A 142,818-nucleotide genomic window follows, 5' to 3' on the forward strand; every position below is an offset into this window, starting at 1 on the left:
TAAAGGTCAAGGAGTCTGGTCTGAGCCCCCGCCCTCCCTCCTCTCCAGCTGGAGAGCAGGCAGCTAAGTGGGCCTGCCTCCTGGACTCCTGTGACCCGGCTCAGGCCCCAGGGCAAACCAAGCTCAACTTCCCAATTCTTTTCTTCCCCGGGGGTGGGGAGGGGGAATTGAGGAGGGAGGGAAAGAGAGAGAAAAGAAAATAGAAAACAGTGCCAGCCTGTAGACTCCGCTCTGACTGTAGATTCCCTGAGCAGTGTCTAGACGCTTCCTCCCCTCCGTGTGCCCTTCCTCGGGGAGGGGGTCCTGAGCCCCACGCCCTCCACCCTGCTTCCCACCTGCTGTTTGCTTCTCGGCACGTGAGCTGCCCCACGGCTCTGCCCTTCCCTTGCACGGCGCTCAGCGCCCAGGATTCCTCATCAGAAGGCACAGCAGGCAGAGAACAGTGCCGCCGTCACCCACCCCTTAGCGGTACGGGAGCCACACTCCCTACCCCTCCCCACCCTGAGTCACTCCCGCTAACAGTTAATTAATTTGTGACACTTTGACAGTTTGTGAGGAGACGTTTTTACGGAACCATCGAAATCCACAGGGATGGGGCTGTCAGGCAGACACCCCTTCCTGCACACGTTCCTCGTTCTGCTGCAGACTCAGGGACCCCAGGCCCAGCCCCCGGGAGACCCGGGGCGAGGCCAGGAGGCCATGAAGTCCTCTCCAAGCACTTCACATACCTAGGGACACATGGCCAGACCCAGGGACACTGGCCACCCAGGGAAGAAGCAGAACCGCAGAGGGGGCGTCCGGGCTGAAGCCTCAGAGGTGAGGAGGCCCGGTCACTCTCCGCTCTGGTCTCCTGCTCTCAGACGAGTTCTCACTCAGGGCCCCCTTTCCACAGCTGCTGGAAAGCCTCTCCCTGGGACATGCCGCCCCCTGCGGCCCCTTTGACGGGCCGAGTCTCAGCTGCACCCAGTGTGCCCCTGGGAAGGCTTTACAGCCGCTAGCCTGTGCTCGGTGAGCAGCTGGCTCCAGGCCCCCGCCTTGGCCGGCTGAGGCTTCACGCCCACAGGAGGCGCTAGTCTAGACGCTGTGAAACCCTGGGTCCCTAGGCCTTCCTGCCGCCCAGAAGCCATCCCCACCACGCTCTGTGCTTCCTCTTCCTACACAATTCAGGTCATCTCCCACCCACTTCCCCACATACCTACACTCCCCTTCACGCGGGGCGTTCTCTTTTCCTTTCAAGGCCTGTTCACACTGCGTGCCCAGGGATGGCCCACCTGGACGGCTCCGCGGATGAGTCCCAGCAAGCTGGGCACCCAAGCCCAGCTACCTCGTGACTGGGATCCAGGGGGCCAGGGAGAGATCTCAGAGGAGGCTCCTGGTACCCCATAAGGAGGACCCAGGGGAGAAACAACAACCGGGGTAGGAAAAGACCTAGGAGCTGACTCCTTTACGCTGGAGTGGGATACTAGCTCCTGTGGCGCCTCTCAGACATTTACGGAGCACCTGCCGTTGCCAGGCGCCCTGCCGGGAGGTGAGAAAACCATAAGGCAGCTGTGAGCCGCACACTGGTGTAGCTCACACCTTGGCGAGAAGCACAGACACTAAACAAATAATTAGACAAGTAACAACAATTACACCTGTGATCACTGCCACCATGGAGCACGTGTGCTGGGAGGGCCTTGAGCAAGGGGACAGCTCTGAGCTGAAGCATCAGGGAGCCTTGCATGGGGAGGGGCTGTCCTGAAAGGTGGGAAGGAGGAGGGGGTCAGCCAGAACGGGCCCTGAGCCCAGGCGGAAGGCCTGGACCTTGCTGGGAGTCAGGACACTGGAAGCCCAGGGGCGGGAGCAGGTGGTCCCTCTGCCGGTCGTGGGTGGATCTGACGACAGGAAGTGGAATGGGCGGGCGTGCCAGGGTAGCTTCTGTTTGCTGTGAGGTGGGAGGCGATGCCTGGCCTGGAAGCAGCATCACCAGCTCACCAGCTTCAGGTTGGTCCCCTGATGGCCCTCGAGACAGTGCCCACCATCCTGGCTCCAGCTGGGTGGAGCCAGACACAGCCAGAGAATGGGAGAGAGATTTACCCGAGCTGTTCCACCCTTTCTAAGGAAACCTGGGCAATTCTTGCCAGAGATAACCTAAGTTCTGCGGCCGAGCTGCCCCTGTGGAACTTCAGGCTGGACCAGGGCGGCTCTCCAGGCCTGGCACCTGGGGCTGGCGTCAGTGTGTGGCCTCCCCTCCCCACAGGCCATCACAGGCAGGTTTCCCCACTAGCCTAGGTCTCTTACAGCAGTCCAGATCTGTCCCCAGCCCACAGCAGCACTCAGGTTCCGGGGGTGGGTGCGGCAGCCACGGGGAGAGTCTCACTCCTGAGCTCCTGGAGCCTAGGAATTCCTGGGAGCTGGACCTTGCGTGAGCCCCGGAGGGTCCCACGCCAACAGCTGCAAAAAAGCAACCCGTATCTCTTCCAGCTGCTGCTGCCTGAGCCAGACCCACGCCTCACCGCCCAGCTCCCCTGCGCGGGACGCCGGGAAAGACGCTCAGGGCGAGGAGAAAGATGCTCACCCTAGCCTCACAGCGCAGTCTCCCCTGTTCTCCTCCCCAACATTCCTCTCCACTCCTCCTCCACCCCTCCTCCCACAGATCCTTCCCCACCTCCCCAGCCCCCGGCTGGGCAGCCTTTCCAGGTAAGACGTGACTGTGCCCGTCACCAGCCTTCCCCAGGTCTGGGCCCGGAGGGCTCTCGAGGCTGCCTGACCCAGGGCTCTGGGAACCCCTGCTGAGGCCACCCTCCTGGGTTCAGTAAGTGAGGCCTCATTCGATGACTCTTCTCCTTTTTCCTTTGGAGACAGAAGGAACTCAGGGCTTCTCCCTACCGTTTCCCCTCCCACCCTTCTTTCCCAGAGCGGCCTGAGGAGCTGGGGAAGGGCCCAGACCCAAGTCACAGCCTGGACCTTTGTCTGGAGGTGCAGAGGGTGACCTGAATCACCAGGGTCGTGGGGAGGAGCCCCTTACCCATCACTCCCAATTCCCACCCAACTCCAGCAAGCTGCTTTTGAAATGCACATGCGAAGCGCTTCCCCCTGCCCCCCCCTTCTTTTTCATTGAAATGCTTCAAGTCTCAGAAAAGAGGGAAAAGTGATGTGTTTAAGACAGCAGTGTCTCACCCGCCATCGAGCCCGATAAGGGATTGTTAAATTTTAATTAGACAATTTGATTCCTTTAAATGCCAACCTCTCGGGGGAGGCAGCACCAGGGAAACAGGTTGCTTGAGTTTATACAGCACCAAGCGTTCCTTGCCCCCCCTCCTCCCGGCCGGCGCCCCAGAGTTTCGCTGCCGGATGGAGTCAAAACCAGAGAATGGAATCCTCTCCTCTCTCCTCCCGACCACCCAGCTCTCCTCCAGGGTCCCAGGTGCCCTAACAGATTGACCCTTTTCGCCCCACCCCACCCAGCTAGGGACCAGGAACCGGCCTCCAAGTCCCTCCTAAGAGAAAATACCAGTTTGGAGTGTCAGCCTCGAACTGTGAGCTCCAAAGGAGTTTCTCTCTTCCAACACACTTGTGAGAAGCTGTTTCTGTTTACAGGCTGGGGGTTGGCCACCCTCTCCCAGCTGCAGTATTTGCCCCATCCCCCACCCCCTGTGCAGTGGCTGGTCTGAGCACTGTGGGCCGCTGGCCTGGGCCGCCTCTGTGGGCCAGCTCAGCCCCGGGTGGCTGTCTGGGCTCACACAGCACTCCTCAACTTGAGAGCTAGCTAGTTTTCAAATTAGAGCACACACAGAAAATGCTAACAGTTGGAAAGCAGATAGGGTAATGGCAGAGGCACTGGGGGCTGGACATACCTGGGCCCACACTCCCCTTGCCCCGATAACCCCATACAACTCCATCATCCCAGACAGCTCGTGAGGGAGCTCTGTTGCGTAGGCTCTGAAGAGAGCAGGTGCCACAGCAGGCTAGAGTTGGGCGGGCCATTAGGGAGAACTTGACGGAGGGCTACTGACCACCAGCGTGGATGATTCTGGAAGATCTTTCAGTAGGTCTTTGCCCTTCTGCGTGGAGGCAGGGCAATGAGTCCTGGAGACACGCAAGGCGCAGGTGATTTCTGGCACCCACACAGATGGAGTTTCCCTGTGCTTCCGGCTCCCTCCACTTTCCCACATGCCAGGGCAGCTAAGAAAGAAGAGCCTAGGTGGCCCCAGAGCATGCCTGGATCCTCATCTGGGAACCTCTGCTGGCAAAGCTGGTGTAGGGAACAGCGGTTGCCCCACTTTGCTGCCCAGGGAAGGTGAGGATGGTACTCTGGGGGAGAGGCAGCTGCTCTGTGAGTGAGGCCTGCATCTGCAGGGGTCTTTGTCAGCTCAGGCTGCCTTCATAAAACACCCTAGACTGAGTGGCTTGAACAAGAGAAATTTATTTTCTCATAGTTCTGGAGGCTGGAAGTCTGAGATCAGGGTGCTAGGACGGTCAGGGTCTGGTGAGCCCTCCCTTTCTGGCTCTCTGATGGCTTCTCCTCATGGCTGCTCCTATGACAGGGAGAGAGGTCAAGCTCTCTAGTGTCTCTACTTAGAAGGGCAGTCATCCGATCGTGAGGACCCTACCTTCATGACCTCCTCCTGACCAAAGGCCCCATCTCCAAAAAACATCACATGGAGGGTTAGGACTTCATACGAACCTTGCAGGGACACGATTCAGTCCACAGCAGCAGGCTCAGGTCATCCATCCCTCTCCGAGGAGATAGGACCCAGTAGCTAACCCACTGAGAGCTTAGAAATGGCTGTGACTGTGCCTGTGTTTGGAGCTCACTAAATGACATTGACTGGGGACCGCGATTCGGAGCTCTTACGCACGAGGCAGGAGCCGCCTGGGAGGAAGGTGGAGGTGGCGTGTGGAGGTTGGTGAGCAAGTTGATCACATTTTCATAATCCCAAATCAAAAGGCTTGTTCTCACAAAAGAAATTTTTTCTATGATATGGGATCTTATTTATCTGAGGTCTTCTAACTGTAAGAATAATTCTCCTTGGGTCATACATTTAGCCCATCTCCTTTTTTAAAAAGATCAAGACATTTGGACCATCCTGGCACATCCAGGGTGCGAGCTGTTGGGCGGCATTTCCCACCTCCAGGAGCCCCAGAGTAGGCACTGATCTCACCTGGCTTCTCCAGACCCGGGACCAGGCCGGATTTACCTGGAGCCCTCCCCTTCCCCGACAGGCACAGGCTCTGACACAGATGGAGAAGTCCGAGGTGCAGGGCAGGGGCAGGGATCTGAGGGGTCCCTCGGGTGCCCTTGGAGCGAGGAAGACCATAGCCTGACCTCTCCTTTGTGCTTTCTTCTGACTGATGCCCCTTGGAGCCCTGGGCAGGAGGGAAAGAGGAGGGGCTGGGGATGGGACAGGGGGAGCCTGGGGACCAGCAGTTTTCTCAGGCCTCCTGAGAAAATGCCAGAAGAGAAATTCCAGGAGGTCACTATCTTTTATCCATTCTAAGATGCATATCCTCTCTAACATTCTGATGTCTCTGAAATCAGAACACATTTTCACGATCAACCCCATCTTAAAGCAGTGTCAGGGTTAAGATGGCATTTTTTCTTCCCTAGGGGTACCTAAGACAATGGTGCATCTTACATTTAATTCTGTCTTAAAGCCTAAGAAGTATGGCCGTTGGTATCACAGCCCCTGGTTAGAGCAGGTGGCCTGGGAAAGCTGACTCTTCCAGGCCAGCTGCGACCCCATCCGAGGGTCTCTCAGGTTCATCCTGCACACTGCCCAGGAATACATTTCGTCTTTTCTTTCCTTCACTCCTTCCCAAGGGCTCGATTGCTGCATCTTGGAATCCCTCTCCCTTTGCCTAGGCCTGTAAAAGTCTACAGACTTCTCAAGGATAAGCAGTAGGAGGCAACAGGATGTCACAGGAGGAGCCCAGCAGGACCTGTGAGCCTGATGGGCTGCATTTGGACAGCGCCTTCCACTTCATCTCTAGGAGCCTCAGGCCTGTTGTCTAATCGCTTGTTTCATTGAATTATTTAGCCTGGTTTGGTTTTTCCATGAGGGTTCACCTGTGCCGGCCACATATGCCTCATCTTACTTAATCCTCACAAGAGTAATTGCTCTCCCTATTTTGCAGATGGGAAAACTGAGGCTCAGGAAGGCCAAATAATCTGGCCGACACCCCCGAGCTAGTAAGGCTAGAGTCGGGATTTAACCCAGGTGTTTTGGTCTTCAGCTCCTATGTTATACTAGTGTCTCTTATGCCGGAGTACCCCATCTGTGGAGGTGGGTTTGCTGACGCCCGAACCCCGAATCAGCCTGAGAGCTAGCCAGGCATCCCCTGTGGGTGAGAGGTGTCAGCCCCAACTCGGAAGGACACAGGAGAAGCTGGAGCTCACCCTGGGCTCTGGTTAATCTACAGGTATTTAGGCATATTCCATATTTTCTCATTTTTTCTACAATGTAATTGTATTACATTTGTATCAGCAAAAAAGCAACAAGAACAATTGAGAATGAATGCTCAGTTTGACAATTAAATGCATGAGGCCTTTCTAGCCTTGGTGAGACTTGCTTTGCAGAGTAACCAGCAGCACAGAGGAATAAGTGCTAACCGCCAGCCACCACCCCCTCCCCCGCCCCCAACCAGCAACGCTCACATTTGCCATTGAAACTGTACCCATAGTGTAAGTCTCAGCTGAAGCTCTCCCCTCTCCAGGAAGCCTTCCATGAACACTCTGGCTGTGCCCATGCGCACATGCTCTCTGGTGTCTGAGTATCCCTGTATCCCCAATAGATTTCCTGTGTGCTGCCCTCCTCCTCAGTCTGCTTTCTGGGGACCAACATGTAACACCCATGATATTCTTGGGCTGCATCTTTCTTTGGTCACTTGTTGATCTGATGGGTTATGTTAACAGTTACATTTCAAGTGTGGAGGGGTTTTCTTCCCAGTTGGACTCACAGAGCCTTTGATTCAATTCTGCAAACAGCTGTTAAACACTTACTGCCTGCAAATCACAGCATTAGGAGTTGGAAGAGAAAAATAAGAGAGTATGCTTTTTTGTTTATTCCACGAATAAGATGAGGCATGAGCAAGACACGGTGTAATCCTTGAAATGTTTACACCCCAGTGAACAAAACAGACACAAAAATGGGGAATGTTCCAGAATGCAACCATGAGACAATGCCTTGGGAGCCCCGAGGAAGATGGGAGATGGTCCAGCCAGGAGGACTTGGGATTGATTCCAGGGCAGGAGGATTCTGAGCAAGTCTTGCTCTGAAAGATGGGTAGGGATTGGCCAGTAGGGGCAAGAGAAAAGAAGTTTTCCAGACACTTTTCTGATTTGTAGAGTGGAGATAAGAATTACAAGCCTTCGAGGTTATTTTGAGGATACATGAGATACTATATCGAAAAGAAAAAAACTTGGCAAAGTATCATCTCCTTTGCAAGCAGATGAAGCTGTCATCACAGGGCAGGGTCAGGATCCTGTTGCAGAAACATTAGTCTGGTTGGGCATGGAGAATGGGTGGGGTGGGGGAGACAGGGTGCTGAGAGTTCCCATCAGATGCTCCCGGCCCTACCCAGAGAGGGACTAAAGAGGTGGGAGGAGGGGCAGAGAGGAACAGGCAGGATCCTGGGGGAGGGGAGTGTGTCTCCGCGTCTCCAGGCCCCTGACTGTGCCTGGCACAATGCTTTATGCCCAGCAAGCTCAAGAGATGCTGACTGAGCAAATGAATGGCGCGATCAGCCCCTGCTGCCTGATCAGTACATACGTGCAGGTCTCCCTCTGTGTGCTCCAAATGGGAAAAGGTACCAGCGGGCTTTGCCCAGTGCAGCATCAGTATGACATAGTGCTTCACTACCGTGGAACTGGAAGACTTGTTGCATGGTGGCATTCCATGTCACCCCACATGGAATTAGGCATTTTGTTTTCTCTAAGGGGCTCCGGAGTGGTGGTGCTGGGCTGGACATCATCTGTACTCCTCTGCTGAGAGCTGGCGGAGCAGATGTGTCAGAGGGATGAGGGTGTAGAGGTGGGCATACCCTTCTCTGGCGTCCCCTCTGACCCATTGCGGCTGGTGGGCCCTCCTCCCTGATTTGGACATGGTACCATGTTCAAATCGAATGGCATAAGTTGCTGGATTTCAAATCCATTTGGGTAGCAAAGCACCTGGAAGTCGTGGGGCTTTGTGTGGAATGCCTTGAAATACTGATCATTTAGTTCCATTGTGTGAAGGAGGAACACTTTTGTTAGCAGGAAAGCCAACTATATTATATGCGCATTATGTTTCAATCACAACTGAAACACAGGCTGTCAGGCTCATCAATGCCCACTGCCTCTGAGCCCCTCTGCTTTCTTTTCTCAGTGAGCAGGCATCACCAAGCCTCCAAGAGCGCAGTGCAGAAATCCGGAGTTATCCTCGTCTCCTTTGTCTCCCTGCCTGCCCCCTCCCCTCTCCCACCCCACACCTATCCAATGACCAAATTCCATGAAATTGACTTCCAAGTTAGCTAGTGACTCTGAACACGCCTCTCCATGCTCATTCCCATGCCTTCATTCAGACAATCACCATCTCACCTGAATTACAGTCACAACCTCACTTACTGCTAACATCCCCTCTGCACCGCACAGCCAGCGACCTGGGCAAAGCAGCAATCCAATGGAGTCATTCCTCTGCACCCAGGCTTTCAGGGGCTCCAAGTTTACAAGACCCGTTCTGGCCCAAGAACAGCCCTCCAGTTTAATTTTCCCCAGCTGCATCATCATGCCCTACATTTTTAGCCAAAGAGAACTATTTGCTGTTTGGGACCATGTTGTGTTCTCTCTGGCTGGAACATCTCCCCTGCACTCAGTTGCCCGGTTAACTCCTTCTACTTCATCTCCGATGACGCCTCCTTCAGGAAGTGCTTCCCCGCTGAGATGCGACGCCCATTCCTCAGGGCTCTCAGTGCACAAATACAGAACCTCATCATCTCTTCCTTGGGTTCCTGCAGCTGGTCCTGCCACCCCACTGAGTGCCACACTTCCGTTCTCTACGCAGCAGTCAGACTCTTCTCTCTGAAAGGCAAATCTGATCGTGTGGCTCCTGCTGCCCTTAGGGTCAAGTCTAAACTCCTAGAGTGAATTACAAGGCCCTCTGTGGTGGAGGCTGTTGCAGCCTCCAGTTCAGCCCATCCCAAGCCCTCTGTGCTCCAGCTGTCCCGAATCTCCCTCCAGCCCTCCAACATGGCACCTGCTCTCCAGCTCTGAAATTTGCTTACCTGCTTCCTATATGTGGACCTTCCCCTGGCTCCCAACTCTTTACCTGACTGCATCCTGTAGGTGTCAGTTGGGCATCACTTCCTCAGGAAAGCCTTCTCTGAATCCCTAAACTAGGTGTGTCTCTCTCCCCATTCCGTTTCCTAGCGCCTACCACCCATAGATTTAATTGTTTGGTTAATTGGCTATTGTTCCTTTTATTTATTTTTATTTTTTATTTTTTATTTTTTTGCGGTACGCGGGCCTCTCACTGCTGTGGCCTCTCCCGTTGTGGAGCACAGGCTCCGGACGTGCAGGCTTAGCAGTCATGGCTCACGGGCCCAGCCGCTCCGCGGCATGTGGGATCCTCCCAGACCGGGGCACGAACCCGTGTCCCCTGCATCGGCAGGCGGACTCTCAAACACTGCGCCACCAGGGAAGCCCCTATTGTTCCTTTTAGAATGTGAGCTGGAGAACTATGCATATTTTGTTCCTGACTATGTTTCTAGCATTATACAGAACAATGTTCAATAAACATTTATAGAACTAAGAATGAATGAATGCATATCTCTAGTCTTCCCACTAGAAGCTGAACTCCTCACTAACTTGTGTGGGGCATGGGATGCACTTAATTTTTTGTTAAATAAATGGGTGAATGAATGATCAGCTCTTTTCAAGATCATCTATTATAGTTAAAAAATTGTACTTTCTCATTTGTTTTACCATCTGCAAGAACTTGCTAGCAGAAGAGTGGCAGCAGGCCCCAGTGTTTTAAAAAGATTTGGGGATGCAAACCTTAAATCCTGAGGCTGGAGAATTCTCTTTTAACCTCCCATGGTACGTTTTAGCCCCGGAGCCCTCTGTGGGTGGCAGCATGCTTTGGGAGGCCCTCCTGCTTACGCCCTGTGTCCGTTTCTCCTGGCCAGAGCCTGGCTACCCAGTGGCCCCGCTGCTCCCATGGATCCGCTGAACCTGTCCTGGTACGATGACGATCTGGAGAGCCGGAACTGGAGCCGGCCCTTCAACGGGTCCGAAGGGAAAGCCGACAGGCCCCACTACAACTACTACGCCATGCTGCTAACCCTGCTCATTTTCGTCATCGTCTTCGGCAACGTGCTGGTGTGCATGGCCGTGTCCCGCGAGAAGGCGCTGCAGACCACCACCAACTACCTGATCGTCAGCCTCGCTGTGGCCGACCTCCTGGTGGCCACGCTCGTCATGCCCTGGGTGGTCTACCTGGAGGTAGGTCTGGGCCCCTGCTGTGCTCGGGCGCCTTCCCGGGGAGGGTCCAGGCTCCTCACCGGCTCCCTCCAAGAGTGTGCCTTCTCCTCCACTCTGGGCTCAGTCTTACAAATTGGGTAGATCGTCTCCTTAACAATCCTGACTACCCGTTGTAAGGTGCTTAGTAAGTGCCAGGCCTCGCGTTAGTCCTTCACATACAGCATCTCCCCACCGAGCCCTCACAGCATCTTCTGGGTGGTGAGCCAGATGGTCAGAGAAGTTAGGTGACTTCTCCAGCCTCACACAGCGGCTGGAATTCGGGCCCCAGAGTTGGTTCATTAGGTCGTGTTGAGAACGGGAGTCATGGACAAGGATCCCTGAAGATGGCGGAGGCTCGTGCTCCCGGGCCTGGAATCTTCACCCTTCTCTCCCTGCTTCGGAATGCGGGCTGTTGCCCCACGCTCTCCTCCCTGCCCTCCCCACTCCTCCGTGTGTCCTAGGCTGTGTCTGGGACCTCCAGCTCAAGGCCGCTGTGAACTGTGCTATACCCCCTTTCCTGGGGAAGGACCACATGGTGACGCATTGCTCGGCCGGGAACGGAGCCCAGCCCTGAGCCCGGAATAGTGAGTACGCAGCCCCTGCTGTGGGCCAGGTGCTGCCGGGCATTCCACGGACACATACTCAGCAAATACTCGTGCTGATTCTGACTCGGTATCATTCTTCTCACTTTAAGGAAGAGGAAACAGAAGCTTTGAGAAGTTGCCTGTCTTTACCTGGATCACACAGCAAAGGGGGAAATCACTGAGAAGTCCTGAAGTGGGGACCCACCTCCGGAAGGACACTTTCCAGAGTTGGCAGGCAGATGAGGGAGGGCCTGGGGGATCTGGGTGGGCACAGGCTAGATCCCGCCACTTTCTCTGCCCTGGGTTCTGGGGGTGGAGTCTGGATTCAAGGGAAGCTGACCAGGCATTCAGGAAAAAGCGAATGCCAAGGTCACTAAGATCTCTGAGCTGTTACCTCCCCGCCCCGGGCGAGAGGGAAATTTACCTGTGCCGTAGAGACAAGCCCCTGCCTGGGAGGGAAGGCTTCCACCTTTCAAAGAAAACATGAAACCTTTGTAGGTTTGAGCAGAGGACACATCTAGCAGAAGAAGCGGAGGTGGGGAGGAGAGGCTGGTCTTACGGTCTCCATGTCCCCAGAGGCTCCTGTTGTCACTACCACACGGGCCCACATGGAGCTCTGGGCTATCACTCCCTTGGTTTCCTTTAGCACGGCTCAGACAGGCTGGAACTTTCAAAATGACCGGAATGTTAAGAGACAACCAACAAGAAACAGACAATAGATACAATACAACCTAAAAGCATACAGGCGCCACCAGCCAGCCGTCCAATTATTCCATGACTGCACGTTTGTGGAGACCCCTAGACTCTGTCCATCCCACATCCTGTTTGAGGGCCTCTCCTTGAGGAACGCCTTCTTGATTCTTACACTTGTTCCCCGCCTGCTCCCCTGAAAAGGAGGTTCCCAGGCCGCAGACCATCAGGTGAAAAATGATGGGTATCTGGCCAAGCAAATAACCTCTCTGCGCCTGGTTTCCTCATCTAGAAATGAAGATAATCACAGTGCTTATGTCATAGCATTGTTTGAGAATCTCATGCGTTAATATATGAGAAGTGCTTAGAATGGCGGCAGGCATATAGGAAGCACCGTGTAAAAGTAGTCATGACAACGGTGATGAAGATGAAGATGCTGATAGGTAGCCACACCTCTGCACATTGAAGGACCCTCCCCATGCCCAGGCAAAGAGGTGTCCTCTTCCAGAGGGAGGCTTGCTCTGCCCAGGACTCTGGGTGTGGGATCTGGGGCTTCCAGACCCACCCCCCCTACCCAGAGCCTCCAAGGGAGAGCCACATCTGTGCGTTAGGGCTCCTAGGAATCTCTAGGTTCTCGACACACATATTTTAAACATACCTGTTCACATTATTTTAAAGGTGAAGCTCAGTGTTTCAGGGGAGGGTGAAGAATGGCATCTCAGAGGGCAGTGCTCAAACTCTTCCATCGAACAAGAGCTGGACAGCGGGCCCTGCGACATTGTCTCGGGTACTTATTGTCCCTAGAGAATGTCTCAGGTGGAGTCTCACCCTATCCCCACATCCTGTTAAAGTATCCTCCCAACCATATACTGTACCCTCTCCAGAGACAATCTCGTTGTCCAGAATTTTCCATCCTGTTCCATTCCCAGCGATGCTAAATGCCTCTGATAGCTGCCATGTCGGCATCTGCTGCTCAGTGTACGGGAAGCACGCTGGGTTTGGAATGAGAGAACCGGGTTCGATTCCTGACCACTTTCCACCTGGAGACACTGAGAGAAGAGAGCCAGGGCCTGCTTGTCTGCATAGGCCATTTTGGCCTCACAAGCCCTTGAGAGGAGGCTTTGCCTCGTGAATTTTCCAGAAAAGCAGATGCGATTGAGAAAATGAGCAGACTCAGATCCCCGTTCTTGACTCGCTCAGTCAACAGGTGTGAGCATGTCTGCATCCTGCCCCATTCCTGGGGCTGGGCTCCAAGGCCATGGCAGGGCCATTATAGTGCAGCCCGATGGAGATGACGAGGGAGCAGCCTCCACAGGAGATGTGGGAGCACAACGGGGCGGGGAGCATAGGACCAGGCCTGGAGGCGTTGGGGAAGGCTCGCAGGCAGAGGTGATGCTTTCAGAAGAATTAGCCAGGAGAGGAGCAAAGGCACTTGCACTGCAGGCAGAGGAAAAAGTGTGCAAAGCCCCAGAGTGGGGTGTAGGGGCAGGGGTGTAGCTGCTGGAGGTTTCGAGGGGCGGTGGCCTCTGAGGTTTGCCGTCACATTCCATAGAAATGAGTGTAAAGTGTTTGGAACCGTGCCTGACACATGTGTATAAGTTATTGTTAGGATTTAGCCGAGGCAGCTTGAAGCCCATCCCACCGGTCTCATTCTGTGCAAGAATATTGAAGAATGTCCAAAGGTGTGGAGGAAACAGCCCTGAAGTGGGACTAGTATAGCTGGGGGACGGTACTCCCTTTGTTACTAAATGATCAGGTGCTCTTGGGCAAGTCCTTTTCCTCCCTGACCCCGTTAGTCTACCCTTGCCGTTACAATCTCTCCTTTCCCACTTTGTGTTTATCTAGTACTTTTTACATAATCATCTCCTCTTTTGACAAGCTAGATTGTCCCCTCCAAGGCAGCTCAGGAGAGAGCATAGGATGTGCTGCCCAAAGAGCTTGCTTCAAATTCCAGCCCTGCTGCGTACTAGCTGGGTGTACTCCTCAGCTGCATTCCCTCATCCAAGAATGGGCACAAGCAATCCCCTCTTGTCCAAGCTTTAAGCACAATAAATGAGATGAAGTATGTGCCCACAGGAGACGCTCTGTAAACAGTGGCTATCCACACGCTTTCTTGAGCCTTTGATCCAGAAGCCCCTAACTGCGTTCTAGAGCAGCTGCTCCTGGAACCTCGGAGGAAGCCCCGCCTTCTTCTGTCCTCCAGGAAGCCTTTGGCGGGCAGGGATTGAGAGCTCCCTGAAGGCTGTGTCAGGATTGTTCACCACTGTGCCCCAGAGTCTAGGACAGAGCCAGCCGCATAGTAAGTTGTCCAATAAGTGTCTGTAGAAGAGAAGGCAGGGAGGACGGAAGGAAGCAGGGAGGATGGAGAAGACGGCCCTGATATCTCAGACCTAGAACCCCAGGGGAATGACAGCAGTTTGGAAATACTAGTCCTAGGAGGGCGCCAAGGTGGAGCACAGACCATGTGGGCCTGGGACCCTCTCAGTAGTGTCTTAAAGGTAGACTCTGTTGATGCCAGGGAAGCCTCTTCTATCCCCGTCCACCTGTGCCCGCCTCCCTGGCCCCCGGATATCCAGCTCACCTGGCCAGCGTGGCGACACGAGAGGCCTCCTGTCTTCTGGGAAAAGCTGCAGTTTCCTCCAAGCAGTTCCCATCACTGTGCTTAAATGCCAGCAATTGGTTTTATGCCTGAGAGCAGCTAAGAGGCCAGTGCTGAGAGTAAGCATTATAATTAGCCCTGCTGCCCTGCTGTGCCCCACAGAGTGGGTCCTGCTCTGCTCCCGTCACGGGGAGGGGCTTTCCTGCTCCCCTTTTCTCCGATAGGTAGTAGTGCAAGTCGTATCTCCCTGTCCTGACTCTGTCCTCAGGGATGGGGCCTGCTCCAACCTTCCACGGCCGCCAGGGCCAGCCTGCTGTGTGTGCCTGTGTGTGTAAATGGGAGGTGTCAGGGTGTGGGTGTGCATGGGGGGTAGGAATGTGTCTGTCGGGGGGGAAGAGGGGTGCAAAACGCTCTTGCCGAGAGCTGGGCTCCTCATTTTACACTGAAGCAGGGATGTGTCATTACACACCTTCCCCAGCCCGTCCTGCTCTTCTGAAAGCTCTAGTCCAGGCTTGCCTTCTTTCACTCTCTAAGTGTAACAAGGAGCAGAAACGTCTTCACTGCTTCATAGTCACTGTCTTCACCACTGTTCTTAACAGACACTTACTGGGTCCCAACTCTGTGCCATACACCAAGGAGCAGCCCGGCTCCCCTAGAAACCTGGGCCAGGGCAGGGCAGGAGCTGAGCTGAAAGGCCTTAGGCGAGTCACTGCACTTTTCTGAGGCTCGGTTTCCTCACTGGTAACATGAGGATCACAGGGTGTTCACACAAACGTTCTACAGGTGAGGGTTCAAAGCTGAGGCACTTGAGTAAGTTGGTCATCTTTCTTCTAGCAAAGTTCTTGGCACAAAGTGGCCTTATGTGTCTAGGGGGAGAAGGGGCCGGGGCAAGGACCTCAGACACCTGTGGGTACAGCTTCCCATGGCTGCCCCTCTCCTCCCTCGGCCAGAGCCCCACGAGACCCCCACTGAGCCCATGGCCCGGTCTGCCCCGGGACGCCGAGCTACAGTGCCTGAGCCAATCTCCTCTCCTGTCCGCCCATTATGTTGCCTTGTCCTAGGTGGTGGGCGAGTGGAAATTCAGCAGGATCCACTGTGATATCTTTGTCACTCTGGACGTCATGATGTGCACGGCAAGCATCCTGAACCTGTGTGCCATCAGCATCGACAGGTGAGCCCAGCCAGGATGGGGGAGGGGACCTAGACCCTTCACCTCTTGGGCTGCCCCACCTCTTCTGCAGGGTCAGGCTCTGTCCATGATGCTATACGGCTGGCTGTGTGCCTGTGAGTCCGCGTGTCTGTGTGTGCATGTGTGCATGTACGCGTGCACGCGTGAGTGTGTGCACGTGTGTGGGAGAGGACAGGCCCCCTAAAGGGAGACTGTCTATGGGCAGTGATGCTACAAAGAATACCCAGACAGGGACAGGCACAGAGGAGAAAGCCCCTGACCTGACTGAAGCCATCTGCAATCTGCCCTAGCACTATCACTTCTTACTTGCGTGACCTCGGGCAGATTGCAGATGTTTTCAGAGCCCTAGTTTCACTGTCTACAAACCAGGCATGATGGTACCTGCCCACATGCGGGTCTCGTATCTGGTTGTGCATTTTGCGTCCAGCACAGGGCACAAGGCCAAGGGGGCCCAGGTTCTGCCCACCTGGCTAAGCTCTATCCCCAGAGCCTTTTACTAATTTGCACACATGGGCCACATGGACTCCCAGAGGCCCTGGCTCTACACCCTCTGCTGGATTCTTGGAAGATGAATGGAACTAATGTCTCAGAAGTGCTGGGTAGGGCGATGTGTGGCATCACAAACAATTACCATTGTTATTATTTTTTGCTGAATGAGACCTAACCCTTGCTCTGAGGGTCCTGGCTACCAATCCATCATCAAACACTTCTACCCGTCACGGGCCCAGCACAGGTGCAGGGGGTACAGTTTCAAAGGTGCAAAGACCCAGGCCGTGGCCCCTCGAAAAGCCTAAAATCCAAGCAGGGAGACTGGAGTGGCAGATACGGTCCAAGATGGAATGGTAGCCGGTCAGTCAGCAAACACTTGATTGGCAGTCACCAACTGTCCTTGCTGTCTGAGTTGGGGGCAGGAGAGCGTTGATTTAGAGTAAACAGGAGGTGGACCAACTTTCCATCCTCCCAAAGTGGGGTCTCTGTTGTGCCAATGTTGTGGAGTGAGTGGTCCCTGGGCCTGCACCCCAGACTCAAGGTTCCCGCCCCGCGCCCTCACAGGTACACAGCCGTGGCCATGCCCATGCTCTACAACACGCGCTACAGCTCCAAGCGCCGAGTCACCGTCATGATCACCATCGTCTGGGTCCTGTCCTTCACCATCTCCTGCCCGCTGCTCTTCGGACTCAACAACACAGGTGAGTCCTGCCTCTGGTTGCCTGGGGCTCAGCTGGCCCCAGCCCTGGCCCTGTGCAGGACCTTGAGGGAGCTAAACCCTGGTGTGGACATGGGTGGTGACCCATCAGGAGCCTGTCCGCCACCTCGGACTGAGGCCAGGCTGAGTCTCCTGGGCCAAGCCTGACTCCGAGTTGTACCTGGTAAGGTCAGAGAGGAACAATGGCCTGGAGCACAAGGGAGCTGGGTGAGGAGTGGGGATAATGCTTCAGAAGGACGCCTGGCCATTTTCAACTTTGAACTGAAGCAGACCAGACAGCCTTGCAAAATGCACGTGTGTGCCTGTCTGTGGGTGTGCACACAGGGTAGGAGGCTGCCGGGTCTCCATCACCCCTGATAATAGTGTTTGTATAATGAAGCTGCAGCCTCCGGGCCGGCCAATCCCAGGCCAGGCCTGAGCCACCTGGAGCAGGAAAGGTAGAAACAAGTAGGAGGCTAGCTCACTGTGACTGTGTCCTGTGCAAGGCAGTCAGGAGCGCCTCCGACAGAAGAGGCGACCGTCAGGGAGATAGATGACACTGGTGTGCCTCCAGAGACCATCACCGGACAGGACACAAGGAAGCCTTGAAAGCATGCGGTTCAAGATCTAAGTGTCATGGGAATTCCAAGAAGCAGGAATAGGGCTAAACGTGCTTGGATTAATCTGGAAAGGCCCTGAGAGAGAGGATAGACATCTGCTAGATCAGGAAGGGAACTTGGAAAGACATTGGAACACAGGTGAGTTCAGCAAAGAGGACCAAGTCATCTTGTCCCTAAAATTAAAAGGTGTCAGACCTCCCGCCAATACACAGGAAAGGCTACAATAATAGGTTACTCTGCTTCTATCATTTTCTTCCGTCATTTTGTCCCCAAAACCGTGGCGCCACTCGTGTGCTCATGGATGACAAAACTAATGATGAAGTAACGAGGGGATATTAATGGAAACGCTTGGAAACAGTCATCACAGCTTGGCTTTCTGCTCATGGTTGTTTTTAATACTCTGATTTATGCTGCGCATTCACTTACATCTCACGTTTCCAGGCCGCCTTAGGCGTCTAGTCATATTCCCGGTAACTGGGAAGGCGCTGTGGCCCGGGGGGCCTGCTGACACACCCACCTGGGGCTCTCCTCCCCCCAGACCAGAACGAATGCATCATCGCCAACCCCGCCTTCGTGGTCTACTCCTCCATCGTCTCCTTCTACGTGCCCTTCCTCGTCACCCTGCTGGTCTACATCAAGATCTACATCGTCCTCCGCAGGCGGCGCAAGCGGGTCAACACTAAGCGCAGCAGCCGGGCTTTCAGGGCCAACCTGAAGGCCCCGCTCAAGGTCCCGAGCTCCCCTCCCCCGACGTCCCTGCCTAACCGTGACCCAGGGGTGCATGGGGTCCAGGCTGGAGGAGCTCCGAGGAGCCGGGCGTGGGCAGATTTCGAAGGCTGGGACCTCAGTGGGCGACTTGAATCTCCAGGGGTCGGAGGTGGGGAGCGGGCGGAGATCACCTGGGAGGAGAGGACTCTGCATGGAGACCACCGTCTGAACCCAGCAGCTCCTGGAACTCCACGGCTTTGCTGTCCTCCCTTTCTCCTTTCCTCACTCTGGCCCTTCTGTCTCCCTTTCTGCCCCTCTGAGGCCTCCATCCCATCTCCTTTATCTCCCATGCTCTGTCCTCTTCTGTTCAAACCTCCTTCTACCTCACTTGCTCCCGCCTACTTCCCTCCTCTGCCTCCCTTTCTTTTCCATACTTGTGTCTTGTGACTTCCCTCCGCTCAGCCCTCCCTGAGGAAGACGGTATGTGGGCACAGAAGGAACAAGTGCTTTGGGCTTAGACACATCAGGTTCAAATCCTGGCACTGCCACTTTTTTGCTGAGTGACCTTGGGCAAGTTGCTTAACTTCTCTGAGCCTGTTTCCTCATCTGTTAAACGTGAATCAAAATACAGATCTCACAGGGTGGTCTTGAGGATTCGGTGTGAGAGGGATTGAGCATGCCTACTAGGGTGCCAGACCCTTAGCAGGTGCCACATAAACGTCAGGGCCCTGCTGTCCCTCACTCTGCCCACCTCTTCCCATCACAGTACCGAGCCCACCCTTGCCTCGATTGCCTCCTCAGGCCCCCAGCCCCCTAATCTCTGCCCTCCTCTGAGCTCCTGTGCCCAGTCTGACTATCCGGCATTGAGATTCTGTCCCCAGCCCCCTCCCCGTCATGACCCATGTGCTGGCTCACTCCACAGGGCAACTGCACTCACCCTGAGGACATGAAACTCTGCACCGTTATCATGAAGTCTAATGGGAGTTTCCCTGTGAACAGGCGGAGAGTGGTAAGTGTCCAGGTCAGGGACCTGGAGCCTGGTCTCTGCCTCTAGGGAAATGCACCTGCCATGATTCTCGAAGACCTCACCAGCTGCTCAAAGGGTTAAGCACCTCTCAGGATCCCCCACTTTGTTTCAGCCGAGGCCAGGCTTACCACACACACTCGTAAGCAGGCAAGGAGCAAGACAGCTCAATTCTGCAAGGCACAGAGAGGGACCCCTAGCACAAGGAAATGGTTGGGAGAAAGGACTTGGCCGTATAACAATAACAATAATAATAATGGCTATGACCATTAACTGAGCACCTACCATCTTCCTAGTATCTCATCAAATCCTCACGGCGACCCTGAGAGGTTAAGTCTTCTTGATCTTATGGGTCTTCATTTTATAGAAGAGAAAGAGAGGCTCAGAGAGGTTAGGTAACTCACCCAGGCCAAACAGTGAGTGAGAGAGTGAGTAGTTGAGTCCAGACCTAAGCGACTCTCTGAAATCCATGCCCGTGTTCTTTCCACTTGCATACGCTGCCTTACAGACAGGCAGGTTCTGGGGCTGGAGGCTGGGTGCTGGGGGAGGAGGGAGCAGAGCGGGCATGGGGCTCACAGTAAAGTGCAGCCTGTAAGTAGAGCCCAGAGATGCAGAATCCCAGCAGACCCCAGGGTCTGCTCAGTGATAGGAGCACCAGGGTCCAAGCAGCAGATGTCCCATCCCCTGGGGGTGAGAAGAGGATGGACCAGGGAACCCACAGAGAACTGCACACCAAGTCCAGGTCAGGTGTTCTCAGGAAGCAGGGCCCCTGCTCTTCACTTGAACATTCACTGTTCACCTGCAAGGGCAGGGCTCCAAGCAACCGTTTGAGATACAGGGGCCGAGACAGGCACTCAGGATCGGGGCACCTGGGCACGCAGTGAGGCTGCGTTTCAGAAACTCAGGCTGAGACCCTAAGTCCTGGAATAAGGGAGCATGAGGAAGGACCTGAGGCCAGGGCCCTCAAGATCAGCCCAGCGAGGAAGATGTGGGGACCCAGGGGTCCACCCTTCAGCCCCTGCATCAGTCTACCAGGAGAAATGGAGCTCACCTGTGAGTGCAGGTCAGCCTGACAGCCCCTGTTTCGGCCTGGCAGGAAGAACAGGGTTGCCCTCATGCAGTTAGAACATGAGGTCCTGGAGGCTGGCGCCTGGCGCTTAGCTGGCACTCAGTGAGTGTTGCTCAGTTCCTAACAGAGAAGCGCCAGGTACAAAGCCCCCATAGAATGGTGGTGGGGTCGCTGAGGCTGCCTGGGGATTGCTCTGAGAAGGGAGCCAGGGAGACCTGGCAGGTGGGGACTGCCTTGGGCCCTGGGTCCTGCCCCCAGACAGTCCCTGCCTCCCAAAATGATCATCCCCCTTGCCTCGCTGGCAGAGTGACCCTGTGGTGCTCGTAGGAGTCTCCGCAGGGGGATAATGAAGGTCCGGGTGGGGCTGGGTGAGGCCAGGTGAGGCCAGAGGGGCCGGGTGAGGCTGGGTGGCTATGGCTGAGAACTTGCCTGGCTCTACCCAGAGCTCTCTGCCTCTGTGCAGGAGGCTGCCCGCCGAGCCCAGGAACTGGAAATGGAGATGCTCTCCAGCACCAGCCCGCCCGAGAGGACCCGGTACAGCCCCATCGCGCCCAGCCACCACCAGCTGACCCTCCCCAACGCATCCCACCACGGCCTCCACAGCACACCTGACAGTCCTGCCAAACCAGAGAAGAACGGACATGCCAAAGACCACACCAGGATTGCCAAGTTCTTTGAGATCCAGACCATGCCCAACGGCAAAACCCGGACCTCTCTTAAGACCATAAGCCGCAGGAAGCTCTCCCAGCAGAAGGAGAAGAAGGCCACCCAGATGCTCGCCATTGTTCTCGGTGAGTCGGCCCTGGCTGCGGGACACAGCCTGCCTCTGCCCAGCCCTGGCTGAGCAATGGACCCATCACTGTAGGTCCCATTACTTACCATCCCCCCCTAATCATGGCTGCTAGGTCACAGGACTGGCACTTTTCAGGCACAGGTCAAGCCCACTGACATATCTGACTAGGTAGATTCTATAATTATGCTCATTTTAAAGATGTGGAAACAGGTTCAGAGAGCTTTTGTCACTTGATCAAAGAGGACACATGATTTAAACTCAGGCAGTCCCACTTCAGAATCTGAACTTGACCACTTTACCATAATGACCCCCAGAACCTCGTGACCCTGGGTAGGTCATTTCTCTCTCTCATCTCCCCATCAGTAGAGAGTAGGTTACTTTTCAGGGTTGTCGTGGTCATCAGATGATACACGGTGGTGAAAGCATTTTACAAACTCCAAAGCCGTACACACAAGCGTTGTTAATATTGCTGTTGTTGAGGAATCAGGAAACTCACTTGCCTCAACCGAGACCCGGTGGGACCAAAGCTGTGAACGATAAACGGGGCTGTGAGGGGGCCCCCGATCTAAATGAGAGTGAGTGAGACAAGGCTTTAGAATAAATTCTCGGTCAAGAATCCAGGGCTGGACTGATATGGGTGACGGGGACAGGATGGAGGGACTGATGTGTCTCTGCCTTCCAGGCAGCACCCAGGGCAGTTGTGACACCCACCCACACCCACCATCCCTTTGGCTTCCCAACAGTCCTATGACATGAGAAGGACAGGTGTCACTGTTCTGGTTTTACAAATGAGAGCTCGTGGTCATAGCAGGTTAGGGGACCAACCCGTGATCACACGGCTGGGAGAGGCAGAGCGGGCTCTGGCCAGGGCCTCTGCTCCAGTCCTGGGGGGTCTCTGCTTTGTGGCCCTGCCCTTCCCAGGCACTGCTCCATCCCCGGGGAATTCCCGTGTGCCCGTGTGGCATTCTGTGCAGACGGTGCCTCCCCACGGAGCGTCCCACCGAACAGGAGGTCCTGAGTTAGGCAGGCAGAGAGGTGGGCAGGAGGTCGGACTCGTGACAGCCTTGTGTCACCAGGCGGGGATTAGCAAGGGGTGTCCACCAAGGGCTGGGGAAGCTGGGGGAAAGCGTAGCAAGCGCCTGGCCACTTGGGGACCTTGATAGACTGGAGTTCAGATCTCGGCTTTGCCACCAAGAGTGGAGTGGCCTTGCGCACATCACAGAGCTGTCCCGAGCCTCGGTTTCCTGCCTTCCTCGTGGGGATGCCAAGAGGACGAAGTGGCTGCGCACCCAGCTCTCCCTCTGGCCCCAACCGCGCGTTCCCCACGGCAGTGAACAGACCCTCCACTCCCAGCTTCTGCGGAAGGTCGTCTCAAAGACGACGAGGAAGTAGAGTAGATCCAGCCATTTCCACCAGCTGACCCGTGTCAGGATGTTAAGCGTTTGGATTTGTTTCCAAGCCGTTTATCCTCCCTTATGAGGTGGGTATCGTTATATACACTGCACAGGCAGGAAAACAAGGCCGAGGGAGGTGAGATGACTGCAAACTGGGGTCAGAGGCAGGTCCAGCATCCAAGTCCGCGGCTCCCCCTGCGGTGCTCTTGCAGCCTTGGTGCCTGGGCGGGGCCTGAAGCACGCGATCCGGGTCTTCCCCCTCTGCCCCACCCGGCGCAGCCTCCCCACCCAGGCCCTCCCCGGCCCCAGGCACCCCTGACTGCCCCCCTCTCCCCCAGGCGTGTTCATCATCTGCTGGCTGCCCTTCTTCATCACCCACATCCTGAACATACACTGTGACTGCAACATCCCACCCGTCCTGTACAGCGCCTTCACGTGGCTGGGCTACGTCAACAGCGCCGTGAACCCCATCATCTACACCACCTTCAACATTGAGTTCCGCAAGGCCTTCCTGAAGATCCTACACTGCTGACCCAGCTGCCCACCTGCACAGCAGCCTGCTTCCCAACTCCCTGCCCAGCGGCCCTGCCTCGGGCCCTGGGAGCCGTGGGCAGGGTGACACAGGGCAGACTCGGCCTTCTCCTCGCCCGCAGGCCCTGCGGCGTTAGCTTGGCTCCACGGCCCTCACTGACCGCACACCCTCGCTCTACCAGGGCAGTGCTAGAGAGCCAGGCACAGTGCCAGCCCTCGGGCCGGACCCCTGGCTCAGAGGCAGCTCACGGAGCCCCCTCCCACTTCCAGACCCTCTCTCCTTGGCACCAAAGACACAGCCGCCTTCTCTGACCTTTCTCTGGGGCTCTGGGGTTGCTGGGCCAGTGTCAAAGCTCAGAGGCCATGCTGGCCTGGTCTTCACAGGCCTGTGCTGGAGCGGGCAGTGGGGAGCGATGGACAGTTCACACCCCCCAAGGCCTACACCAGGGAAGCCAGAGCTCTTGCCAAGGCCCCAGGCAACTTCAGGCCCGGGAGACCCATGTACATACCAGGTCTGGATGGACCCCAGAGAAGCCCAAGCCCAAAACTTCACCCCTTCTCCCCCACCGAGCCTGGCAGGAGCTGCTACTTCCATCCACAGCAGTGGGTCCCGACCCCACCCAGCTCCCCGTGAGGTTTCCATACTCCAAGAGCCCAGGAGGGTCTGCGGGGAGAGGACCACCGCTATCCCAAGCCCATTCTGCTGCCCCCCTGACGGACGTGGGTGCCTCTCTGTAGCACATGTCGGGCCAACCTGGGAGAGCTGGCAGGGAAGGCGGGCACATGACATGTTTGGGGCTTGGTTGGGGGTGTCTGAGGTCCTATGGGAGACTGCTCCTGACACCCTCTGCCGCAAACCACGTCCTTCTCTCTTCCTTCCGCCTCTCCACTCTCCAGTCCTCTTGTCCCCCTTTCTTTCCACTGCCTCCGCCTTAGAGGAGCCCATGGCTAAGCGGCTGCTGAATACCGTTCGGCCTGCCCTGGCCCTGCCAGAGGGAGGAGGGGAAGCTGCAGCTTGGGGGAGCCCCCAGGCCCCAAACTCTGTAACATCACTACACATGCTCCAAACTAATAAAACTTTGACAAGAGTCACATGCAGGGCCCCTCAAGCGGAGGGTGCAGTGTCACCTCCAGTCTCTGCACCCGGTGTGGCCAAAGCTCCGTGTCTGTGCTGGGGGTCAGAGTTGGAGAGCCTTTCTGCAGACCCTCCAGAGAAGGTGGCCCTGGCCCCCATCAGCGGGTACAGGACTTTGGGGGAAAGGAGGAGAGGAGCTGCTGCAGGAGGGCCAAGGAGAAGACGTGTGTGCCTGTGTGTTTCTCCCCTCATCCAGTCCTCTCCTCCTGAGGGACGTGAGCGCTCTCAGAGCTGCAGTTGGGTGGTCCTGATCTTCAACCACCAGCCAAGATGGAAGGGGAGAACGTTTCCAGTAGCCCACGGGTCCCCTAATTGCCAGAGCAGCAGGGTCCTACCAGAGGCAAGCCAGGCTATCCCCACTTCCCTCTGCTCCCCTCCAGGTCCTGGCACCTCTGCAGGCCCAGTCCTTAGCCCTGCTCGTCCACCAGGGCAGAGAAGGCTCTGTGGGAAAGGTGGCCTTCGAGGTGCGGCTGTGCCCACGTCTGTGTCTGCCCCTTCCCCTGTCTCGCATCAGGACCCCTTCCTCCGGGGCAGGCGGGGAGGCCCCGCGTAACGTGGCCTGGTGTCCTCCTGCCTCTTGGCCTCCAGACCAGTCGCAGCTCCAAGCCTTCTGGGGCCATGACTTGGCACTGACCCAACAACAGAAATCTGGCTTTTTAAAAATGAAATGTAAATCAACCCAGTGAAGGAGGAATATTCTTACCACCTTGAGAATAACAGCGGTGATAACAAACAAGGTGCTGGCACCCACGGGCTCAGGCTCCGGGGAGCTGTCAGGGCATAATTTGCATGCTAAATACAATATTTTTAGCACCAAAGTTTGGAGCACTTAACTTGCCCTGAACACTTAATTATGGACTTTGATCTTCTCCCTGAACCTGAATGTAGCACGAAGCCCTGGGAGAGGCTCCTGTCCCCAGAATACCCGATTCCAGAAGGTGGGCAAGACAGGCTCCTGGTCTAGCTGGAACGGGGGGTCAATAACCCAGTGACCCCCTCCTGCGGAAGGCACCAGACCCCCAAGGGGGCTAGAACCCCCCCCGAGACCTGTCAGCTCTGTTACCCACCCCATAGCCAAGGCGCGCGTGTGCACGCGTGCACACACACACAGATACACGCACACACCCACGCACACACATGCACACACACACTCAGTCTATGAATGATCTTGACCTGGATGGGAGCTTAAAAGCTCATCATTAGAAATCTCAGGAGGTCACATAGGTTTATTAGCTGTGGGAGTTGTAAGAGATGACAAAAGGATGGAGAGAGAAGAAGAGAAGGGAGGGAGGGAGGGAGGGAGGAAGGAAGGAAGGAGGGAGGGAGGGAGCGAAGGAGGGAGGGAAGGAAGGAAGGAGGGAAGGAAGGCAGGAAGGAAGGAGGGAGGGAGGGAGGGAGGGAGGAGGGAAGGCAGCCTGAAAGCCGTTTGGGAAGAGCACTGACAGGGAGCAGAGGGGAAGAGGGCAGGCAGGGGCGGGAGGCGGGGCAGGGAAAGTTGCCCACAGCTGTCATGAAGCTTCAAGTCTTTCTTCCAGACAGCAGATTGACAGCTGGAGTGGGCAGGGGGAGGGCTGGGCTCCCCCCTCTCCCCACTCGGTGCTTCAGGGGCAGAGGGATGGTGCGCGACCCAGGAACGCCAAGTGGAAGGGGGCAGCCCAGGCTCTGGCTGTCTCGCAAGAGGCCCTGACAGCGAGGGCAGTAGCAAGCCAGCGGCTGGGCAGGCTGCAGCTCCGATTTTTCTCTCCTCACCGCCTGTCCCTGTGCTTCTGCCTCTGTGCTCGTCTTTGTCTGTAGAATGCCTTTTAATCAAAGGATCACTGATCTGCCTTTACAGAAGGGGGAGTCTGCACCCCCCAGCCCCCTCTCCCAGAGCACAGCAAGGAAGCCCCACTTCAGGTGTGAGCCTTCCCGGTCAGGCACAGTGGAGCACTTTGCATCCTCCTCTCAGGTGTCCGTTTGTGACTGCAGGTCTTCAAGCTTCAGGCTCTTATTCGTCCCCTAGTGGGCTCTGGAGAAGTCCCAGGTGGCGACGGGCGGGGGAGGTGTCCTGGGAATGGAGACGGCAGCAGCGCAGGATAAACTGCATCGCCTCACCATGCATCTCACTCGGTGAATGTTTATTGAGTAACTGTTTATTGTGCTCCAGACCCTGAGCGAGGTGCCGGGAATGAACAGTGGAAAAGGGGGTCAACATCCCTGCCTTCGCAGGTTCACAATCCAGTGGACGCCGGGCTACCCACAATCACACGATAGTGGTAAAGCTCCTGGCGGAGCCCCGGCTGGGTGTGGCGACCACTGCCACAGCACACGCTGCCCCGCCCCAGGGCGCTCTTAACCTAGATGATGAGGCTGAGTGGGAGACAGCAGCCCCGGCATGCCTTGGCCCGGAACAAGTAGGTAGGGACCTGGTGAGGGCAAGAAGTGTGACGGTAGAGGACTTCCTCAATGGTGGGGCAGGAGGCCCCCCAGAGAAGCAAGCGCATAGCCTGCTGCCTGGTGGGCTCAGAACAGGGCAGTCAGTTGCCTGCACACAGGGACTTTGAGGACTGGCACACCTTGGGGGCCTTTCTAGTGTGCTCACCTATCTGGGGATCTCTTCCCACACCACCCCTGTCCTGGGGATGTGTGGCCAGTGGCCCTGTGCCCCACTGCCTCTCTGCCCTCCCTGGTCCCAGGACCCAGGCTGTGTCCGTAACGTTGGCAACCATCTATGCTGCGTGGGCCTCGCCCCAAGTGCTGTCCTGTCCTCATAACCCCTGGGGGAGGAGAAGCGTTTCATACAGGGAAGGTGGTTGCCCAGGTCTTTCAACTCTGCATCTTTTATTATTCATCCTGCCCTTTCCCTGACCAGCCCCAGGTGAAGTTGCGAGAGGCTACTGTAGTCAGAAAAAAAATTTTTTAAAGGAGAGAGAAAAAGAAAAACCATTTGGGACCAGACTTTTAGGATGCGGCCCTTGGGGTGATTATGAACAGCCTGGTGGCCATTGGGGCTGCAAGAGTAAATGAGTAGGTGCTGGGGTGGGGGGGCGCAGGTTAGGGGAAGCAGCTTTCAGTAGTGGGCGTCTCAGAAGTGGGAGGCCAGACTCTGTGCATCCATGCACCCGAAGTTCCTCTCCCGCCAACCAGGTGCCCCTGGCTCTGCTTCTGGGGGATCCAGGGAAGCAGGAAGCTGGCAGGAAGAGGGCAGACCATCTCTGCAGAGGGAGATCTACTCTGGCTTTGTGGGGTGATCGGGGGCGGGGAGAAGGAGGTACCTGGTAGGAGCAGCTTCCCATTCCCTCTCCCATCCCACCTTTGCTACTTGGCAAATAAAGCAGGGTGAGAGCTGCTGGGCAGAACCCCTGGCGTGGAGGGCATCTGGAAAGGCCTTTTACGTGGTTGGAGCCATGCAGCTCCGAGTCTGCAGGAAATGCTGTGTGACCACCACACTTGCCTGCGCTTTCTCCAGTCTTCACCCCGGCTCTGTCCTGAAACCTGGAGATGTGTGTGTGAGGATGGAGAAAGGGAGGCAGCCTCCCCAGAACCTCAGGGGCAGTGCGAGTCAGATGTCGCCGATGAAGCAGGGCGGGGGACAGAGGTGGTGCCACCTGGGACATGGGAGAGGCAGGGGATTTTGTAGGAGCACAGCTACAGCATGCACACCTTCTGGGTTTTCCTGACCAGGCCCCACTCCAAACACTGTCCTGTTGGCCCCATGAGAAGAGTCCGGCTCTGTGCTGCATCCGGGGCAGGGAAAAGATGGAGTGGGCAAGAGAGGGAGGAAATTGCCTGGAGGAGACATGTTCTGTGGTCTAGTTCTCCCCGCAGCAGGGACCCGACCCGGCTCTTCTCAGCCTCACGTACAAACCTCTTCTCCCCACCCTACACCCTACCCACTGTGCAGTTGCTGTCTTCATCCATTTGTCCTCTCTGTGCAGGCTGAGCCCTCTCGCTGCCTCTGCCCATCGGAACATCAGCCCTGGACCCTACCCTCTCCTGGTAGATGCAGACATGGCCACCTTGCTTTGCTGACATTGAACCCCCTGTCTGGCTCCTGGGGCCTCTCAGCTGTGTGTCAGTCGGCATGACCCACTGGTGGGGCTTGCCCTGCCCTACAGCTGACCTGACACTACTTTAGGTGTGTCCCAAGAGGTCTCAGAGGCTCAGTCCACACCGAGGCACTGAAGAAGAACCGGCCCTTCCTCCCCCGAATAGGCTGGCAAAGCCGCTTCCAAGAGCATCCTCGCCGAAAGGCTGCAGGAGGCTGGGTCGTCTGTGCCTCCTTCCAAGAGAAAATTCCTCTGACTTGGGAGAAACTGCAAGATACTGTGTTGAGTGCTTACTAACAGCTTTGCCCTCTGACCACAGGGCATCCGGGTCGATCACTACCGCAAGCCAGTGAGATAAGCATTATCTCCGTTAGATGAGGCAGCCAAGTCTAAGGAAGGTTTGGCAGCCTAGGGTCACACGCTAGTGGCTGGCCCAGATTCAGGGCCTTTCCGATACCCAGCCCCCAACAGCTTCCCTCCTCGTCTCAGCCCACACGGGCAGCTGCCTCTCTCCCCTAAGTCACAGTAGCAACCCCGCTGCCTGTATCCTATGCAGCAGGTACAGACGGAGGGCAGAGGGAGGACTGGGTCTAATGCGGAAAGAAGCCGATGCAGTGATGCGCTCACAACCAGGCGGGAGCCTCACCGCAGGGGGTGTTGGGACAGAGTGACCATCTCCAGCTGGGCAGTCAGAGAAGGCTTCGCATGCAGGGACAGGCAAGTTGGGTGTTGAAGAATAGGCAGGACCCTGACCCAGGAGCACAGCGGGGGGTGGGGGGCGGGCGGAGGGGGCCTGTGCTCGTGAGCAGGGTGGCAGGACCAGCTGTAGGACCAGAGGAACTCTGGCCTGGGGGCGCTGGAGCCCCTGCTGGAGGCCCGAACGCGGCGGGAGTTGTGTTCTATGGGCACTGGTGGGGGCAGGGAGGGAAGGAATGGTCTCGAACAGAGGACCAGAGCTGCCCTCCGCGTGTTCAGGGAGCCCTGGGGCCCCTCTGGTGCTCTGCCCGCTGGCTGCCCCCTCCTCCACTCCCGGCCACAGGCCCAGAAACCGGCCTCCTCTTCCGCCAGCCCCTGTCACTCTTTCCAGGAGCTCCACCCCGCAGGTCGGCTTCGGAGGGACACAGTCTCCCAGCCCCCTCGTTTCCTTGATGCTTCTAGGGTGCCTTTTCAGTCCAAGGCGTTTTCCGCTGATCCCTGGGGGAACCCTTGGTGACTGCAGTGTGAGGTTACACAGGTGTCGGACTCGGGGGCAGACGCCACCGGTCCCCAGAGCCGGCCTGCCTGCTGAGACATCACAGAAGCCTCTTTGGACTTCGTGCTGCACTTTAACTCCTGTTGCTACAGCTTGCCAACCTCCCCGTCCCTTCTGGTCTCCTGGCCTCACAACCAGGAGAAGCCCCCTGAGGGACGGCGCCTCCCAGCACAGAAGGCCTCCCAGGCAGAACAAACAGGGCCGTCTGCATCTCTGGGGACGGCCAGATAGGTGGCGCCTTCTCCCAGGGCCCTCCTTGGGGAGGGATGGATTGGCTTAAGCAGCAGCACTGAGAACGCGGAAGGAGGCTCCCGTCTAGATAAAGGGTAGTGAGTGGGTGGCCAGGATAACGGTGAGAAAGGACAGAACCAGAACAATGGAGGAGAAGCAAAGTAAAGGGAGTCCCAGTGCCAGCCGGGGATGTGCGTGATCTAATTTCATCCCCTCAACGATACGCGTTACAAAGAGAGAGGCGGAGCTCAGTCTAGGTAAAGACCTCACCCCAGCTCGGCCAGACTACAAGGCCCTTCACAGGCAGGACCCCCTTCTCCACCACCTGCCTCCTTACCCTACACATGGCTCAGGGGTCTTTGGAATACGCGTTCATTCCGATAGCACACTCCCTCTGCTCGGAGCTCACAGTTGACCCTCATGTGGAGTCCAAGCTCTGGAATCATGAATGGCGTCATGGTGTCCTAATGAAGTACCCACCCGCCCCGCCCCCGCTCTTCCGCTGTGCTGTCTGCACCCACAAACAGCTTGATTGCTCTTTCACATTCCCCAGTCTCGCGTGCCCTGGCCTCTCCCACCTAGTCCAGGTATTACCCCTCGTCTGCTATGCCCTTGTCCTCCTCTAACATTGCAGCTTCCGGAAAGCCCTTCCTGATGAACCCCACTCAGCTGGGTGACTGACTGGATGGGGGGAGATGGAGAGGAAGAGTGTAGACTGCGCTGTCTGTTCACCAGCCACCTGTAGCTGCTTAAATTTAACTTGTTGAAATTAAAAATTGGGTCCCTGGGCTTCCCTGGTGGCGCAGTGGTTGAGTCCACCTGCCGTTGCAGGGGACGCGGGTTCGTGCCCCGGTCCGGGAAGATCCCACATGCCGCGGAGCGGCTGGGCCCGTGAGCCATGGCCGCTGAGCCTGCGCATCCGGACCCTGTGCTCCGCAACGGGAGAGGCCACAACAGTGAGAGGCCTGCATACCGCAAAAAAAAAAAAAAAAAAAAAATGGGTTCCTCAGTTGCATCAGCCACATTTGAAGTGCTCAGCAGCACATGGAGTTAAAGGCAGATGTGGAAGGTTTCTGTCCTCCCAGAAAGTTCTGTTGGACAGTGCTGGTCCGGAAAGACTCCTGGGTTAGGAGTCCCCTCAGCTAAGAAGAACCAGGAGCAGGCTTGGGAGGGGACGGGGAGGTTCAGTTTGGGACACTGAGTTTAAGGGTCTATAGGATCTTCACGTGCAAACGTCCAGTAGGAAATTAGGGGTTCGCATCCTCGTCTACCCCAATCTCCCCTAAACAGGTTCGAAATTCAAGCGAGATCCTCTCCTTGGGAATTGCAAAGGCCTTACTAAAATCCAATTCTAAACCTCCCTAGGAAACCTCTAGAAGGCAGCTCTGTTGAAATGGGACTCAGGGTAGATGCTGTGTGTGTCTGTAGGGTCTGTGTCTGGCTAGGGGTGGCTTGGGAAGGGAGAAGGTGGTGATGAAAAGCAATGATAGGGCTGTGTTGGCTGGAGCTGGCCTGAAATTGTGACCTCAGTTATCTCTTGGAGGAAGGGAGTAGAGAAAGCAGGGGTCTGAGGATCTCTGCTTAGACCCTGGGATCATCAGAGTTGAAATGAATCCTAGGCATGGTCCCATGTGCATCTCCATGGGACCTCTGCCATTTACAGGACCACAGGTGCAAGAAAAAAAAAAATCATTTACCTTTTCTAACTGCATTCTTCAAAGTCTTCCCTCAAACTCTTCCCACCAGGATAAGCCAGACACCATTGTCCTTCCGTGATTCACTCCTGACATTCACACGAGTTGTTCCGAGCTCGCCTGGCTTTGAACAGGCAGCCCCACGCCCCTTCTCTGGCTCGTGCAGAATCCTCGCCTTGGAGCTAGACTCAGACCTCAGGATGTGAGGAGAAGCAACCAGCTCTGTGCCCTCTGCCTTTCCTTTTCCTGTGCCAGCCGTTCTAGGACAGACAGAACTCCCAGGGGCACGTTTAACTACAAGTTTTGCCCGAGGCTTAGTCTCAGCGAGAAAGAGAATGGCCCAGGCAGCTAGCAGGGAGCAGGGACATGAAGCAGTCCTCTGAGTGAGCCTTGCCCCGGCCCTCAGGAGTCTCCACTCATCCAACCAGGAGGGGAAAAGACCACCACCCAGGCTGCCGGCTGGTGACTGTCTTCATGGCGATGCTAAGGGCCCAGCAAGAAACCACGGGACGCCCCCTGGTGGTGGTCCTCAGCCCTGGCTGCTCTCCAGCTGATACCAGGATCCTGCCCTGGGGATTCTGGTTTAACTGGTCAAGGGGAGGGCCGGGTACTTTAAAAACCCTGCCACGCCTCACCCAGGAGATCCTGATGTGCAGGCCTGATTTACAGCCTTTGTTCTAGGGCACAACCCCATTCAAAGCTGCTCTCAGGACTCTCTGTGGGGGCTGTAGTCTGTGGCTTGGTGAAGTGTCCATGAGGCTGGTACCACAGCCCAGAGACCACAGGATGGGAGACCTGTGCCGCCAGCTCTGCTAGAACGGACTCGCACTCAGCATGTCCGTGGGGCGACAGGTGTCTTCTGCTCCGCCTCTCTTACCCCACGCCCACGTGACGCTGGTGACTGGTGGTCCCACACTCAGCCCATGAGGCTGACACTCAAAGGCAAGCCTGCGGGTTGGCTGGGGTTGGAGCTGGCCAGTGGCTGGGGCAGAAGATTCCTCTTCTCTGACAATTACACAATATCCTTGGGTTGGAGGGGCTGCTCCAGCAGTGTGAAGAGGGAGAGAGGAGACGTAGAGGACCCCTAGGGCACCTGCCCTGCTCCCACCTGCCGTCCCGCCCTGTCCCCTCCTAACGGTGGGCCAGCCCCGGCACAGCCAGAGAGGAGGGAGAAGCTGCTGGCCGCTGAGCCCAGGACTGGTCACACAAGGCTAGTCTGAGCAATCCCAGGCCTGCCGCAACCTGCCCTGCAACTCGCAGACCAGGTCAGGCCAGCTGATGGGAGCAGGACAGAGCTCCCTGAGCCGTTGCCGAGGAGGAAGTCCCTGCCCGGCAAGCTCCACACCAAGCCCAGACACCTCCCCTCCAGGTGACGTCACCACCGCCCACCTCCCCACATCCGCCCCCGCCTCCTCCCCAGCGGGAACTCACGCATGATCATATACACACCGCACCGCACACGCGCACGCGCACACGCCAGACCAGCCCCCACAGCCGGCCTGCGCCACGGGTCAGTCCACCTCTGAGGCGGGGACTCAGGTCCACAGCTTTATGATGGTCAGATTTGAAACCGGCCACATAACTGGACACAGCCAAGGGTGAGGGGTGAGGCAGGGGGACCAGGGACCAAGCGTCCCATGTAGGATCACTCGTGGGCGGTTGGAGCAGACCCTTCCTTCCCCGCAGGAGATTGTACGGCAGACCTGGGCCCTGGGACCAGAGCCGCCAGGAAGGTGGTCGGTGCAGCAACAGGCTCCTGGCTGGGGCTTTCAACTGGAAGTGGAAAATCCCTCTGAAATTTCAGCTCCTGCCCTTGCACAGAGCACGGGTGTCTGGTTGTCCTGACCACGCCCGGAGAAAGGGGCCAAGTCACACAGACGTGAGCTGGGAGGGAACACTTCCCTCTCCTCTGTGCCTCCCTCCTTCTTCAGAGAGAGTTCTAGGATGCAAGGGCCCCTGTGGACTCAGGGGCAAGGGGTTAAAGGTGGCAGGAACCTTGGGAATAAAGAGGGAACTCACTTTGGGGGCTTGAGTCCAGGTACAGGAGGAAGAGGCTGAGAGTTGGCTAGAGACACACGTGGAGGAAGGGCTGAAAGGAGATCTCTGAGCCGGGGGCCCCTTCCCCAGCTACAACCTCAGTGTTCCTCTCCCCATCCCTCCACCACCCAGGGGACCAGGTTCCCGTCTCCTCTCAAGGTGTAAGGGGCAGCTGGCAAGGACAGGGAAGGGGCCCTGCCAGAAACCCAGCGTCACTTGCACCAACCTCTCTTCCTTACAGGTAAGGAGACTGAAGGTGGTCTAAACTTCCGTCTGGGCTCCAGGCTCAGCCCCGGCCAGAATGGCCAGTGAGGGCTCCTTGCCCTCGAGGAAGGCGACAGTGCCCTGCTTTTAGCTCCAGAGGGCCAGCTGCAGGGGTGTGCAGCCTACCCCGTCCTGGGTGTCCAGGTGGGCACCGGCCTTGACCAGCACCCTGAGGATGGCCATGTTGCCCTTGAGGGCGGCCAGGTGGGCAGGCGTCCAGCCCACCTTGTTGCGGGCGTGGACGTCTGCATGGTGCTCCAGGAGGTTGATGACGCTCAGGAAGGCCCCCCTCTGGACCGCCAGGTGGAGGGGCGTCCAGCCTGACTGCTCGGGAGCATTGGGGTCAGCCCCACACTGCAGCAGTGCGGACACCACCACCTCTGCCCCATGACGGGCGGCCAGGTGCAGGGGGGTCCAGTTCATGCCTCCGGGAGCCCCCACGTCTGCGTGGCTCTCAGCCAGCAGGTGGATGATCTCCAGGTGGCCCTTGTAGGCTGCTAGATGCAGGGGCGTCCAGCCCTGGTGGGTCGGCAGCTCGAGGCTGGCGCCGTACCTGAGCAGCATCTTGCCAACAAGGTGCTTGCCCCTGGCAGTGGCGATGTGCAGTGGGCTGTAGCCTCTCTGGTCAAGGGCATCAGCGGCCGCCCCACTCTTTAATAGGTGTTGGATGGCCCTCACTTTGCCTCGCTCCACCGCCAGGTGCAGCGGTGTCCTCAGGTTTCTCTGCCGAGCATCCAGCTTGGCCCCCTGGCCTGTTAGTAGCTTGACCAGGCTGACATGGCCAAAGTAGGCGGCCACGTGGAGAGGGGTCTTGCCCTCAGCCTCCTGCAGGTTGGGGTCAGCCTGACGGGAGACCAGAAGCCGTGCCACATTCTCAAAGTTGTTCTGTACAGCCAGGTGGAGCGGGGTCCACCCCCCGTGCTCCTGGGCATCCACACGGGCCCCGTGGTCCAGGAGGAGGCGGGCAGTGCGGTCGTCCCCATTCTGGGCTGCGAAGTGCAGCGGGGCCCAGCCGTCCTCGTCCACCAGGTTGGCGTCGGCACCGTGCTTCAGGAGCAGGGCACAGAGGTCGGGGTGCTGGTCCTGGGTGGCGACGAGGAGGGGAGTGTAGCCGCAGGCCGTCTGGCAGTCCACGTCAACCTCCTGGGCCAGCAGAAGCCTCACCCGCTCCAGGCGGCCCTGAGCCACCAGGAAGTGGAGGGCAGTGACCTTGTTCTCACGGATGCGCAGCTGCTCATCACGCAGGACCAGGCTCTCGCCGTCTGAGAGAGTCAGGACCCGCTTCAAGTAGTCTCCTGAGTCTGCTGGGAGGAAGGTGAGATTGAGAAGAGGACCTCTGACCTGTCCAGAGGTCATCTCGGCCATCCCCCCGCCTCCTGGAAGTACCAGCCAGGAACAAAGACATAGGAGTGAGGGCAACGTCTTTCCCGGCATCCCGGATCTCTATGCAGGCTCCACTGCCCTAGAGAACTGACTCTGGCAGCTCTTCCCATAAGGATGAGGCAGAAAGAGGCCGGGGTGCAAATCCTGACTCTACCTCTTGGCATCACGTGTTCTCTGCCTCTTTGAGTTTCCAGCTCCTGATCCGTAAGGGGACACGAACAATGCCCAACCTCATGCTACCACTGGGAGGACAAATCATATCATGTAGGTAAGAACTCCCCCAGCAGTGCTTGGCACAAAGTAAATAAATGCAAATTGGAGATAAATTTGCAGCTGAGCTCCGAGATCTGAACTCCTCCTGAGCCATTAAGGACCCACTTCCTCCTGCTCTACCCAGTGGTGTATTAGAATTAAAAGCAACAATTTCCAAAACAAAAAAAACAAACAAATGAAAATCACTGCTCAGCCCAAACCCCCAGAGATTCTGATTAAATTATTCTAGGTTGGCTCAGGCATCGTATACTTTTTCATTCCCCAAATAATTCTAATATGCAACCGGAGTTGAAAACCAGTGCTCCTCCCCGGCCAGGAAGGGAGGAGTCCGGCCTCAAAAGGACACAGACTTGAAGGGGAAGCAGAGCCAGGCCCCCGGGGGCATGTGCATTTCTGGAGCACAGGGCCGGGTGCCAGGAAAGGGAACCCGGACTCCTGATTTGTGACAGGCCTTGGGGGGAAGCGGGGACAGGATATGGTTTGAGTCCACTTTCTCCTCCGCTGTGGGTTCTCTGGTTCCAGCTGCGCACTCTGGACTCACCGCTGTCTGTTAGCTCCTGGCTGATCTCCTCACTGACCTGGGGAGGGAGAACCAGAAGACAGGGGGCGGATCAGAGGATCAGGGCAGTTCTGGCCTATGCCGGCCTCCACTCCTCCCTTCACCTGTCAGGACTCACATTCCACCCTGTCCTAGGAGACCCCCTCCTCTCTCATCCCTGCCACCAGCTGTGTCTAGGGGAAATCCCCGAGCAGAGGCGGCCCTGCCAGGAAGAGGTGGCCCAGGGCCTTGACTTCCCCTTGGGCCACAGGGAAGGCAGGGCGGCCCTGTGGGTTCAGCCTAGAGCCCCATGGAAGCCCACAGCTGGTTCCCAGGTGAGGGAAAGGACAGCAGAGCCAGGATGACGCTGACCCATAGCAGGTGAGAGCCTGGGAGAGCCGAGGTCTCCCTCTGCAGGACAGGCTCTGTTTAATGTCACGCATGTGAGGGATGGCACGTCCTTCTCAGAGGCTCTGAGCCACGGCTACCGCCAGCCCTTAGAGCATCTTCGAGCAACTTAAGAAAAGGTGTCCCCGAGTGGCTGCCCGGCTTGGCCAGCAGAGCGTGCACTGGCTCCGGTCCCCACCTGCCCCTCAGCCAGGCAGCCTCACGAGGAGGGACCTGTGCGTGCATCCTCAGCGCCTGCCGGAGACCAGGCCCGCCCCACACGCACTCACCTCCCGGGGCCGGCGCAGACACGCTGTGCAGGACACCTTCCTGGCCAGGGCCTCGCTCTCTGGGTCAGCCACAGGACTCTGGAGCAGGGACAGCAGCGTGTCTGTCTCCACTGTGATGTCTGCTCCAAAAAAAGCAAAAGAAAGTGACAGGCTGGGCTGCAGTTCTTCCCCATTTTAAATACCCTAATATGTCCCACGTCCCCCCTCCCAAAACCCATCCCTGGGCTCAGGGGCATCCACACATGCGCACCAGAAGGCCGGCAAGCTAGGGTCCTGCCTTGGCTCAGTGGGGCCACGTTTGGCAAGTCCCTGGCCCTTTTGGAGGGTCAGACCTGTTCCATAAAGCATTGCTAAGATGCTCACGCTTACACACGTGCATACGTTTGCATAGTTCCTAAAGGAGTGGATGACCGCAAGACCCATCCCGCCTGTGATCTCATGGTCTGGGAACATTTTACCAATGAGGACGCTGCAGCCTGAGAGGACGCAGGCTAACTGGAGCCTCAGAAGCAACAGAGCCGGGCCCAGATGCCTTCCAGCAATGAAGGTTTTCTATTCTACCTCCCATAAGGTTACACATTAACCCAAAGAGACCAGACCGCAGTCCTCAGCTGCCACCGGCCCTCTGCCATCCACACCCCCCACCCTCCCACCCCCTGCCAACACCGCACTGTGGTACAGAGTCTGCCCTAGTGCCACGCAGGGCCCTCCCTGCAGAGCTCTCAGGAGTGGCCCGGGGCTTCAACCACTGCTCCTGGCCCGTGGGCCCCCCCAGCCCCACCCATCTCCCTCATCCCTGTGTACATCAGGCTGATGAGAACCTGGAAAGCAGGGCCTCTTCTTGGGGTCCTGGTCCCAACAGCGCCTCATCAGGTCCACCATATGCTGGGCCTCCGCCGGCCACTCATCAGAGACAGGCTGCAGGGAGGGCCGCAGGCCTGCGGCCACTCGCACCATAATGGTCATCATGTTGAAGCCTGTGAGAGGGGGCCCAGGCTATGCGGGTACTGAGGCAGGGCCAGAGGGGATGGGCAGGGGATGGGGGCTCTGAGGATCCTGACAGGGTGGTGCACACAGCAGGGGCCCCATACATGCACAGTAAGTTAGTAACTAGATTGCAGGCTGACTTGAGGCTCCGATTGGAGCAGCTGGGTCTCTGGTCCAGCTCCAACCCCTCCCAGGCCGAGACCGGCCATGGCCCCTCACTGCGGGCTCTTGCTGTCCAAAGATGGCAGGACTGACCAGCAGGCCTAGTTACAGGCTCTGATTTTGAACTTTGCTGGATTATCCAAATTACCTGACAATCTATTTGCCGGACACCTGGGTGGCAGGGTTGGGGGTGAGAGAAACAGGAAAGAGCACTTTGAAGCAAAGGAACTAGAGGCAGAGAGTATGGCCTGGGCTGAGGGTTGCCCTTTCTTTCACCGTCATGTGAGCTCTAGAAAGTAGGGGGAGGAAGGAAGGAGGGTGAGAGGACGGGAACCCTTAAAGAGCAACACAGTCCCCAAGAAAAACCTGCCGCCTGCCCCTGCCCCCACGAACCCCCAGCCTCCCAGTCCCTTCCGGGACCCCATCTGACAGTGCCCCTGTCGCGTGCTACCTGAATACGGTTTCTTCTGAGTGAGGATCTCCCAGATGACAATCCCGAAGCTGCAGATGGGGGAAAGCGCCCCCTGAGTGGCGTCTCGGACATCCAGCAGGGGGGCCCCATGGACCACAAAAACCTAGGCAATGCCTCTCCAGCCAGAATCCCCCCGCATCCCTCCTCCTCCCACGTGGGCAGGGAGGAGCCAGGCCTCATCCTTGTCCTGCCCTTTGGGTCTTGGGGTCCAGGCAGGGCGTTGACCACAAGCTACGTCCTGGGTATGTGGCCTGGAGCCCAGCCTCCCTCTCACCTGTACACATCGTATTTGGGACCTGGACCCTTGTTGCTCTCCAGGAACATCTCAGGGGGGATGTAGCTGAGGGTGCCCTGCAGAGCTGACCTCTTGATGTACTGCATCCAGGCCGACTGTTCCATCCACTTGGACAGGCCGAAGTCTGACACCTGGGAGGAAGCCCGGATGGGGATGGGGGGAAATACAGTCTTGCCTCTAGAAAACTGCCTGAGTTTCTCATCCCTCCCACCATCTTCACTGCCACTGTAGTGTAGCCGCTGAGACCATAAGCTCTCTCCCAGCACTGCCATGTACCACAGGGTGACCTTGAACAAGTTACTTATTTTCTCAGAAACTCCATTTCCTCATCTATAAAAGGGAAACAAGATAAGTACTTAACTCACAGTGCTATCATGAGGATTAAATAAGGAAATATACAAAAGGCACTTAGAACAGTGCCCGGCACATGGTAAGTACTTGGAAGGTGTGGCCATTACCCCAAGGGACTGTGGATAAAGTGGCGTCTTCGGTGAGCTTCTGTTTATCCAACTTTCACGGGCCCTGAAGCATTGACACCATGTATGTTTATCTCTGACGTTGCTTCCATCCATTGATTCATTCATACATCAATAAACTGACAATTCAGAGTGCCAACCAGGCTGGATACTGAGGGTCAGGCAGCAGATAAGAATGATGAAAGCCTCGCGCCCATTACTCTCCTAAGTGGTTATTCAAATAGGGGGTATAGTCGCTAATGAAATAGTTTCACAAATGACTATATACTTACAATTGGGGTTAGCAGTATAAAAAGAGAGGTACGGTGAGGGTATATAACAGGGGCCCACGGGGGTGGATCAGGGAAAACCTCCCTGAGGAGGTGCTGTTTAAGCTGAGACCTGAAAGATGTGTAGGCCTTTACTGGATAAAGAGGGAGTGGGGGAACACTGCTCCTGGCAGTGGAAACAGCATGTGCAAATGTCCTGGGGCAGAAATGAAAGCGGGGCGTGTTTTAGGACCTGAAAAAATGGCCATCATGACCTTTCTTAAGAACATCTCATGTACACACATTCTCACTTGAAGCAAAGAATGGGATAGAGATTATTCTACCCACATTAGAAATGGAAGACTGGCATTCAAAGAGGGGTTTTGCAAACGTCCTGATACCCAGTTTCATGCACCAAATTTCATTGTGCATCTATCTGTTTTAGGTGTGATCCCTGCCTTCAGCATTTATCCATGAAGGGAGCTGCTTAAAACTCTTGACAGGGGACTTCCCTGGTGGTCCAGTGGCTAAGACTCCACACTTCCAATGCGGGGAGCCCGGGTTCGATCCCTGGTCAGGGAACTAGATCCCACATGCATGCCGCAACTAAAAAGCTCCTGCATGCCGCAACTAAAGATCCCGCATGCTGCAACTAAAGGTCCCATATGCCGCAACGAAGACCTGGTGCAGCCAAATAAATAAATATTAAAAACAACAAGAACAACCACAAAAACTCTTGACAGGCAGTAAATAATCCTGTTCATCTGGAGAAGGCTCTGGAGTGAAAGGGGGCAGAGGGGTTCACTAGGGTCCTTACCTTGACATGCATGTGGCTGTCCAGGAGGATGTTGCCTGGCTTGAGGTCCAGGTGGAGAAGTGGTGGGTTCATGCTGTGGAGGAAGTTCATGGCCAAGCCGGTCTCATGGATGATGCGGAACTTGAGCTGCCAGCAGAGGCTGTGAGTGGGCAGCATCTTCTCCAGGGAGCCGTTGGCCATGAACTCCATCACAACACCCAGGGGCTGCTCGCATACCCCGTAGATGGACACGATGTACTGAAACTTGATCTTCTCCATCTTGGTTGCTTCTTCAATGAGGCAATTCACGTCAGAGCTATGGAGGGACAGGAGCGAGAGACAGAAGGAGCTGACCCTTTAATTACAAGAGCAACTAGCAGGACACACAAACTAGACTTGATACCAGGCTGTGCAGACCCAGAGATGCCTTGGGAGCTTGCAAGGTAATGGAGGGGGAAAGAGAGACACGAGATGATGCCCAGTGGATGCACAGATTAGGGCCCAGATGCAACAAGACAGGAAGTAAAGGGGTCTGCAAATGCAGGAGCCAGCCCATTCTACAGACGTGGCCACAAAAAGCCTGCCATTTATTCTGGCCACTTCTATATGTCTACCTCCCCTAGGAGATCGCAAGCCTGTGGAGGACCAAAATTATGCCTCCTGCTTCTCTCTTAAAATATGATTTATTGAGGAACCACCTCACAATGGTCAGAATGGCCATCGTTAAAAAGGCTACAAATAACAAATCCTGGAGAGGATGTGGAAAAAAGGGAACACTCCTACACTTTTGGTGGGAATGTAAATTGGTGCAGCCACTATGGAAAACAGAAAACTAAACATAGAGCTACCGTGTGATCCAGCAATCCCACTCCTCGGCATATATCCAGACAAAACTGTAACTCAAAAAGATACATGTACCCCTATGTTCATAGCAGCACTATTCACAATAGCCAAGACATGGAAACAACCTAAATGCCCATCGACAGATGAGTGGATAAAGAAGATATGGAACATATATGCAATGGAATACTACTCAGCCATAAAAAATGAAATAATGCCACATGTGTAGCAACATGGATACAACTAGAGATTATTATACTAAATGAAGTAAGTCAGAAAGAGAAAGACAAATACCATATGATATCATTTATATGTGGAATCTAAAATATGACACAAATGAACCTATCTATGAAACAGAATCAAGGACACAGAGAACAGACTGGCGATTGCCAAGGGGCAGGGAGTTGGGGGAGGGATGGAGTGGGAGGTGGGGTTAGCAGATGTAAGCTTTTATATAGAGAACAGATAAACAACAAGATCCTACTGTATAGCACAGAGAACTATATTCAATATCCTATGATAAACCATAATGGAAAGGAATATTAAAAAAATAATGTATATATATGTATATGTATATGTATATGTATAACTGAATCACTTTGCTGTACAGCAGAAATTAACACAACATTGTACATCAACTATATCTCAATAAAAAATATTGAAAAAATATATCATTTATTGACTTTTTGATGGTGAAAGTAATATATATACCTTGTAGAACATCTAGGGAATAGAAAAGAAAATTAGGGAATTCCCTGGCGGTCCAGTGGTTAGGACTCAGTGCTTTCACTGTGGGGCCTGGGTTCGATCCCTAGTCGGGGAACTAAGATCCTGCAAGCCTCATGGCACAGCCAAAAAGTAATAATAAAAATAGTAATAATAATTAAATCATCAGTAACCCAACCCTCTAGAGTTGGCCTCTGTTAATAATTTAGCGTATCCTTTTACAATACATTTCAAGGAACGTCTCTCCTTTTCTCCCTCCCTGTCACTCCTTTCTCCTCCACTCCCTCTTGCCATCACATAGCGTGGGCTGTTCTGCGATCTGCTTTTCCCTGTTGGTGTAGCGGAGCACTTCCTGCATCGTTATTCTCTCAAAGCAAGCGCGGTAATGGCTGCATGGGATTCCATTTTGGAGATGAAGTATAAGTTTTCATCTTGGTACTCCCCACAGCACATGGCCACGTACAGCACAAGGCATCTTTGTTGAACTGAACAGAAGTCAATACTTAAAGGAAAGCCTTACAAAATAAGCATTTGCAAACTTTTCACTCTTTTCACTGTACGTGCCACAAAACAGCAAATATGCAAATTGTTATAAATTGTTCTGGGATTGCGGGGATGAAGATTAAGGAGAAATGACATCTTTAAAAAGCAGAGTATTTGCAAAGCTGCACTGGCACTGCAGTCAGAGGCTGCTGGAAATGTGCTCACAGGGCCTCCCTGGGAAACCAGCCAGAGACTCCTCTCCTCCAGGGAAAAGCACCTGCTCTCCCTCGCATCTGGACAGGTTGGCTAGTCCTGGTTTCTGCCGTTCTTGTCTTTACTGCTCTACTGTTCAAGGACTCTCCCCTCAAACCTCTGCAATATTTTTTCTTTTATCTGTCTCCTCTTGTACTTTTGAAGTCACAAGAACTGAGAAGACACCTGTCATGAAGTGGAAAAAGCAAGGGATCTGGGATCGCGTTGCCCTGCTTTCGAATCCCAATTTCACCTTATTCTCTGTATGAACTTGAACAAGCAAACTCTCTGGGCCTCAGTTTCTTAACTGTAAAATGGGAACAACAGTAACTTGCACAACTCCCCTGGACACCCCGACTTCTTGAAAGTGTTTGCTACACCTGTTGTCTTTCTCTTTTCTTCATCTCCCCCCATCCCCTTTCATCTGGTTTCTGGTCTTAATACCTCACTGACAGGCTGTTGCTAGTCACCGATGACCCCCATGTTGCTGGAGCCTACAAGCAATTTTCTCGTTCTCAGTGTAGGGTCAGTGCCTACTTTGCGGGCTCCTATTGTGTGACCTGATCATTAGGCCCAGACCCAGGCCCTCTTCTTTCCTCTTCTTATTCCGTACTCTGTCTCTAGGCAATCTCAGCATCTCCAACTGGGTATTCGACACTTTACGTGTCTAAAGCTGAACTCTTGATTCTCCCCTCAAACCCGCTCCTCCCTCAGCCTTCTCCATCTCAGTGAACGGGGCCTCCATCCCTCTAGCCCTCAAAGATCTTGCTTATCCTGGACTCCTCTCTTCCTCTCCTTCCCACAAGCTGCCCCTCAGCACATTCCGTCAGCTCTACCTTCAAAATATAGCAAGAATCTGACCACTGGTGACCACCTCTATCCATTGGCATCTTGGCCCAAGCCTCCTAACTGGTGCCTTTGCTTCTCTCTCTTCCCCTCCACCAGCAGCCAGAGTGGTACTTTTAAAATGTCAGTCAGAGCATGTCACTGCTCTGCTCAGGACTGTCCAGTGGCTCTCTTCTCATGCAGAATAAAAGTTAAAGTTCTTACAATGGCTTACAAAGCCCTCTATGACCTGCCCCACCATGTCAAGCTTGTTCCCTCCTCAGGACCTTTTGCATTTGCTCGTCCCTCTGCCTAGAACACTAAGAGAGCCTGAGAGAGCCACATGGTTTGCTCTTTCTTTGCTTCAAATCTCTATTCTCAAATAGTACTTAATTAGGAAGGATTTCAAGCCTATAGAAAATAGCAACCCTGCTCCATCAATCCTTATCCCCCCAGAAGAGAATGAAGGAGGAGAAGATGCCCACAGGAAGAGGAGAAAAACAGTGAGAAGGCAGAGTCTGATGGTGAACAGGAAGCTGCAGAAGGGGAAGGGGATGAAGTGAAGGGAGGGGAGAATCTGGATGTGACGGAGAAGGTGATAAATGAGGAAAATGAGGAGGATGAAGGGGAGGAAGAAACTAGGAAAGCTGAAGGAAAGACTCCAAACAACCTGCACAAAAACCCTACCTTGCTTTATCTGTTCTTGAGTTCCGTATTGGCTGGACTACTCAAATGGAGTTGGTAGCTTTTCTTTTAAGGTAGCTGTGATACAAACCCTAGGACACCCACCCACGCAAAGAACCAAAGAAGAGTTCCTGTGACATTCTGCCTTCACCCATTTAGTCCCTCTCGGAAATCTACCACCAAGCATTATAACAAATTTATAGGTGACGACAAAATTATAAGCATTGTCAGAGTTTCGTGTAAGACCCTTGTCGTAGGGTGGAGAGCTGCGATTGGTAAGTCAGCCATGTGTGGCTACCACTTACACTGAGATTGTAACAGCATTTTTCCTTTCTGTACAACAAAGAAGCTTGGTAAATAAAATCTTAACATTTTGGGCAAAAAAGCCCACAAATTACTATTTATTGGAAGATCAAAATTTTTTTTTGGAAGATCAGACTACTCAACTCTCCTTAGGTATTTTAATCAAAGAAAATGTCAGGTGGTTTGTAAGGGATATAGATAAAAATATTTGTTTGTTTGTTAGTTTTCTGTCTTCCTTCATTAGATTATAAACTCCACCAGGGCAGAGACTTTGTTTTGTTCACTTAGTGCTTAGAATGAGTGAATGTCATCTACGTCCTAGCTTCAAATACACCTATAACAAATGATTCACAAATTTTAATACTGTTAGCTCACAGCTTTACTCTGGAGTCTACCTGACAGTTCTTCTTGGTTGTTTAAAGGCACCTTAAACTCAACATGGAAAGCTTTCCTCTCTTCACCCACTTAACTCAGACTCATCTTTCATATTTCAGCTCAAGTGTATCTTCCTCAGAGAAGCCTTTTCTGATCTCAAACTCCAACAATAAGCCTTCATGGAACCACAACTCTCTCCTTTCTTACACCTCTCACAGCAGCACGCTTACATTTGCACGTGGGGTTATCTGATTAATGTCTCTTCTCCCCTATCTGCAAGCTCCAGGAGAATATTTAGAGGGTTATATCTGTGGCATTCATCATTATATCTCAGGGTCCAGCACAGAGCCTGGCACATAGTAGGTGAGCAACAAACATTCATCAGGAGGACAAATGAATGAGATGATGGAAGGAGGATTCAGTGAAGTCATACTCATGAAACTCCTCGTATAGCACTCCACACGTGGCAGGCATTGATTACCGTAAATCCCTTAGCCCTTTCCACCCAAGGATTCCTGGAATTGGGAAGGGAATTGAGATGGGAGTTACTGTCAATGTCTCATGAGTAGTCTTGTCAATGCTTCAAAGGCTGTAAATGATTTGAATAGATCCTAGAATAACCTGACTCTACTCCCAAGCCAGGATGTTGAGGGAGGAAGGTGGGTGAGTCTGGGGCTATCTCACTTTGCCCTTATTCATTAAGCAGGTGGGCGTCTGGGAGTGAGAGAAGGGACTTGGGTGTGTGGGACCGGAGGCTGTGTCTTGGGAGCTTGCCTAGTGACCACAGAGAATGACCAGGAAAGATGCCAATAGGAGTTGCTCCCTGCACCCCCAAGGCGCTCTAGGTGATGTCCCAGGAGGCTTGGGAGGAGGACATGGTTATCATCTCACACTTCACATCCCAGAGTCTCCATGGCTGCACGAGGGGCGAGGGCACAGCCAGTACCAGCAAAGATGGGTTGAAGCAATGGGAAGGCAGAGATGGGTGGAAGCAATGGGAAAGAGGTAGTAAGAGGGAAAAGGAGGCCTGCCAGGGAGTGGTCATAGTACGTATAATGGGACCTGGGAGAAGCCAGAGACAAAAACAAGGACGGAGACAGCAGCATTCCAGGATTGACCTGCTGGCAGTGCCGGTGTGAGGGCTGGACAGGCTCTCAGGCCAGCAGGCTGGGCAGCCTCCACCACCACCCCCTGCAAGCCCCCATCAGCCTGCACGGGCTGGGCTGGGACCACACCAGACAAGAGTTGCCCCTGGTGTGGAACCTGTGATTCCCCCCAGGTCACTGAGCATCACTGAGCCGAGTGCCACAGGCTCTGAGCAAGCCCGGCCCTGCCTGCGCTGCGAGTTAGGGGGTGGGTAGGAGGGTGGCAGAGGGTCATCCAGAGCAGTCATCACCAAGCCGACACCTGGAAGGAAGGTGAGGCTGGAAAGAAGCAGGCGGGACCAGTTTGGGAGGTTGAATGGAACGAAGGCGTATTTGGAGGGTAGTTCCTGCTCACCTCTGACCTCTGTGGATTTCACACATAGGTTTGATTCCACAAACAGAGCCAAGTTTATTTCAGAGCCAGAAACAGACAGGGCTGTGCCTGGGGAGCTCAGGCCACAGGACAGAGTTTAGAAAAGTGGAGAGAACAGTCCTCAGCCTCAACCCGGCCGCCCCTCCCTCGGGAGCTCCCCGGGCCTCGGGTTTTCCTCCGCAAAAGGAGGGGGTAGGCAGGCGGGTACCTGATGGTGTCAGGCTGGAGGCAGCGGGAGCACTTGATGGCGTACTCGGTCCGCCAGCGCTTGTGCCGCGCCTGGAACACCTGGCTGAAGCCGCCGCTCGCCACTGGGCGCCAGGTGCCCTCGAAGTCGTCGCGGGTGAAGACGGGGAGGCCGCCCAGCCGCTGCTCCACGCCCGCGGCCATGGGGTCGGCACGGCCCGGGCCCTCCAAGCCCCGCGCGCTCCCGGCCGGCCGGGCTGCACCCTCCGCTTCCTGCGAGGCAGGTTCCAGGAGGGTGGGGTTGCCAGCGGGGAGGAACTGGTTCAGCCCTGCGAGGGCGGGGAAAGCCAGCCTGAGCCCTGAGGCCGCGGGCAGCGATGGGGGCGCGGACCGGAAAGAGGGTTCGTCTCTGCGCAGCACCCCAAAAGACTCTGCCCCGCCCCAGTATCCTTCCTCAGTCTCGGCCTGAGTAGGTGCTGGGTAGGTGCTGGGAGTGGAAGGTGTCCTGAAATTAGAAACAGGAGTCTGGCCGGAGCAGTTGGCCCCCTTTGATTTGGACCTAACTCTACGCGGAAGTAGATTCATTTATTCATTCAACTTGTAAGTCCTGAGGCTTTATAAAAGGTTCGGGGCCCTGCCAGGGGTCTCCATTGTAGAGCTGGGCGCCTGGAACCCACGCCTCCACAGCAAGTCTGGAGTAAAACGTTGTAACGCGGATTCTCTGGTCTGGATCAGCTGGCTTGGCTGACTTAGCGCTTCCTTTGTTGTTGACGGCTTTTTTGTTTCTTTGCCAGTCAGTCTCCGCATGCAGAAGGTCACCAAGGAGGGGTCAGCAGGACCCATGGGGTGAGAGGCGGGAGCTCCCCTTCTCGGCACTGCTTTTGGCCCCGACCTGAGAGGGATGAGTGCTGGGTCTGGGGTTGACCATGGGGGAGGTGAACTCCTTAGCCCAGTTACTGGGGTGGCTTGTTGCCAGGGGCCAGAGATGAGGCTCAGGGAGCAGCTGGAGCATGACTGGGGCAGCCTGGGAGGAGACGAACACAGAGCAGGGTGGGGCTGTGGAGGAATCTGGTCAAGGGCTCAGTGCGGAGACTTGGGGCAGGAGGGGAGAAGATGCACCTGCAGAGGCAAACGTGGCTTCTGGACAGATGTGAAGCTGTCCTGGTGGGTAAAGTTAGCCAATGGCAGAGGGAAGGGAGGTGTCCCGCGGAAGCACATCTGGGTGGCCTCCCCTTCCTTTCTCCGAACTCCCTACTTCCTTCCTCTTTCCTGGCATCCACTGTGGGAGGTCTCTTGGTCCTTGTCTGGGGATACAGGTGAGGATACAGGAAAGCTTCCTGGTGCTGAACCTGGGCGGGGCGCGGGGTATCTCTGGGTTTTGGGTCCATGGACTTGCCCGCTCACCTGCGAGACCCCCCAGAACAGAGAAAATTATAAGTGCTTGAACAGGTGGCTTTCCCAGGGCCATTCCAGGGCAGGTGCTGCTAAAGGAACTGTCACAGAGCAGTGGAGGGTAGGTCACTTCTCACCTGCAGCTGGGCAGGTGAGCCAAAGTCCACAGGGAACCCCCAGGTGACCATCCTCAAGTTTGAGGAGCCTGCCTACCAGAGGAGGACATGCCTTGCCTTTGGCCCTAACCTGTAGAGCCCTATATCCTGACTCCTGCCAGACTCCTGGGGAGCAGCATGGCCATGATAGGTGAGCAGGGACCCCATGTGGGAGTTGGAGCACTTGCGCTTCCCATAACAATTTACCCGCCTTCCCCAGGATGAATTCTGGTGGGCAGAGTGAAAACTGAAGATTGGCCCGGAGACAGTGCCACTATTGAGCCTTAACTTTGTTCCAAGGTCAGTAGTTCCTTTACCTGCTGTACAAACTTTATAGATATGATCTTGTTTAAATCCACAACAACAGCATGAGGTTAATATCTCCCCATTTGTGAGGGATGGGGGGACCAGGCTTGAAGACAGTAAGTAGTGAATGGCCACATAACTAGTAAGTGGGAGTTGAGATTCAAACCCAGGTCTGTTTGGTCCCTGTGGAAAGGGTTGGGCATAACAGGAGCCTTTAAAGGATATGGGGGAAAAGGAGGGAAGGGGGTCGTGCTCCCTGGAAGAGGGTGGAGGCGATGGAAACTGTTCCAGAGCAGGAGACATACCCCCAAAGACAATGTCAGAGGGAGGCCCTGGCTTGCTTTGGCTAGAGCAAGACAGGGCCCGACAGAACTTACTGCCCCTGGAGCAGCCCTGCCTACTCCCAACAAGTCTCAGACCCTCCCCCAGGGAAGCTTGGAAGATGACAGAGGATATTATTGTCAAGGAGATCAGGAGACCAAGGAGAATGCGTCTCAGCTTCTGCTGGGTGGGTGAGCATGGAGATTGGGAAGGTGGCCCATGGGACCTAAGGAAGGTTGATCTCTGACCCTCAACATGATCTGTCTAGGCCACTGGGGGAAATACCAGGGTCAAATGGCCTGAATCCATCAAGGAAATTCCCCTTGGACCAGTTACACTTGAAGTGGCTCTCTAGGGAGAGCAAGAAACCAGAATCTGCCATTGGCCCTCTGCAGAGACCATCACGGGAGTGCCGGGGAATCATCCCTGTGGGAGGAGATACCCAGGGCTCAAGGCAGGTGTCAGAATCCCGAAGAAAACTCTTCTTCATTTCTTCACAGGGTGGGCGGAGGGACACAAAGGACCTGGCATGTGTTACTGTTGACCTATCTGTTGAAACAGCCAAGCTGAGGGATCAGGCACCTCCGAGGCGTTTGAAGAATCTGGCAAGATAGATATGTGCATGTACCTATAACTACAAAATAGATATATACCTGTAGCTGGGCTCTCTAAAGTGGGCCAGGACAAAAGCCTAGTAGTCTTTGGAAAAACTCTGAGAGAAGTAAGGGGAGGGGCTCTTTCTGAATGTAAAGTCACAGAGGCAAAGAGTTCCTGGATCCCTCATTAAGAGGTAGGGTGATACTTAGGGATCTGGGAAAGAACAATGACAATCTATAGACTGCTGATTTTTTCCCCCAGTGGTCTGAATGCAGAAGTTACTAGGTCCTGCCTGCCTAGGAAGTCCACAGCCAGTGGGTGGAGAGCAGAGAGCTGGAGAGGAAAGCTCCGCATTCACTGCCCTCCTACCCATGAACGGGGATGGGTGCGATGAATGGAAATTAGCTACTAGGGTAGTCTGACCATGATCCAGTCCCACCAGAAAGAGCAAGGAACATGTTCTAACCATAGGAATTTTGCTCCAAGATGCTCCGAGTCCTTCCTGTTGGCTCTATCAATATATTTTACTTTGGCAGATCAGGGATGAAAATTTTCTGGACTCAGAATTATTAAATGAATTTTGGTGTCTGATTGTTCTGGGGGAGGGCCTGCCACCCCCAGACCAGTGAGTTGGTAGTGCAGCTCTGCAATACTTTGAAAGACGCTGAAATCCAGTATGAGCCTTTCCCCAGACCAGAATGACAAGCTCTTTGCATACAGGGAAGTTCCCCAATCTGTCCCCATTCTCCACCCTGCAAACATGTCACAGGACACCTGGATGAGTTGTGGCAGGCTCCAATGTTTGGTAGCCCATGAACCGAGGTGAGGGCAAGGTTAGTCAAGATGAAGGAATGTGTTCAAGAAACCGGGACACCTGCCCAGGAAGGAAGGCTCTCCCAGAAAGAAAGGGAAGGAATGAGGCGGTGGCAGCAGGGCTTAACTGCAAGAGCATGTGAATCAGGTAGACCTGCTTTCAAACCATGGCTTTTTTCCTACCACCTGTCAGCAGTCGGGCCTTGGTCACATTACCAAATCTCTCTAGGTTCCTCCATCTGTGAAATGGGATGATAATATAATACAATACTCATTTCAGATGGTTGCTGAAAGGATTAACCTTTTAAAAATATACCTAAAAGGACACCCATAGGTAAAAACATGAACCAACCTCAACCTCACATTATCAAAAAATTATCTCAAAATGGATCATTGACTTATATGTAAAATGTAAAACTTTTAGAAAAAAGAATAGGTGAAAATATTCTGAACCTAGGGTTAGGCAAAAAGTTCTTAGGCTTAACACCAAAAGCAGAACCCACAAAAAGAAGAGTTGAGGAATTGAACTTACTCAAAATTAAAAAGTTTCACAGTGTGAAAGATCCTGGGATGAGGATGAAATGTCAAACTGCAGACGAAGAGAAAATATTTGCAAAGCACGTATTTGACTAAGTGCTAATTTTCTAGATACCTAAGGAACCCTCCAAATGCAGCAGTAAAAACAAACAAACAAAAAAGCTATCCCATTAGAAAATGGAGAAAAGACATGAACAGACATTTCAATGAAGAGGATATACAGATGGTGTGATAGGGAAGAACAAACCAGACTCCACATTAGGTCTGTTTCTTTTACTGTAATGTTTATATTCTATTGCTTTTGCTTCAAGTTTAGAATGTTGCCTGTAGACTGAAATATACAGGATAGCCCATTCTCAAGTCTCTGACGTTTAAGGGTATAACACTTTTCCATTCAAATAGAGATAAAAAGTGCAGAACAGAGAATAACATTTGTCTTGTTGGATGTTTACAGGAACATTGTGACCTGACCTAGGTGGACAGCTGCAAGAACAAAGGATTCCTACACCAAGAAGTGTGCAACAAACAACCATGCCCCTCCCTCATCTGGCCTTTAAAAATGCTTTGCTGACTATTTACAATAGCCAGGACATGGAAGCAGCCTATGTGTCCATCGACAGATGAATGGATAAAGAAGTTGTGGCACATATGTACAATGCAATATTACTCAGCCATAAAAAAAAACGAAATTGAGTTATTTGTAGTGAGGTGGATGGACCTAGAGTCCGTCATACAGAGTGAAGAAAAACAAATACCGTATGCTAACACATATATATGGAATCTAAAAAAAAAAAAAAAAAAAGGTTCTGAAGAACCTAGGGGCAGGGGCAGGACAGGAATAAAGATGCAGATGTAGAGAATGGACTTGAGGACACAGGGAGGGGGAAGGGTAAGTGAGAGAGTGGCATGGACATACATACACTACCAAATGTAAAATAGATGACTAGTGGGAAGCAGCTGCATAGCACAGGGACATCAGCTCGATGCTTTGTGACCACCTAGAGGGGTGGGATAGGGAGGGTGGGAGGGAGACGCGAGAGGGAAGGGATATGGGGATATATGTATACGTATAGCTGATTCACTTTGTTATACAGCAGAAACCAACACAAACATTACAACATTGAAAAGCAATTACACTCCAGCAAAGATGTAAAAAACAAATGCTTTGCTGAAAACTTTCAGGGAGTTTGGGGTTTTTTGGGCATGAGCCACCCATCTCCTTGCATGGCCCTCCAATAAACCTTTCTCTGCTCCACCCTTCGACGTTTTGGTTTGTTTAGCCTCACTGTGTGTCGGGTGCATGAACTTGCATTCAGTAACAATGGCTAATAAGTGCATGAAACGATGTTAACATTAGCCATTAAGGAAATGCAAACTGCATCACTACACACCTATGAGATTGACTCAAATTAAAAAAAGACATCACCAAATGCAAGTGAGGATCACTGACATGTTGCTGGTGGGAATGGAAAATTGTACAGCCACTCTAGAAGTCTGTTATAAAACTAAACATACAGTTACCATACAAGCTAGCAAAAGCACGTTGGGCATCTGTCTTAGAGAAACGAAAACGTATGTTCACACAAAAACCTTAACCTCAATTTTCATAGCAAATTTATTTGGAGTAGCTGAAATCTGAAAACAGCCTAGATATCCTTCAACAGGTGAATGTTAAACAAACTGGGATATGGACAGTGCGGAACACTACTCAGCAATAAAAAAGAAGGAACTAGCGATGCACATAACAACGTGATGAATCTCCAGGGAATTCTGTTGAGTGAGTAAAGCCAATCTCAAAAGATTACATTTATATTAGATTTTTGGAATGACAAATTTCTAGAGATAGAGAACAGATTAGTGGTTGTCAGAGGTGGGGGGTGGAGTGGACGTGGCTAGAAAAGGGCAGCACAAGGTACTGTCTGTATCTTGACAGTAGTGGTGGTCACAAGAATTACACAAGTGATAAAACTGCAATGAACTCAACACACACACACACACACACACACACACACACACGAGTGCATTAAAACTGGTGAAATTTTGAATAAGATTTGTGGATTGTATCATTTCAATTTCCTGGTTGTGATATTGTGCTATAGTTATGTAAGGTGTTACCATTCGCTTGGTGAAAGGTGCAAGGGATCTCTGCATTATTTCTTGCAATTGCATGTTTATCTATAATTATCTCAAAACAAAAAGTTTTAACAGTGCCTGTAAAGCCCTCTTCCTCCATCTCATCCTCTAATTTCCTTCTATCTTCTTCATCCTCCTCTCATTTCCCCTCCCCCTCCTCCTCCTTTTTCTCCTTGTTATTTCCAGGCAACATTACATTCTCAGAAGAAAAATCTTTCCATTACAGCGGAAAGAGAGTGAGTAATCTAACATTTACCACGGAAAGCCTGGAAAATACCTGGCCCCCCATGGACACTCAGAAGTCCTAAAGAGGGAGAGCAAAGGCCACTGTGTTAAAATGTCTGAGGCAGGAGAGGATGGTGGGAGGAAGCCATCCAGTTCCTTCTAAAACTCAATACTCTCACCCAGGTGATTTGGTCAGGTAAGCTGGTACTTCTGGATAAAACCAGAATTACATCTGATAAACCACATTTGAAATAGTCATTCAGAGAAAGCCAGAAAAAAGATCTACTTACCATTCTCAGAATTATTTCAGTGCTCTCTCTATTCAGCGTACCTCACCGAGGCTTGTGAGACTGTGGTCCAGCAGTTGAGATGTGCAGGCATCAGGTATGGGCTGGGCTGCAAAGCCAGGGGCACCAGCACGGCTTCACGGGGGCTACAGGATGTCCCCACCTGGCCTGCTGCTAGTCAGGAGGGCCTGACGGCGAGGGGCTGGCATATGTGTCTGCTGGGTTTGTTCCTACCCAGGCTGATGGTCTTATTTCTTCAGAAGAAGAGCCCCTCTTAGGACCAAAATGAGTACAGAAGCAGGAGTGAGAATGGGATAAACCAAGGATGGAGTACAAGCGTTTCTGGATTTGGCAGGATTTCCATTCTTTCCCCCTGATATAAAACACCAGGCTCCCCTTAGAACGGCTTTTGATAAAAACTATTTTAAGTGTCAAGAAGGCAGAAATGGAAAGCCTGTGTTTCAGGAAAGACAGTTCTCATTGTCATAAGTATGACCACGGGTTCTTTGTAGCCTTGGGGGCTTCTGATCCTGGTTGGGTCCCTATCAAAATAAGAAACAAATGTCCCAAGAACCCCGCCACCTCCATCAGCTTAGAAGAAACGCTTGGCCATGGCCAGGGCCTACACTGGGCCTCCTCAGGCTTAGAGCTCTACACTGGACCCAAGAGATCACGGTCAATACCTTCTCCAGGAGTTACAAAGGGGCTTTGAATTTAAATAGGAACGCTTTTAATTTAATAACAAGTCAGGCAGTGAAGAAAGAAACTGAGACTCCCTTTAGCAGGGACCCTGGAGGGAAAATACCCCCCCCCAGACGTCAACCTGGAGATCAGTTGGGGCTGGATTGTCTGCCTGGGCATCGGCCAGCCTCCTCTTTCCTCTGGGCCCTTCCAGGGTTGGTGGGAGCCAGGAGGAGTGGGACCAGAGAGAGACCCAATTGCTAAAAGGTGGCTTTCTCAGGTTGTACCAAGACAGGCTGGGACCTGGGACCTGGGGCCTTTGCTGCAGTGCTTGCACCTGGACAAACATCTCCTCGAGCAACAGAGTACGAAGAAACTCTAAGGGACTAAAATAACTGCGTGCATGCGCAGTTGGGGCAAATCATGAACAAGATACAGAAAGGCCAAACCCAACTGCCCTTCCAAGGTGCCGAGGTGCCCGGAGCAAAAGCAGGGTACTGCGCGTGATCTCTGCACACGGCAGCACCAATGGGATGGGCAGACCCCCTGAGCCACGCCTCCCGCCCGACACACAGATCCATCTCTACCCTCACCCTGTTTGAGGGATCGAGCTAGGTAGGGCACCTGTTGCTTGTTCTTACTCTCTCATGCTGCAGCAGGGGCCCCAGTAAAGCCTTGCCTGAATTCCTCATGTGGCCTCTTATCAATTCCTCTTGATTAAAGAGTCCAAGAACCCAGGTAGGTAACAGTACAATAGGAAGTGCTGGAAGCTTGCTGGCTCTGAAGGAGAAGAGAAGAACTTCTAAGATGCGACTGATTCCGTGCTTCTTGTATTGTGTTTCTTTTTTGTTTCCTTGCTGTTTAGTAAAGGTCTTTCTTCCTTTTTATAAGATTTGGAAAATTAGACTACTTTGGGCACACTAAAAGAAACCAAAAAAAGATTTTGTTTGTTCACCGATTGGTTTAGGTGATTGTGAAGAACACAACTCTTAAAAGTCAAACCTCAAATAGACTAGTAGAATGTAAGCTCCTGGACAGGAACTGTGGTGTGTCTTGTTCACTGCTGTGTTCTCAGCACATGGCATATAGCTTGGAGGGAGCTCAAGTCATATCTGACAGTGAAGAAAGGAATGAAGAAATGGAAAGGTGAAGCTCAGGGGTAGAGGCTGACTTTCGGGGTGTCTCTGACATTTCTCCAGGGTCCTCTCTTTTCCCAGTGAGTTCCTCCTCCTGTTACAGTTTCCACTTCTGCCCACACCCCAGGGCCAAGCTGCAGGAGCACATAACATTTACACTGACACTTTTAGGGTAAGTAGATCTTAATCAAGGTAAAGGGGACAAGGGGAATCAGGTGGAGGGTATTGATAAGTGCTCTTTTGGTAACAGTGACAATTCAAACTGGCTGAAGCAAAAGGGGGACTTGTTATCTCACATAACTGGGAAGCCCAGTGATAACCTCAGGCACAGCTGGATCTGGGGGCTCCAACAATGATGTCAGGGCTCTCTTTAACTCCATCTGTTGGTTCTGCTTTCCTCTATGCTGACTCCATTCTCAGTGAAGGCCTTCTCAAGGATGTCAAAATCTCCACCAGCACAGCTCCAAACTCGGGTCCTAGTCCTCTGAGCAACCTCAGTGAAGGTAAGTGCTCCTCTCTTTCCTTTGTTCTCCATGTCTGGGCTGAGCTCTGATTGGCCCTCTTCAGGTCACATGACCACCTCTGAACCAATCACTATGATGAAAGGGATGTACAATGCTATGATTGGCTTACATTCCACACCCATCTCTGGAACCAGGGTTAAAATCAACTCCATCTAGGGCTTCCCTGGTGGCGCAGTGGTTGAGAGTCCGCCTGCCGATGCAGGGCGCATGGGTTCGTGCCCCGGTCTGGGAAGATCTCACATGCCGCGGAGTGGCTGGGACCGTGAGCCATGGCCGCTGAGCCTGCGCGTCCAGAGCCTGTGCTCCACGACGGGAGAGGCCACAACAGTGAGAGGCCCACGTACCGCAAACAAACAAACAAACAAACAAACAAATCAGCTCCATCTAAATCATGTGGTCCACGCATGGGGAGGAGTGGTTCCGCAAGGAAGACTGAGGTGTCATTTGTACAACAGGGGGAATGGGTGCTGGGCAAGCAAATCAACTGTCCAGTCTACAAGGAAATAGCAAGTCAAAGGTCCTGACCCAGAGAAGGGAGCTGGTCAGTCTGAGCTCATAAACATGACTAGGGCAGAGCTGGGCCTCAGGCTCTTGGTCCAGTCTGGTCCCAGAGTGCCTTCAGGAAGAACCCACTGGGGCCACCTTGTTTGGCCTCCTGCTGCTGAACACACAGTGTTCCCTGGCCACCCCTGCAGATGCTGATCTTCTTTTCTCAATGACTCTGGTTACAGCAGCAAACAGCCCAACTATTTGAAAGTCTTTATTTCAAAAACACCATTCCTGCTTCAGTTCCTGACCTGAATATGATTCCGCCAGTTCTGAGAAGAAAAAAAAAAAAAAAGGTCCTTTTTTTTAAATTGCATTTTTAATGATCCAGAGCCTCAGATGCGTGGTCCAACAAGGACTAGAGATCCTAAACACGTAGCACTTTCATGGAGGAGGTTGTCCCCAGCAAACATCTAAGGGAAAGGTGAGACCAAGTCTAGCTCTAGTTATCAGAGTTTATTCACTGGTGCTCAGAGGGGGTCAGTGCCTTCCACTGATTGGGTAAAGAGGGAAGACCACATTTCTCCTGATGCACTTCCAAACTGCCCTTGGGAGAAAAAGTCACAGCTGAGTTCAGTAGGAATAAAGACCATATAGGAGAGGAACTGTTTCATCAGACATATGATCCCTCCATTTATAAACTGTAATACTGAGAGCACTCCCACAGCAGTCTGAAGTCTTCTAAATGTTTCCTTTTGCTTGAAGGACACCAGGCACCTTGCCATACCTGGACTTTGGAGTGATAACTCCTGTCATCCAAGGGCTGGGGTTTGGAGGATCCTTGCCCTCAGTGGATGTTCCTCTAATCCTTGAGGTCAGGTGAATGGATCAGAGGTCAAGATCACAATAGCTCCAAGGAGAGTTTTTGCTTGTGTCTGACTTGTTTGTCACCCTGATACTGCCCTGCTATAAGTATCATAGCAGTGGATGAGGAAATATCATCCATTTCACCCAGAGTCATTTTACAGTATCCAGCACGGTGCTTGGCACATAGTAGGTGCTCACTGAATGAATAAGGGGCTTATTCAGGATCAACGAGGAGCTTTTCAGGATCAATCTGTCATTTAAGTGACCTTGGCTGAGGAGTTGCTTGGACAGACCCTGGGCTCCCCCACCCTGTCTGAGAGGGGACAGCAGTGTCTGGAAATCTGAGCACCTCCATTTCTCAGAGAAAGTGCCCCAGCTTCCGCGCTCATGCCACCTCACACCTCCTCTAATGTGTTTGGGAATCCGTTGGGAGGGTACTCCTTAGTGGTGGGGAGATTTAAGCTGCTATCTAACAGACTGCTGATGGATTAGCAAGGCTTTCAGATAAAACCTTAAAGGGGTTAGAGTTTCATTCTTCCCACATGCTCAGGGGGAAGAACTGCTGCTTCACTGTTGCCATAGTTTGGGGCCGACAATGAATGAGAGGGGAGGCAGGGCTGGGTGGTGGGCAACAAGGTTCAAGGGAAAGGCCAGATTCTGGTTCCGGCCCAGCCATGGTTTCCTCGGGAAATTCTGGACAAGACATTGAATTTCTGGGCTTCTCTTTCCTTAGCTTCAAATGGGAAATAATAATACCTACCTGACAGGGGTATTGTACACATGAAATGAGAGCAATGACCTGAAAGCCCTTTAAAGAAGTTAAAAGTACTTCCCTGTGTGAGGCTATTATTTTCCTGCCACAGGAAACAGACGGCAGGGCTGAAGCCTCTGCTTGAGACACCAGGACTGCTGGGTGGGACTTTTCAATAAGGCTCTGGCTTCCATTTGCCCAGAGCGTAACAGGGAAGAACATATCTGACTCCATATTGGATCTGTTCCTTTTAGTTTAATCTTTGTATTCTATTGTTTTTGAGACAAGTTAACCACTAAAGGGATGTTGCCAATAACTTAAAGTATACATAATCTCTGGGAACCCTGCCTCCCATGCCCGAGCATTGAGCTAAAATACCTTTGTTTAGTTCACAGGAAACATCCTGACCAGGCCCACCCAGGAATGGCTGCAGGAAAGAAGAAATTAACACACCCCCACCAGAGTCTGACTGGAACCAGGAAATAATGGCAACAACTTACTGCCTTTTAAACTTTACTTCCTCACCTCCTCCTCTTTGTTCCATAAGAGAAACTAACATCCAAAGCTGGGCAAAATGGTTCTTTGGGACACTAGTCCACCGTCTTCTCAGTCTGCTGGATTTCCAAATAAAGTCCTTATTCCTTGCCCCAACACCTCATCTCTAATTTATTGGCCTGTCATGTGGAGAGAAGTATGAGCTTGGACTTGGTAACAAGAGGAAACACAAAGGGGGACCATCTCATTCCATGTCCTGTGGATATTATGATGAAGAAATGTGCAGCAGCCACATACTCCTCTGAGGAGTGGGGGACCCAGTGGCTTGGGATCCAGACAAGATAATGTCATGACTGAGAGGGAAGCCACTGTCACTACTGGTGACTCACCCACATGCTCTTGAGGACAGAGCCAAGCACATACTCAAGGATGTGCCCTCCAGATGACATAGCCTTTGAATAAGGTTATTAAACGCCTTCTATTTATGCCTAACTCTCTTTTTCTTGTTCACAAGACTTCTCATGGGAGAAATCTTCCAGGTCCTCCAACTAGAATTTACATTCTAGTTGTAGAGAAAAAATAAAGACACAGACAAGAATTTCACATCGAAGTATTTAAAAGTGCAGCACACTGAGACAGAAATTCAGAGGAAGGACAAAAAAGTGTGGGCTGGAAAGGGCTTGGCACAAATGTATGAGTGCCTGGAAGGACCCAGGGTGTTACCAAAACAAACTTGGGTCCACTCACCTGAGTGTGAATCTACTGACAATTGGATTGTAGTGAAGGAAAGTACAGACTTTATTGCAGGGTGCCAAGAAAGGAGAATGGGCAGCTCGTGCTCAAAAACCTGAACTCCCCAATGGATTTCAGAGAAGGGGTTTTAAAGGCAGTGTGAGGGAGGAGGCTGCAGGGTGAGCGATCGGCTTGCGCACAATTCCCGGATTGTTTGGCATCAAGGTGAAGTTTCAAGCATCATCAACCTTCTGGTTTCAACCAGTCTGGGGTCTGTGCCTGCAGTCAGCAGTTTCCATCTGGTGGGGTCTGCTTCCTGTAAAAACAACTTAGGAACGTGTGTCAGGCCTTTGTCTGTATCTTTCAGGGAACTGGGAGTTCAGTGGTTCTGCTGTGTGGTGGATTTATAGTCTAAATTGTTACCAGTTTTCCAGCCCAACAGCTGCCCTTTGTTTCTACATCTTCACATTTCCTAGTCATTAACTCTTGAGCCAGCCTTTTGAGACTCAAGGGAGGCCTGGGAGACTAAATCAAAAGCCTTTAACTTCAAAGGACAGGGACACAGGGGTTTGTTCAATTCCCCCTTTTCTTTGATACTCCTCAATCTTGAGGGGAACAGATTCAGGAAAAGGAAAGGAGTAAAGTGTTGGATAGAAAGGTTAATCATAAACTCAGCAGAGGAACTCAGACTTAGGGGGACTCAGTTTCAGGGACCGATCTTCCACAAGTTGCTTCACCCCTCCATGCCTTAGTTTCCTCCCTGTAAAGAGAGAATAATTATAGTGCCCACCTCATTAGCCAGGATCTGAAACCTAGTAAGCATTTAATGAAAGGTACCTGCCATTTTTATTACGTCAGGGCTTTGAGGATGTGTAAGATTTAAGGAAAGGGATGAAGGTCTTTTGAGTTGGGGGAACAGCAGAAGCAGAATCAAGAGGATGGGAATGAGCAGAATATATGCAGACAGAACACATTGGGGAGCTGGCCTAAGAGAAAAGAGGGCATGGTGGGGCACTGCCACTCAGCAAATCTTCCTCAGGCTTCCTGGAGGTGCTGGAGCACCATGATGAACCACAAAGACGTGGGAGCCAGGGTCAGTCCTGTAACCCAGCAGGACCCTATGGGACCTTCCTGGGAAAGACCCCCCCCCCCACCCATGTCCTCTGCCTGCCTCTTGTCTGTAGAAAAACTTTAGCCTCCTAGGCCTTCCCTGATTTCCAAAGAATAAATTTAATCAGAAAAGTGAGAAAATGAAGAAAAGAAAACAGTCAAGCAAGACAAAATAATAATAGTTTAGCCATTAAACAAAGTCAAGGACCTTTAGTTCCTCCTCTGAGGCCATATTCTGAGCCATATCCTTTGAGCTGTTTTACAGAGACTGAAATCCCTTCCAGGTGGAAGAGGTTAACTGCATGCTGACCACAAGCAGGTAGACCCCAGACTGGTTGGAACCAGAAGGTTGATGATGTTGATTCCGATTACCTCACCACCAACCAATCAGAAGAATGTCCATGAGTTGATCATGAACCTCACAATCCCCCCGCTCCCTCACCCTGTCTTTAAAAACCTTTGCCTGAAAACCACTGGGGAGTTTGGGTCTTTTGAGCATGAGCAGCCTGGACTCCTTGCTTGGCACCTGCAATAAACGCTGCACTTTCCTCCACCACAACCCAGTGTCAGTAGATTGGCTTTACTGTGTGCAGGCGGGTGGACCCAAGTTTGGTTTGGTAACAGTACCAGAATATGACCCTAAAACTAAGCCAACTCCAAGACTCAGTGAGATCACCCTGGATGGGTCATGTGCTAAGGCCATGTGTAATTTTGGTAATAAAAGATATGCTTATTTTAAATTGTACCTAAAACTTATGAATCATGGCTCTTACTCATATCCAGTGTAAGGAATATATATAAATCTTACAGTAGTTTAAGTGAAAAAATGTGAATGCTTTATCAGCAAAATTTCAGAAAATTGAAAAAGCATTCTTTTCACCCCTTTATTCATATACACACAGGCACAGAGAGGGGGCATCTACAGAGGCAGCTGACTCCAATATAATGACAACAGTAGTAGCTACCATTTCCCGAGGGCTTACTGTATGCCCAGCATGATGCTGAGAACTTTACAGAAATCATCTCATTTAATCCTTACCATAAACCCATGAATAGCTGTCATACCTCCCCCACTTTTTACAGACAAGGCAATTGAAGGTATGAAATTGTAAGAGGTGAAGCTGGGCTTTGAAACCAGGCATCAGTATGCGGGGCACTTGCACTCCGGCCGCTGCATTTACTGCTTCCCAGTGGCCCCCTTGGGTCCCTGCCCTTCTCTGCACCTTGGTTCAGAGGCCTCTCATACATGGAGGACGGCTCACCTGGCCTTTTGGAATCTTGATTTCCTTATTTGTAAAATGGGGGAGGGTGGGCTGGGTGACACATTTTTGAGCAGTGAATTGTATTTAGCAATTGAAATCAGATGGCTTCCAATAAAGCTGATAGTGGAGTAGATGGTCCCTGAATTATTTTCAGCTTGGACATTCTAGGAACCTTTGTCCTCATCACTCATTCCAACATTTCTCACTCTCTTGCCGTGCCTTTGATCTAGCCTACATCCCCATTGCGTGTGAACTCATCCATTTTACATGGAAGTTCATCTCTCGGATGCAGACACGTGAAGTCTGCCTGTGTGTGCGTGTGTCTGGGTGGACTTGTGGCTTGAGGGGACGTGAGGGATCTAAATGAGCAGATAGAGCTGCTGAAGATTAAAAGCGCAAGTGTGAAGCTGGAGACCAACAGACATGTGACGGGGAGGAATGTTCAGGCTGAGCGCAGTCAGGCACAGCGGGCAGACAGCCACACTCACGAGGGGACGGGAGTCCCTCTCCGGAACTGGGCCGCCCTGAGGCGGGGGTGGAACTGGGCCGACCTGAGGCGGGGGTGGCTGTCAGGGCGCATCAGCAGTCACTGCTCCCACGCCCAGCTGGCGCCCAAGGCCCTCTCCCCGCCCCCGGCCAGAGCTGAGACCAGGGAGCTGCCAGAGAAGTGGGATCCTGGCCTCAGGGCCAAATCAGACCAAGGGGCAGACAGGCTCCAGGGAGAACCCATTCTTCATTTCCCCTTCTTGAAATGGAGATCAAATTTGAGGTCTTGTTAAAATAGAATGTCATCCAGCAGGCTTCAGATCACAGAAGCCCAGCTCTTCCCTGGCACATGGCAGCAGCAACAGGAGTGGGAGCTGTCCCTTGTGGGTCCTTCTGTGACCCACACCTCCTTTCCAGGGCACTCAGGGCTTGGGCTTGAGGGAAAAAGAACTCTCAATATCCTGATGAGTGGGTACCGCAGGCACAGTCCTTGGAATCAATAGGTTTTCTTGATTCTAAACTGAGGTCAAATAGGAAGTGACAGGGAGCATCTGTTTGGGGAGGGGACTTGGGGGCACTGATCCCAGCACCTGTGGCCCTTCCTGCATAGGGCTCCCAGCCCACTGTACACTGGGTCCTGCTGGCGTAAATGCAGCTCGGCCCCAGGCCTTGGAAGGCCCCAGTCACACTGCTGCTGGCAAGGAGCACCGCTGAGCTGCGGTGATCTCTACTCAGAACCCCACCCTGCCCCACCCTGGGGCTTTCAGACCTCCCTGCCTCCGAGGTAGTATAAGAAGGCAGGTCGGCAGCCGAGTCTGGAGGGATCCTCATGTTTGCCGTCAGGCATAGGAGGCAGAGAAGAGCAAACATAAGTGCCACACAGCTGCTTGCCTGCCTTGAGACGAGTACCTAGGAGGATGTGCAGATTGGTGAGGGTGGAAGGCGGCAGATAACGTGATCACGGTAATTTCAGGCTTCAAAATAATAGTCACTCTTAAGGAAATGCCTTTGCTCTTCCAGTCACCTGTGCGAGGCACTGCATATATGTTATATCCAAACCCAAGAACTCTGTAAGTAGGGACCGTTCCTCCCATTTGACAGAGAGGAAACTGAGGTTTGGAGAAACTAGATAATCTTCCTTCAAACCACGTTGAGTAAGTGGAGGTATGTTTTTAATGTAGAAGGTGTTAAAATCCAGGCTGGGGTCAAATTCTGACTCCCCAACCTACCTGCTAGGTGATCCTGGGTAAGAAGTACTTACTGTCTTCACATTTTAGTTTCTTTACCCGTGAAGTGGAGCTAATGCCCACCCCGCTGGGTCTTCGTGAGGCTTATATGGGCTGGATCTTCAGGCACTTGTTACAGTGCCTGGTGCAGAACAGGCTGGCCAGTCGCCGCCCAGGAGGACCAAGAGCCTCTCGCCTTGGGAAAGGGAGTGACTTGTAAATGTTTTCCTCACCTCCAAATACTCTCTCCGCTTACTGGGCCCTCTGAAGAGCCCGTATTTTCAAGGCATTTAGAAAATGAGAACTTTTGCTGAAAAAAGTCATGAGGAGTAAACGTCACCTGGCCTCAGGATACTTCAGGTGGCACTCTCTTCCTTTGGTTCTCCAAGCCAGGAAGGTCTTGTCCTAACAGATCCTCAGGAAAGTGCCTACAACAGCATGTCCTACCCTTTCCTCCCAGTATCTAACCTCACTCCTGCCTTGCTGCCCTGTAGAAGAGCCGGTGTCACCTAATCTAGGACAGGTGTTCACCATCCGTGACCTGACACCTCTGCTGTGGCTTCAGGATGGTTATTAAGTTCCATCTCGGTCACATCTCTTTAGGATGGACAATCCCACCGCCCGTGGAACCAACAGACCACCTTCTCGGAATAAGCAACGATCCTGAGGGTGGTTAGGAGGTGCAGGGGCTCCAGTCACGAGGAGAGGAGTCCCTTCTTCAACACGTAGGTAGTTTCTTCCAGGCTGCCTGGGAGCCCTGTATGGTAGCATGTGTCAGAGGTGACGAGGCTAGGGCGGGTTGGCTCCGCAGCGAGACGGAGACACCAGTGTGTAAACATCTCTCTCCACCTGCGAGAGGAGGGCACTCCTCGGGTGCAGCCAGACCCTCCTCCGAAGCAGAGGGATGGCTGCCCTTGGCAGGCTCTCCGAGGCAAAGCTAATAATATAATTTGGCTTTCCCCACTCTTCGGGGAAGAGATTACATGTATAATAGCCATTTTCATGAGCCGCGGAGGAGGAGTGCAGCCAAAGAGAGGGAGAAGGAGGGGTCTGAACTTCAAATCGGAGGAGACAAGCCTGCTGGCTACGTACACAGGCAGGCTTTTCCATTTTTAAAGCTCCACTGAATCTCTCCAAAACCAGCAAATTTTGCAGCCTCTAATTTTCTTCTCTGTGCTCTAGTTAGCACCAAGCCATCTCCCTCTGCAATTCAGTAGCCTCTTGAAGTGTGTTTGTTCGCATGATGGGACTGAGTGGGCAAGTCCCAGCCTCTCTAATGTGGCCTGTCACTTGCCTGCCACCCAGGGACCGTAGGGCACCAACACAGAGTACTCCAGTGAGCCCGATCCCAGAGTGAGACTCTCAGGGCTACTGATTTCCTTCCAGTCCCACAAAGTGACAATTCTCTCTCTTGGTTTCCAAGGGCTATCACACTTGCGAAGACCCATTTGTTGAAAAAAATCTCTCAGGAGGAGGATTTCCTTTCTTACATGGTCCAAAAACATCCAGTTCTGATTCCTTAAAGGACGTGTGCTTACCTTTTCCCAGCCGCCTTAAATTTAATGCAGATGACATCAAAGTCAACCCCCTCAATCTCAAGATGGAGCCTAGAAATCTCTTATATTTGTGTAGCATTTTGCAGTTCCTCGTGGCTTTACCTCCAAAACTTCATTCAATCTTCACAGTAATGTTGGAGATAGGTTGGACAGGTATTACTCTAGCCTTTCCAAAAGCAGCAACCAAAGCTCAGAGAGGTTGAGTGTCTTGCCCAAAGTCACACAGCTGCCAGGTAGCAGGGTAAGTAGGACCACAGGCCTTGGGAACTTTGGTCTGGGACACTTGGCATTCACTCTACCGTGCAGGTCCCGCCTCCTACCCTAAAACAGTCAAGTGATGGTACTGAGAAGTGGAAGAGTGGTGGCACTTATTGGACTTTTTGCTTAGGGACTTGGGGTCCAAAGGAGACCCTGTCATTTTCAGAGTGGACTGAGGGCAACTGCAAGGGAGCAGTGCCTTTCGGGGGTGGGGTGGAAGAGCAAGGTGGGTTAGAGAAATAGATTATGTCTGTATTTGTGAGAGTTCAGGACAGAAACGGATCCCCCACTGCTCTGGCACTGGAAGCAGAAGACAATTTAAGGGAAGGGGGGGGTCACAACATCCTTGCATGGGGCGGAGGAAGGCAGCGGGTGATGCTTCCAGGACTGACTCCCCTGGACCCTACAGAACTCCCTGCTGGGGAGCCACACCCACCACTCAACCCACTGAATTCAAGACCGTGCGCCACAGCCAGGCCTGAGGAGGCTCACCACGCAGACGCCGCTGCAGCTGTGTCTTGGCACTTCAGAGCTGGAAAACAGAGGCCAAAACGCCGCTCCTGAGAAACCTGATGCTTCCAGCATGTTGCCAGCAGAAAACAGCAAGAGGGGCAGGTGGGGCGTTAGGCGGAACCTAGTTCCTATCTAGAACCGCTGCTTCCCAGAGTCTGGGGGAAGTTTTGTGACCAGTGAAACCAACAGGCGAGCACTCTGAAGATCAGTATTCAGGTCTGGAGTGGATATTCAGAAAGTCTTTATTGGCACAGGAGCAAGCCAGAGCTCACACGGACGCCACGTCTCTCAAGAATTGTCCACGTACTTCATGGTAGAGTTGAGGATCTCCATCCCGTGAAGCTCTCTCAGTACAGCAGCAAACCTGTCATAATCAAAACACAAACTCCAGGACATAAATGCCAGGGTGCAGACACCTGGCCCCCAGAGGCATCCCCCCTCAGGCAGAAGCCGGCTGGGAAATCAGGACAGGGCAGCTGCTGTTGCCGTGGGGAGCCCTAAAGATCAAAGTGGGGAGACCCTCAGGAGGCCCACAAAACACGGCGACACTCGCCGTGTGAGTGGCAGATGTGACAGGGACCTGCGGGACCTGCTCTTGGGAGCTCCCCAGCAGGTTGCCACAGCAAGCCCATCCTAGCTGATGTGCTTTGCTTTCTGTAGAAGAAAGATTTTATCCATTCCTTCCATTTGAACAATCAGACAGAACTCGAAAAGACCGTAGACGTCATCCAGGCCCACCCTCTCATTCAGAGGAGGGGTGGGAGGGGGAGCCTGTGCGAGAAGGAAGCAGGCAGGCCAGAGGCCCTCCCCACCATGGAAGGCGCCCCCTCCTGTGCCAGGGCACCACGCTCAGCCACAGGTGGGCACCTTCCAGGAACGTGAGGACCAGGCGTTCCAGCGGCTCAGATCGGGGCAGAGCGGGGCGGAAGCCTGGGCTGAGAGAGGCGCGATACCCAGATCAAGCGCAGGCTCCTGTCCAAGCCTGTTGGGTGGTCTTAATCATGCCGCTCCCCAACCTCGTCTGTTTTCTCCAGCGTAAGAATTTACCCTACAGGACATTCTCCCATACGCTTAGGTCCCAAGCAAAAAAAAAAAAAAAAAAAAAATGAAGTCGGGGAGGTCTGTTTCTGGAGAGCAGAGGAGAGAGAAAGGAGACAGAGAGAAGGGGAGATGGTGTGCGAGGGAGGAGGGGTGGAGAGAGGAGTGGCTGGAGGAGACTGCGGGAATGGAGCAGACAGAAGACGACGGCCGTCGGTGCCCGGAAAGATCCCTGTCCCATAACCAGGTTCCCTCTCCGGCTGCAGCCTGAGCTCTCCCCAGTGCCCTGGGGGTGGGGGGCACCCTCCACAGAAGCAGCTGGGCTCCCTGCCGCGCCGTGCACCTGGGCTCGGCCGTGCACAGCTTCCCCAGGGCGATGCCCGCGTTCAGCTGCACGGCCGTCTTCTGAGCATCGCCGCCCGCGAGCTTCAGCAAGACCAGCACGATGTCCGTGGTCAGCAGGGACGAGGCCACGTGCGGCACCTCCATGCAGTTCCCCAGGCAGAGGGTGGCGTTGCCCACCAGAATCTCATCCTCCGAGCCCAGCAGCTGCATCAGGACACCGAGCTCTACAGGGTGGAGGAGAACAAGCAGGAGGCTGGCAGTGGAACATGGGGGGCACAGGGAGGTGGCAGTGGATGGACATGTCACTTACTCGGCAAATCCCTATTGAGTGCTCTGAAGCTCTCTGGCTCCTGGCTGTGTCTCTGAGGGACCTCAGGAGCCCGGGGCAGAGCCTGGCAGGACTCAGTTGTCCCGGGAATGCAGGCTATGCATCAGACAGGTCTGTTCTCTCTACATCCCCAATCTGAAGCTCTCAGCTCCACCCGACAGCCCCCACCTGAGTGGGAGGCCATGGGCTGGCACCCTGTACCTGTGGGGCCAGGAACAGGTTCTACAGGAAAGGTTCCTGCCCCCCACTCAGTGGGGAACCCCGTTCACGCCTGTGCGGCCCAGAGGAGGTGGGAAGGAGAGCGTTAGCAGGACCCCTGCCCCGCATGACAGGGCAGTGACTAGACTAAAGACAGGCTCAGCCTCTCCCATTCTCCTTGGTCACTAAGGTGTTTCCCCTGGGAAGGAAGAGCACCCGTGTTAGGTCAGTCTAAGCAGAATGCTTTACAAACAATCCCAGTTTACTTGGAGTGGGGAGGTAGCTCCCAGCTTTGATTCTGTTATCTTTGAGCTGTTTCCCAGCTGAGTCTTCCAGCAAGGATGTGGTACCTGTGCGCGGCCGAATGCTAATTGAGAGCTTTCAGAGCTGGAGGTGAGGTGACGTCATCTTCATACACACTGCCTGAGTCCGGGGCGGGGGTGACGCATCATCCTCAGTCTTTCCTCCCTCCTCACCAGCAGCTCCCTTTGCAGCTTCACGGCTTGATTAACCTCTGGGTTAATGTAGGCTCCACTTAAAGCAACTATCACTTACTTTTATCCAGTCTTATCAGCTCTTCTCGTGCTGCGTGATAACTATTAGTGCAGATGGCAAGTATCTTTACCGCATAACGTGACGCAGTCTGGCCTCCTGCCTAGATTTCAGAGTGAAATTAGGAAAAGAAAATCAATGCCACGGTTGCTCTCAGCCAGAAACCACAGTGAGCAGCTGTGATTGTGCTCGTGGCTTCCTAGACTTCTGAGCCAGAGCTCTGCTGACAATAGAGTGTGCTTCCTGGCGAGTGGGCCTGGTCCCTGCTGGGATGCAGTGCCACTCACATCCTCCCTAACGTGGCCCTCACTCCCGCTATGAATGTAGGCCTGTCATGTACACCTGAGTAATTACCTGTGGAAGGCTTAGGAGTGAGTGGCTGAGAACAGAATGGTGCTGTCGACTGGCAGATATACCAAAAAGGGAGGAAAAGGCCCTCCCTTGTCATTTCACCGTTTGAGAATGAGGGTTGACTTGAGAAGGCTGTCAGGCTGACAGGTCTGCATGGAGAACATTACGAACCTAGATCATTTTAAGGGGTGACAACTGTCGAATCATAACCCTTAAAATCACCCCATGTGGGGTCTTTAAAATGCATGTGTGTGTGAAGGCGTGCATAACGCACATGTGTGTGCATGCAACCAGCAGGTTCCGGTGGGTGTGCAAGAGTTATACAGAGTGAATGACGGCCATCATCCACGTGGCTGCCTAAACTCACACCCACCACGCTGCCCCTCAGTATCCCCCCTGCCCCAGAAGCAGCCCCCCGACAGAGCACGCTTCCTGGTGCCACTCAGCCTGGGTTTTAGGAGTAAGTCTCCCGTGGGGTCACCACAGTAACGTGGGGTAGTGAACCTCACTGGACACATGCATCGCTGGCGGGACCCAGAGATGCAACCTAGTAACTCACCTCCCCCTTCAGGAGAATCTAGTTAACTCTTGTACTAACTCACATAGATTCACTGCACTCCTATTGCGGGGAAAATCTGAACATCCTTTTAAAAGCCACACGGTTACTCTGCAGCCTACATATCTCATAAATGGAGTTATCTCCAACCTTCTCCAGGTAACTGGATAAAGCGTCATGAGCAGGAAACCATGAACAAAACCGGGACCTGAGAAACCTTGTTGAAGCCACTCAGACCATCTTTTTCGAGGACAGAGGCCATACGTTTTTAAAGTGAGGTTTAAGTGGTAAGCAGCTTTTACGGATGCATCTAATGAACAAGTATTTGTTCAACAATCTTACACTGCTGGTCAGAGCAGAGTCTGGGTGGACAGGCAGAAGGGAATCTCTATTCGAGAAGGTTAGAAGCTAGCAGGGGGGAAATAGAAGAACCTTAACTGAACAAAGCCCTCCTTAGTTCTGTTCCCCAAATAAAATATGACACTCCCGGAAATTCAGGAGGTTGTAACCAATGAAGTTATTTTACCTTCAGGAATTTAACCATTTTCTTCACCACTCCCGCTCTGAGGGCCTCCTCAACAATTTTCGGAGAGGAAACAAGGGTGCGGCTAAGAACGCCAGCAGCTCTCTGAGTGAAGCAGAAAGAAAGGCTGATTAAACGTTCCTAAGTGGGGAGGGGCAAGAAAGGGGCAGGGGGTTAAGGCCACAAACTACCTTGTATACAATAAATTAGCTACAAGGATATACTGTACAGCGTAGGGAATATAGCCAATATTTTATCGTAACTATACGTGGAGCATAACCTTTAAAAATAGTGAATCACTGTGTTGTACACCTGAAATATATAATATTGTACACCCACTATACCTCAATGGAAATTTTTTTCTTAAAATGCTGATGACCTTTTAAAGTCAACGAGTAGTTTGGTGAGGCAAAAACAATCATTAATATTAGATGCAAAATAATACCTTGACTTTAAAAATACAATGGCCAAGGAATTGATAGCAAGTCAAGTACTGTCCTTTATAATAAAGCTGCTGAGTAGGCAATTCTAAGGGCCGCCAACATTGCCCCCGGGTGCACAGAGGCCCAGCTTATTCCAGCTTCACACAGGACCAGCGTTCAACCCTTGGCAAGAAAGTCCTGCCCTGTATCACCCGTGGGGCTCTGATATCAACAGGGCCCTTATTAGATGGTGGACTTCCTGGATGGATCCTCTGGGACTTTTAGCTTTTCCTTTATCTTTTCTAAATCTTTGTCTTTTTATTCTATTTTCTGGGAGACTTCACTGATTTTATTTTCCAGTTCTGATTTTTAAAAAAGTAGTTCTGTTACCATTTTATGGCCATAACACTATCTTGAATCTTTCTGAAGACACGAGTGATAGTTATTTTTTCTTCTGTTTTCTACTTCATCTCTCTTTTTTGAGAGTAAAATTTTCTGCTTACCTTGCTTTGTCTATTTATTCGAATGGCTTTCCTGATATGCCTGGTGAGATCTACCCTTAGCTCTCCAGTCACATTCATGAAAAAAGCAGTATGTTTGGGTACACTATGTTTATGGGAAGTTTATCCACTGACAGGTGGAGAGGTGGCACTCTCAAATACTAGAAAGCAAAACTTTTTTCTCTGGTCTTTCAATTCCTTTAGGGAAAAATGGCTCATTCTATGCCTGAGGAATAGATGCCTGGCTGCCAGATGCAGTCCCCCCATCTCTTACTTCTGTCCTCTGCTGTAGCTGGCGGTTTGAATTCTCGATCTTCTCCATGGAGCTGCAAGACAGACCCGCTACCCCCCAGCTGGGCTCCCCTCGTCTGTCCTCTACACGAAGGCTTCTTTAGCCCTGCCGCATTAATTACCAGTCTGGCAGCTGTTCTCCATCTTCCAGAAACTAGCTAAAATAACTTACCCTTTGGTGACCTCTTGCCTGTTCACTTTGTCAGTGTGCGTTTCTGCCTTTTTTCCCCCCTAATGTCTTTAGTCTCATTTTAATGATGTCTCCAGAGCAAGAATGGACAAACCTGTGTATTATCATACCACCTATCTTGTTTCCCTAATCTGCTTCCTACAGGGGCTAGGATGTGACTACAGCTGACAGTACAGCTCTCTTTTCAGGCCCAAGGCAGTAGAGAGAGCACAGTATTAAAGGACCGGGTTCCCTGCTAAGGCTACTGCCCTGCTCAACAAGCTGGTGAGCACCCACCTAGCTGTGGCCAAGCAGAGTCCTGGGGACATCTACCCCAGAGTCCTTGAAGGGCCAGTGTGTAACGAGTGCAGGCCCAGCTTTAGACCCAAGTACCCAAGAACACTGGTGCTTACCACTTTTGGGGTCGTGTATCATTTTTGAGGATCTGATGAAAGCTGTGGTGCTCTCCAGGCCCATGAAAATGCACATACACTCAGAGTTTTCTATACAATTGCTGGGGGTTCCAGGGAACCTGAAGACCTACCACATCTTCCTGGAGCCCAGGTTAAACAGCTTTGCCCTGTAAGTCTGGATTGACTTCAGAGAAGCTGTGGGCTTGCTGGCCACAAACAGGATATGCTGGGTCTACTTGGAAGGTTTTTACAACCCGGGAACCAGTCCCCTGGCTATGATCCTTTTTTTTTTTTTCTAAAAAACAGTTTAATACAGCAGGTTCTCATTAGTTATCTATTTTATACATATTAGTGTATATACGTCAATCCCAATTTCCCAGTTCAGCCCACCACCATCCCCCCTTCACGTCCCCCGCTTGGTGTCCATATGTTTGTTCTCTACATCTGTGTCTCAATTTCTGCCTTGCAAACCAGTTCACCTGTACCATTTTTCTAGATTCCACATATAAGCGTTAATATACGACATTTGTTTTTCTCTTTCTGACTTACTTCACTCTGTATGACAGTCTCTAGATCCATCCACGTCTCTACAAATGACCCAATTTCGTCCCGTTTTACGGCTGAGTAATATTCCACTGTATATATGTACCACATCTCCTTTATCCATTAGTCTGTCGATGGGCATTTAGGTTGCTTCCATGACCTGACTATTGTAAATAGTGCTGCAATGAACATTGGGGTGCATGTGTCTTTTTGAATTATGGTTTTCTCAGGGTATATGCCCAGTAGTGGGATTGCTGGGGCATATGGTAGTTCTATTTTTAGTTTTTTAAGGAACCTCCATACTGTTCTCCATAGTGGCTGTATCAATTTACATACCCACCAACAGTACAAGAGGGTTCCCTTTTCTCCACACCCTCTCCAGCATTTGTTGTTTGTAGATTTTCTGATGATGCCCATTCTAACCAGTGTGAGGTGATGCCTCGTAGTTTTGATTTGCATTTCTCTAATAATTAGTGATGTTGAGCAGCTTTTCATGTGCTTCTTGGCCATCTGTATGTCTTCTTTGGAGAAATGTCCATTTAGGTCTTCTGCCCATTTGTTGATTGGGTTGTTTGTTTAATATTGAGCTGCATGAGCTGTTGATATTTTTTTTTGAGATTAATCATTTGTCTGTTGATTCATTTGCAAATATTTTCTCCCATTCTGAGGGCTGTCTTTTTGTTTTGTTTATAGTTTCCTTTGATGTGCAAAAGCTTTTATTAGTCCTATTAGGTCCCATTTGTTTATTTTTGTTTTTACTTCCATGACTCTAGGAGGTGGTTCAAAAAAGATCTTGCTGTGATTTAGGTCAAAGAGTGTTCTTCCTGTGTTTTCCTCTAAGAGTTTTATAGTGTCCGGTCTTACATTTACGTCTTTAATCCATTTTAAGTTTATTTTTGTGTAGGGTGTTAGGGAGTCTTCTAATTTCCTTCTTTTACATGTTGCTGTCCAGTTTTGCCAGCACCACTTATTGAAGAGACTGTCTTTTTTCCACTGTATATTCTTGCCTCCTTTGTCATAAATTAGGTGACCATAGGTACATGGGTTTATCTCTGGACTTCCTATCCTGTTCCATTGATCTATATTTCTGTTTCTGTGCTGGCACCATATTGTCTTGACTACTGTAGCTCTGTAGTATAATCTGAAGTCATGGAGTCTGATTCCTCCAGCTCTGTTTTTTTCCCTCAAGACTGCTTTGGCTACTCGGGGTCTTTTGTGTCTCCACACAAATTTTAAGATTTTTTGTTCTAGTTATGTAAAAAATGCCACTGGTAATTTGATAGGGATTGCATTGAATCTGTAGATTGCTTTGGGTAGTAGAGTCATTTTCAAAATATTGATTCTTCCAATCCAAGAATATGGTATATCTCTCCATCTGTTTGTGTCATCTTTGATTTATTTCATCAGTGTCTTACAGTGTTCTGAGTACAGGTCTTTTACCTCCTTAGGAAGGTTTATTGCTAGGTATTTTATTCTTTTTGTTGCAATGGTGAATGGGATTGTTTCCTTAATTTCTCTTTCAGATTTTTCATCATTAGTGTATAGGAATGCAAGAGATTTCTGTGCATTAATTTTGGATCCTGCAACTTTACCAAAGTCATTGATTAGCTCTAGTAGTTTCCTGGTGGCATCTTTATGATTCTTTATGTATAGTATCATGTCACCTGCAAACAGTGACAGTTTTTCTTCTTGTTTTCCAATTTGTATTCCTTTTATTTCTTTTTCTTCTCTGATTGCTGTGGCTAGGACTTCCAAAACTATGTTGAATAATAGTGGTGAGAGTGGACATTCTTGCCTTGTTCCTGATCTTAGAGGAAATGCTTTCACTTTTTCATCATTGAGAACGATGTTTTCTGTGGGTTTGTCTTATATGGCTTTTATTGTTTTGAGGTAGGTTCCCTATATGCCCACTTTCTGGAGAGTTTTTATCATAAATGGGTGTTGAATTTTGTCAAAAGCTTTTTCTGAGATGATCATATGGTTTTTATTCTTCAGTTTGTTAATATGGTGTATCACATTGATTGATTTGTGTATATTGAAGAATCCTTGCATCCCTGGGATAAATCCCTCTTGGTCATGGTGTTACGATCCTTTAAATGTGTTGTTAGATTCCGTTTGCCAGCATTTTGTTGAGGATTTTTGCATCTATATTCATCAGTGATACTGGTCTGTAATTTTCTTTTTATGTAGTATCTCTGTCTGGTTTTAGTATCAGGGTGATGGTGGCCTCGTAGAATGAGTTTGGGAGTGTTCCTCCCTCTACTATATTTTGGAAGAGTTTGAGAAGGATGGGTGTTAGCTCTTCTCTAAATGTTTGATAGAATTCACCTGTGAAGACATCTGGTCCTGGACTTCTGTTTGTTGGAAGATTTTTAATCACAGTTTCAATTTCATTACTTGTGATTGGTCTGTTCATATTTACTATTTCTTCCTGGTTCAGCCTTGGAAGGTTATACCTTTCTAATAATTTGCCCATTTCTTCCAGCTTGTCCATTTTATTGGCATAGAGTGGCTTGTAGTAGTCTCTTAGGATACTTTGTATTTCGGCGGTGTCTGCTGTAATTTCTCCTTTTTTCATTTCTAATTTTATTGATTTGATCCCTCTCCCTCTTTTTCTTGATGAGTCTGGCTAAAGGTTTATCAATTTTGTTTATCTTCTCAAAGAACCAGCTTTTAGTTTTATTGATCTTTGCTATTGTTTTCTTTGTTTCTATTTCATTTATTTCTGCTCTGATCTTTATGATTTCTTTCCTTCTACTAACTTTGGGTTTTGTTCTTCTTTCTCTAGTTCCTTTAGGTGTAAAGGTAGATTGTTTATTTGTGACGTTTCTTGAGGTAGGCTTGTATAGCTATAAACTTCCCTCTTAGAACTGCTTTTGCTGCATCCCATAGGTTTTGGATTATTGTGTTTTCATTGTAATTTGTCTCTAGGTATTTTTTTATTTCCTCTTTGATTTCTTCAGTGATCTCTTGGTATGTAGTAACATATTTTTCAGCATCCATGTGTTTGTGTTTTTTATGTTTCTTTCGCTGTAACTGATTTCTAATCTCATAGCACTGTGGTTGGAAAAGATGCTTGATGTGATTTCAATTTTCTTAAATTTACCAAGGCTTGATTTGTGACCCAAGATGTGATCTATCCTGGAGAATCTTCTGTGTGCACTTGAGAAGAAAGTGTAATCTGCTGTTTTTGGATGAAATGTCCTATAAATATTAATTAAACGTATCTGGTCTATTGTGTCATTTAAAACTGTGTTTCCTTATTAATTTTCTGTCTGGATGATCTGTCCATTGGTGTAAGTAGGGTATTAAGGTCCCCCACTATTACTGTGTTACTGTCGATTTCCTCTTTTATAGCTGTTAGCAGTTGCTTTATGTATTGAGGTTCTCCTAAGTTGGGTGTATATATATTTATAATTGTTATATCTTCTTCTCGGATTGATCCCTTGATCATTATGTAGTGTCCTTCCTTGTCTCTTGTAACATTCTTTATTTGAAAGTCTATTTTATCTGATATGAGTATTGCTACTGCAGCTTTCTTTTGATTTCCATCTGCATGGAATATATTTTTCCATCCCCTCACTTTCAGTCTGTATGTGTCCCTAGGTCTGAAGTGGGTCTCTTGTAGACAGCATATATATGGCTCTTGTTTTTGTATCCATACAGCGAGCCTGTGTCTCTTGGTTGGAGCATTTAATCCATTCACGTTTAAGGTAATTATCTATATGTATGTTCCTATTACCATTTTCTTAATTGTTATGGGTTTTTTTTTTGTAGGTCCTTTTTTTCTCTTGTGTTTCCCACTTCGAGAAGTTCCTTTAGCATTTGTTGTAGAGCTGGTTTGGCGGTGCTGAATTCTCTTAGCTTTTGCTTGTCTGTGAAGCTTTTGATTTCTCCATGAAATCTGAATGAGATCCTTGCCGGGTAATCTTGGTTCTAGGTTCTTCCTTTTCATCACTTTAAGTATATCATGCCACTCCCTTCTGGCTGTAGAGTTTCTGCTGAGAAATCAGCTGTTAATCTTATGGGAGTTCCCTTGTATGTTATTTGTCATTTTTCCCTTGTTGCTTTCAATAGTTTCTCTTTGCCTTTAATTTTTGTCAGTTTGATTACTATGTGTCTCGACGTGTTTCTCCTTGGGTTTATCTTGTATGGGACTCTCTGCGCTTCCTGGACTTGGGTGGCTATTTCTTTTCCCATGTTAGGGAAGTTTCCGACTATAATCTCTTCAAATATTTTCTCGGGTCCTTTCTCTCTCTCTTCTCCTTCTGGGACCCCTATAATGTGAATGTTGGTGCATTGAACGCTGTCCCAGAGGTCTCTTAGGATGTCTTCATTTCTTTTCATTCTTTTTCCTTTATTTTGTTCCATGGCAGTGAATTCCACCGTTCTGTCTTCCAGGTCACTTATCTGTTCTTCTGCCTCAGTTATTCTGCTATTGATTCCTTCTAGTGTAGTTTTCATTTCAGTTATTGTATTGTTCATCTCTGTTTGTTCTTTAATTCTTCTGGTGTTTGTTCCTTGATTCTTCTAGGTCTTTGTTTAACATTTCTTGCATCTTCTTGATCTTTGCCTCCATTCTTTTTGCAAGGTCCTGGATCATCCTCACTATCATCATTCTGAATTCATTTTCTGGAAGGTTGCCTATCTCCACTACATTTAGTTGTTTTTCGGGGGTTTCATTTCGTTCCTTCATCTGGTACATAGTCCTCTGACTTTTCATTTTGTTTATCTTTCTGTGAATGTGGTTTTCATTCCACAGGCTGCAGAACTGTAGTTCTTCTTGCTTCTGCTGTCTGCCCTCTGGTGGATGAGGCTATCTAAGAGGCTTGTGCCCAGGCTGTGATCCTTGAAGGGCTGGTTTCCCAGACCTGCCCTGGATGTGACACCAATTGTTTCTCTAGGTTTAGGGCCCTGACCTAATAGGCATAAAAGTTGGGGTGATTCCTAATGCAAGTGAAGAACACATCCCAGGATAATGGCAAACAGCCTCTTGAATCATATCAACATTCTCCTCCTGATACACTGTGCTAACCATAGGCCTTCTTAATTTTCTTAGCCAAATGTCAGAAACAGAAGAAAGCCATTCCAGCATATATCTCCAAGGGGGCTAAAACCATTATGCATGAACAACCTCCAGAATCACTGGCTTCAAAATATGTGTCTGGCTTTTTTGACTATGGCAGAAAGATTCCAAATAAAATCATTTGGCCTGTCCAATTTGCACAGAGATGGCTTGATATAGGACAAATCAGACAGATTACCTTGGATAAGCTGTTAAGGGCCACAGTTTACAGAAAACGGATTCTTAACTGGGGTTCCTGGACTCTAGGGCCTCCACAGATGGGCACTGGTGGGGGGTATCACCAAATCCCCTGAAACCATAGGCAAATTTGGTATTTATGTGCTATGGGCATTGTTTTGAGGAGTATATAATCTGCCTCATATCTCAGAGAATCAGTAGAATCTGAAATGTGTGGTGACTTCAAAATAAAACAAAACAAAACAAAAGGAGAACAACAAAGGAAGCTGTTTCTGGATTTCCCTGGGAGAAGCTTACTGTGAGGATTCCTCCATCCTGGCTGTTCAGTAAAGACAGGCACTTCCGGCTCACCTCCATGGCCCAAACCTACAACAACAAGGAGCAGGAGAAGGAGTTTGCCTGTCCTGGTCATGGTCCTCTGCCTCTTCCTTCTGAGCGCTCAAGTAGAACCGACCACTCTCCACTCCCTCCCTCTCACCACCACCATGTCTGTCCACATTTCCTTCACAACATCTTCTTCTATCGCTCTCATTTCTTCCCACGTCCAACTCCCCTAACTACAGGGTGACACCTTGAGAGCAGGGACCACATCGTATTTGACTTTGTAAACGCAGAACCTAGCACCGTGCTCAGCGCCCTGGATGCTCAACTGGTTTTCAGAATCAATACCTGACAGAGCGACTCATCCATCCCTCGGCAGCTCAGGGACAGAGCGTCCGCCCAGCATTGCCCATTCCCATTGCCAGTGTAGAAGCACTGCCGTGCTTCTATCCTCTTTGCAGAAATGAGAACAGTTCTTTGCAACAGAATGGGTTAAGGTAGAGAGAAAAGAATGCGGTACCTCAGAGACAAAGGGGGACTGAAGACACAAGTTCATCATGAGTCCCAGGAGGGTATACATGACCTCTCTGAACAGGTCCACGTCCTCCTCACACTTGGCCTTTGGAAATAAAACAAGGTGATCAATGATCTTCCTGCAGCTTGTCATGGTCATCTGTTCCCCTTGGCGATGGTCTCAGTATCACTCACACTCCCTAAAATTGTCAGTGTCATGAACCTAAGTGATGTGGGAAGGTCTGAGCCCGGTTTACAGCACAGAGTGTGTGGCGCCTCATGTCATATGTTGTATGCCCTGGGTTCAAGCTGCAGATGGAGCTGTTGAAATGGGTGCTCAAGCCAGCTCCACAGAAAACCCTTCGAACATCTCTGGGGTGGAAGAGACTTGATCTGGAGGACTCTGTAAGGCCAGCTGCCCATCAAACCTACTGTTACAGAAGGGGTAAGCCACTGGCCCCAGCACCCTCAAACAGAATTTTTGGAAAAGTCAGATAATGAAGAAGAAGCCAATGCCCTCAAAGCAGGTAAAAGACCAACTTTGACTAGAAAAGCTGAAATACCATGAGGCCCAAGCAGGCGTCCCTGAATTCTTCAGAGGCAGACATCTGTCTTCGGGTGGCAGCCTCAGCGCTGAGGTTTCCCATAATGGCAATACACCGGCAGAGAGCTGAGGTGTTGGTGACCTTGGGATCTCTCCTCTAAAAGGGGATGAAGAGAAAGCGAATCTGCAGAGAGCAGGCAAATGATGCCAGAATAATGTCTAGGGGCATCCCTCACTCACCAAAATGTCTGGGAACCAGATAGCGTTATGCCACATGGGGACATCGGTGGGGTCACGCTGGCAGAAAGGAAGGAGGCACACAGAGGGGGAGACCCCAAATCACCTTGGCCTGGAATAGGGAGGCCTGGGGCTTAATCCCAGTCGCTCCATCAACTAGGTGGGGGCACTGGGACAAGTCCTGTCCCTTCTCAGGCCTTCCATTTCCACATCTGTGAAATATTGGCGTGTCAGTATGCCCTCTAAGGTCCCCTGAAACTTCTATGGCTCACTGGGGACAGGTCTAGTCACAGCACGCTCTCCTGGAGGACTCCCAGTCTGGCAATTTTCTCCCTCATCAGCTCCAACCACCACACCTGCCCTCCTGACCAAGATGACTGCCATTCAGGGGACAGGGTTGCACGGGACTTGGCTCAGAAGAAGACTGATGGAGACCGACAAACTCTCCATCTTTGCCTACTGCAGCCCCCAGGCAGGCTTTCCTCCCCTGTAACCAGCTCTGCCCATATGCCATCTCCACCTGCCCCCACTGCAGCTGTTTCAACAACCAAGACTTGTATAAATTCCAGCTGTGAATAAATGATTCAACAACCTGAGAGGCAACAGGAGTTCTGGGGGGAAAACTGTGTTGAAACAGCCTGGCTCATGCTCCCAAAAGGGTCTGTCACAGGTGATAAAACGAGGGCTTACTCACCAGCACGCCCGTCAGTGCCAGGAGAACATCTGGAAGGCTGGCCTGGAACCAGACCTGGAATCTGTCGAGAGAACATCAGCCATGATTTATTTCTACCCCGTGCAAACTAAAACATAAATACAGCATCTTGGGTGATGGAGCAGACCGTCCAACCCTGGGCCCGTGTGATTTGCCCCTGCATGGATGATTCATTCGGAACCAAAAAAGGTCGTCACTGGGCAGGTAATGTGGCTTTACTTTTTCTTAGCCTGGAGACTTGCTTTTGATGTTAAACAACAGATCTCAGAGGGTGGCTCTCTCATGCAGAAGCTGCTGGAATCCTTAGGTTTCTGCCGAACTGACTTAGCACCACCCCTGCCCTCCCCTTGCTCTGAGTCTACACGCTGTGCGCCGTGCAAACAGGAGACACGGTGTAAGCATGTTTACGTGTCACGGCCGTGAGGAGGGCCCCGAGGCACACACACCTCCACCAGCTAGAGAGGCGAGTACACCCTCCCAGCCCGTGCTGATGGCCGGCTGCCAGCACAAACAGCTCTCTCTCATTGTATGACGGTTCCTAAGTAAGACGCCCCAAAGTTGATGAGGAAATTAAAAACAAAACAAGATGCAGTTTTTAAAAAACTGAAAAGTTATGAAAATCTAAGACCTTTACTGTCTTCCCCAGCAGCAGCTAAACAAAGAAAAAATAAAATAGCGCGGGGGATGGTTACCCATACTGCCACTGGCGGCCCGGGAGGGCTCTACTTTGTTACTGTGTTTCTCCTCCCTCCCCCTCCCTCTCTCCCTCTCTTTCTCTCTCATTTAATCAACACATGTCTGCCAGGCAGTTCCTATCAGGCACTGATTAGGGGAAGAAACCTCACCGCATAGCAGACTCGCTTGCTGGGAGAGTTACTGTTCTAAGTATGTTACTGCTTCCAAGCTCATTGAGGGCCGGGTCGCCCCCTTCGCCTAGAGGGACTGGAACGGGAGTGGCTGACCACGGTCCCTGAAGACATCAGCTGTCCTACGCAGTGAATCTTGTGATGCTCAGTTGGTCTAGCCTCCCGTGTGCCGGTGCCGCACGTTTTGGAAGATCAGACAGTTCAACAAAGGTTGAAGAAGAAATGTCAATTTCTGGAAACAAAAATTACCTTTCTTCCAGAGCCAAGTCTGTGAGCAGTCCCATGGCTGAGTTGGCCTTCTTATCTGAGAAATCAAGAAACGACACAAGGGCTTCCAACAACCTGCAAAAATCCATAACACCCTCAGGGTGGGCTGACCTCCAGCCGACAGCATCCCCAACAAGGAGGCTTCGCATGGAGGCCAGGAAGGCGTCAGCACCTGAGTGAAATAAGCTGAAAGGGCCTTACCATGCCCACCAGGAAGCCCAGCCCCTGCCCACTCCAATGAGGCAGACACCCTCCCGTGGGAATGGCTCTACCACTTTACGTGAGGGCCCAGGGGAATTAACAGTTTGAACCAAAGTTCACTGATTATCAGATGCTGACTTGGAAGGAATCTCTGGTGCCTCTGCCCTGGGACTCTGGCTTGGCCAAGTTGAATCACACAAATGACATCTAAATGGCACCCTTACTAATCTGCTGGTGACTAAGTGGGAAGGCCCCCTAATGAAGTGGGGGATGGAATCAAGATTTAACGAGATTTTGACAGGTTGCTGAATATATCAGATGAAATTTCAGAGAGTTAAACTCAAAGTCTTTCACTTAGAGCTGGAAATTCTGTTTAAGTAACAGAATTGGGAGACCTGGTTTATACCTGACTCATGTGAAAAAAACTTACAAGTTTTTAGCCAGTGGCAAACCTGGTATACGAGCAAACAGTCCGGTGCAGCTGCCGAAAAGCTAATGCAGTCTCAGGCTGCCTTAACAGACTGACCGGCACCAGGACAATGAGAGCAGAAGGCATTTGTCCATCCAGCAAACCCACACCAAGCACCTACAGCGTGCTGAGTGTCGTGCTCAGTGCTGGGACACAGTACTGAGCTCCTGTCTCGTACAGGGACGTGTGTCAGATGATAGGTTAGAAACAGACACATATCAAGTGGGCACAGAGTCCCCCCGGCAAGAGCTGTGGGAGGATGGAGATGAGGGTGACATTTCCGCATCACTTGAAAGTGCAGCATTGGCTACGTGTCCCTTTGTCCGTTCAGTCAACAACACTTACTGGCATTACGTGCCAGGTGACGTGGTAGGCTCTGGAGCCACAGGGATGAAGCAAGACAAGGCCCCAGCTCCAAGGAGCTTGTAGGCCAGCGTCAGGCACGTGGGGACAGGAGCAGAGCATCTGAGGCAGAGCACACAGCCGTCTCAAAGGTGATGAGGCATAAATCGCAGAGGCACACTTGGGGACTGCTAGCGGTTCCTCACAGCTAGTGCTTAGGGAGCGGGGAGGACAGAGAGCTGCGAGGCTGGGGAGCTGGGCAGAGCCAGCCTGGGTCACGGCGGGCCTTCTGGAATGTGTGTACTTTCCCCTGTTAGCCTGTGTCCCGAGTGTGGGCAGTGGACGACTTGCTTGGTGGGGGTGTATGGGGAGGGCTGAAGGCTCTTGAGCCCCTCTCAGTCTCTGAGCTAGAGGAGGCCCCAGGAAGCTGTATTCTAATAAAGCCCCCAGGTGACTCCTAAGCGCTATATTTCTCAGAAATTCAAGAACTAGTCTTAGAGGCAGTAGAGTAATTACGGCATTTTAAGCAGGAAAGTAACAGGACAGATGTGCATTTGGGACAAATCCCTTTGGTGGTGTGCTGCAGGTGGATCAGAGCAGGTAGTACAGGAACCAGGGAATCCAACGGGGGGAGAACCGGGGTTTTCCAGACAATAAAGGTTAAGGGACTGCGCTGAGACGGGGCAGAGTAAGAGGCACAGTTGAGAAGAAAGAGGCCTCACAATGACCTAGAAGTAATGATGGGAGACGGTGCAGGAGAGCCAGAGGAAATGAATCCAGGAGATGCGGAGGAGATAGGACTGACAAGTACCATTTTCTCAGGGATGTGGGCAGGAGCCAACCAGGGAGCTCTCAGGATTCTGGCCTAGGTGACGGGGTGGATGGAAATGCTATCTGTGAAGACAGAAAATTCAGCTAGAGGCTCTGGTTTGAAGAACCGCTTTTGAAACGCTAAGTTTATGATACTTGTGACGTTGCGATGAAGGTGCCGAGTTGCAGAAGGATGTTTCCTTGTAACATGTGAGAGGGAGACTTAGACATGATAATTAGGGCCATGGATAAGAAGAGGGCCAAGGGTAGGATCTTGCGGTCCCTGACGTGGAAAGATGACAGCATAAAGGGGGCTTGCAAAGGGAGCCGAGAAGGAACAGCAGGGAGTGGGAGTAGGGCCAGGAAGAATGATATCATTAGGACCAGATGCCATCAGGCTGTAACAGGAGATAAAGACAGAAAAGAGCCCATCAAACTGGGCTCTTAGATTCAGGAGTACAGCCTCCAGTCACCCACATTTATGTACTGGGTTTATTTAGCAGCTTGTTCTGGGAGGGGTCTGGAAGTCGAACTACCTGAGGAACGGTTGAGGAAACCAGGATGCTTGACCTGGAAAACATTGATGTCTTCAGACATGTCAAACACTGGGATGTGGGAGAGTTGCATTCTATCCTGCCTGCCTCTACCACAGAAGCTGGAACCATCTTCCCCACCAGGGTGGCATGTGACACAATTCTGACCAAAGAGAAACAAAAGCAGTAGCTCCTCTTGATAAAAGGGACAGACCCAGTTGGTACTAACCTGTCTTAAAGAGGGATGTGATGCTTGGAGTTGCAGCAGCCTTGTGTGACCATGAGGGAAAGGTCAAGAGAAGGACAGAGACGTTAACCCTGCCATCGTTAAACCACCAAACCAGCTGTTACCATCTTTAGTCTTTTTGTTATGTGAGAAAAACAAGACCAGTTCTCTTGGCCAAGTAATCTGTCAAATGCAGCAGAAAAAATTTTACCTAGCATACGGGTATCACGTCTCTGAAGCTTCACCATAAGTCTGTGATACAGATGAGATACCAGGCACTTCAAGACTAAGCAGCTTTCCTGGGTCACACAAGTAGAAAGAGACAAGCAGGGGATGTGGGCTCCTGACTGCTTGAATCTAAAACCCCAGAGCTTTTCACAAAGGGATACTGGCCCTCACTCGGCTCCTGTCCTTGCACATTTGTCCCTTCCCTTTCTCATTTGGGGAGGAATGTGAGGGTCATGGAACCTGTGTGCAGCCCTGTCCTGTTTCAGACTATCTCATTTCATTTCAGAGAACATGTTCCATCTCTTTCTGGTTTAACTGGAGATGGACATTAACGAGAAGAGTGGGCACACAGGTAACAAACTGAGGTTTCTTTGACTGTCTAAGGAAAGTAGGCAGGACTACACAAGATGATCACAAATGTCAAGACACTGGAAAAGTTCAAATGAAACTCAAGCAATTCAAAGATAGCTGGGGAGAAAGCTTATGATAACTATAGCTACATTTACTCAAAGAGACCAAAACCAAATGAAAAAACATATGATGAAGGTATTGAGGAAATGACTGCAGAGTCATTTGAAATGTGAAATGCGCTTTTGAGGATTTAACTCTGCTAACGATCCGTTTGCCTGTGTAGGTTGAGCTTTGGGGGCTGCCAAGGCCTTTCCTGTGAGCCATGGGGCTGCTGAGCTGGGCTGAGAAGGGGAGAGTCACAGCCAAGGCTTATCCTGTCCTCAGCGCACATGGACTTCCTCACTGACATGGGACCAGCCCCAGAGGCCTCGCTGTGGTCCAAGAAGGTGTGACACAGCTTCATATTTGATTGCTTTCCTTTTGGGGAACAGAGAGTAGGAGAGAGGCTCCAAGGCCTGGGACACAGCTGGCTGAGATGCCCCGAGTCACTAGCTGCACTTTCTCCTGCCCCATCTGTGAAACGGGGTAATGACACTTATCTTGCCTCCCTCCCAATGACATGATAGTGAACAGAATCGGAAGCCAACTTCTGTTTTTAGGTTACATAGGAAGCATTTATAAAGCAAAGGTAGAATCACTGCTACTATTTCTTTTCGGTTGAACCACATGAAATTGCCAACGTGCAGCCTTTTGTGACATAAAAAGCGGCAATTTCACATATTCGAACTAATAATCTTTCGAAGGAAAAGCACTCGGCAGAATCACTGTGCTTCAGCCATTTTAAAAAAAAGTTTACTTAGGAAAGAGAAGCATTCCATTCCTATCACCTTAAGCCTCGGAAAGACCTACATGTAACAGTATTTGAAATGTGTTTTATTTACTTATACCCTACCTTGCTCCAGAAAGGGTTTAAGGATATGCAAAATCGGATAGTATTACCTAAAACAGGAATAAATGAAGAAAAGTAAGGACAGGAACAGGGTAGAGCCAGGACTGAGGTTAAAAGGGCAGAAACAAATAGCCTATTTTACAGTTGGGTTCCCAGTTGCTGGTTTTGGAAGTGCTGCCATATTTACAAGGTCTGCAATGTCTGTGAGATGGAAACAGGCTCAGGAGAAGTGACACTGTCCATGGTACCAAGTTCAGACAGGTGTGTCCTGAAGGTCCTCATGAGGGAGTGTTCTTCTCAAAGGCTTCTCTTCAGAAAGTCTGTTTCTGATCCTTAATCTGGTAGGCTGGTACCTCTCCCGTCAGAGATATGAGACAGGAGCCAGGCAGGTGTTAATGTGGCAGGTAAGGACTGAGATGTTGCCGGGAAGCTCCCACCCACAGCGCAGAGCCTTACCCGGTCAGGTCAAGGTGGCCCATGATCAGGCTCCGTCCATTCTCCGTCTGGGCGAGCTGCAGCAGCAGGGCCAGAGTCTGCTGCCGGATGTTCAGGACCCTGGAGGCCAAGAGGGAGGGCAGCAGCTGGCCCATGTCGGGGCGCAGCACAAGTAGGCGCTGGTTCTCCTCTGCAAAACACAGGGCACGTCCGTCTAGCGCAGACCATGACAGCAGTCACACCAGTTCTGTCTCCCCACATCTCAATGGGAAACCCAACTCTTCCCCATGCATTTGAGAGGCAGGATAATGAAGGGTAAGAGCATGGATTCTAGAACCAGACTGCAGGGTCTGAATGACCAAGAAACGACCTTAGCCGAGTCATCAACCCCCGTGCTTCTTATCAGTGGGACGAGGAAGGCGACCAACATAACAGAGTTATCGTGAGGATCAAGTGAGTTAATACGTGATGGTGCGGAGAACAGGGGCTGGCACACATACATTAGCTATTACCACTATTCTGGCCAGAGGCCTCTCAGCGTACGGTGTTCAGAAATGTGAGGAAAGGAAAAGAAATCAGCTAAACGGTGGAAGAGCTTTAGACCATCTATTTTCATATAATGGCCAAAGCAACTATTTGAGTTTTTTCTAGAAAACTAGAACGATCACATGAGAACATTAATTAATAAAGAATGCTCCCCTTCCTAGACCATGAGCTATTTCCAGGGCGGTGGCATCAGATTTGCCCGCACCCCACTTTCGTCTGGTGCATTTTCTAACGAGGTACGTGAATTTGAGAGCAGGCAGAGGTACAGGCTGGGGTATGAGGCTAAGCTATGAAACAGAGCAGAGTTTGTTTAGTTTACATAAAAATGAAAAGTAGCTCAGTGCAAACAATTCAAATAACACAACGTGTATACAGCTGAAAATGAAAGTCCTCTTCTCTCGTCCGTATCCCCTCCAGGTAAGCCCTTTCCCTAAGGGGGCTAGTATTCACCCTTCTTATGAACAATGTTAAAATATGATACATCCTACCCTGAAACTGGCTTTGCTCTCTCAGTCAGCACTATATCACAGACATATTTCCACGTCTTTACTTTTAAGCATTCCTTTGTCCTTTTTAAAAACTGCCCTGTATTTACTGAATTGGATATACCAAGATTTCATTGATCTGAGATACAGCATGTATGTCACAGGCTGTGTCCGACAGTATTTTTCCAGATACTAAAGAAAGATGTGACCCCAAGGTTCACAGAAACCAAAGTGGGCTGCAGGGTGAGGAAGTTGGGCTGCACGGAGGGAAGCATGTCCAATTCATACTGAGGAAACGCCCGGTCACCAAGCCTGCCTCCCTAACCCTTGGGCAGGGCGATTTGCAAAAACACTGCTCGGAGCCGGTGCAGTGATCTACAAGTAGCAGGGCACCTTGGTTAGGATATTAGTCTGAACGTAATTCCCTGCAGGGAAGAGTCCCCCTGATTCTCTAGAACTTAAGAATTCTAGAATTTAACATGATTCCTCCACCCTACTAAATCAGGAAGAAAATCGTATTACCTCATATTCAGCATTTAATCGTTTACAAGCTGCATTTACAAGCTCTCTCGACAGCTCCCCACAGAAGCCTGTGCATGGCACACACAGCTATCACTCTTCCCATTTTCACTGTTTCGTGTCCAAAGTCAAACATTTTCCCCTCATTAAAAAAAAAATACAATTGTTTTAAAAAATGAGGGAAATACCTAAAATTTTTATTGAGGTCACTAAAGTGATAAGATTGTACAAAAACTCAGTGAACCCCAGAAGAGGCTAATATGCAAAAAAGGAAGAGTTACGGTAAATAACTCCCCATAGCGTGTTACTGTCCCAATATTATGCATTAATTAATCAGTGTCACAAGAGGCCGGCGGGGATGGTTGTAAATCTCATGATGCTGAAACCGGTACTGTGGTCAGCAAAAAGGGAGCACTATTTTTCAGCAGACAGAAAAGGAAAAACTCTGCCTGCCTCACTGCCAGTGCACGAGCTGAAATCACTAGTCTGCAAAGAGCCAGGGCAAGTGCCCAGGTGATGAGGCCACGCATGATGCTGACCGTGACCTTGCCCACTGAGGAGACGGCTGCGAGGTTGCCGGAGACACGACTGCAGCGCAGGTCTCGCTTCTGATCCATATGCTTTTCCAGGGGAGGGTCTAGACCGCCATCTCCAGGGCCTGTCCTAGAGGAACAATCCTGCCTGCCCACACCCCCGCCCTGTAGCCCTCCCATTACCAGCGCATTAACGATGATCGATGGTTATTCCCTGGCTTACCGTTCTCACTGCACACCGCTTGCCAGAGCCTGAGAACAGACACGCATACTGTCTCTTCCACTGCATCTTTTCCTGCTGTGGAAAAGCACCTACAATGGGCAAGGGAGAGCAATATTAAAACTGCAAATCAGTCTTGATCTTCCTTTCAGTTGGTTTTATTTCACCTCCAGACTCCTCAAATGTGGGTTTAAGAAAGTCACTTCCTAATCCAGAGCCGCAGGTCACCAGGACCAAAAGGGACTGCTAGGACCTCAGCTGAGAGCTCCAGGACAAGGATGCAGCCGAGGAAGCTGGGTCTACACAGAGGGAGGGTGGTGAGCCAGGGGGCGGGGCGTTGGCTGCAGCAGGATCAATGAACTGTGATGGGCCAGCAGACCACTTAGGGTTCGTGAGCCTCATCACACACACAAACGTGTGCCGGTGACTCCGACCCACACCAGTGTCCTAAGCCATGGGAACTGCACCAGAACAGTTGAAATACAAAATAAATTTAGCAAACTACCTCCTGCCATAGGGGTCTTTCTTCAGATACAATGATAGATGAGATCAGCCAGGAACCAGCTGATCTCATTTCCTGTTATGATCAGCAAAGTCCAAAAGAGGACAAGAACAAAGAGCAATCTTGCAAAAACTGGTGGGAAACCAGCAAGAGTGGCCATCTCTCTGACTCTGAAGTGCTTGGAGGAACCCTGGGAAGTTTTCCTAACCCAGTATTGACTGAAGGTAGTACCACCCAGTGATCACGCTGCCTGTGTGATGAGTGTCTGATTTCATGAGAAATGGTTGTCTTTCCTTGCTTTGATGCCAGGCTGTCTTCACAAACATCCCTACCTTCTTATGACCTCATTCTCACTGATGATACTGAATCCATTGTGTGTTCTGAATAAAGTTCGTTCCGTGCCTGAAACAAGTTCAGAGAAAACCGTGTCATCAGACTCCTGAACGGTCTGGCTGATGTCTAACTGTCACAGAGCCAGATGATAACAGAAACCCAATATGGAATGTCTAGATCACACAATCCACAGTCCTGTTCAGAGAAGGAGAGCTGAGCCCGGGGAGCCCCAAGAGTGATCTGACAACTCATCATTCTGTAATCTCTAGAGAGTCTCCAGGAGCCGCTTAACCTCCTAGAAGAACAGGCATATCCATCTGTTCTTAATAAATGTTTATTTCAGAGCTGTTTCCAGGCTCTAGAGAGGAACCTATAATCTCCAAGAAACTACTGCAGGGGTGTTTGAGCACCCTCCACTGTACACTGAGGGAAATCAGACTCCATCCATTTGTACAAACATCATTCTGTCACTGAGTAACAACACTGGTTTCAGCCCTGGGATCAGTAATTACAGAAACTATAAAACAGAGCACTGTGGCTCTCGTTAGCAGGAGCACAGCCGATGTTTGCTCTGAAACTGTTTCTACATCCTAAGCAGCCATTAAGTGTAACTGGGATGAACGTTACAGTTTATCCTACAAAATTCTGTCTTCCGTTCCTCTATGGTTGGGGGGAAATTTGTGGGGCTGGTACAGGGTGTTGGTGGTGTATACGGGGTCTGTGTGGGGTATGCAAAGGGTGTGCGGGTATGTGCAGCATGTGGGGAACACCCGTGAGGGGTGAATGTGTGTGGTGTGCTTGTATGTGATATAAGCATATATGGTATATTTGTCCCACACGCGTGGTGTGTGTGTGTGTGTGTGTGATGTATGTGATATAAGTATACATGATAGTGAGCACATGCTGTGTGTGTGTGTTGTGAGTATATATGGAGTGTGTGCCGTCTGTGTGTTTTGTGTCGTATTGTGTGGTGTTTACAGCATGTGTGTCATGTGTCAGCATGCTCTGAGGAGGGGATGGAGCTGGGATGGGTTATGTTTCTTAAGCACCCCCTCTAGCACCTACATTATAGTAGACCTTCAATCAATATTGGTGGAAGGAAGGGAGGAACGGATTCTTTGCCTCGTGAGGACAGACCTCTAAACTCTGTCCCCTTATACTGACAATATTCATGAGACCACACACATCGCTGGCTTACAGTCCTTCATCATGTCAGTCAGGATTTCAATCCCCCCTGCATAGAACAAGGGGATCTGATCAGGCTTGGAAAGAATTTCCAGAAGATTCTTGGTCGTCACGGCCGTATTCGTGCCTGAATCCAGTGCTTCCTGGGCTTCCTTCTCTTGAAGGTCTGCTTTCTCCCGAAGATCTACCTGATTCAGGTAGTCTAGCAAAACAAGAAGGAAAACACAACAAAACCCTAACAATCAACATGTCCACACATGGAGCAACCTGTTTTTGAGGATGGGAGGCTGAAAGGCAGAAAGCATTAAAATAATTCAGACTCATCTTCAGCAAGGAAAATTTTAGGAGGCGTGTACAGTTTCTACCAGGAATCTTAAAACATCTTGGGAATTATTCAAGGACAACACTGTTCCTTGCCTAGAAGGCTTGGAGGGAGGATGGTGGAGAAAAGGAGGAAGGCCAAGAACAGAGGAAGAGGAGCAAGGCTGGGCTGTTATGAGAGGATGTGATTGTGCAGGGCTGGGCGTGGCTGTGCTTGCGGCCAAGTGCAGAGAAGGCATGGAGGACACCCCAGGACCGGGGCACAGAGGGGAGGTGCAATTTGAACAAGGACATCGGCAGGAAGTCTCACCTTTCACCTGTGTCTGCAGCTGGGGGTTTATTTCTAAGATCTTCTGATAACACTCTCTAGACTGGAAGAAAGAAACAAGGTCTTGAAGAGTGGTTAGGGGCGAACGGTGATTATAAGAAAGGCACAGGGTATCATTATCTCCTCCCAGCCTCCCCCGCTACCCGCGTCGGAGGCGGGCATGGGGAACGCAGCATGCATTTGACATTTTGTTTAGGCTTCTTTGGTTCTGTGGGGCAACAGGTATTATTTCAAATTTTATTTTAAAAAATAGTGTTGTCAGATACAGCCTGTGATGGAAAATATCCAGTCCTCAATTCTCGTGGCTCATGTCTGGCTGGGATAAGAATAATCATAAGGTAAATGCAAAATTCAGATATGATATTTGCACTGAGAAAGAACAGGAGGCTACCTGTCAGATATGCTCACAGGGAATAAGGAAATAAATGAAGCTAGAAACACTGTTGACAGAGACTTGGGAACAGGAAGCGAGAACTGCCTATTTAAACGTACAGGCTGCAAAGAGCTGGTAAGGGGTCTGTTCACTGGCCATGGAAGAGTCAACTAGAACACTTGAGCGTGAGAGGCTCACTGAGGACACTGTTAGATAGAAAGTTTCTGGAAAAGAAAGATTCTTGTTAATGGGGCATGATGATGGGTTTAGGGCAGTACAGTCCTCAGGGCTATCAATGCGACCAGTCACTGAAAGAAAAGGCTCAGAAAAAAAACCCAAAAAAACAAAAAACAAAGAAACATTCTGAGATAGCTTAAAAGCTCAAGGCTCATCTAGAAGATTAGGATTAAGAAATGAACTGAAGAAAAAGCATCACATTAAAACAGAGAATAGTGTTGCAGGATATCAAACATGGTAACTGTAATAGACTGCATGTTTGCATCCCCCCAAAATTCAGATGTTGAAAGCTAACCCCCAACGCGATGTATCTGGAGGTGGGGACTTTGGGAGGTGATTAAGTCATGAGGGTAGAGCCCTCATGAGTTGATTAGTGCCCTATTAAAGAGACCCAAGAGAGCTCCCTCACCCCTGCTGGCTGTCTATGAACTAGGAAGCAGGTCCTCACCAGACACTGAATTTGCTGGCACCTTGATCTTGGATTTCCTAGCCTCCAGAACTAGGAAATTGGATTTCCTAGCCTCCAAAAGAAATAAACCTTTGTTGTATAAACCACCCGATCTATGGTATTATGTTATAGCAGCCCAAAAGGTCTAAGAGAGTAACCCTGTATCCAACTTCTTTTTAACCCTAGCTCTAATCTATCAGCAATTCTTGTTGGCTTCACTGTCAGTATATAAGCAGAACCCCAGCACTTCTCACCACCTTCATCATCACCAACGTGGTCCAAGCCATCATCATCTCTCACTTGGATAATTTGTTGCAATAGCCTTCTGACTGGTTCTCTCTTCTTACATGTCAAGATATATTCTCAATACAGCAGAGTGATCCTTTAAAACATGAGTCAGATCATTTCTCTCCTTTACTCAAAACACTCTGATGGCTCCCAGCTCACTCAAAATAAAAGCCAAGGTCCTTCCAAAAACCTGTAGGGCCCTAGGGGATCAGTCCCCCACGTATCCCCCCCAACCTGCTCACCTCATCTCCTCTCACTCCCCTCCTTGCTCACTCCATTCTAGCTAGCCCTCTATCTGGACCACTCTTCCACTGTATAATATCTCCACATGGCTTGCTCACTTCACTCCTTCCCTTCCTCCAGAGAAGCCCTCCCTGACCACTCTCTGTAAAACCAATCTCACCTTCACCACTTCCTGATTTAGTTTTCTCAGTAACACTTATTGCTACCTAACATACTACACATCTACTTATTTGGCTTCTATCTTGGGACAAGTCGCCCCTACCACAAGAATGTGAGTTCCCTTAAGTCAAGGATTTTGTCTTGTTTGCTACTGTATTCCTGTTGCCTAGGACAGTGCTTGGAACATAGAAGCATGCATTAAATATGTGCTGAGTGAATTAATTAACTGAATGAATGAATAAGTAAATGGAACTTGGTGGAGGGGGGAGATTAATATTTTCCTTTTTACTTCTCTATTATTTGACCTTATTACAATAAGTCTGTATTACTTTTAGAATTAAAATCCACAAAGAATAATTTTTTAAAATGTACAACGGGGGCAATTTCTTTTTAAAAATAATATATCTTGTAAATGGAAAGATATCTCATGTTCATGGACTGGAAGCCTTAATATTGTTAAGATGGCAATAATCCCCAGGTTGATCTACAGATTCAATGCAATCTCCATCAAAATTCCATCTGGCTGAGTGATATTCCATTGTATAAATGTGCCACATCTTCTTTATCCATTCATCTGTCGATGGACCCTTAGGTTGCGTCCATGTCTTGGCTATGGTAAATAGTGCTGCAATGAACAATGGGGTGCATGTATCTTTTTGAATTAGAGTTTTCTCTGGATATATACCTAGGAGTGGGATTGCTGGATCATATGGTAGCTCTATTTTTAGTTTTTTTAAGGAGCCTCCATACTGTTGTCCAATTTACATCCAACAGTGTAGGACGGTTCCTTTTTTCTCCACACCCTCTCCAGCATTTATTATTTATATTACTCAGCCATAAAAAAGAATGAAATAATTCCATTTGCAGCAACATGGATGGACCTAGAGGTTATCATACTAAGTGAAGTAAGCCAGACAGAGAAAGACAAATATCATATGATATTGCTTATATGTAAAATCTAAAAAAAATGATACAAATGAACTTATATACAAAACAGAAATAGATCCAAAGACACAGAAAACAAACTTATGGTTACCAAAGGGGAAAGGGGGAAGAGGGATACATTAGGAGTTTGGGATCAACATATACTCACTACTATATATAAAATGGATAACCAACAAGGACCTACTGTATAGCACAGGGAACTATTCAATATTTTGTAACAACCTATAAGGGAAAAGAATCTGAAAAAATAGGTATATATATATGTATAACTGAATCACTTAGCTGTACACCTGAAACTAACACAACATTGTAAATCGACTATACTTCAATTAAAAAAAATTCCACCTGGCTTCTTTGCAGAAATTGACAAAGCAGATCCTGAAATCTGTATGGTAATTCCAGTAACCCAGAATAGCTAAAACAATCTTGAAAAAGCAGAACAAAGTTAGAAGACTCACACTTCCCAATTTCAAAATTTACTACAAGCTGTAAGAATCAAGACAATGTGGCATAGGTATAAGAGTAGACATAAACAAATGGAATAAAATTGAGAGTCCAGAAATAAACCTATGCATTTATGATCAATTGATCTTTGACAAGGGTGCCAAAATCATTCAGTGGGAGACAAGACAGTCTTCTCAACAAATGGTGCTGGGACAACTGGAGATCCACATGCAAAAGAATGAAGCTGGATCCCTTCCTCACACTATATACAAAAATTAACTCAAAGTGGATCAGAGATCCAAATGAAAGAGCTAAAGCCATAAAACTCTTACATCTTGGATTAGGCAACGGTTTCTTAGGTTTGATATCAAAAGCACAAGCGACCAAAGAAAAAAATAGGTAATTTAGACTTCATCAAAATTAAAAACTTTTGTGCTATGATGTGAAAAGACAACACAGAGAATGGCAGAGAATGGGAGAAAATATTTTCAAATCATTTATTTGATAAGGGACTTGTATCCAGAATTTATATTGAATATTATATTACTATATATAATATTTATATTACTTTATATTGAATATTTATATAAATATTCAATTTATATTATATTGAATATATTTATACTCAATATAAAAAGACAAATAACCTAATGAACAAATGGACAAAGGATCTGAAGAGACATTTCTCCTAAGAAGATACACAAATGGCCAATAAGCATGTGAAAAGATGCTCAACATTATCAGCCATCAGAGAAATGCAAGTCAAAATTATGAAATACCACTTCATACTCATCAGGATGGGTATAACAGAAAAGAAAAATAAATAACCAGTATTGTTCACGATGTGGAGAAACTGGAACCATACACTACTGGCAGGAATGTCAAATGGAGCGGCCACTTTGGAAAACAAGACGGAAGTTCTTCCAAAGGTTAAACATAGAGTTATCACGACTCAGCAGTTCCACTCCTAGGTGTATAGCCAAGTGGACTGTAAACATGTGTCCACACAAAAACTTGTACATGGATGTTCATAATAACCAAAAGTGGAAACAACTTGAATGTTCATCAAGTGACAAATGGATAAATAACATGTGGTATATCCATACAATAGAATATTGTTCAGCAATAAAAAAAAAAAAGTACTGTACATACTACAACATGGATGAAACTTGCAAACACTATGCTAAGTGAATGAAGTCAGTCACTAAAGACCACATATTGTATAATTCTATTTATATGAATGGTCTAAAATAGGCGAATGTATAGAGACAGAAGTAGATCAGTAGTTGTCTAGGGTTGAGGGTGGGGTGGAAGGGAGGGGAGTGACTGCTAATGGGTATAGGTGTTTTTGACAAAGTGACAAAAATGTTCTAAAGCTGATTGTGGTGATGGTTGTGCAACTCTGTGAATACACTAAAAACCACTGAATTGTATACTTTCCAATAGGGGAATTGTTTGCTACGTGAACTATATCTCAATAAAGCTGCTATTAACAATATCCAATATCTTAGTGTGTATATCTCTCTGTATGGTTACTTTCAGGAGATGAGATTACAAGTGAATTTTGTTTTTTCATCTTTTTGCTTATGTCTTTTCTCTCCAGAGATGCTCATCCCGGCACTGGACGGACACTGGTAGAAGATACTGCAGAAGAGATTTCTACAGCAGGTGGGGCTATTATCAGATGACACTCAACATCCTTCCCAGCTCTAAGATCTTAAGATTTACCCTGGAAAATACTAAGAAGTGGATTAATATCTCATCAACTTGGAGGAATGTGGCTCTTCTCTGAGACACTCTGAAGCACTGCTCCGAGATCAAACATGCCACTTAAGGTTCCTCTAGCACTTACCACACTGTAGTTCTTTAGGGCCAGGTGGGCTTTTCCCATGTGGAAGTATGCTTTTGTGCATTTTTCATCACACTGCATAACAGAGAATCACTGATCAGATGTTCTGGAAGATTTGAAGTTATCAGCCCCTCCCCCAACTGCCCAGCTAATAGGGATAGGGCAGTGCTTTGATTCTCAGGACAGCCACCAGAGTTGACAATTAAGACTTTTCTGTGTATCTGTAACCAAACTAATTGATGCCTGCAAGGAGCCTGGATGCACAAGTAAGCTCTCTATTAAATTAATTCACGATACTTGCCAGTTTTCATTTCCATCTAATGAGACAACTAGGACACAAACCAGAAACCTTTAGTTCGGAAGAGCTCTTGGCCTTGGCTGAACACTAGAATCACCCAGGTGCTTGTGAAAGTCCTGATGGCCCAGCTGAAACTCACATCAGTTAAATTATACTAGTGGGTAGGACCCAGGCATCAATAATTTTTTAAACTCTCCAGGTGATATAAATGTGCAACCAAGTTTGAGAACCACTGGTTTATTAAAAGGGAGGAAAATTTACGCTGCGTAAACAGCTGAGGTTACTATTATATATTTATGTTCCTTCCTTGAAATAAACCATGACATATAGACTAAGAACTTGCGTTCCTATCACTTACGATCAGGAGGGATGCCCCCTTCAAAACTTATGAAACTTATGGCTGAAACGATACCGCTTGCACAGGGGGCCCTGCACCTGCCTGCTTTGAATTATTATAACTCCAGAGGGAATGATGTGGCACAAAGACATAAACTATACTTTAAAGCATCCAGTTAATTCATTGAATCCCTTTTATGTGCCAGGCATTGTGCTTGGTTGGATGCCATCAGGGGTATAGATGTAAAGAGGTTAAGGGTCCAAGCTCAGGCGTCTAGAAAGTCCTGGGTGAAGCCCTGTCTGCCTCTCACCAGAAGTGGCACGCTGGCCAGGCCACCCAGCTTTTCTGAGGCTCATTTTCCTCATCTGCAAAGTGGAGATCATAATAGTGCCTCTCTTGGGCCACTGTGAGGAGGGAATGTGCGTAAAACACTGTGGTACCAGGTAATAGAGGATTAGCTGCTGTTGTTGCAGTTACAGCAAAAGCAATCCATCTCAGGGCAAAAAGGAAAATTTAAAGAAAAGCTAAAGAATAATAGAAGGGGTAACAATAATTGTTATATTTGGAGAGGCCTTTATAGATGCATTTTCATGAATATCGTTTCCTGATTCGTTGCTAAGTGAATGACGGTAATAATATTAGTGCGTTATTGTTCAGTCCTGACCATATGGTTCACATGAATTACCTCATGTAAACTTTATAACAACTCTATGAAGTAGAGATAATTATTAACCCCATTTCACATATGAGGAAACTAGGGGTTGGAGAGGTTCAAGGTCACATAGATAACTAAGTGGAAGAGCTGGGATTAAAATCTAGCCATTTGACTCCAGGACCCAAAGGCTTAAAAATGACACCAGATCTCCCTCAGAAAAGTGCTATAGCAGTTGAGTAGAAGGAAATCCACTCTGAAGACATACAGTCTAACAAAGACATACTGTGTTTCAGAGGATGCAAAGACAATCACATGGAAACCTGCGGGGTGGGGGGCAGCTGAAATACAGATGTGAGAGCCATTTGCAAGAATGACAGTTGACAGAGGAGACGAGAGCTTTGAGGGAGAAACTGTAGGAGGAAGAAAGGCAGGGAGCTGTGGAGTGAACCCTGGAGAACTCACAGAGGATGGAACTGAGGAAGCAGGAAGGGAACTGTCAAAGGGAACGGAAACTCTGGCACCGCAGCTCGCAGAAGCCACCTCTTCACAGCACCTTCACCGGCAGGGCGGCAGGGTTCCAACAGGGGAAAAGGAGCCCCAGATCGCGTCCACGTCCCACTGTGCCATCGCGAGGGGTGCATCGTGACCACATTTACTCAGACACTAACACAAAGGGCCACTAATGGATTTTCTCACTAATAGGCCCTTTCTCCTTCGATGAGGTACCAACCCTCACCAGGATTCTCTCAGTTGAACCCCAGGTCCCCTCAAAAGGAATCCTGCCTTCAGAGGAAGGTGCAGTTTATTGTGCAGGAAGAGTTCTGCCAAGAAAGAAATGATTCTTATCCTAATTAAAACCAGCTTCGCTGCCTTATCTTCCCTGACTAGGAAGATCAGTCTTGAAATGTCATCACATGGGCTTGTCTCTGCCAATTCACAAGTGTCAAAAATATTAAACCGGCATGAAAGTACTAATACTACGAATAATGGAGTGCCGCTGACATTCACTGCTAATGTTTAAAAGGAGTGAAACTTTTTCTTTTAATTCACAGCTTCCACGTAGAGCCAATGATTGTCAGTTTTTAGAATTCCTTATACATTTTTTTCCCATCCCTCCAAGTGTTTACCCGATCGTCTTCAACGGGAGCCTTGCTGGGCATTTAACAAGGCTGGCTGCTGAGTGTCAGCACTTTTTAATGTCAGCTGTGCTGGGCCTGCTTTGCCTCAGTTTCACCGTTAATAACATCGTGTTTCAGTGAACATTTGGGAATGGGCCAGTGCGTCGTCCTGAATCAGCACGAGGCTGTGACTACCTCTTTGGTCCTTTTCAGATCAGAAAAGATGCTCCTGGAAGCCCCACAAGGAGACCTTGTTTCTGCCACAGAAGGAATGAAAGCCACACCCAGGGATGATGGGGTTTCCTGGATTCTGTGGAGAAGCTGTTTATAGTCAACAATTCAGGGCATCAGCCTACAGTTAGGCCAACGTTAGCTATGTGATCCCACACAGTTTACATAGTTAATCTCTGAGGCTCCGTTTCCTTGTCAGAAAGATGAGCATAACTGTGGAATTGACCAGAACAGAAAAGAAGGCTGTGAGGCTCCAATGAGACAGCTCACGGCCAGCGTGCAGCGAACGGCAGCTTTTGCTGTTATTGCTGAAACACCAGAGAAAAACGCCCTTGCCTCTTTCTTCTCTTACAGATGATAGTAGAAAAAAGTCATGATCATATAAGGTGACAAAGCAGGCTAATGGATCTCCACTGGAGCTGTGGAGAACCTAATGGCGCCAGTCTGGGGCAGTTCTCATCACTTAAAGACTGTCACGATGCAATGGGACAAGGTGTCCCCCACACCGTATCTTCTAGGGGGTAAAGAAATCAGGCACTCCAGATATCCATTTTGGTGGGATGCTCGTGTTTTATAAACCGTTGTTAGTAAAGGTGAGCTTCGAATTCCCCTGTTTTCTTGCATACCCTTTCAATAAAAAGTAAGGAAGCAGGTGTGGCCAATGTGCTGCTGTTGCGATGTGCTCTTGTCTGGGGGCCACGCTCACTAAGCTGGGGTAGGCAGTGCTGGACCAGGGGAAGCTATGGCATAGGATAAACCTGGCACGTTCTCCCGGCACTTCAACTTTACTTGATTATAAATTATTTAAAATAACATGGCTATATTAAGACAAATAGATAACATCTTATGGCATGCAATGCAAAATTTGCAAGGATTTTTAAGATAAAACATGTGTCTAAAAAGAAATTTCATGCTCTCTGCTTCTAGACCCTCCAGGGGCTCATGTTTATTCTGTTAGCACTTCAGCAAGGAAGGCTGAGAAGCACTGTTTTTGGTTATTTAGTTAAGCCCCTGTGACAGAGTAACTTGGGGGAATGTGGATTAAGGGTTATTTAAATATTTAGTCATCTGAAATAATGTTCCTATGAAGTGATCATGACATTTCTCTTTTAAAACCCTTCTAATATTTCTACCAACAGTCCTTCCTTCTCTCCACCTTTGATTATCTATTCTGTCAGGTTTCAGAGGAAATACATGCACAGTATTAGGCTATCAGCCTGAGGCCTGACTAGTGTCCAAGCTGAACGACAGGAACTCTTTCTTTTGATTATTCCTCTACGAAGAAGGGGTGCTATGATACATTTCCAAATTATCAGAACCGGAGAGGAAAAGCCCGAACTGATGAGGAAGAATGGCAACACTGTGGAAAGAAGCCCCCGAGGTCAGCTCTGGAAAGAGAAGGAGGCGTCTCCACTACCACGTGGAGCAAAGCACCTGATAACACAACAGTGAAGGGTGAGCCATTGTGATAAAACCCTGAAAACCAATATTAACAGCAGCTTCTCCAGAGTACTTCCCACGGGCAAGGCACCGAGTGCGTTATCGTAGCCCTCACGACAATTCTATTCGTTCCCATTTTACAGATGAGGAAACTGAGGCTCTGACTGCAGAGCCTACACCCTGTCCTGCCATAATACACTGGCAGCTCCCCTCTGTTCACTTCAGGACTGAGACATCTGGCCCCAGCAAGCCCAGCTCCATCATGTGGAAGAGGAAACAATCTTCTTACCTTTAGAGCCCAGTCACAATCCACCAGTGCCTTCTGGTAGTCCCCAAGTTTGATATAAGCCTGTAAGGACACAAACAGCTGCTATTCATACACAGCTCTGTAGCCGGCAGTCTTCCGTTAACACAGAAAGAGTAGTCGGGCAGGAGAGTGGTGATGAGAAGTTACTCGTCCCTACCTGTACCAGTCAGGGTCCCAGCAGGAAACGGATGCCACTCACAAGGGGTAACCGGGGAGAGTTTAATAAAGGGACTATTCACAGGGTGAGGGCAGGGTGGAGGGAGACCAGCAATGGATAGCCATCACCACTGCCAGACCTGAAGAGGCAGAGGGAGGAGCAATGAACAAAACGGGAGAGGGTCGCTTTGTGAAGAGTGCCGCTCAACAGGAGCTGAGTTGGTAGAGCAGAAGCTGGGAGAGTAAAGCCGCAGTTCACTTTCCTCCTTCCTTCTCAGCTCGTTGGCTGAACCCAAATGGCAGTTAGAAAGTTGGGAAGCCAAGAGGGCAGTCCACAGAGGTCAATCCCCCAGGGCACAGAGCAGGGCAGAGGAGGATCTGGAGGGGCAAACAGACAGTACCCAGCGCACTGACCACCCCTACAAAGGAAGAGCTAGCTTCTGGAGGCTACCCTGCTGTGAATGTTCCAGAAGGAAGCCAGATGAGGAAGGGAATCAAAGAGACAGGTAATAACAAGTGTTGGTGAGAATGCAGGAAATCAGAACACTCATACACTGCTGGTGGGAATGTGAAATGGTGCAGCAATTTGGAAAGACAGTCTGACATTTCCTGGAAAGGTAAAACACAGCGGTACCATAGGATCCAGCAATTTCACTCCTGGGTAGATAGCCAAGAGGACTATAAACATATGTCCACGCAAAACGCTGCACACCAGTGTTCATAGCAGAATTATTTATAAGAGCCAAAAAGCAGAAATGACTCAAATGTCCATCCATTTTTGAATGGATAGCCAAAATGTGGTAGATCTAGGCAATGAAATATTATTTGGCAATAAACAGGAATGAAGTGCTGACGCATCTACAACATGGAGGGACCCCGGAAACACTGTTAAGTGGAAGGATAAACATTGTATGATGTCATTTATATGAAAAGTCCTGAATAGGCAGATGTATAGAGACAGAAAGTAGATTAGTGGTGGCCTAGGGCTGGGGTGGGGGAGGGGGGAGGACTGGGGAGCGACTGCTTAAAGGGTACGGGCTTCTCTGGGGGATGATGAAACTGTTCTAAAATTGGCTGTGGGCGAGGGTTGCACACAGCCTATTTGGTTGCATACACCAAAAACCACTGAATTGTACATTTTCAATGGGGGATTGTAGGTTATATCAATTGTATCTCAATAAAGCTGTTATGGAAATACGCTTAAGAAAAAGTTCCCCTTCTTTCCTCATGAGTGCAGCAAGCAGGAAGAGAAATAGGAAATGAGCTGACATTTAAGAGTCAGACCACCCCCAGGAGCCCTCGGTCTCAAATGCCTTGGGGCTTTCTTCCGGGATCTCCTAGAATTGGGGAAAATCTTGAAAATCAAGAATTAACTCAGAATTCTGTGATCCACTCAAACTAAACCGAATTAAGAATCTAGTTCATTTATAGTTTCAAAGAGGTGTGATCTATAAACAAATGAAGTCATTTAACAGCAAGCACCATAGCTACTATATCCTCTGTATTTAATTACTGGACATGAAAGGTGCTTAATAAATTCTTATCAAGTTGCACAAAGTAGACTTTAAGGGCTCTTCTTTTGGAAAGTTCCCTAAGAAGCAGCAATGATCACCCTGTTGGAAGAAAGGAAAACCAGGCACCAGGGTCCCATCGGTCACCAACAATAGACCCAATACCCCATGGAGGTTTGCCCATGATCAAAACTGTACCAGGGCACTGTGACACTCTGAACAATAAATCTGATGAGATATTTACATGGACAGGCCAAATATGAGGTTAGTGTTATAATTCATGAGAAATCTAAGCATTCAACCAAAGTGAGGAGAGAGCAGGCAATAGCCAGCTAGTGGGATTTCTGCCGGGCAGCTCTTCGCACCAATACATAGGAAGCTGCTCTGCAGTGCTTTCATTAACAGGGCTTCAGTACTAATTGAAGGCAACGCCTCTTTGAGCCCTCTGTTCTATAAAGCACCACCCTTTCCTCTGGGTGTGGGGTTTCATTAGAAAGTCAGAGGATGTGAGGAAGAAACGAACATCCTTCTAGACAACCGTAGTCATAATTTCACGACACTGTTATTCAGGATACAGACTCTGAAACATTCTATATGGGCTTCAACAATTTTTCTACAGAGCCTTTCACTTTTCTTTCTTTTTCTTTTTTTAAAGCTTAGACCCAACACCCTATAAATTCCCTGTTCTCTTTTGTTTTTCCACATTTTAAAAAGAATGACTTTTCCAAATGGCAGTTAAACTCTTGATTTATCTAAATTACACCAGCAATTTATTGATCATAACATTAGCTCCAGGAGAAAAACACGGCGATGAAAGGGTAGGTTTTCTCTCCAGCAAGCAGCAACTCTCAGTTCACAGGGTCCTTATTAAGTGTTTTCTAACACTGCGTGCAAACAGGGAGGCATTTTAAAAATAGTCAACGGTTCAAATGATTCTTAACACCAGGCAGCACAGTTTGCATTTATTTGTCTCTGAATAAGCTTTCTCTTTGGGAAAAGTGGGAGGAATTGCCTTCCCAAAGCTTTTCATTGCATTTACTTATTTTTATCCACAGTCATTCTTAATGTGATTCTCCAGAACTAATCGAAGTGCTGCTTAAACTTGAGTACAGTAAAAATGTAACTAATTTAGATGAATCAGGGTATAGACCATCTGAATTAGTATAAGTCTGAATTATATAACATTTTAAAGGCAATTCAATTTTACAGCTTTCAAATAACTTCAGAGTAACAAGACTGAATAAGCATCAGTAGGTAAATGTTCTGGAGACCAAATTTGGTGATAAATAAAAAGGAACTGTGATTATTCTATTAATTGTTTGCATTTAAATGTTCCTTTTGATGTGTCAACAGAAACTCCATTCCCTTAAATGGACTTATTATGCCTCCACCCAGTGTTATGTAACTTAACAAGGATTTATTGAACATCTCTTATAAGTAAAGCATTAGGGGGAAAAGTACATGGCAGTTTTTACCTTCAAAAAGTTTATAATCTTGTTAGGGGGATAAGAAGTACATGGCAAAATCAACCTCTGGCCATTTTATTTACTGATTCTCTTCTTTATTACAATTTTTCTCCACAAATGGGGCTAGGTAAATGACACCTCAACTCGAGTCCGATTTATCCAAACTGCTGAACTAATGAGCTTATGTTGTGCTTGGATTTATTTATCATTAAATCACTGTCACTGCCCAGACTTTCTGGACTGCTAACGTCCTGTTTCTTGCACTCTTCCTCAACATACCACAGCAGGATCTTCTTAATCTTGAGTTATAGAAATTGGAGCTGATGAATCTCTCCCTCTTGTAAATGACATGGTGTCAAGTTCATCTCACCCAGGTCCTGCTGACATATCCTGATCATTGGATAATCATGTCCACGAATCTGCCAATTTTTCAGGCCTGAGCAGCAGAGAGCTCTTCCATACACAAACTCAAGTAGTTTTCAAAGATAAGGTCACAGGTGACATTTTTGTTTCAACTGAGAACTATTAATTTTGCCCTTCATTAAGTAGTAGATAATAAACATCTGGGTGATGGTTTTTACCTGGTGTTCCAGGAATCTGAGCTCGTCTGTGATATAAAACGGAGGTATGAGGGACTTCAGAAACTCAAAATTTCTGAGAAATTGGCTCTAGGCCCATTAGCTCTCCAGTATACCCCAGTCACAGAAGCTTAATCAAGGAGGGATTGAAACGATGGGTAAGAAATTAACAGGAGAGTAACCCTTAGGAGCGTAGACTGGCATCAAAAAAAGAAGCTGAACAACTTCAGTGGTGGCAGAATTCCAAGGTCTCATAGACTGTCTCATTCCATTAGATTTCTTGTCTATACACGAGGAAAAGTGCCTGGGTACCATCAGTGATGTGCTGGAGCTGACTTCTACTATGGAGAGAACTGATTATGTGTAGCTGTTCCCAAGCTCTCCTTCAATGATTCCAAGCTGGTAGCTTGAGATTGAACCACAGCGTAAGTATCTACACCATGGAAATTGGCAAATACTCCACACAAATCAGCCCCACCCCCAACCCGGCCAGAGCCAGCCGTTACACGGTTACGAGCACAACGCTGGCGCCGTCTGGGCTCATCTTTCTCTGCTTTCACAAGGTTAGTGGCTACTGTTCCCTGAGGAAAGCCCGTGGACACATCCTTGGATCACTCACCTGGGCTCGGTTGGTGTACAGTACTTTCATGTCCTTCAGCTTCTCCAAACCCTCACTGTAGCACAGGATGGCTGTTTCATAATCACCTTTGACAAATGCTTCATTCCCCTTTTCTTTTAGGGCTGTGAGAATAGAAGTTACACAGGTGAGCTCTCCCCACACACTGGAAAATTCTTTCAGACTTCACTGTCCTGATTTTCCAACTCTACTTCGAAGGTCAGAGCTTCCATGCATCCAAAGGGGGCCTGTCACTTACTTCGCTCTGCAGGTAATTCCAGGTCGGTTTCTGTTCTCTCAATCTAACCGAAGTCTTCTAAGCAGCTTCTCAGAACAAGTAAAGGTCTCTGCCTCAAGGCTCAGAACACCCCAGACTTGCCACAAAGGGCAAGTCTGCACATTCAAACGTCTCATAAAGAGATTCAAACAACGAATTTTCTAGCAAATACGGAATCGTTCAGATCTGCAGCACACACACCACTGAGTGGTATAAAATAAGTGCTGAAAGCATTCCTCTGCCATGCGTATCTTCCTCACCACACACACAACCCCAGTTCTTTCTTTTCCTTTATTTCCCCTCTCCCTTCTCCCAGCTTTGTTTGCTTGTTTCATTTTTCTTTTTCATTCCTTCATCTGTGCCTCAGGCTGGACAGTAGTACCTCACTCCCATCCCTCCCTACGTTCCAAGCATCACTTAGTGCTGCTACATCCATCCATGTGCTTTAGAAAGGTCTGACTGTGGAGGCTGACTCAGGGCTGTGTCTGACTCCCTGCTTGCTCCTGTGGGAACAGGAAACAGACTAGTTTCTGCCTGGCCACGTCCCACTGCCTCAGGCCCATCATGGACCCACCCACTGGGAATCTTGATGTCCTCAGACTTTAGCATAGAGACTTCCTTGCTCTTTCTAGCACAAATCACCCTGGCTATTGAAAAGTGAAAAGACTGACAATTACCATCTGCTAAGACTTTGTTTTCCCTTCTTCTTTTGGCACGTTCTTTTGCATCCTTCTCCACAGATGCCAAGAAGCCCTCTGACAACAGCGTAATTTCAAATATTAAAAAGAAAAATCCAAACACTATAATCAGTTCTTTAGCTCAAATTCAGAAAAAAGCTACTTTAGAGTTTTAGAGCCACACTTTTCATGCATTCACATGTAGGCACATGTACGCGCGCGCACACACACACACACACACACACACACACACAGATTTGGAGACAACTAAAATGACATTTTCTTAATTTGACAGTAAATGGTAATCTGTGTGATGTATTATTATACACGGTGACTATGTCTGTGCTTCAAATTTGAATTATGCCTCTTTTAAAAGAGTTTTTCTTTGAAGACAGACTTTTTTGTTCCACTTAGCATAATGAGCTTCTGAGCTGAGCAACTGAGAAACTCTCTGGATCCCTTTAAGCAGCTAAGAGTAAATTGGATGAAACAGAATAACTGAATTCAGTTTACAAAAGACTGGCCAGGAGAACGTAGGAAAAACCCTCTGAGTACTGTCCCCTCTGACTACTAGTAACAGAGTTGAATGATCAGTAGGTTTTTGTTCATGGGTTGTTTGTAAGCCCAGAGGCTATAATTTAAGGGTGTGGAAGCTACAATCAATAAACACTGATCCTAAAGGAATAATACACATTGGAAAGAGAGATGCAGTACTTACCTGTGTTTATTTCATCTGTATTCTGCAGGGCACAGGTTATCATAAAAACAAAGACACAAATTTCAAAAACCACTCCCTCATTTATACATCTATGAAGCAAGAAGGCAGATCAATTACAAGTGGGGAGTAGGGTCATTTCCTTTAACCATCGATACTGAAAGGCTCAAAATTCAGGGGGCTTGCTGTAAATCAGGAGACCTAGTTATGGGCACAATTGTTATGGGGCTACATCTGCAGAAACAAGGGCGAGCAGGTCATGGGACCGCCGCTGTGGCTGTATGAGCTGGAAATATGAGTTAGTAGAATATATTACCTTAGCGGCTTAAAAATGGTCACAAGCTCAGTGGGTAGAGAGGCCAAATTTTCATTAAAACAAACCCAAAGGGTTGTTTAAGGATGACCCAGAAAGATCAAGAAATCAGAGTTTATACTTCCTTGTGGAAAATAAATCTAAGTGAATCTAAAAATCAAAAGGCTATTTCAGCCTCACCAGGCAGTTGAGATTAAACCACTACTTCCTCTGCTTTATGCAGACCTTCTCACTCTGTCTACTTAGATAACTCCACCATAGGGAAAGGGCACCTTTGTGGGAGCTTGTGGAGGACTGATCATGGTCTTGTTCACGGTGGTCCTGCACTCGTCCTCCTCTTGGTCTTCCTCTGTAAACTTCAGTCTCTTTTCTGTCTCGAGAACAGCTTTCTCTTGTACGACTGGGTCATCAGAATTCATCTCCTGAATTAAATTGGCTAGAGGAGAAATCAGAGGTGAATCATTCAAGCAAGGTCTTCAAAAAGAAAGACTCCATTCACTTAAAAGGTGGTGTAGAAAATTTCATGGGGAAGGACTTTTATTTTTCCAGCTTTACCGAGATACAATTGGCACATGACATTGTGTAAGTTTAAGGTGTACAACATGGTGATTTGATACACGTATACACTGAGAAATGATTCCCACACCAAGGTTAGTTAACACACCCATATCCTCATATAATTTCATTTTTTGTGTGTGTGGTGAGCACATTTGAGATCTACTCTCTCAGCAACTTTAAAGTGTATAGTACAGTACTGTTAACAATAGTCACCATGCTGTATACTAGATCCCCAGAACCTATTCACCTACTAGAGAATTTGTGTATATGTGTGTATTTAAACATCTTAAATAAATGGTTTTTACAAAATGTGCATTCTTTTGCAACCTAGTTTTTTCTCCTAACATGCTTTAGAGATTTGTTCTTGATACTAATGGTTGCAGTTGGTTTATTTTAATCACTGTATATACCATAGGAAATCCATTCTCTTATTGATGGGCATCCAGGTGTTTTTAAATTTTTTGCTAGTGAATAAATGACGAATCGAATATCTGTGTACATATTTCCCCATGCACACATGTGACATATTTCTCAGGTTACAGCTGTATCAAGGTTTATTCCTATAAGCTGTGACAAGAGTTCCCATGCCTCCACATCCTAGTTAACGCTTGTCAAACTTTTAAGTTGTTGCCACTATAATGCATTTATCTCCTCAATGTTTTCATTTGCATTTTCCTGAACATGACTGGGATCACCATCTTTTCATTGGTTTGTAAGCCATTTGGATTTCCTTATATGTCAACTGCCTGCTCCTATCCTTGGCCAATTTTCTATTGGGTTGTTTGTCTTTTTCTTATTATGATTTCTTTATATATTCTGGACTGATATGTATTTGTGAACATCTCCTTGTGTATGGTTTGTCTTTTTATCTGTTTTTATGGAAGCTTTTGTTGAAGAAATTTTCTATGTGTTAAATGTACCAATATTTCCCGTTATGCTTTATGCCTTTTGTGTATATTAGGTTTACAAATATACTCTTATATGTCTTCTGTATGTTTTAACGTTCTGTTTTTCTCATTAGGGTATTTAATCCACCTGGAGCTGACTTTTTTTTTTTTGCCACACCGCCTGGCACGGGGGATCTTAATTCCCAGACCAGGGATTGCAACCGTGCCCCCTGCAGTGGAAGTGCAGAGTCGTAACCACTGGACCACCAGCGAAGTCCCCTGGAGCTGACTTCGCATAGGGCACGAGCACCATTTGTTGAAGAGTCCCTGCCTTGCCACCGATGTGTTGTGCCATCCCTGTTACATGTGTGAACCTGCTGTAGGCTCTTTATCCCATTCTACTGGATGACATCTTTTTCAGCACCAAACCTTCCGTGCGTAATTACTACAGCTTTATAATGAGTCTTGAACATCGGATAGGGAGATCCCACCTTCTTATTTTCCTGCAAAATTTTCTGGATTAATTCTTGGCCCTTTGCTCTTCTGTGTGAACTCTGGAATCAGCTTGTTGAACTCTAAACAAAACATTTTTGGGATTTTGATCTAAATTGTGTTGAATGTAGAGAATAATTTGAGAAGAACAGATTTCCTTACCAAACGTGTCTTCCCATCCATGATAAAATATGCCTCCACTTATTTAGATATTTTATGTCTTTTAATTAAAATTTTTATTCACTAAACTCTGAACTTTATTCTAATTTCATTAATCTCTCTGTAATATCCTTTTTCCATTCCAGGATACCATCTAGGATATCACATTACATTTAGTCATGTCTCCTTATAATTCTCTGAGCCATGACAATTTCTCAGACCTTCCTTGTTTTCCTTGACAGTTTTGAGAATTACTGGTCAGGTATTTTTGGTAGAATAGTTTTCAGTTTGGGTTTACCTGATGTTACTGTCACAGTCAGACTGAGGTTCTCAAGATTTGGGGAGGAAGACCATAGCACATATTAAGGGTACACGTTATCAGTATGATTTATCATGCTGTTAACTTTGACCACCTAAGGAAGAGTCTATCAGCTTTTTCTATCTTAAAGTTACCTTTTCTCCTCTTTTCCTGTGCTGTACTCTTTGGAAGCAAGTCAGTAAATGTATCTCACTTTCAGGGGTGGAGAGTTATGCTCTGCCTTCGAGAGGCAGGAATATCTACATAAATTGTTTGAAATTCTTCTGTATGGGAGATTTGCCTTACATATTTATTTACTTATTTATCTATTCATCGTTTATTTATATCCATATAGACTCATGGATATTTATTTTATACTTTGGGCTATAATGCAATACTGTTTGCTTTCTTGCTCAAATTGTTCTAGTTTTGACCCCTGGGAGCTCTTTCAATTAAATTTTATAACCTTCCCCATAAAGGTCTTGCATATATTTTGAGGGGTTTGTTTTGGTATTGTAAATGAAGGGCTGCTGGTATATAGGAAGTATATAAGAATGCAACTGAATTTTATACATTAATCTCGTATCCAAAAACCTTGCTCGATTTCCTTCTTTACTTTAATAATTTATTTGTAGATTTTTTTGAATTTTTCTCTGTAGGCTCTCTGCCCGAGCCCTCTTCTCTTTTTCTACACCTTTCCCAGGAATTCCTGTTCCCTCCTACGGCTCCAAATACCATGCAGATGCCAGTGCCTCCTAAGTTGACCTCCCCAGCCACTCTCTCTCGCTTAGGCTCAGACTCACAAAGCCAACTGACTTCTGAACATCTTCACTGGGATGCCTTACTCATCTGCCTATCCTCTTTCTCCCCAGACTGTTCCTCCTTCAAATGCCCCTATCTCAGCAGATGGTCCAACCATCCACTTGTCATTCAATCAAGACTCTCAGGCTCATCCTTAAGCCTTTGTTCTCCCTCCACCTTCACAGCCATCAACACTAAAGCCTGTCAAGTAAGTTCTGAATTATGTCTCCAATCTGTCTACTTGTGTCCATTCCAGCCACAGTCTCTTCTCCCGGGAGCACTGTAACAGCCTCCTAGCTGGCTCTCAGCACCTGTTTGCTTCTCCCCTCCAGTGTACCACTGCCAGAGTGACTTTTCTAAGGTGTAAATTTGACCATGTTTCTGCTCTGAGTAAACCCTCCAAAGGATTCCCATTGCTCTCAGGATAAACACGAATTCCTTACTGTGGCTTCCAAGGTCTTTCCTGATCTGGCCTTTCTGGACTCAGATGGGACCCTTCTCTCCTTGATCTATTCTCTCCAGCTATACTGAGCTTTTTAATCTTTCCGTTTCTCAAAAGTACCACACTTGCTCTTAACTTCCATCTTTCCTACGTACTTTCTCCCCATTTAGAATACTCCCCTACCCTCTCCCCAGTGGCCAACTCCTACTCAGACTTCAGATTTGTGCTTAAATCTCATCCTTTAGGGAAGCCTTTATTTGTGGGCTGAATTGTGCCCCTCTGCCCCAATTCATATGTTGGAGCCCTAATCCCCTCAGTGTGACTGTATTTGGAGACAGGGCTTTTAAAGAGGTCATGAAGGATAAATGAGGTCATAAGGGTGGGGCCCTAAACCAATTGGATTGATGTCCATATAAGAGGAGGAAGAAACACCAGGGATGTGCACACACAGAAAAAAGATCATGTGAGGACACAGTAAGAAGGGGGTTGTCTGCAAGCCAGGGAGAGAGGGCTCAGGAGAAACTAAACCTAATACCTTGATCTTGGACTTCTGATCTCCAGAACTGTGACAAAAATTAATTTCTGTTGCCTAAGCCCCCCAGTCTGTGATATTTTGTTACAGCAGCCCATCAGACAACTCCCTAATCTGAGTTAGAGTCTCTTGCATTTTACTAATCTCTCTTTGTAGCATACATCACCCTTGAAATTACTTGTTTAATACCTGTTTTCCCCACCAGACTGTAGGTACCATGAAGGAAAGTAATTCTTATTCATTGTTACTGTACTCTCCAGGGTCTAGCAGTGCTCAGTACACAGCAAGAGCCCAAGAAATGAATGTATAGAATCTATACACATGTGGCTATATAAATTTAAATTACTTATAAACGAAATAGAGAAATTCACTGCTTTAGTAGCACTAGCCACATTTCAAACCCTCGATAGCCACTTGTGGTCACTGGTTACCACAGTGGACAGTGCAGATTATAGAACATTTCTATCATCACAGAATGCTCTATCAGACGGCACTGATATAAATGATATGGAAATGAACTTGGGGTACAAATGAATGGTAGCCAGGTAAAGAAAGACCGGGAGGCAGAGGGGAGGACAAAGGCAGCAGGCAGAGGATGAAGGGTCAGGGGGTGTGTGGGGAACCGGAAGCAGTCTGTAGCTCAAGTGCGAGGTAGGGGGAGGTGAGAGGTCAGGCCTAGGTCACGGGAGGACTTAGGTCCTGATGAGAGCATGAAATTTATTGGGACTGTGGGGAGAATGCAAGCAGAGAAGTGGCTGGGTCAGATTTGCATTTTAGATACATTACCCTGTGGGGAGTGTAAGCCTGAAGGCCGGGAAAAACAATCAGGGGGTTGTTGAAATCGTCTGGATAAGAGAACCAGAACAAAGGGAGGTTGGAGAGGTGGGAGCTGGAGGGAGAAGGCAAACCTGAGGGCTGATTAAATTAAGGGCTGAGAGGTGAGAGGAGGCCAATGTGACTTGTAAATCTGGGGACAGCAGTGCCACCAAGTGAGACTAGAACGAATGGGAGAGTAGGAGAAGAAGGTTTTATTTGGCACTGGGAGGGGACAGAGAAAGAGATGATCAACTAACCTTCGGACTTATTAAGTTCATGGTGCTTGAGGGATACAATGGGTGTGACAGTTGGCATACAGGCTGAGGCTCAAAAAAAGTGGCTGGTGGGCTTCCCTGGTGGCGCAGTGGTTGGGAGTCTGCCTGCCGATTCAGGGGACACGGGTTTGTGCCCCGGTCCGGGAGGATCCCACATGCCGTGGAGCGGCTGGGCCCGTGAGCCATGGCCGCTGAGCCTGCGCGTCCGGAGCCTGTCCTCCGCAGCGGGAGAGGCCACAGCAGTGGGAGGCCCACGTACCGCAAAAAAAAAAAAAAAAAAAGTGGCTGGTAGCAATTGAGATGTGGGGTCATCACAAGGGTGGTAGCTAAAAGCACGTGCTTGGGCTTGATCACCTGAAGAGAAAGGCGAGCAGTGGGCCAGGCCAGAACAACATTTGGGGGATGGGCCAAGGAGAAGAAGCCCATGACAAACCCAAAGAACACCCTAAGGATGTACCATCTATGAAGTTGCCTGAACTATTTTTAAAACCATTTTATTCTTTGGACCCATACAGCCTGTGAGAAGCAGCAACTTCAATATATTTCTATTTGATATGTAAGGTTTGTTTCACTGCTGGTTTTCTTGTCTCTATCCTCAAACAAGCTCCCTGAAGTCTGAGCAGGGACTGAGTGCTTTGGAATCTCCTGTGTGTGATCTGTGTGGTCAGAGTATGTCCCTTGAGATCCCACCTGTCTAAGTTGGGGAAGGGTCTTCCTGCCTAGAGGAAGAGAGACAGGAGTATGACAACCAGCCGCCATCTATGTAATGTGATGGACCCTGAGGGAAAGCCTTCTGACTTTGCCTCTGCAGCTCAAAACCAGGAACAGCTCTCCCCTAAAACAAGAGGGATTTCAGACCGATCAGTGGGGCTCCTGAGTGATCTTCTCCAAGGGAACAGTAGGCTCATTGGTGATGGGGAAATAGAAGCTCCCTTTGACCTGATTCTACACAGAAGGGGAGAAAATACAAGGAAGAGCTGTCTGAATTCAATCAGAATGTTAGCAGCTTCTCTGATACCAATTAACAGCCAAAAAATATTACCCCCAGGCTCCAATATTACTTGCTTCTCAATACCCCTTCTGTTTAATCTCAAGAACGTTTTTTTCCTTAAGAGTCATAAATCTGTCAGGCAACCCATGAACTAACTTAGAGTAATCATCTCTTTTTAACCACTCCACCTCCCTAAAGTAAAATTTAATTAGTATATGATTTACTGGTACTTACTGATTTCATCTACATTTTTAAGAAATTTCTGCAAGTCTTCCTCTTGATAGTCAGCCATTGTGAACCAGAATCCCTGAGGGAGGCAGCATAAATGATGAAAATTAATAATAATAAAACTCTAAACAGAATTTGTCAGACTGATTAGCCTTCTAAAACTAAGAGCCAGGTAATTATTTTCAAGATGGATTTGTGTTTATAAAAGTCATGAATAACAAGCAGGGTGATCTATTACACTCTGACTGCTGTTAAGGCCAAGGGACCCTCATTATGTGTGGCGATATTTCTGGAAAGCTGCCAGCCTCCCTCCAATGGGGAAAGTGCTCTGCAAAATGTCCCTACAAAGCCAACATCAGCTGCTGTGAGTCAGGGACCCGGCTTGAAGGCGGCCAGGTGGAGAGCAGTTGACAGGCCACCAGAGATGGAGGAGGGCACTAACGCTTGACTTTGATCATGACAGGCTGGCCCAGCCAGAAGCTTTGGACCTGGCTGTGTGACAGGTAACCAAAAATGGGACAATTTACATCTAAATGTCCAAACTATTTAAAATACAAGCCTCTGGCTTATTTCTGAGGAATGAAGAGAAGCTACAAATTGCATGGAGGGATTCGAACTTGACAGCCCTGCACGCCAGCCTCTCTTCTCCTCTCCAAGTACTTTAGCTGGATCACCACTCTGTTGTTTTTGAGTGAAAGGCCTCATGCTACAGCCCGTGGTTCTCAAAGGTCCACCCACAGACCATAAGAATCATCCAAAATCTGGTTTAGCATAAGATTCTTCAGCCTTAGCCCAGAGCCCCTCAGTTAGTAAGCCTGAGAGAGTAACCTGGAATGTACAGTTTTAAACACCCTCCAGGTGATTCTGATTTACAGCTAGGTTTAATAACAGTGTAGCCAAATAAGGCACCTTTAACTGGAAATTTGAAATCTGCCAGGAACTCGCTGTGAGTTATTTGATCTCTCTGAGACTCCACCAGTTATAAGCTGTGCTACCTCAGCTAAAGTCACAACCTCTCTGACCCTCAGAGGCCTCATTCGTTCTATGGAAACTATAATACAGAGGGCTGGGGCTTCCCTGGTGGCGCAGTGGTTGAGAATCTGCCTGCAAATACAGGGGACGCGGGTTTGAGCCCGGGTCTGGGAGGATCCCACATGCCGCGGAGCAGCTGGGCCCCTGAGCCACAATTACTGAGCCTGCGCGTCTGGAGCTTGTGCTCCGCAACAAGAGAGGCCGCGATAGTAAGAGGCCCGCGCACCGCGATGGAGAGTGGCCCCTTTTGCCACAACTGGAGAAAGCCCTCGCACAGAAACGAAGACCCAACACAGCCAAAAATAAATAAATAAATAAATTTTAAAAAACAGAGGGCTATCTGGGGATTAATTTAAAGCACCAGGTTGGCAATGAGTGGTTACTGCAAGACATCCTTATCTATAAAACAGGGCTGGGGACCTCTGGCTTAACTAAATGATCGCTAGGTTTCTTTCCAGCTCTTAACAATTCAGGCTACCATGGAACTGAGGCCTAGTCAAGTGAGTTGACTTGCCCAAGGTTAGGAGAGGCAGGCTCAGAACTCCCGCCGGCAGGCGCCAAGCCCTCTGCTCCCAGGCCAGGGTCTCAGGGCGCGCCATGCCCGGGCAGCGAACCCACGACGGGACGAGAAGGCCAGGGCACGGTGATGCCCAAGGCGTCCGACGGTATCCACTTCACCGGGAAGGAGCCTGCGCCCCGCCTGGAGCCAGAAGACCCGCTCGCCCCAAACGCCCCCTCCCCGGCCGGCGCAGAGGGGCGGGGCCGGCGGCACCGTTGCCCGGGCAACCGCTCCAGAGCGTCCATCGGCTGAGTGCCCGCCGTGGAGGTCCCCGCGGCCCTCAGCTGATACCGTCCCATCCACCGGGGCCCAAACCAGCGTCCTCTGCTTGGCTCTGACGGCCAGATCCGGACCAGCACCAGGGCAGACCCCGGGCCACCCCGCTGCACTGACCTGCCTGACGCGCCCAGAGCTGGACAGGAAATGGCGGTTGTGGGCGGGCGGTGACCGACCTAGGCTGAGGAGGGGCGGCGCCAAAGGCCAGGGGCTGACTTGGCCCCGTGCTCCGACGCGCCCTGCGTTCTAGTTCCGGAGCGGGCAGCCAAGTTCAAGGCCGAGCTGGAGCGTGGGAAGCCCACTGGGGACCGGGGAAGCCCGCTGGGGACCGGGGAAGCTGGGGGGAGCAAAAGAAGCCCGAGTGACCTGCGCTGATCCCTAAATCAGCGCCAGGTTTTGGCTTCTTCGTTTTCTGGGGTTGGAGGGTGTGTCGCTTGCATTAGCTTAATATCCCTGGCCCGGAAGAGGGAAGGTCTGCAGCGTACTTGGGAGAGGCAGGCTTGGGTGTGAATCCGATTTTACTTATTAGTATACGCGAGACCTTCGGAGAGGAGAATTATGTGATTTCTCTGATCTTCAGAGTTGTCCTTTATATAAAAAATGGAGAAATGGTACTTTCTCATAAGATTTACAGTTAGGGTGCCAGGCACCTAGTCAGTAGGGGTAAGTGATGGTTATTATCCAGGGAATCACAGCATTTAGAGCAGAATGAGACAATGGACACATTCACGGAGAGAGAGAGAGAGAGAGATTGATTTATTGTAAGGAGTTGGCTCACATGATTATGGAGGCTGAGAAGTGCACCAGCTGCAGCTGGCAAGCTGGAGACCCAAGAAGCCAATAGTGTGAGTTCCAGTCCAAGTCCAAGGGCCTGAGAACCAGGAGAGCTGACGATGGTGTAAATTCCAGTCCAAGTCTGAGTGCAAAAGCAGGAGAAGACCAATGTTCCTGCTACTACAGTCAGGCAGAGAGAAAGCATTCTATTCAGGCCTTCACCTGATCGGATGAGGCCCACCCACAGTGGGGAGAGAGATCTGCTTTACTCAGGCTATGGATTCAAATGTTACTCTCATCCAGACACACAGACAAACCCAGAATAATATTCAAGTATCTGAGCACCCTTTGGGCCAGTGATCCATAAAATTAACCATCACGAGTATCCACACCGAAAGAGCTTGTCACGTGAGGGGGTTAAAGGTCAATAAACAATCACTTAAATTCTCACTGTGGTAAGTGCTATAAGAAGTAAAGGGTGAAAAACAAAAGTAGCAAAGGGTACCATGAAAGCTGAGTCTCAAACCTTGGAGATATTCCCTGAGGATGTGACGTTTACACTGAGACTTAAGGGATGAGTGGGCATGGACCAGCTGGAGAGGGAGGTGGAAGCAGAGGGGGCAGGATGGGCAGTCAGGAAGGAGCCTGGCAAGGACAAGGAACCAACAGGAAGCCAAGCTTGGCTGCGGCCTAGAGAGCAAAAGTAAGTAGTACAAGGTGAAGCCAGGCCCAGGTCACACAGGGCCTTTGAAAAGTTCTGGGTCTCTCTCCTAAGTGCCACAAGCAGCTTTTGAGGGGTTCTAGGAGAGGAGTGACATGCTCAGATTTTTCTTTTTAGAAAATCATTCTGGCTGCAATGTGGAGAATGATCTGGAACGAGGCCAGAGGGACACTGGGAGACAAGTTAGAGATTGTCGACAGCATGTATTGGTAGCGGGAATAGAGAGGATTAGATGAATTTGCCATGTATTTTGGAGAGGGAATTGACAGCAGGGAAATATTAACAATGACATTAGGTTTCTGGCTTGAGCCAGACTAGGGCTCTCCGTTGGCTGAGATGGAGGAGAATCAGGTGTGGAGAAAGGTGATGAGTTCAGATTTATATTCAGTTCAAGATGCCTGTGAGTTATTCAAGTGGAGATGTTGAATAAATTAATTGTTCTTTAATAGTTACTCTCCTCTTCTTCAGATTTTCCAAGTTTTAGCAAAGCACAGTCACCTAGAATAGACTGTATTTCCCAGCTTTCCTTACATATGACTATTTCCTTACACATGACAGTCCAATTAAATATAAGCAGAAGTGGTGGGTGCTACTTCTAGGAAGTGTCCTAAAAAAGGATTCCCTTCTTCTTACCTTTATTTCTTGTTGGTTGGAATGTGGACACAATGGCTGGAGCTGGCTCAGCCATTTTGGACCATGAAGTAGAAGCAGTATATTGAGGATGGAAAGCCACAGGTAGAAGGAGCCTGTGTTCTAATGATCATGGAGTTAGCATACTGGATTTTGGACTACCTAACTCCATATTTCTGTATAGGAAAGCTGTTCAACCCCAACAATACATCAGGTTCTGGGAATCTAAAGACTTCTATCTTGTTAGAGTCACTGCTCTGTTGGGTTTTCGGTCACTCCCAGCCAAACCTAACGTTAACTGATATGGAAGACGCTATTCATTTATTCAACTAACTGTTTTCAAGTTGATATCAATTTTTTTGGTGATAAGTCCTTCCAAATAGTCCAAATGATGTTATGCATAAAAATAGAAATATTGATATTTTAAAATAAACATGTCAATTGTAAATAACTTTTGTCCGAAGGACTCTAAACACCAGAGAAATTTGACACTGAGATCACACAATTAAAAAGCACATGAATAATGTTTTATGTCAGAAGTTATTTTTGTAGTTAGAAGTTATTTTTTTCTCTTCAGTCATATTTCCATTTTATATCCCCCCACACACACACCCACACTCAGAATACTATCCTAATATAGGATGTTTTTATGCCTGAATGTCTTTCACTGATCATCTCATCATAATTCTCTGCCACAGTAGTATCAACAAATATTGTTGGAGTATTTGCTTTAACCAGATACCATACCATAAGTCAGAGGCCCAGCCCCAGTCCTCACACAGCCCAATGAGGAAGATAGATGCATAAACAAATTCTTCTTTTTTCAGTATTTTTTTAATTGAAGTATAGTTGATTTACAATGTTGTGTTAATTTCTGTTGCACAGCAAAGTGATTCAGTTATACATATATACATTCTTTTTTTTTTTTTTTTTTTGCCGTACGCGGGCCTCTCACTGTTGTGGCCTCTCCCATTGTGGAGCACAGGCTCCGGACGCGCAGGCTCAGCAGCCATAGCTCACGGGCCCAGCCGCTCTGCGGCATGCGGGATCCTCCCGCACCGGGGCATGAACCCATGTCCCCTGCATCGGCAGGCGGACTCTCAATCACTGCGCCACCAGGGAAGCCCTACATTCTTTTTTTTTATATACTCTTTTCCATTATGGTTTATCATAGGATATTGAATGTAGTTCTCTGTGATATGCAGTAGGACCTTGTTGTTTATCCATAAACAAATTCTTATAGAACCATGTGATAAGGACAGTGACAGTCTAGCGCTTAAGGAAGAAGGAAGGAGGAAGAAATGGTGTCAGGCAAGTTCCCTTAGAAATAGGAATTGGCACAGTTAATGTGGAAGCTGAGAGTGTGCAGAGTGCTCCAGGCACAGGCAACAGACTGAGCAGAAGTTTGGAGTCAGGAAACACTGTGCTGTGTGTGAGAAAATAGATAAGTTCAAGGCGGGAGTGGTAAGAGATGAGCCCAGAGGTGTGGGCAGGGCACAGGGTATCAAGGAGGGAAGCCACAGGAAGAGTGTGAAGCAGGGAAGAGACAAGGGAAGAGCCCAGGAAGAGCCCAGGCTCAGGGCGAGATACCTGAGCAGGAGGGATACAAGAGAGGGGGCAGATGTGTGTGCTCTAAGGTCAGGCTGGAATAACAGGACTCAGCAGGCACAGACACTTGTGGCATCTTCGAAGTCACTTCCGTCCTAATGCCTCCTACATGGATGTCTGTCAAGCCCACACTTCACTCTAAGCCCCATCCTGATAAATCCAACAGGATAACTAGACTATGAATCTCTTGAGAGAAGGGATTTTTTTTTTATCTTTTTTCCCCAGCACCTGGCACTTAGTTGGAGCCTAAAAGAAAAGATGTGTTGTGGAAGTGAGTTCATCTCTTGCCCTGCATGGAGGAAGGTTCAAATCTAAGTTATTCTAGATGGAAAAGGATTACGAGTGCTTATAGTTTCCCTACCCCAGGCTTCCCGGAGAAGTCCATCCAGAGGACAAACATTGCGGCAGTCACAAAATACATCTTAGGGTGAACTTCATACTTGACAGATTGATCACTTTAAAGTCAGAAGTCCTAGTAAGGCTGGGTGGTGATAAACTGTCCACGAAGATGCCAGTTTTCCTCCTTTCAGGCACACAGTAGGATCTCACCTCCCTGTGGCCAGGTGACTTGCTTTGTTCAGTGCCATGGTGGGAAGAAATGAAACGGGCAGAAGACTTTAGGGGCCAGAGTGTGACTCACCATACATAGCCAGCCCTTTCCCCTGCCCCGCAACTAGAGGGTGGAGTCTGTGTCTGGTGGAGTCTGTGTCTGCCTGAGTCCCTGAGTGAAAGGACATGGACCATAGTTGCCCATCTACCTTTGATGGACATGCAGCTCAAGTGAGCAATAGACTTTTCTTGTGATTGGCAAACATTTTGGACCTGCTTGTTACACAGCATAACATAGCCCTTCATGTCTAATAGGCCCACTCAGACCATTGTTCTTCACTTGCTACAATGACAAAATCTAGGGACCTTGTGCATGAACATACATAGATTATGATCACTGTGATTTATATTTTAAGTGTCAATGTCTGCCAATATTCAGGAAAACAGACTTAAACTGTGTGTGACACATTTCAAATATATTCCCCCTAGAGAACCTGCTATTTTCATCCTACCTAAATCCCTTGTGAGGTACTTAAATTTTACTTTTTCTTTATGTCCTCAGTAAAAAGTTGGAGAACATTTGGTCACTTTCCACTGTATAATAAACCTGGACTTGGAGATCATTTAAGCTGGTTCTCCTCTCTTTTACTCTGCTCTCCTTTTGTGTAAATAATTCTAGCTGTTTGCCTTTTCTCATCAATTATAATTTATAAACTTAGGAGAAATAAGGAAGAAAAAAATTTTTTTTCCTGAGGACAACTGCATGAGGAATAAAAGGAATTGTACATTTGCCCGCTGGATAGAAAAGTTGCAGACAATGTCAGCCTGGAGCCAGGAGCCAGACAGACCACAAAGATGTCTGTTGGGCAACCCCATCACCATGGGTGCTGGGACTACAATTCACTTTGTTACTTTGGCTTCAAGTAACCAATTCACTTGGTTACTTTGTCTCTTCCCTCCCTAAAGAGAATTCAAAAATCACATTTGATTTTTTTCCCTCAAACTTATGTCCTTTATTTGAAAAACAGCTAAAATTCTTGCCTCTTGGACACTCTTTGCTCTCTCAGTTCCCACCTTATTATAGATGAAGAAATCATTTCAGGATCTAGTCACAGATTTAGTCTGTGTGCCCATAGGGAGCAAGAGTCTTCTTTGGGATTTCTATGCACAATTAATGACATCACAGTTACTAACAACAGCAATTACAGCAGTGACGATAGTAACTGACACTCGCCGAGCTGCAATGTGCCGGGCATCTCACTCAATCCTTTGTAGGCATTATCGAACTTCAATCTCTCAATAGTCATACAATTCCTATTTCCATTTCACAGACAAGAAATGCAGCCAGGGAGGTTGTGTGGTTTGCCAGAGGCTGAGCCAAGATGTGAAACCTGGTCTGAGTGGCCCCCTAGCTCATACTATCCCATCTCACTACACCCCCAGGTATCAGCCTCCCCTGCAGAGCTGGGTTTTTTTGGTTTTTTTTGGCGGTGCTATGCTGCTTGCAGGCTCTTAGTTCCCTGACCAGGGACCGAACCCATACCTCCAGAAGTGGAAGCACAGAGTCCTAACCACTGGACCCCAGGGAAGTCCCTGGAGAGCTGTTTTAAACTTGTATCATCAAGGACCACCCCGGAAGCCTCAGGCCCTAGCTCTGTCTCATGGATGTGTAAACCTCGGGACAGGGTCCTCCAGGTGCTTCACAGGCTGGTCCAACCCTCCACAGGTGATGGATGCATGTTTTCTGTAGCCAGAGGGCCATGTCTCCCAGTCCGTTAAGAAAGAGAGGGTGACTCCAACAGTGTCCTTCTTTGGAGGCTTTTCTGTGTCTCGTGGGACATCTCTGCCTGAAAATGGAAGGGGAGTTGAGTGCCAGATGGAAAGTGTGTCCGCCCGTCTCTACCTAGTGTGGAGCGGCACTGCCACCGTGTGGAAAGACTGGCTGCGCCTGGACAAACGCGGTGGTAGAGAAAGCAGGGGAACTCCTGAGCAGTCAGCCCCTGTTCAGGCATTTATTTGATGTTTGTTGAGCACCTAATATTGCCACGTGCTCGGCTAGGCTCCTTCTATTGCTGCTACCGCTCCTGCTGTGGGGAGGTTCCTTCTCTGGGTAGGAAATTAAATGATGTCAACGATTTAGGCTGTAGTGAATGTTTAACATTTATTCATCATTTATTTGGGGGTACTTTCCTCTAGGGCTGATTTGCACCACTCAGAAATTATAGACACACCCGATTTGTGCAGGGCGATTTTCTTTGCCTCCAAGGTTTTGGAGACAAGAGGATGCAGAGAAATATAGGGCTCCAGAGTGACTTACTCTATGTTGATGGTTATGAAAGGCGAATATGTATTTCTAGCAAACACCTTTGCTTCTTTTTGTCTTAACAGTTCAATAGCATATTAAAAGCATACCATAGAAACAGAAACTAGAGAAAAACAGAAAATCATTCATGATCTCTTTATCCTGACACCATCACTATTAACATTTTGATATATTTCCTTTTTAATTTTTTTCTGCATTTTTGGGCATCGATATAACCATGCTTGCATATGATTATGTATTTCACTTTATTGATATAGCACAATATCATCATCATAATAATAGCTGATACATTCTGATCACCCATGATGTCCTAAGCCCTTTATTAGGGGCTTTAAGTGTCATCTCATGAGCCCATATAACAATCTTAGGAGATGGTATTATCATCCCCCTTTTAATAGAAAAGACAACTGAGGCTCAGGGGGGGATCGATATAGCTCTTGCCTCTCATAAGGCTGTCCCATGTTATGCATTGTTTTAGTAACAATCATTTAATCTCTGCAGTGCTTTCCACTTATCCATGCACTGCACTTCGCCTATCTACTTGCCATCATTTTAGATCTTTACTTGCTGCTAATATCGTTTGCTGATGTAAACTTTGCTGCAACATGCATCTCTAAATCATCTTTTTACATAGCTAGGATGAATTTCTTAGGGTAGCTTCTCAGAAGTGGGTTTCTCAATCAAGATGTTGAATCTTTTCATGGCTGTTGGTATTTACAAATTGATCCTCAGTGGGGTTGGGCAAGTTTGTGCACATCAGCCTTACCATGGGTAATGTAGGAGAGTGCCAGTTTTGCAACATCCTCACCAGCACTGAGTGTTAATTTTTTCCAATCTAAAAGATGATAAATGGTTTGATAAATAAATCTGTGATAAATGGATTGTTTTGCCTGTCATTTATTATCAGAGAAGGTGAAGTCACTTTTACTTTTTACCACCTGCACAGGTACTTTCTACCTCGTTTTGCACAGTCCAAGAAATCTCTGAGGTCTTGGACCCTCCTAAACCAGGAGTTTTAAACCTAGGGTCCGGGGTCCATGGATAGAATTCTGGGGCCTGTGAACTTGTCTGGGAAATAATTATACCTTTATTTTTACACACCTGTCACTGAAGTAGTACCCCTTTCATTGTTAATATAGGCAGCAAATCTCAGTGGTATTAGCAGTAGTGTGTCATCATTTATGCTCAGCAACAATTTGAAATCAGTTATTAGACATGCTGCTAGAACTTGTGTTTTGATGTGTTAATAAACAAACACATTTATTAACATACCACACATTCATTTACAAAATATTTTGATAGTTGTATTTCAGTATAATTCTTTTCCTTTGTAATGCTGTATGTTTTATTTTATTTTTATTTATTTATTTATTTATTTATTTATTTGCGGTACGCGGGTCTCTCACCGCCGTGGCCTCTCCCGCTGCGGAGCACAGGCTCCGGACACGCAGGCCCAGCAGCCATGGCCCACGGGCCTAGCCGCTCTGCAGCACGCAGGACCCTCCCGGACCAGGGCACGAGCCCGTGTCCCCTGCATCGGCCGGCGGACTCCCAACCACTGCGCCACCAGGGAAGCCCTGTATGTTTTATTTTTAAAATAAAAAAGTTAAATTTAAAAATGCTATTCTGAGAAGGAGTCTGTAGGCTTCACTTGACTAACAGTGGTGTCATAGCAAAAATAAAGCTTAAAATTCCTGTCCTACAAATCTTCATTATAGAAGAATTCAAATAACAAATGTAAATACTACCCCTCCAGGGATAGAACTCAATTCCTTTCCCCTTGAGTATCCACTGGACTAAGTGATTCACTTCTAAAGAACAGCACCAGGAAAGGGAAAATAGTGACTCCACAGTGGAGAAGCCTGTAGACACCACCTTACCCAACTGACAAATGTCAACACGACCAGTAGATAAGTCAGATGTGGTGCACTCCTGATGCGATGAGAAAGTCACTTTACCTCTGTGACATTCTTTGCCCCAAATCCATAATCCTGGTCTAACCATGAGGAAACAACAGACAACCTAAATTCAGGGACATTCTACAAAATAACCAAAAGGTACTTTTCAAATGTCAAGGTAATGAAAAATAAGGAAAGACTGAGAAACTGCCCAGACTGGAGGAGACTACGGAGATATAATGGCTAAGTGTAAGATGGTCCCTGGATGAGATCCTAGTGCTGAAAAAGGATGTTGGTAGAAAAACCGGTGTAATCTAAATGAAGCCTGTTTCCGTCTTGGCATGACAAAGAATGTTTCAATGTACATCCTCATTTGTGGGCCTTTATATGAGAATTCTTTGGGATTAAGAACCAGGAGTGGAACTGATATCTGTATTTATAATTTGACTAAATTTCCTGTCCAAAAAAACTAAACAAAACAAAACAAAAACCAAGCAAGCAAAAATGAAGCCTGTAGTTTAGTTAGTAGCATCATACCAATGCTAATTCTCTAGTTTTGGTAAACCTATTCTGGTTTACAGGGATTCTCTGTACTATCTTTGCAATTGTTCTGTAAATCTAATTTATAGAACTAGCCCAAACCAGTCTCTCCTCCCAATTTCCAGCTCACCCATCCATTCATTCATCCATTCAACAAACGCACACTGAGCAGCCTCTCTGGCGTGGGGATTGGGCAGCGGTGTGAAGACAGTGATGAGAGGACAGGAGCTTGTAGTCTTTCGCGCAAACCTCCAAGACCTGCAGGCAGTTAAGGTGCAGTGGGATGGATGATTCAGTGGAGATTTGCACAGTGTGCAACACAAGCGCAGGGGAGGAAAGAGAAGCAGAAATGTGCCAGGTGAACCAGGCCCTGTGGGCAGAGTGGAGAGCAGGTGTGAAGGGCGGACGTGTGAGAGTGTGGCATCACCCGGAAACCACGAGCACTTCAGTCTTGCAGGAGCGTGCAGTGCGAGGGTGGGTTGTTCTCTGTGAAGGCAGAGAGGGAGGTCAGATGCAACCAGTCTAAGGACTTAGCTTTTATCCTGTAGGTGGAGGGGAACAACTGGCATGTTCTGAGCAAGTCAGTCCCAGGTCTGTGCTGGAGAAAGATAGTTGTTACTGTGCAGGAAGGATCGGACCGAGGTGCGGCTCCCTCACTGTGGGCAGAGAAATGACCCAGGCTCTTCAGCCCTGGGTTCTTCCTCCTGAGGCTATGCTCCGGCTGGCTCTGGGCCTCGTGGCCTGCACACCCTCACCGTCCTTCTCTGCCTTGCTACCTCAGAGCATATCCAGAGCCTCGGATTGGGCGCTTTCCTGTGGAGGTGACTCCGTAGACACAACACTCATGTCCTTTACTCAACTCTCACCTCCCGACTTAGTCCTGCAGCCGGTGCTGAGCCTCCAGGCCTTTGCTTGTGGGGAAGGAAGTACGTACAATTGCAGAAGCATATTCGGGAGGTGATGAGGGCCTAACTAGGTCTGTGGTTGTATGGACGGAGAGGAGAAAATGCATACAAGAGATGTTTAGTAGGGCAAATCAGTAGAGAACATTGACTCATTGGAAGTAGGAAGGGAGAGGAGGAAGGATTTGGGGATGATGCCAGCTATGGGATTTAGGGAAGCGAGTGGATGACCATGTCCTCCTCTGCAAGTGGGAACAGAGGAAGAGGAAGAGGAGGAGAGATGAAGGAAGGGATAACAAGGAGCTCTGATGGGTTGAGTTCAGGGTGCTGGGGAAAAGAGCTGTCTATTCACATGTGGGCTCTGGAAGAAAAGTTTGGGATGGAGATAAAGATGCGAGATTATTATCATACTTTCAGCATCCTGTATCGATAGGTTACATGTAGGCATCCATATACATATGTATGACTGTTTTTCTTTTTTTTTAATTTAATTTTTAAATTTTTTATACAGCAGTTTCTTATTAGTTACCTATTTTATACATATCAGTGTATACATGTCAATCCCAATCTCCCAATTCATCACACCACCCGCCCCCAGCACTTTCCCCCCTTGGTGTCCATATGTTTGTCTCTACATCTGTGTCTCTATTTCTGCCCTGCAAACCGGTTCACCTGTACCATTTTTCTAGATTCTACATATATGAGTTAATATATGATATCTGTTCTTCTCTTTCTGACTTACTTCACTCTGTATGACAGTCTCTAGATCCATCCACATCTCTACAAATGACCCAATTTCGTTCCTTTTTATGGCCGAGTAATATTCCATTGTATATATGTACCACATCTCCTTTATCCATTCATCTGTTGATGGGCGTTTAGGTTGCTTCCATGACCTGGCTATTGTAAATAGCACTGCAGTGAACGTTGCGGTGCATGTGTCCTTTTGAATTATGGTTTTCTCAGGGTATATGCCCAGGAGTGGGATTGCTGGGTCATATGGTAGTGCTATTTTTAGTTTTTTAAGGAACCTCCATACTGTTCTCCATAGTGGCTGTATCAATGTACATTCCCACATGACTGTTTCTCTTAAGCAGCTTTAATCGTGAGAAGTAAAGAGCACTGGAATTAGAGTCAAATGGATCTGGATTCAAGTTCCAGTTCTGCCACTTACCATCTGTATCAGGGCTCTCCAGAGAAACAGAACCAATAGGAGGTAGATATAGATATAAATATAGATATGATTACAGATTAGATAGATAGATGATAGATAGATAGGTATTGCTTTAAGGAATTGGTTCACACAACTGGGGGTTTGCAAGTTCACGTCCAGGCCGGCAGGCTGCAAATTCATGTAGAAGTGGATGTTGCCATTTGGGGGCAGAAATTTTTCTTCTTCAGGAAACTTCTGTTTTTGCTCAAAGGCCTTTCAACTGATGGGATGAAGGGACTCTCCTTTACTAAAAGCCAACTGAATATAGATGTTAACCACATCTACAAAATACCTTCACAGCCACACCTAGATTAGCATTAGGTTAACCGGGCACTGTGGCCCAGCCAAGTTGCCACATAAGACTAACCATCACATCGTCTATGTGACCTGTGGCAAATACTCAGCTTCTCTGGGTCTCAGTTTCCTCATCTGTAAAATACTGTAAAAATTGCTCCCCAAAGAATTTGCCTTAGGACTCTTTTAATGAAAGTAACAGAAATCCATTTAGAACTCAAATTAAATAAGGAATTTACTGGCTCATAAATGAAAACTCTGTCTGTGGTCATGATAAGATTCTAGGTCTCAAATGACATCATTAAGGCTTAGGTTATGTTCCCATTTTGGCCCTGCTTTTCTCTGTTGGCATCATTCCAGAAAAACAAAACAAGACAACCCACAAAACCCAGAATTGTCTCTCAGTGGCTTGATTGGGTAACTTGTCCACACCTGAATAATCATGAGGTCAGGAATGGAACATGCTGACTGGCCAGGCCAGGGTTACATGGCTATCCCCAGAGCCACGGTCCGCCCTACCCAATCCATACAGACAGAAAGTGGAGAAGGGTGAATTCCCCCAAAGGAAACCAAGGTGTTGTTATGATAAGAAAGGGAAACAGATGCTGAGCAGGAAAAACAATTCCGCTAGGGTTCATCATTTGTCTACCCAGCACTCTACACGTCTTTCTTCCCAAGTAGTAATTTTAAAAATACTCCCCCTTATACCACTAGACACCAACTCATTCACTTCTGCCCAAAGGAAGATGGTCCAAAGCCAACTACTTCTGGGTTTAGCCCCAGGTCAGGGCTCTCTGAGTGATGTATGCACCCTTTTGTCAGGTCCAGGTGTGAGTCCTCATGGTCACACAACCTGTAGCTAAATAATAAATGTCATCAGCCCTGTGTACCTGGTGTGTCACAATGATCGGAAAGTCATCGGGTAACTGCAACTGAAAACCCTCATTGATAATGTGTGACCCCACTGTGGTCACTGGTCCATACACTATATCCCACCCTGCAGTTCGGAAATGTGATGTCATCCCTTCCTGGGGAATGGAGTACATTCCTCAACAAGCCCCCAGGCACACCCCGTGGAAAGCTATCCCTTGTCAACTCTGCACCTTGACCTCATCCGGGAAGGGCATCAGAGGACTTTTCCTTCCTGGGGTCTGTGCACATTAGCAGCTCATTAGCCATTGTTACGGTGGGGCAGGGATGGGGCTGGGGCTGGGGAATCTAGAATTGGCCTAGGGCTTCAGCAATCACAAGCCTTTATTTTTTCTGGACTTGAAATTTCTCTAGCAAAGCAGCATTCTGGAAACTTCCAAAGGGCTTTTATTCTTTCCCCTCCCTTCCTGAACGCTTCATTGCTGAAGCCATTAGAGGTAGACCCATTGCAGTGGCTCAGAGAAAGGTGTCTGAGCCCCAGCAGTTGTGAGGAAGGCATCCCTGGGAAGAAGCAGCCAGAAGTAGGGAATCAGCCTTCGAATGAAGAAGGTATGGCACCAGCGGCACGCAAAGGGCATCCACCCCAGGTCGGGGGATGACCTGACAGTGTGAGAGCAGAAGTCGGATGGAGAAGTAGGGTCCCTGCTGCTTGCGGGAAGTGGCCTGGCCTGGGGTGTCAGAGCCTAAGTGAGGTCAAGGGCATCTGGCAGAGGGATGGGCCAGTGCAGGGTATCAGAGCTTGTGCTGAGTGAAGAGGGTGTGGTGGGGATCGGTGTGGCCTGGTGAGGGACGTTACATTCCAAGCAGGATAAGGAGGACGTCCACATGCGGAGGCGGCGCTGGAGAAATGAGAGGAAGGCATCTGTGTGCGTGTGTGTACGCGAGCATGCGCGTGTGTCCACTGAGAAGGCCTGGGAACAGCAGCACCTCTTGCCTACAGACCTTGGAACCAGGGTTCCTTGGAGAAATGGCTGCTTCCCATTCTCAGGTGGAGAAAGTACAAGATGATCCCGGAATGTTTTTTTCCAGAAAGCAATGAGGTACTCAAAAAATGATGGGATCTTGTAAAAACTGATAGAGAAGCTAGCTTGAATGCACTCCCAGACAAGGGAGCATCAGAATAAATAATGAGAGCAACAATTTGCTGAAAAAAAGAGAAAAAAAGAAAACCATTAGTCTACATGGATACAGATAAAGGATAAACCTATAGAAAGTTTGATGGGGCATGGGATATTTACAAATGTTTAAAGTACCTCTTCACATATTAAGCCCTCAATTAATGATATTTACCACAAGGATGAGCAGATGCTTATCAATTACAAAGGGGAGAAGAGGAACTTTGCAGTGGAGAATGCTGGCAGACACCCTCTTAATCCAGTGATCAAAGTGGATACCATCAGATACAGGAGAATGGAAATAGTGTGTCACCTTATAGTGTACAATGAGAAAACCAATTACCTCCTCTGTGATGTTCCTGTCAGAGGGACTGCCTGAGTTTAATTGTGAGAAAATTTCAGACAAACCAAAATCAGGAGACATTCTGCAAGAGAAATGGACTGTACTCTTCAAAAATGTCAAGATCAGACTTCCCTGGTGGTGCAGTGGTTAAGAATCCACCTGCCAATGCAGGGGACACGGGTTCGAGCCCTGGTCCGGGAAGATCCCACATGCCACAGAGCAATTAAGCCCGTGCACCACAGCTGCTGAGCTTGCATTCTAAAGCCCGCAAGCCACAACTACTGAGCCTGCATGGGGAAACTACTGAAGCCCGTGTGCCTAGAGCCCATGCTCTGCAACAAGAGAAGTCACCACAATGAGAAGCCCCCGCTTGCCGCAACTAGAGAAAACCCGCGTACAGCAACGAGGTCCCAACGCAGCCATCAATCAATCAATAAATTTATATTTTTAAAAATGTCAAGATCATGGCAAACAATAAAGGTTGAATATACTGGATTGAAGGAGACTAGAGAAGCAGGAAACTAAATGAGATGTGTGTTTCTGGAGTGAATGGTAGACACACCAAAATTATTATTATTTTTTTGCCATAAAGATCATTATTGAAACAACTGGGGAAATTTGAATAAAGACTGCAGATTAAATAGTAGTATTGTATAAATATTCGTTTCTTGATTTCTGTTTTGATTGTGGCAAGGTAAGGGAGGGAAGTCCTTGATTGTAGGAAATAGTAAAATATATGCGGATAGTGGGGCACGGGTCAGAAACTTATCTTCAAATGCTACAGTAAAGAGAAAGTTCTTTGTAACTTCTGTGTAAGTTTGTGATTATGATTGGGAGAATCTGCAGTCATTTTTTTGTGGCCCTTTTTTTCAATCAAATAAAATATCATGGCTGTTTTTTTTTCAGTGTACCACAATGTCCAAAATAGAACTCTTATTTCCTTAGATATACTCCCTCCTATCTCAGAAAACGGCCCCAAACATCCACCCTCTTGCTTAAGGCAAAAGCCTAGGAGTCATCCCGATTCCTCTCTTTCTCTCCGCCAGAAAGTCCTAGCAAGTCCACCTCCGGAGCAGATGTTAAACCCGTTCATTTTCCATTACTGCTACCACCTCTCTAATACAAGCCACCACGTCTGTGGGTCTGTGAAGGAGGTGTTCATAGAGAGGCCAATGGGAGACTATTACCTTTGTGTATTCTACAGCCAAGTGTCAGGCAATGGGCTTGAGGCTGTGGTTGGTCAGAAGGACACCGACGGTCAGCTGGACTTGAGTGGAGGAGAAAAAAGACGTGATGAACTCGCCCAGCCTCTCTGCATTTGTCCATCCCTGCAGCTGATGGCAAAAAGTCCTCAATAAAGCAATGAGCACTGCATCACTTCTGCCTTCAAATCTCATACAAGTTCTTCTTTTGGCCAACTCTAATTGGAACTATATATAGAAGGGAGTTCTGCGAAACAGTAACCAAGTGGACAGAAAGCATTTCCATCACGACATCCTCTGACCATCCAATCTAAAGTTCTCACCTGGTCCTACTCTGTCACATCACCCCATTATAATTCTCTGGGTGGCATGTATGGCCAGCTGCTGTTGTCTAATTTGTTTATTGTGGAGTTCCCCACTAGAAAGTTGGCTCAGGAGAGCATGGATCTTATCTGTCCCGGTGCCTACTTGATATCCAGGACCTAGAACAGAGTAGCACATGGAGTTGAATAAATGTCCCTCGCTACCTTGCCTTTGACAATTCCTTATTTTGGGATCTGTTACAACACCCTACTTCCACATGCTGATTTCTTTTATTAAATAGGAATTAATAGAATTCTTTTGGTTTAGAGTAAAAAAAAAATGTTTACTTAGACTTAAGTAAAGGGGAATATATTGGTTCGTGGAATGGAAAAGTCCAGGACTCTTTCAGGTACGGCTGGATCCAGGGTGCTCACATGTCACTGAGATTCGCTGTGCTTCTTGTGCTTTTGTTTCCATCTCGGGCAAGCTTTCTCCTCAGGTGGCACCTTTTCTCATGGGTTCAGTGAGAATAGAGTTTCTTTTTGCCAGTAGTTTCAATGAAAGTTCTGAGAGCAGGAGGGGAATCCTCCCTCTGACTCCGGCCCCCATCCCCAAAAAGGTGCCGTTGAGAGAAGGAAGGAAAATGAAAGCCAGCTGGGCAGATACATTTGTTCACTACAGATTTGTTGTGAGGATCAAGAGATGATATTTTAAAGTTTATGACATGTAGTAAGCCCTCAGTTATGATGGCTACTACAACAATAATATTGTCATGTAATTATTATTGCTGCGTGAAAGCATGTTGTACACTTCAGGGTACCAAACCGATGTTGGATGTCATTATCTCCTTCGGAGTTCGTGGGTTTAGACAGTTCAGGAGCGGAGGGGAGGAGAAGGGCTCCTTTCCCATGCCCCAAGGGAGGTGGGGTTTTCTGTCTGGGCAGCAGGGTTGGAAGGAAGGCTGGTCCTCCTGTGGTTCTCAGGATGGCCACTTGGTGGCAGCCTTAGCCCATACTGCTCCTGTTCCCAGCACCTTCCCAGTTTGACTAGCCTGCTCATCTGGGCATTCCCGGGAACCTCAGGGTCCCCAGCCCTTCTCAAACCTCCTGCTTGAGACTCTCCCTTGTGCTGGAGATGGGGGCTACGTGTACATAGATGCGATGCCCACAGAGGATCTCCGTGGTTCCTTGGTGTGTCAGGGTTGCAGTGTGAGTGCAGGGAAGCTTTGGGAGTTGGGGGCATCTCCACCAGGAGTTCCCAGGACTGGCAAGAGGCTGGGTGTGGGGCTTCCCTGGTGGCGCAGTGGTTGAGAGTCCGCCTGCCGATGCAGGGGACACGGGTTCGTGCCCCGGTCCGGGAAGATCCCACATGCCGCGGAGCGGCTGGGCCCGTGAGCCATGGCCGCTGAGCCTGCGCGTCCGGAGCCTGTTGCTCCGCAACGGGAGAGCCCACAACAGTGAGAAGCCCGCGTACCGCAAAAAAAAAAAAAAAAAAAAAAAGAAAAGAAAAAGAGGCTGGGTGTGTATTTGGTGAATAGCCTGGGTAAGGGACTCCAGTGGACATTTGTCATGTTCAGGTTGCCAAGCACTTGTCGAGCATCCTTGCTCTATTGGAGGAAGGTCTAGCCTTCTGAGTCCTAACCCGCCCAAAAGTTGAAGCCTGAGAACTCATCCCCCAGGCTTCTTTGTGGCTACCAGCTGGTCGTAGGTGAGACCCAGAGCCCTGTGACCAGACTCACGGACGTGAGACCCAGTCTGGAGATGAGAACAGCATGAGGAGAGAAGTTCTGCCATTTTTCTTGCAGAGAGTACAGAGGCGTTGGCTTTCTCTTGGAGGTGAGGGGCAGTTGGTAGCAGCTGAAGGCCAGGTGCCTGACCTGGATGTGGCATTGCTTAGGGGAGAGTGGGTAGTGGCAGATTTCTCATCAGGCCAGCTCTGCAGTTTCGTCACGGGCGTTGCTTTTGGAAGCTTGGTCTAAAGCCCTGTTCTCCAGGCCTCCCACAATGGTGTGAGTCATTCAGTCTCCTTTTGTAAAATCCTGTTTAAGATTAATCCACCAGAATCAGCTTTAGTTGCTTGTAGCTAAGAACCCAGACTAATGTAAGTGCTAACACTGATTTATCACATGCAAGGCCTCTTTTAAATTGCAAATACTTCTATGAGGTAGGAATTCTCATTTTATACATATAAGCAAAACATACTCAGAGAGGTTAAGTGCTTTGCCCATGCTCACACAGCATGGGACCAGAGCCTCCAGTCCAATGTAAGGTATGTTGATCTCTGGAGTCCATGATCTTTCCACTGTGCCAGGCTCTTTGCCATCAGGTCAGGGACATTATCGGTACCTCCAGTACCCAGCTCAGTGCCTGACACATAGTAGGTGCTCAATAAATATCCGACCTTAATAAATACTGAACAAATGAGTAAATGGAAATGCCACAGTCTTTTTTCTTGGAGTGTGGTCGAGCTTGGAGCATCTTTGGGGTAGAGACAAGTCCTGGTAAAATGCCAGGTGAAACTTATCTTGGAAAGTCTCAACCCTCCTGAGAGCCCTGGCTCCTCCTGGCTCCAGCCCCTCTGCTCCGTCTGGAACTTAACTGTCTATCCCCAAAGGTGAATTCGAACAATGGCTGCGATCACGTTGACAGTTTGCTTCCTCCACATTCAGTGGCGGCAGGAGTGCAGAGTCGCTGCTATCAAAGGAATAGAGAATTTGAACAGAATCATCTGTGCCTCTGATGCCTCAATCTCCTCTCCTTGTGTCTGAGGAGTGGCTGCCCAGCCTCTATTAAGGACCTGACTGTCCTCTTCTAGGGCTACTCTGAGACAGTAGTGTTCCTCTGGTTTGTAAAGCCAGGTTCCCTATAATGCTGGTTCTGCATGAGCCCACAGGAGTATCACATGTGACGCCCACTCCACCCCCCTTTCTTTCACTTGTTAGGTTTTTTAAAAAATTTAATTAAAAAAATTTTAATTCAAGTATAGCTAATTTCCAATGTGGTGTTAGTTTCAAGTGTATAGCAAAGTGATTCAGTTATACACACACACACGTACACACACACACGTATATTCTTTTTCAGATTCTTTTCCATTACAGTTTATTACAAGATATTGAGTACAGTTCCCTATGCTATACAGTAGGTACTAGTTTACCTATTTTGTATATAATGGTATGCATATGTTAATCCCAAACTCCTAATTTATCTCTCCCCACGGCCGATATCCCCTTTGGTAACCATAAGTTTGTTTTCTATATCTCTGAGCCTATTTCTGTTTTGTAAATAAGTTCATTTGTATCACTTTTTTGGATTCCACATATAAGGAATATCATATGATATTTGTCTTTCTCTGACTTACTTCACTCAGTATGATAATCTCTAGATCCATCCATTTTGTTACAAATGGCATTATTCCATTCTTTTTTATGGCTTAGTAATATTCCATTTTATAAATATAAATATATATATATATATATATATATATATATATATATATATATATATATATACACCACATCTTCTTTATCCATTCATCTATTGATGGGCATATAGGTTGCTACCATGTCCTGACTATTGTAAATAGTGCTGCCGTGAACATTGGGGTGCATGTATCTTTTCAAAGTAGAGTTTTCTCTGGATATAGGCCCAGGACCCATTCTCTTTTTTTTTGTGGTACGCGGGCCTCTCACTGTTGTGGCCTCTCCCGTTGCGGAGCACAGGCTCCGGACGCGCAGGCTCAGCGACCGTGGTTCACGGGCCCAGCCGCTCCGTGACATGTGGGATCTTCCCGGACCGGGGCACGAACCCACGTCCCCTGCATCGGCAAGTGGGCTCTCAACCACTGCGCCACCAGGGAAGCCCCCATTCTCTTTTTTAATTGATAAGCCTTCAGATTTGTGAAGGCAGCCACTTGAAGTCTCCTGTATTCAGTCCCACGCCCTCCCACTTGCTCCCAGGTTTTCTTCCTCAAGTGAAACACATACACCTCCTCCGCATGCGCCTCCTCAGACGTGGATTTGCGTTCTTTCCCCCTCCAGTGGTTCTGCCCTAGACACACCCCACTGGCCTGTGCTTCTTCTCGGATGTGATGAGAGATCTTGTGGTATGAAAGCTGTACCACAAGTGTGGTCTGCCCAGGCCAGGGTGGAGTGTTGGCTCACGTGTTCCTCGCTATGGGTACCTTATGACTGGGTTCAGATTCTGACTCTGCCTTTTACTGGCTGTGTGACTTTGGGCAAGTTAGGAAACCTCTCTGTGCCTCAGTTTCTCCATTTGTAAAATGGGTTTATAACAATAATATCTACTTCATAGAATTATTATAAAGACTAACAGAGTAAATATTTAAGTTAATTAGAACAGCAGCTGACATAGTATTCGAGAAGTGTGAAGCAAAAGTAAATACAAGAGTCAGTGTCAATATCACAAGTATTGTTGAATGTCTACACTGCATCACCTCTCATACTGACTTTATAACCAATTAAAAATCCATTGTCTTTTTCTTCCTTTCTCAAAACACAGGCTCTGCTGCTAAGCCCCATCCTGTCAGCACATGCTTCAGCAGTTGGATTTCAGGGAGTGTGCAGGAGTTCACATCTATTCCTCGGACACGACATCATGTTGGTTGCTCCTTGTCTCAAACGGCTGGCTTGCTGGGATGCTAACTCTGCCTTCCAGCATGTGTGAAGTGTGCTGAGCCGCGGGCAGTGTCTTGCTGACTCCAGACACCCGACTGTGTCTGCAGCCCTTCCTGTCTGTCCCTGCGATACCGCAGAGCCTCCTGAAGAAGCTCCTCGCTGCCCTTAGCGGGACGGGCTGGGCCCTCAGGCCAGGCGCCCACGGTGGGGATGTTGAAGCGAGATGATCCCCAGACACCCGCCTTCCAGCCTTTCTCCACCTGCGGTCTCAGGGCCAGCTAAAATGGAATCCCGCCACCCCAGACCTGCAGCCTCAGGATCTGGGATCCAGTAATGTGCAGTTTATACGGTGTCTCAGGAGACCCAGAAGGCTGGCCAAGGGGATGATGGAGGAGCTCGGCCAAGCGTGGCTGCGGACGAGTGCCGCCACTGACCTCCCAGCCTGGGCGGGGTGGGGCGGGGGTGGCTCCCCGGGGGAGACCCTCTCCTTGTCTCTACAGACCCGCTTTCTTTCCTCCTTCAGCATGAAGACACAGAGTATGGCAGGACCTGTGGGCTGGATTCCTGGGCTCCAAAGTCTGGACCCCTGAGAAATTTAACCCCCTCTCAGCCCAAGAGCTCGTCAAAGCTTCTTCCTCATGTTCACTGTCGCATTTCCAGCAGGCTGCTGATGGCCATCGTGACAAGAAGTGCTCTAAGCAGACAGACCCTGTGGCTTTCCTTGCTCTGGGCTAGGCTTGACAGCCAAGCGCCTGGGCTCACCTGCTCAGGAAGACGCAACTGCACAGTGCTGTCCCCGGCAGGCCAACACACCGACACCCGGACCTGGGGACCGGGAGGCCTTCACAGACCACACCAGCCTGTTCTCTCGCCTTCTGTTTGCTCTTACCAGCCTCCCATTCCAGAGATTCTCCCCTTAGAGGAAACTCCACAGAAGGAGGTTCCTGGGCTAGCTTGGTCAGTCCTGCCGTCAGATTACTGTGGGTTTGAGTAACAGGATGGGGTCAACCCAGCTGCGATGTTCTTGCCTTTCATGATCCCCTAACCCGAGTCTTCCCAGCCTGGCTCCATCGTGGAGGGGCTGCTCACTGGCTGGACTTGGTTACCAGCCTGGAGGAAGGTGATCAGGGACTGGGACAGGCAGAGCAGACCCTTTCCAGCCACATGTGAGCCCTTTGACCAGACACTTCCCTGGTCCCTAGGGTGGACTTCTTCAAGACTGAGTGGCACTGCTGTGTGGTTCAAGTTCAAAGGCATCTTCCCTGGCCAGGTACAGACCCTGTCTGCACTTACACACACACACACACACACACACACACACTCACATACACACATACACATGAACATGGGCAGGGAACCATGGCTCGTGTCCATATAGATATGTTCGCTTCATTCATGCATTCATTCACTCCATGATTCGTGAAGCAGACCAGTACCAACCTCCTACTTTGTGGCAGGTGCTTTTTGAGGTGCCAAGATAAAGTAGCGAATAAGATACACAGAACCTGCCCTGGAGAAGTTTAGAACCAGAGGGAAAGAGAAGCATTAACTTAGAGATTTAAAAAAGTGTGGGGTTATGTTAGCTATGGACACCAGCTAAAGCACGAGAATAGAACCCTGAAGACCCTCTTCAGGGTCAGGTGCAACCCCTTGGGCTGTGAGATCTTGGGGGCATCTGAAAGATCCTGTGTGAGGGGCTGGGTGACAGCAGCTGCTTACAATAGCGAAGAAGCATTTCAATATTTTAACAACCTGATACAACTGTGCTTGCGAGTGCCAGCTGTATACTGGCCCTGGAGAGAACATCGAACAGGGGAGTATGCAACCTGGATCAGGTGTCAGGAGAGACTTACCTGATCAGGAGATATTTAAGCCAAGACTTGAGGATGAAGTCAAAGTAAAGGATTAGTGGGCATTGCGGGTGCTGGAGGGGATTCCAGAGAAAGTAAGAAACGCTTGGACATGCCAGGACCCGTAAGTGAGAAACAGCCTGGCATAATTAAGGAAATACAATTTTTTTCCACTAACTCTGGCACATGGAGCATGAAGGGAAAATCACTGTGATGGGCTTGGAGATTAACACGATTAGGGGTCGTGTCAGCAACACTGAGAGGGCTGAGGTCTTAGTTTGATGGAGATTATATCTCTACCACCCCATGGCATGGCACATTGAAGGAGAAATTGAGTTCAACGTTGGAAAAAAAAATTCATTTCATATTCTTTCGAGAGTCTGACCCAAGACGCAAGCCTGCCAGCCGAGAAAGACTCTGAGTACATGGAACACGTGCTGCTTCACGTTTTGAGGTCTCTGCTTCATGCCAGGTCCTCAGAGACCTGAGGATATCCATATCAAACAGCCTTCCTCCTTCGTGACCTGCTGGCATCCTTTCCTCACTGCGTATTTCTTACCACACTCAGCCTGGACTCATATATTTATTTAGGTGTAAGCTCCGTGAAACGGGGGTCATTGTTTCCCCAGCATCTACCACAGTCATGGCCTTGGGGCCAGTGCTCAGTGACGTTTGTGGAATGGATCTCGAATGGATAAAGAAAGACCCCACGAAAGGCAGAGGGAAGGGCCAGCACCCAGGGATGGAGATAGCCTTTAGGAAGGGGAAATGCTGCTTCCTCATATGGGAGCCAAGAGATGGTGGGGGGGAGGGGAAGGGGACGGGGGGTTGTAGGTTTTGTGTGGGTGCTTGAGGTTTCTCCTTCCTGCCAACTGTACTTTTCCTTTAGGAGAAGGAAGCAAGACCATAAGCTGAGATGGAAGGCGTGGCTGAGGGAGGGGTTGGTTTGGGGAACGTGAAGACATTTTGTAACCTATCAACGAGTTGCTGAGAAGTATCCGTAAGATTGTCCAGCAGTGCTAGTGTCAGAGTCTAGTTGAGAGGGACTTACCTATTGGTACTATTGTGACTGATTACCTGGTTTCTCTCCAAAGGCGGCCAGCTGTCCGGGGGTGAGCAAAGAGCCGGCAGCCAGATGATTTTCCGGGTCTGGAGTTTTTCAAGAGAGACGCAAAGTGAGAACATCGAGGCGAAGGAGTGTTGGAATTTTGGGAACGAGTGGTTGACGTGCTGGACCAGGGAACGGAGACGAGGAGGTCAAGCTGCGTGTTGGAAGGGCTGTCTGCATAAAGCACGGAAGTCAGCCAGGGCGACGGAGGAGCTCCAGGGGAGAGGAAGATCCTGAGCAAACGGCAAGGCTTCGACATGTGAGAGGCACAGTCCGGAGACTGCACACGGCAGGGACAGCCTGGAATCAGATGGAATCAGATGGTCTTTCACCTCGTCGGTGCGAGCTTGTTCCTCCGCCGACCCCCTGTGTAAATGCCGTCGTTCTAAGTGCCAGATAAAGAGTCATTCAGTTTCTTCCCTGACATAGAGCTGCCTGTGAATTTTCTTTTCCAGGTTCCATGCTTGGTTCTCTCCTCCTCTTCATCTATATGCGTTCCTGGGTGACCTCACCAAGTGCCAGGGTTTTAAACCCAAGCTCTGTGCTGACAGCTCCTACCTGTGTCTCCAGACACTCGAGCTTCAGTCTATCCAAAATCTCCACTAGGGTGTGCGCGTGGATCTCGGACTTAAAGTGTCCAGAACCAGAGTCTGCATCCCCAAACTCTGCTTCTTCTTTACTCCTTTTAGAGAGTAAATGGCAAACTCACCTTTTCAATGGTTTCGGCCCCCAGATCTGGAAGTCATCCTTGATGCCACTCTCAAATCCACATCCAATCTATTATCCATTTTTGACAGTTTGACCTTCAGCAGAGCCAGAATCTGGCCACTGGCCACTTCCACTCGATCCAGCTTGCCCCACACACTCCATCTTGTCTCATCTACATCATTGCCTCCTAACTGGTACCCTTACTTCCTCTCTTCCCCTGCTGTGGTCTATTCTCTACCCAGCAGCCAGAGTGACAATTTTAAAACTTAAAAGTCATGTCAGTCTTCTGCTAAAAATTTTCCTTTGCCTTTCCATCTTAGTTGAAGAAAAAGCCAAAATTCTAACCATAGTCTACAGACCCTATGTGGTCTAGCTGTGGATACTACTGACTTATCTCCTACCTCTTCAGCCTCTGTCCTACACCATCCCTTGCTCTCCGCTCCGGCCACACTGCCCTCCTTGCTCTTTATCAAACACACCAGGCAAGTCCTTACCTCAGGACCTTTGCACTTGCTGTTCTCGCTGCCTGAGATATCTTCGTTCAGATACTTGCACAGTTCAGTAGCTCACTTCTTTCAGGTCACTGCCCCATGTCATCATTTCAGAGAAGACTACTCTGACCTCCCCCCTCACCTGGACTTATTGTTGTCCATAGGACTGACCACTCCCTGATTTAGCCGTGATAGGCTAAATAACGTTATGGTAACAGATCCCAAGGTGAAGTGGCTTATAACATAAAGGGTTATCCAGTGGTATGCTGAAGTCAGCTTGTACTGGATCAGAAGAGCCAATTGTTAAATTTTCAGGAAATTTAAGTCAGTGTTAAGCACGGTCATTATTAAAAGTTAAATTACATACACTTCCAATTAACAAACATTAAAAATGAGGGCAGTACCTACTCAAAACACATCAGATCTCCATTGTTTTACAACATTTTACTATTATTATTAATGTATATGAAGTTTATTATTATTACTCCATATTATGATGACCCCTGTGCTTGAGGTTATCTATGTCTTTTTTATTTGTATTGTGGAAATACTAATATATAGTATGTGCTATTGTGCACTTCTACCTAACTCCTCACGCAGTGATGACATGCAGAAATCAGCCATATTGGGAATATTTACACACCCCTGAAATCAGTAAGGCTACAAATCAGGGTTTGATTGTTTTTGTTCTCTCTGTGTGTGTTTGTCTAGACTTAAAAAAGTGATGGGGCAAATACTTATGATGCAGATTAAACTTCAAAGTGTGTCACGTCTGCAGCCATTACACCGTGAATAGCAGAAACTGAAGCAGTATTCAAACACTTACACCTGATTCGGCAAAGAGGTTGCTCACCACTGATAAATGAGTGAAGTTCTGACCCATAGGTCTTCATCGTGTCACTTTCGTCTTGCTTATTAACATAAGTGAATACATCAGGCAACATTCATGTTGGAAGTACGCTCATCCATCAGTTGCAGCCGTGGGTTGATTATGGATACAAGACTTCAGCAAAAATGAACCAAAGCATCTGTATTGATTGGGTACATGGCATTTCAGCATAGAGTAGTTTGTTTTACTATTTGTAAATTGCATTCCTTATATCAGCAAAGTTTCTAATAAACATACACACACACCACACACACACCCCGTACTTATATACCCACCCCTCCCCTCCTTCTTTGGAGAGCTGGTTGTTAAAACGTTCACTGGGTTGATCCCACATGCACACGCCACGCCCATCATGGGTCCTCTGTTCACACCCCTCACTCTGGGCCCAGGTGATGGTCCTTCTACCACGTGCACTGCTGCTGGCTGCTGTGGCAGGGGAGAGACCCACTGGCTTTCAAAGGCTCCACCTGGAAGGGACATGCACTCCCCTGCTCCTGTATCATTGTGGGAAGCAAGCCACGTGGCCACATCTACTGGAAGTGAAGAGAGAAGTGTAATCCTGTCAGGTGCTGGGAAGGAGCGGGGAGAACTGGAATGCGGGTGGACAGCCCAACGACTCCACAATGTACTAGGTTCCTGTCTAGAATCCTCAGCCCCACACGGAACACACATTCCACCGGAGAGTGTTTTGTTCACTGCTGTCTCTTGGAGCACCTTGAGACACTCAAGAAATGCTTAGTGAATCAGAGAGGAGACTAGCCTGAAGGAGGAAGGCTCTGGAAGCAAGCCCTCATGGATCAATGGAGAGGGTTACCCACATCCTGAGAAGCAATGTGCTCTTACAGCCCCTCACCCCACATGCAGCTGGAAATCCGTGGCACAGGAAGTCACGTAGATGCAGGTCGTTCTGTGCCATTTACACAGGCCCTAGGGCCAGGGGAGGGACAAACTCTGGGAGTGGCTGCAGATGCCACCCCAGGAGAGGGCTCCACTGCCCCAGGCTGAAACCAGCGTGAGGGCCATAGACCCGCAAGATGGTGTCACTCAGATTCGTGCAGGTGCAGGGTCGGCCCTGAGAAGGAGTTACATTTTGCTCCCTGGGCTCCTTGCTTGCCTCACCCTCGTCCTGGCCTCTTCCCCAGGAACTCCTGATTCCATAGTCTAATAGATGATCCCAACTCTACTGGCTGCTGCTTCCCAACACAGCCAGACAGCAGCGTATGCAAGAGAATTCTGAGCTGAGGCAAAGTTTTCTTCACTCTCTGTCTAGCTCAGAGGTTTCAGTAAATCCCAGGGGTTGAATTAAGGCTCCACGAGCTGAATGGGATGACAAAGGAATAAGGAGAGGCATCACGTATTCTAGAATAGCCTCATGCATCTACCTCGGCATTGGCACCTTGGAGCTCAGGTGTGCACTGTTATTCCAGGTGGGTTTGATGTTATCATACACCAGGGAGGCGACAGCTCTACTCCCATTCGTTGAGCACCTACTATGTGCCAAGTCTTTCCCATATGCTGCTTCGTTCATTACCCAGCACCCCAACTCTAACAGCTTGGTATTTCCTGTTTGTCAAAAGAGGAAACTGAGTCTGGAGGAGATTAGGTAACTCTTCCAAGGTCAACAGGGAAGTGGCAGAACCAGGATTTGAATGCAGTCTTTCTGAATCTGATGTCTGGCCCTTCTCGACGAGGACTCCTCTAACAACCTGAGAGAAAAGACTAAAAACTATCATTCAGGCAACATGAACTCAAGACCCTGGGTTTAAATGAGGTAAAAAAAAAAAAAAAATACCAGAGGCATTTCCACATTTGATTCACATGCCAGACTTCCACGGATCTGAAATAAATCCCAGTTGGACCACAAGAGCTTTTTTTTTTCTTTCAATTTTTATTGAACACAAGTATTCTGACAGAATGCAAAGTCAAAATTCTCAGTTAGTACTCAGTATTTACACCAGTGAGAATGGAAACAAAGGTGGTATCGATGTTTCACTTGGTAAAAAGTTTGTAACAAGAGAGAAGGCCCCCGAAGTCGGGAATGCTGGGTAGAGATGTTAATGGAGATCTGAGAACCACCATCCAGACAGACAGCCTACAGTGAAAACCTGGGACGGAAGGCTCCATAGAAAAGTGTGAAAATAGCGTTCCGCTTCAAAGCTGCACTATATATACTACGGCCCTTCAGGGTTCCGAGGCCCCGTGCACGGCACCTGAGTGCCCCTCCAGCAGAATCTGGCCACGCCGGTATTTATGTGAATACATATGTATGGTACATACACATATAGACACATAGCCGCTGGAAACCTGTAGAGTGATCTCTCCTTCAAAAAATTAAAAAAAGGAAAACTATAAGCTTTTATCCTTTAACGTAAAAGATAGAACGTCTTGAAAATTAAGTGACTCCCTCTTTGATTTTAAAGAAAGCATTGCTCTGTTTCTTTTTTTTTTTTTAAAGAAAAGAAAGCTCACGCCTGCAGAGACAAATCTCTGTATGATGGGAGAGAGGCAAAACGAAAGGTTGGCAGAGTTTTGGGTTCCAGCCAATGGCAGAGCCAGGGTTTAGGGAGGGGGCAGGAGAGTCAGCTGCCCTGGGCCAGGTTATCTGAGGGTTGACCATACCTCCTTCTCTTCCTAACCACCGGAACCCAAAATCAGTTTATTTGACCACAACCCCTTGGAGTGAGGTGCACAGTCTTGACGAGGTATAGTGTGGGCTTGGCCTAGGTAGTCAAAGCCATTAACATCACAAGATGAGGAACTGATTCCACTGACAACCTGGGGAACCGGAAGAGCCTACCACTCCCCGCTGGGTCCTCCCCGTCTGTCTCAGACGCCCAGGAGCTCCCATCTGCTGTGTGCTCTGTGTGCTCTAACAACTGTCTTCACCTGACTTGTTCCTGAGGGCCTGTGCATTCGAACCATAGATTTGTGCAAGCCCTAATGTCAAAGGGCCAGAGCTGTGTAGACTGGGATCCTCCATTTCCATCCTCAGGAGCTGAGAAAATGCAAAATAACCCCACACTGAGCAAATGACAAGACCATTATTTTTCACAGTTTGATATGATTATCTAGCATAGCGCCACTGATTAGTCTGCAGAAGTGTCAGAACACTGGGGAGTGTGGCCCACAGAACAGACTCAGGGGAAGTCTTGCTACCCTAACCTCTTGCTGTTTTGTACCTTGCGAAAGGTCCCTGCAGGGTGCTGATTTCTGCTGACTTAGCATCTTCTTCATCATCACAATCGCTTTGACTTCATTTTCTTTGTTTAAAGGCTTCAATTCCTTTTAAGATTTATTTTTGTTTCCTGAATATTTTTTTTCTGAACTATCTGCTATACCTTCCACAACCAAACTATGTTGAAGTTTTATTTCAATACTATGACAAAAACACGTTTCACACTAAAATGTTCACGCATCCACAGTGCACAAGCTTTTGCAGTTCTAAAGTAGAATGAGGAAAAAAAGCAAAATTTCTATACAAAGGGCTGGCTTTTCCCTTCTCCCCCCTCCCATCCCCCTTAAAGTTTCTGTATTTTTCTTTCCCCCACTTGGTTTCCAATCCAGGAAAGTTGTGTTATGACTCCAGACAGCAGGTTGGGTTTTTTTTTTTTTTCTCTCTTTTGTTTCTACAAACGCTGCCCAAGTGAACAGAAGGCCGATGTTATTTTACTTCAACAGACTTCCAAAAAAAGACACTAATTCCCTGAAGCACACATGCTCTTCCGCTCAAATCTAGATTCTGGGCTCGAAAGGAAATTGTACGTATATATTTTATTTGGCTTTCTACAAAAAAGGGGATGTTTGGGGTAAAAAATGTGTGTTCACCAAGACCAGCCCTAACTATACAATCTTCTCTGCTTCATTCAACAAAGCCTAAGAGTCCTTCAAAAGGAAGGACAGGGATGCCTGGGGAGCAGATCCTTTTCACAGATAACAGGCAGGTGGTAGCTAATCAGAAGTGGTCTAACCCCCTAGGAAACAAAAAAGAACTGAAAACCCGAAAGCAAAACCATTCCAGAACGAGATGAATTTTCACCTGAGTCGCACACAGGCAAAAATTTCAAATCAGAAAGGGGGGAAGAGCCACTGTAAACAATCAGATTTCGTGAAGCTGTCCTGTGACGATCCTACACCCCTGGGCAGTACTTGTAACTTAAAAAAAAGGCAGCTCTTTTACACAGACATTGAAACACAACTGAAGTCAAACATTTGTCAACTTGTAAACACTGGAAAGCAAAGTTGGCAGAAAGGTAAAAAAAAAAGAAGGAAAAAGAAAAGGAAAGGAAAAGAAATCCGAATACTGCAAATTGAGATCTACCCCCAGAAGCTGCAATTTGGCATTCTTCCTACAAAACAAGAGTCTATGTGGGAATTGAATTCAGCTAGAAAGGGTGACACACTTTGCATACTGGACAAATACAAAGTGAACAGAAATTATAACTTATT

General features: G+C 48.9%; 3 protein-coding genes across 6 annotated transcripts; 1 reads left to right on the plus strand and 2 right to left on the minus strand.

The window, feature by feature from the left end:
* Nucleotides 1-10,174: 10,174 nt before the first annotated feature.
* On the plus strand, nucleotides 10,175-22,865 carry DRD2 (dopamine receptor D2; the record flags this gene model as incomplete). Of its 2 annotated transcripts, XM_082660640.1 has the most annotated exons (7): nucleotides 10,175-10,459; nucleotides 15,412-15,521; nucleotides 16,593-16,729; nucleotides 17,884-18,074; nucleotides 18,976-19,062; nucleotides 20,610-20,937; nucleotides 22,672-22,865. In XM_082660640.1, the coding sequence occupies 7 exons, from the start codon at nucleotides 10,175-10,177 to the stop codon at nucleotides 22,863-22,865; spliced, it is 1,332 nt and encodes a 443-aa protein (XP_082516766.1). The 2 variants fall into 2 exon arrangements, with proteins under 2 accessions (XP_082516766.1, XP_082516767.1); XM_082660641.1 differs by lacking the exon at nucleotides 18,976-19,062.
* Nucleotides 22,866-33,592: 10,727 nt separating this feature from the next.
* ANKK1 (ankyrin repeat and kinase domain containing 1) lies at nucleotides 33,593-46,208 on the minus strand (the record flags this gene model as incomplete). Of its 2 annotated transcripts, none has more annotated exons than XM_082660922.1 (8): nucleotides 33,593-34,806; nucleotides 35,703-35,739; nucleotides 36,377-36,495; nucleotides 37,198-37,353; nucleotides 37,977-38,026; nucleotides 38,272-38,423; nucleotides 39,834-40,128; nucleotides 46,027-46,208. In XM_082660922.1, 8 exons carry the CDS (start codon nucleotides 46,206-46,208, stop codon nucleotides 33,593-33,595), a joined length of 2,205 nt encoding a protein of 734 aa, XP_082517048.1. The 2 variants fall into 2 exon arrangements, with proteins under 2 accessions (XP_082517048.1, XP_082517047.1); XM_082660921.1 differs by having other exon boundaries at nucleotides 33,593-34,809.
* An 18,923-nt stretch (nucleotides 46,209-65,131) lies between these two features.
* On the minus strand, nucleotides 65,132-111,554 carry TTC12 (tetratricopeptide repeat domain 12). 2 transcript variants are annotated; one of them, XM_082661175.1, is made up of 21 exons: nucleotides 111,488-111,554; nucleotides 105,275-105,438; nucleotides 104,693-104,714; nucleotides 103,975-104,052; nucleotides 103,024-103,145; nucleotides 98,676-98,735; nucleotides 94,311-94,382; nucleotides 89,304-89,364; nucleotides 88,686-88,874; nucleotides 87,487-87,556; nucleotides 86,656-86,744; nucleotides 84,371-84,539; nucleotides 79,788-79,880; nucleotides 78,655-78,715; nucleotides 77,743-77,880; nucleotides 77,187-77,285; nucleotides 76,643-76,711; nucleotides 68,748-68,849; nucleotides 67,318-67,417; nucleotides 66,235-66,460; nucleotides 65,132-65,217 (listed from the first exon to the last, which is right to left on the minus strand). In XM_082661175.1, the coding sequence occupies exons 1-21, from the start codon at nucleotides 111,543-111,545 to the stop codon at nucleotides 65,142-65,144; spliced, it is 2,118 nt and encodes a 705-aa protein (XP_082517301.1). In that variant the 5' UTR covers nucleotides 111,546-111,554; the 3' UTR covers nucleotides 65,132-65,141. The 2 variants fall into 2 exon arrangements, with proteins under 2 accessions (XP_082517301.1, XP_082517300.1); XM_082661174.1 differs by lacking the exon at nucleotides 94,311-94,382 and having other exon boundaries at nucleotides 111,488-111,549.
* Between the last annotated feature and the right edge of the window lie 31,264 nt (nucleotides 111,555-142,818).

Source organism: Grampus griseus (genome assembly GCF_964374135.1).
Source record: "Grampus griseus genome assembly, chromosome: 8".
Classification (NCBI taxonomy): Eukaryota; Metazoa; Chordata; class Mammalia; order Artiodactyla; family Delphinidae; genus Grampus; species Grampus griseus.

Excerpts from the sequence above, each read along its gene's own strand:
- TTC12 (XM_082661175.1), bottom strand. The coding sequence starts at position 111,545 with ATGGCTGACTATCAAGAGGAAGACTTGCAGAAATTTCTTAAAAATGTA. Across the intron at positions 87,557-88,685 it reads GACTGACATGATGAAGGACT|GCACGGAACGAACTTTATTC; the intron begins GTAAGCCAGCGA and ends AACTTGTTTCAG. Across the intron at positions 66,461-67,317 it reads GCTGATAAGACTGGATAAAA|AGCTCGGTGTCCTGATGCAG; the intron begins GTAAGTGATAGT and ends TCCACCCTGTAG.